Source organism: Nicotiana sylvestris, chromosome 4, assembly GCF_000393655.2.
Source record: "Nicotiana sylvestris chromosome 4, ASM39365v2, whole genome shotgun sequence".
Taxonomy (NCBI): domain Eukaryota; kingdom Viridiplantae; phylum Streptophyta; class Magnoliopsida; order Solanales; family Solanaceae; genus Nicotiana; species Nicotiana sylvestris.
Genome location: NC_091060.1, coordinates 162,534,635 through 162,678,813, shown reverse-complemented (window position 1 = coordinate 162,678,813; position 144,179 = coordinate 162,534,635). Strand labels below are relative to the sequence as shown.

The window sequence follows — 144,179 nt, the reverse complement described above, 5'->3', positions numbered from 1 at the left end:
AAGCTTAAGAACGTGAAAATTCCCGGGGAGGGTCAAAAATCACGTGCTTACAGGAACCGCACGAAAAGCAACCTTTCAGTCACTTCAACTGCTGACATCACGAGATTGGCATCAGGATCGAGGCATCGAGCATCGAAAATCAAATCGTTTCTTATCGACCTACTCTAAGAAACGTGGGGACTATCTGTATACAGTCAAAATCATATACCTCCGACTTATAGTCTCGAGGGTCTATCCTAAGCCTGAGTCCGGGCGAGGTCGAGGTCGAGCCCGATGGACCAGACTCGAGCTCGAGGACAGAATGCAATGCCTTGAGATCGGAGTACGAGGAATATTGAAGCTGAGTATGCTCGGCCTCGAAATAGTACCGTTACGGATTTGTAACAGAATGAGCTAGATTCCTGCTACGTCTCTAAGATCATGGCGCAAATCCCGAAATAGAATTGTACGATTCTGTACTAGGCGGTTAGACAGTTGTACCAAGAATATTCCTTACTATAAATAGAAATATTCCTTATTTCGGGTTCCCCTATTATATAAAGGGGACCACAATAATTTGTAACGTCATTTAATCATTGAGCAAAGAATATACTCTCTACTTTTTGTCTACTGTTCATCAGAATTGTCCTTTAGCTCTACTGTTCTTACTTTACTTTTCTTACTTAATTGTTCTTATTGTTCTAAGCCCACCTCGAGGTCACTAAGCTCGAGGTTACCGTTGTTGAGTAACATTGGTTTGATTCACTTGTCTCTTTTATTTCTACTTCATATTTCTTGATTATTAATTGGTATTGAACTAAATCACATATCTTTAAAATCATAAATCAAATTTAATTGTTACTCGTAAGTGTTACTCGTATTTTCGAGGTAAACAACTTGCTTTCATATGTTAGCCACACATACTTAACGTAACTACTTACTGAAATTAGTTTTAAAAAATTGTGTAACTTACATCGTATTTATTAATTTTTGTTAGTGATGTCGTCGGTGAATGCTTTCTAATTGTGCAACGCTGTGAGTTAAGTCTTAAATAATACAAGCATCAGCTGACTGGGTCGTAACGGCAGGACGGCTTTCATCAAATAGTAACGAACAAACTCAGAACTTGAAGTGAAAAGAGAGTGTTGAAGTGTCAAAGTGGCAGTGACTGAGAGCTCCACCCTGTCCCTCTACCTTACTTTGCTTTCATTTCCTTTCTACTTTACGCGTTGCCATTAATATTTTATTACTTTTTTTTCGACCATTAATATTTTATTATTACTAGTACTATCAACTTATGTACTTCATTAATTACTCTACTAAAACCGGTCATAACTGTCCATTGCGATTTCAAGTTACTCCTATTTCAATTTATATCATGCATTTTGACTAGAAAAAATAAATAATTTTTTTTAAAATTTGTGATCTAAAACAAGCATAAATATTTATTGCTATAAATTATCTTATTAAGGTAAACGAAAAGCTTAAAATTAACAACAATAACAAACTCAGTATATTCCCACAGACGGTGTCTAGAGAAGGTAGCGTGTACGCAGACCTTACATCTACCTAGTAAAGATAGAGAACTTATTTTCATTAGACTATCGGCTTAGAAAAGGTGAGAAGAAGAAGAAGAAGAAGAAGGAGGAGGAGGAGGAGGAGAAGGAGAAGAAGAGGGAGAAAAGAATAAGTAGTACCAAATAGTAACAACATGGAAATACGATTATTGAAGAGAACTACACAACATGACGTAATATAAATCTAAGAATATGAAGTGACATGAGTGTTAGTAATACTACTGATAAGAAAAGGAGAAACTTCAACTACTTATTAACCTTTTACCCTAATTCTCGACCTCCACATCCTCCTATCAAGAGTCATGTCCTCAATTAGGTGGAACAACGTCATGTCCTGCGAAATCACCTCTCCCCAATACTTCTTTGATCTACCTCGACCTCTTCTCAAACCCGCCATGGCCATCCTCTCACACCTCCTAGCAGGAGCATCAATTCTTCTACTCTTAACATGCCCGAACCATTTCAGCCTCGACTGCTGCATCGTGTCCTCCACGGAGGCCACTCCACTTTATTCCTAATTTTATCTCACCTAATCCAACCAATCATCCATCTTAACATCCTCATCTCAACTACTTTCATCTTTTGCACATGGTAGTTCTTGACTGGGGAATACTTAATCCAATACAGCATAGTTGGTCATTGAACCACAACTCTGTAATTGTTCCTAAATATAAAAAAATTATTTTTGAACGAATTAAAATGGAAAGTATATCATATAAATTGAGATAAAAAATAATATAATAATATTTTTTAGTACATGTGAGCACCTAATTTTTGAAAAAATTTAATTTGTTTGTCACTTCTTCTATGTAAATATTTTAGGGGTTTTAACCTATAAATTTTAGCTTTGTTACACTTTTTATTATAGGTTAAAAATACAAAATTTTAGAAGGTGAATTATTATTATTAATATTATTTTTTTATTTTTAAATAATAAAAAAATCCGAAAAATATTTAAAAAAATTTAATTTTCGGGAGAGATTTAAAAAAATAAGAAAAAGGGAAGTATGGAATTAAAAAAAATAAAAGTAAAAGTAGGTGGAATTCTCTTTTAAAAAGTAAAAGAAAGTGAAAAATTAAAAAAATAAAAGTAAAGTTTTGTGAAAATTTTAAAAAATAAAAAGTAATAGAAAGTTGGAATTAAAAAATAAATATAAAGGTAGCTGAAAATTTAAAATAAAATAAAGTAGATTTTTTAAAAAAGAAAAGCAAAAGAAAGTGGATTGTTTTTTTAAGAAAAGTAAAATAAGTGGAATTCTTTTTTAAAAAGTAAAAAAAGCGAGATTTTAAATAAGATAAAAGTAATTAAAGTTGGAATTTAAAAAAATAAAAGTAAATAAAGGTGGGAATTCTTTTTATAAAAAAAGAAAAACAAAATGTAAGTGGTATTTCTTTTAAATAAAAAATAAAAAATATAAAAAAATCTGAAAATTTTCGAAAATTCTCCTATAAATAGAAGAGAAATATTTGAAGAGGAGGAAAGAGGAAGAGGGGTGGAAATTGAGAGAAAATAAATTTTCTTCTTCTATGCTAAAGAAAATTTCTACTAGTTTCATTCTTTCTACCTATTTCTTTCAACAAAAATAAATATAGCCATTCATTACCTTGTTTAAGACAAAAAAAAAATCTCAAAAACAGGAGCTAAATCACACCAAAAATCAAATCCAAAAGCTTCAAACTCAATTTAAAAGATAGCCTAAGATACTAGCCCGAAGAGGTCGAAGTCGAGTTCGGTTCGAAAGGTTTCCGCTTGTTGCCTCTGATTGTGGTTCGTTTGCACATTAAATTTGATGGTTTTTTGCTCCATATGTATTGAATAAGATCTTCATCTATAATCATTCTTTTCTTAACCAATGTTTCCATTATTTTTCTTTCACTGTATTTCCTTTTGATTTGTATATTATATTTTGGTTATCTACCAACTTGAAAGATATGAACAAAAAATGAAGGAAGAGCATCAAAAAAATAGAATTCGTGAGAGACAGAATGAGTTTCTTCAGTGAGATTGTAGTTCATAGGGAAAGATAGGAAGATGTATTCAAAATGGAGAGAGAACGGTATAATAGCTTGGATCCAAATAAAGGATGTTAAGTTAATAGCAAATTTGATACCGACATGAGTGATTAGGTCCATAATAACTCAAATCATATATTTCCTCAATAATAATTCCATATTCATAAATCATGACCTTACAATAATCTCAAAGTAGTTTTAGGAAGAAACATAATCATGAACATTTGTAGTTTGCTTTAAATTGAATACAATCCTTTTAGAATAATCGAGGCGCGGCATGCCAAATAAAATCTCAAAACTCATGGCCCTCATTTAATTAATTTTAATCCTTAGAAATCGAGACATGTCATTTAGTTGAATTTTCCATGGCCCTCGCAAACTTGAAAGTGTGTAGTTGCTTTTGGCGCGCTATTTTTAAAAATTAATTTCCTAAACTCGGGTGTGCATTTCATGTGACCCAAATCCAAATCTCAACAATGTTAGATAAAATGTGTTGTGTACCGCGGGTGCATTTCATGTGACGTGGTTCAAGACGTGTTTTAAATAACGTTGAATTTTCCTAAAATTAATTAAAAATGGCTAATAAGTTAAAAAATATACCATAGGTTGAAACATGTTTTAAAATCAGATAATATGTCAATTGTAATAGTTTAAGCGACCGTGCTAGAACCACGGAATCCGGGAATGCCTAAAACCTTCTCCCGAGTTAAAGAATTTCTTACTCAGAATTTCTGGTTCGTAGACTTCAAAAGGAAAGTCGATTTTTCCTCGATTTGGGATTTAAAATAAACCGGTGACTTGGGACACCAATTAAAATATTCCAAGTGGCGACTCTGAAAAAATTAAATTAAATAATCTCATTTCGAATAATGTCACTTTAATTGGAAAAACTCTCTTACACCCCCTCGGGCGGGTAAAAAGGAGGTGTGACAGCTCTGGCGATTCCACTGGGGAAAAGAACCCAGAATCTCTGGTTCAGGGTTCAGAATTCGAGCTTGGAATAACTGTTATAGTTGGCTTTTATTTATTATCTGATTTTTACGTATTTGAACCTAATGTGCTAAATGTTGCTTTTTACCGCTTTGATATTGCTTGAATTGTATATAAAACTGCTACAAAACCCTCTTCTCCCTGAGTCTTATAAATCATCTGGGAAGTGTGCACTTCGTGTGACTTCTTTTCTATTAGAGTCATATCCCAATTTTAGAACGAGGTTCGGACAAGTTGCAAAGCCGGTGAAGCTTCTGTATTCCCGGTACGCTGCCCCCTCTCGGCTCGAGCTGTCCGGTTGGGTAAGCCAGGTCTAGAACAATACACCTAGGTTTTTAAACCTAGAATAACACAGCATCATGCCGGATCCCTAGTAGGAACGTTTGTTTGCATCACGTGCATTTGACTTTGGGGACTCAACACAGGGGTTGGGTCCGTCTAGGACAGGTGTACCCAAATTAAAAAGACCATCTTGATGCATCTTACGTGCTACTTGCGCATCTGTTTGTTTCGGCCTGCATGTTGACCGACTTTTAGAATAGGGGAAAAAAATTTAAAAAAAAAAGAAAAAAAAAATCAAAAATGGGAGTGAGAGGTAGGTATTTAGAAAATTCTGAAACTCTACCGAAATTCTGGAAAAAAAAAAGGTCATTTCAAAATGAGCCAAACTTTTCAAGTGCCATGTTTCTCCTGTTCCGTCAAAACTTACCAAACTACGCGGGTCTGATTCTCACTGGATGTGAGATACGTAGGCAAACCTTATCGGTTCCGACCCTAATTTTTAAAAAACCAAAAATATTTTCCTTTCTTTAGAAATCTTTCCTTAAAAAATTCAAAAAAGAAGAAGTTTTTTTAAAAAATTAAAAAAAGAAATAAAAATAAAAATCAAAATCAAAATCCAAAATACGAGTTTCCGTTATTTTGAAATATTTATTTTTTCAAAAACAAAATTCAAAAAAAAAATCAGAAAAAAAAAGTTAAAAAAAATCTTTTTCTTGTTTAAAAGTTTTTCTTTAAAAGTACACTCAGAAATCCGAGATGTTTTCTTAAAAGTCCTTCTTTCGAAAATCCACAAGTCAAAACAAAAATCCAAAAAAAAACATATTCTTTTCTCTCTTTCGAAGTCTTTCTTTCGTAAATGTTAAAAAAAAATTAAAAAATTGAAGTCCAAAAATATTTTTTCTTTTCTTTAGTAGTACTTTTGTAAATAAATAAAAAGCTCCAAAAATATTTTCTTTCTTCCTTAGAAAAAGATAAAACAAATGAAATTCAAAAAAAAATGTTTCTTTTACTTTTGGAATTCTCAAAGTTCAAATCAAGAGAAAAGAATTTTTTTGTTTTTTAGAAGTCTTACTTCCAAAAAATAAAAAAAAGAATCAAAATCCAACTTTCGAAAATTTCAAAAAAAAAAAGAATTCAAAAAAAATGTCTTTCTTTTTCTTAAAGCTTTCATGGTTGGAGTTTATAAAAGTAACCAAAGGAAAAAAAAAGAGTTAGCTTATTTACTTCATTCTCAATCTTTCCGAACTACGTCAGTTTGATTCTTACTGGATATGGGATACGTAGGCAACCTTCATCGGGTCCAACTTCCCTTTTGCAAAAATAGCCCAAAAACAACAAAATTTTAGTTTTTGTCACAAATAAGCAAGGTGATGCCATTCTTGTCTAAAATAAGCCGAATGTCCCCAAAAGGGCGCCGGAAGGCAGTTTTTGCAAGAACAACCACCTCTGGTCATTTTTCTTTATTTTTCGACCGATTAGTAGGCTCAACCTTAAAATCTTCTTCCCCGAAGTGCTGAAAGGCCGTATCTGCAAAACTGGATTTTATTTTTAAGTAAAATTTTGAAAAATGGTGTTACTCTTTTGGTTGAGCACAAATGAAATTGAACCCTTCATAGCCCTTAAATAGATCCCCTTACAGCTCCACATGTGGTGGAATGATCTAGGAAAAGGCAGTAGAGAAACTGTGGTAAAGGTTCTGGGAGGCCTCGTCGGACTGTTGAACATCGAGCCAAGGTTGGACATAATTGAAGCTTTAGTACCTTTTTGGGACCCAACTCGCAATGTGTTCTGTTTCTCTGACTTTGAGCTCACACCCACGCTGGAGGAAGTTGCGGGTTATGCGGGCCTTAATGGAAACTTTAGAAGTCGATATCCAGTGTCACCAAGACCGGTATCTCCCCACAGATTTCTAGATCTGCTGAGTATTAGTCGGGATATCCAGGATGGAAGTTTATCTGAAGGTTATTGCACTCTCCAGTTCTTGTATCAACGCTATGGTAACCCTCGAGGTTTTGAAGAGCCGAACACTGGTCTGACCCATACCGGGAATAAAAACAAATGGGAGGCAAGACGGGGTTTGGTTTTTATAGTAGCATTCTTAGGTGTTGTAGTCTGCCCGCGAAAAGATGGTAATATAGAGGTAGGTCTCGTAGGAATGATCGATATTACAATCAAGAAAGCCAACGACACTGTGGTTCCCTTGATCTTATCTGAAATCTACCGAGCCTTGACTATCTGTCGGGAAAGGGGAAAGTTCTTCCAAGGCTGCAATCTGTTACTACAATTATGGATGCAGGAACATCTCTGCCACCGGGTTGGGTATATGAATTACGGTATGACCGGTTTGAGTTGCATTGAAGAATTTGAAAGCCGAGTAGTAAGTATTGAGTTCCCCGAGGGGACTGAAGCTTGGCTTGCACATTTGAGCTCCTTGACTGCCAATAAAATTGAGTGGGCATTAGGATGGCTTCCTATCACCGAAACAGTATACATGTCAGCTGAAGTGTGTTATCTCCTCCTGATGGGCATCCGGAGCATCCAGCCGTATGCTCCCCACATGATTTTGCGCCAATTAGGAAGATTTCAAACCGTCCCCCATGACGAATATTTGAGTAAACATGTCATTGAATTGGGCCCAGAAGCCGTATTTTCAGAAGGGAGAATTCGGCAGGTGTGGAATGAATGTAGATTTTTTGAACCTAAGACCATGGTGCGAGATCTAGCTAGAGGTGAAGTGGACCCTAAGTATATTGTTTTGTTCGGTAAAAGATTTCAGATTCCTGAGAGACCTGCTAAGAGAGCCCACGTTCAACAATTTACTAACGACTCGCAAGAGCAGTGAGGTTGGTTGGAAAAAAAAAAGAAAGCTACAGGGATAAAATAAGCCAGTTGGAAAGGCAAGTCATGGACCTTCAGTTTGAAAATGATTTGCAAGTCGCCGCAGATGAGGGAGAAAAGAAAAAACTAACTCAAGAAAATGAAGCCCTCAAAGCTCAAATCCGGAAGATGAAAATAGCTGCTAGAAACCCGAAAAGAAGTCGAGTGGATGAAAGGCTTATAAGCAGTCTGAAAAAGAAAGCCCTTGAGTGTCAAGATGACCTAGAAAAGTCTGAGGCCAGTCTAGCAAAAGCTCGGACTCAATTAGTGGAAAATGCAAAAGGTCGGACACATTTTGTGCTACAAATGAAGAGAAAAAATGAAGGGACAATCACCAGCTTGAGAAGAAAGGTAACTACTCTTGAGAATGAGGCAGCCAAGCAGGCTAAAGATTTCAAAGCTGACAGGGAACATTGTTATGATTTGATGGATCTGATAGAGGAAGGAATGCAACAATTGCAAAATCAACACTTTCACGACTCTCAAGTGTTAGAAGCCAGGAATCAGCAGGTCGGGCGTCTGCTTCAGGAAAAGGGTAGAATCCGAGAGAGGGTTAGAGCCATTGCCGACTACATTGTCATGAAATTCCAAGCATGTGAGGACATGACTCGAACCACTTTCTTCGCTGCAGTGATTACATTTGTCCGCCAGATAATGAGTGATTTGGAGCGACTTCAAGGGGATCTCGCATATAGGCCCATGACGAGACCGAATGATGTCCCACGGGCCCCAGGAGTCGAAGCCTTAATGTATTCCTAATTTTTCATTTGTCGAGTCTGTATTTTGGTTTATTTTGAGTCTGTTCGCAGTTCCAAGAAAATGAGTAGTTTGAAGTCTTTTGTAATAGAAAAGTTTAGGAGTTTTTATTAATGAAAATCGAAAATTCCCCCCCCCCCCAAAAAAAATTCTTTATTTTTCACATTTATTTTCTTGAACTACGTAATGATCTGATTCACGTGGCGTCGTGATACGTAGGCAATCCTCATCGGGTCCGGTCATGATTTTGTAAATAACTCCAATAAGGGATGTGAAAAGAAAGACCCAGAAGAAAAACCCAAAAGGGAAGAAAAGAGAGCCGAAGAAAAATCAAAAGAAAAATGAGAAAAAAGAGTGAGAAAAGAGAAAAAAAAGTAGAAGATTGGAAGTGGAAAGAAGAGAAAATCGGGGAAAATAAGTAAAGCCCAGATGAAACATGCAACCGTTGCAATACACGTAGAAACACATTTGACTGTATAGGTGCATCACACCCCAACATGCGATTACCTATGTGTTATTTACTTTAAACTGACCGGTTTGTTGTCTACTGTTAAGTAAAGGTTTTATAGAAAGGTAGTTGGTTTTGTGGTAGTCTAGCTTCGCATCCATACTTCACGAGGTCGAAGGGAAGCATTGAAATGTCTTCAGAAATGACTCTGCCAACAGTTCCTATTACGGATGAGAGTTCGATCTCAGGCATCCCAACTTCAGAATCGGCAGCTGCCGAGGAAAACAGGTTACTGCGTCTCCGCATGATGGAAATGTGGGATGCCTGGGCAAATGGAAGAGAACTACCAAGAGCAATCCCTGGATTTCCCGAGCTTTTTCCTAGGGCAAGTGGGACCTCCAACATCCCCATAAACTATCCAAATACCCCACTAGGATACCCTACTGCCAACTTTGTGGGAAAACCTTCTGAGGCTCGCCCCCAGGTGTTAGATTCAGGTGCAACTTTGAATATCTTCACAGCTCTGCCTAGCTCGGCTACGGCACAACCTACACTGCCCAGGCCCAGCTTTGACCCATTATCCTTCACCTTCCAAATACCATCTTTCTCACTGGAACCTACACAGCTTCCCACCTATACTTACTCCCAACCACCCCGGTATGAGTTCACCGCAGGGCAAGAGAAAGACACCAAAACCCCTAAGCAAGAAGAGATTTCGAAGAAGATGAGGAGTATGGAATAGAGTCTCAAAAGCATACAAGGTTTGAGTGGACAAAAAATTGTATCCTATGCCGACTTATGTATGTTCCCTCATGTGCATCTGCCATTGGGATTCAAAACTCCAAAATTTGAGAAGTATGATAGACACGATGATCCTATTGCTCATCTCAAGAGATATTGCAACCAGCTGCGAGGAGCCAGTGGGAAGGAAGAACTCCTCATGGCCTATTTCGGAGAAAGTCTAGTTGGCATCGCATCTGAGTGGTACATGGACCAAGATATGTCCCGCTGGCACATCTAGGATGACCTTGCTAGAGATTTCATCAGGCAGTTCCAATACAACATTGATATTGCTCTAGATAGGAACTCATTGACAAACTTGAAGAAGAAATCCTCGGAAAGCTTCCGAGAGTACGCAGTTAAATGGCGTGAATAGACCTCCAGGGTAAAGCCTACGATGGATGAGATTGAAATGGTCACAGTTTTCCTCCAAGCTCAGGAAGCTGACTACTTCCAAAATATGATGTCCGCAATGGGTAAACCGTTCGCTGAAGCCATCAATATTGGCGAAATGGTTGAAAATGGGTTGAATTCTAAGCCAATCCACCATCAGAGCTACCTCCCAAGCTATTCAGGGTGGGTCTGGAGGAGTAGCGAAGGGCAAGAAAAAGGAAGAAACATCCATGGCAGCGTCGGGTGCAAGAAAACATCGTACTCCCAGATCCCTTTTCTCAGAAAGGACCCCGCATCACTATTACCCCCACCAAGATGTAACATATGCTCCTCAACCATACACGGTCATGAATGCTCAACCTTATGTTCGGCCACAACAACAAGCCAACCGGAACCAAGCTCCATTCTCTAGAAACCAGCCTCCTTACCAAAACCACTACAATCCCCGGTCTCCACAAAACAATTTCCACCCTCGTGAACCACCCAAGAGGCCAAATTTTACACCAATTGACGAAACCTACTCCAGCCTATTACCAAAGCTTGTTCAAATGGGTCTGTTACAGCCTGTTCCTCAAACCAGGCAAAACCCAGCATCACCCGCTTACAGAAACAGTACCCGATGCGCCTATCACTCAGGGGCAGAAGGGCACGACACGGATGATTGCTGGACTCTGAAGAGAGCCATGAAGAACTTGATAGAACAAAGGAAGATAGTGTTAAGGGATGAAGATATTCCCAATGTGACTAACAACCCACTGCCAGCCCACAACAACGGGCCAGTAATTGGAATGATTTGTGAGGAGAAGGAATTCGACCCAGCGTTGAAGGCCATCATTGCCATCGCTGATGTAGAAAAGAAACCAAAAGTTGACCTGAAGTAAGACAAAGGGGAGAAAAAGAACAAAACCACCCCTCCAAAGTTAGAGAAGAAAGTTGAAGTTGAAACTGGGGCAACGCCTCCCAAAGATGTTGTTCTCTATGTCCCTCGAGGCCGCAAAGAAAAGCAGATGACTTTGAGTCCTCTCAGGAGATTCGAGTTGAATAAGACAACCCAAATGTATGTGCCCAAGAGAGCTTATGTGATGTGGGGGCTGTAAGCACGTGATTTTTGCCCTATGAAAAAATTACTCCCAAAAATTCAAAATAAAACGATTTTTCTTGGTGTGCAATTTTGAGAATTTTTGTGATATTTTGGATAATTATTTGTATTTGTCTGTGCATGTTTATTTGTTAAATTAATAAAAAATACAAAAATATATCGCATTTGCATTTAGGATTTAATTCTACAATTAGGAATAATTAAGCTTGTTTTACAAGAATGAAAATTACAAAAAATATGCATCGTTTGCATTTTTAGCATTTAATGTCCAATTGTACAATTTTATGTTTAATTACTACTTAATTGTGTGTTAATTGTTATTGGGAGTTAATTTGCACTTTTATAAATTAATTTAGTTCTATATGATAATTTAAGGATTCTTAGAGAATTTAGTTTTAGAAAGTAAAAGAAAATAGAGCAAAAAATATATAGAAGAGATCGGATTGGGCCTTTTCTTCAATTTTAAGTCACAGGCCCAAAGAGACCCAATCTTCCAAACGACCCAGTCCATTTCGAACTGGGTCGACCCAGTCCATAACCCAAAAGACCCAAACCTTCTTTTCATTTTTTTCTTTCATTTTTCATAAAACAAAAACAAAACAAAACAAAAAAAATCTCTCTTCTTCTTCCTCTCTTTCTCTCTTCTTCTCCAAACACCCCCAAGCAGCCATGGCTGCTTCACACCCTTTCCCCGCCTCTTCTCCGTTACACACTCACACACCTCACTGCTCCGAGCATCCATGACCGTTGCTTTATCGTCTTCACGCCTCTTCAACCATTCGCCTCCAGCTTCATCGCATCGTGAACAACCAACCTTTGCGGCGTCTTCTACGACCAGCTCCAAGCCACGAATGACTGGCTTCTACTGCATCTTCTCCAGTCGCAAGCTCCAGCTCCACCATGGTTGAGCTTCGTCGCCACCTCCAAGCCATGAACAATCGCGAACGACCCCAAGCTCGAGCCATCATGGTGCAGGTCAAGCCTAAGCCCCAGTCGTCCTCACGACCAGCAGCTACAGCCATCGATGACCACCACGCTGTTGCTGCTGCGTTTTCTTCACTTCCATGGCTGCTGCGGCGTTTCCTTCTTCGTCCTCTTCAAACGACCAAACTACTTTCCGTTCGAGTTCGTCGTCGCTTCGATCCGGTTAGTAGGTTTGAGTTTCATTTTGCCCGTATTTTTGTTTTGATATTCTCAGATCTAGTTCGATTCTTGTTTTGTTCATGTTTATCGTTGAATTAATTTTTTAGTTTGTTCATGTGTTTTGTTGATTTAATTTTCAGATTCAAATGGAAATTTAATTAATTGTTTTTCAGTTTATTTCATGTGTTTTATTTGTTTTTGTAAAAGAAATTGTTAGTTTAATTTTTATGTTGTTAGAATCAAATTAAAATTTAATTACTTATTTTGGTTTGTTTCATGTTAATTTTATTTATTTTTGTAAAAAGGAATTGTTAGTTTAATTTTAATATTATTAGATTTAGTTTAATCGCTCGAATCATCCGTCTTTGTTGATTAGTTTAGATTAAATTCGTGTTCATCTTTTGGTTGAAGTTCGTTCTTAATCCGGTGATTTAATGTGAATTTATGTTTTAAATGCTTGATTTAATTTGAATATTCATCTTGGTTGTAATGTTGTTGGATTTAGTTTAAAGATTAATTGGTTATTGAATTTAGAAATTCAAATATACTTGTTGAACAGATTTTTGAATCGGGGCGTAACAGTAGTTTTAGGGGGTAAAACGGGAATTAACCAATTACAGGTTATTTAATTATGGTGGGGATCAGACATAATGATAAAAACAAAAAGGAAAAGGTGGATAATGATGTCTTCTTTTCAAAAAGAGGGAACATGGGGACCCACTTTGACTACTTTTCAAAAAGAGGGAACATGGGGGCTCATGTTGACTACTTTTACTAAAGTAAAAGTGTAGGTAATAATAAAAAGTTAAAGGGTGCACATAGTGGAAGAATATTGGGTTAATAAAGTAAAAGAGGTAAAATGAGGTCTTGCTTTGTATATAAAAGGAGGAGATTTTGGAAGAATTTTGAGAGATAAAAATTGGAGAAATTTCAAAACTAAAGGAGAGAACAAAAACTGAAAAAAAAATCTTCTACTTTCCTTCATTGTTTGAAATCAGCATTAATTGTTGTTGTTTCATCGAAGCTTGAAGCTTCTTCTTTTGGGATTACTACTCCACCGGTTTGCAAACTCTGTTCCTGGGTTGTTACTGTTGCTGGGCTGTTGTTGTTGTGTTGTATTGTTACTACTGCTGCTGATTCTCATCTTTATCTTCTTTTGTTTCCAATACCAGGTACACGACTGTAATACTAGCTATTGCAAGCTGAAAAATGTGAAAGCATGAATACATGAAGAATGGAACTTTGAAGTTTTAATTTCGCTTTTTCTTCGTTTCTTTTACTGATTGTATTTAGGCTATTTCATGTATTACTGTTTAATAATTGGAATAAGAGAAAAATAACATAAGTTGGTCTTTAGTGAATTAGCTTGGCAAAATGGGTTAATTCACTAGCTATGAAAGTTTTAATACGGTCAACAGTAGGTCAATCATGAATGGATAGTTAAATTTAGTTAAAGCCAAACAAGATTAGATAATGTTTAAGTTTAATAATCTTTCTAATAAGCTTTAGTAATTGTGGTTAAATCTAGTTTCAAATGGTTATGAATAATTAATTCCAATAGTTTTTTTTTTATATAACAATGCAAGTTTCAATCAAGCTATATTTGATTTCTTTTGAATATTAGTTGTCGAATTTCTTATTTTATTTATAATTTCGAATTTTTTCCTTAAAATTCTTTCATTTAATATTGGTCCTAATCTAGCAATTAGTATGTTACATGTTCTTAATTTTTTCTAACTCCTAATTAATTAAGATTTTCTTTCTTTATTTTAGAGACTAAACTTAATAGAAAAAATGTAGTCATTCTAAGATTATCTTTTTTAAAAAAAATAAAATATAAAAAAAATAATGAGACGAGCCTCGCCAAATAAAAAATACAAATTTGCGGGGCCCTCAGTAAATATTTGCTTTAAAATTGCTTAGACTTCGGGATGGACCGTTTAGCAAAATTTCACGGCCCTACCCAAAGTAAATGATACGCTAGTCACTTTAGGCGCGCCTTTAATAATTTAATCTTCTTAAACTCGGGTGCACATTTATGTGACCCAAATCCAAATCTCAACGGAGTCAAAGTGTGTCGACGATCACGGGTACATTGATTGTGACGCGGTTCAAAATACATTTTCACAACGTTGCAATTCCCTGTAAAATAATAATAATAATAATAATAATAATAATAATAATGAAAGCGGCTAAAGGTTAAAATTTGCACATAAGTTCATAATTGTATAAAAATTAGATATTTAATCCAAATATGACAGTTGAGCGACCGTGCTAGAACCACGGAGCTCGGGAATGCCTAACACCTTCTCCCGGGTTAACAGAATTCCTTATCCGGATTTCTGGTTCGCGGACTGTAATACAGAGTCATTATTTTCCTCGATTCGGGATTAAATTGGTGACTTGGGACACCCTAAAATCTCCCAAGTGGCGACTCTGAAATGAATAAACAAATCCCGTTTCGATTGTCCTTTAATTGGAAAAAACTCCTTGTACCCTCGCGGTGCCGGAAAAAGGAGGTGTGACAGGGGCCGATTAATCTACCAAGGCTGAGTGAGCTCGTGGTTATTGGCCGCGCATCACAAAAGCCCATGATGGATCCTACCGCTGTGTCCTGGAACTACAACAAATCAGTGGTGACTTACAAAGGCAAAGAAATCTCGGGAGAAGTTCAAGAAAATAACCCGGCTGAAAAGTATTTCAATTTGGAAGAGATGAACAATGCCACTAGAAAGCGCTTCCCATCTAAGAAGCCCGTGAGTGCCGAAGAAGCGGAGGCCTTTTTTCGAAATATGAAAATTGCGGATTATGAGGTGAACGACCAGCTTTGAGAATTTCCCGCACAAGTCTCCTTGTTATCTCTGTTGATGAACTCCACCGAACATCAAAAGGTATTGATCAAGACCCTTAACGAAGCATATATGCATGTTGAGACTTCTATAGAGCAGTTGAAGAGAATGGCCGAAAGATTTTTCGCAATCAACCAGATCTCCTTCAGCAAAAATGACTTGCCCCCAGAAGGGGCCGCACATAACAAAGCCCTGCACATGATAGTCAAATGCGAAGGGTACTATGTGAAAAGGGTTATGTTGGACGGAGGCTCTGGGGTAGATATTTTCCCACTCTCAACTCTGCAGCGTATGGAAATTGGTACCAAAAGAATCCGACCCAACAACGTCTGTGTACGTGCCTTCGATGGTATCAAAAGGGACACAATTGGAGAGATTGATCTGATTCTGACCATCGGCCCAGTAGACTTTGAAATAACCTTCCAGGTTCTGGACATGGACATCCTACAACTTTCTTTTGGGGAGGCCGTGGATCCATGCAGCGGGGGCTGTACCCTCTACTATTTAACAGATGGTGAAGTTCGAGCACGAGGATCAAGAGATTGTGGTCCACGGGGAAGATGAGCAATCAATTTATCGGGACCCATCGGTCCCGTGTCTTGAAGCAAGAGAGGGGAGCGAGCACATAGTCTATCAGGCCTTTGAAATTGTGGTCGCTGATCAGTGCGAAGAAGGAAAACCTTGCCCTCAACCCTTCCTTTCTAATGCATCAATCATGATGGCCAAAGAAATGATTAGGCGCTGCTACAAACCTGGGAAAGGGCTTGGGAAATCATTGCAAGGAATAGCTAAACCTATCACCCTAACCGCTAGTGAAAAGTTCTTTGGGGTAGGCTTCCGACCTACTCCAGCTGATGTAAAATGGGCAGATGATAGAAAGAATGATGGTTGGGTCTTGCCTCAGCCGGTGCCGCATCTGTACATAAAATTTGTCAAACCGAAATACAATGAGGAAGAGGAAGATAAGGCCTTTACGGCCGAAGAAATCGAATAAATCTGTGGGGCCATGAGGAAGATATTGTATGAAGCCCATATGGTTCAACCAGGGGAAGGCTCAAGCACCGCTAAGGTGCTGTATAAGGGACCTAATGCCAAACTGCAGAATTGGAAGGCCACGCCATTCCCAATCAGGCGGGAGTTCCGGTAGACCTGTCCTACCACTTTTTCTGCATCACCAGTTATTCCAGGGTATAACTCAGATGTTTTCTTTAGTTTCATGTCTTTTAATTTCTAATGTAAACCCTATTATCTTCAAATTCAATGAAATGAAATCAATATTTCATCGTTCATCTTTCTTTATTCTTTCTGATTCGGTTATTTTTCTCTTTTATTTCTTCTTTCAGTTCTAATAATGCGGCTTTAAATAACATGACATGCTTGCGGACTTCATGCCCAGATCCAAACACGCTATCTAACTGTGAAATAATGAACCAAGAACCAGAATACGATGAAGAAGAGGCTTTTAGGGAAATAAATCGAGAATTGAAACAATTTGAAAATAAACCTAAGCCGAACTTAAATTATACCGAGTCGGTTAATTTGGGTAGTTCTGAAGAAATCAGGGAAACCAAGATAAGCATTCACACAGATGGAAAAATCCAGGACGCATTAATCCAACTCCTGTTTGAGTTCAAAGATGTGTTTTCTTGGTTATATGACGACATGCCAGGACTAAGTGTTGATTTGGTGGTTCATAAGTTGTCGACTTACCCCGACTACCCCCTGTCCAGCAAAAGCAAAGAAAGTTTAAAACTGACAGCAGTGACAAGATCAAAGAAGAAGTCACGAAATAGCTAAAAGCGGGGGTGATCCGAGTAGTTCGGTATACCACATGGCTAGCTAATGTAGTTCCAGTGCCAAAGAAAGACGGGAAGACCCGGATGTGTGTGGATTACAGAGATTTAAACAAGGCAAGTCCCAAAGATAACTTCCCTTTGCTGAACATACACATCTTTGTTGATAACTACGCCAAACATGAGATACAATCCTTCGTGGATTGTTACGCAGGATATCACCAGGTGTTGATGGATGAAGAAGATGCAGAAAAGACAGCTTTTACTACACCTTGGGGTACATACTGTTACAAAGTCATGCCATTTGGTCTAAAGAATGTTGGGGCAACCTACATGAGGGCCATGACTGCCATTTTTCATGATATAATGCACCAAGAGATAGAGGTATACGTGGACGATGTAATCATCAAATCCAAAACTCAGGATGACCATGTTCGGGACTTGAGAAAATTCTTTGAGCAGCTACACAAATATGATTTAAAGCTAAACCCAGACAAGCGTGCATTTAGAGTCTCATTTGACAAACTCTTGGGATTCATAGTCAGTCGAAGGTGCATTAAGTTAGACCCAACAAAGATAAAGTCCATTCGGGATTTGCCTCCTCCAAAAACCAAGAAGGATGTTATGAGTTTGTTGGGAAGATTGAACTACATCAGCCGATTCATTGCTCAGTTGACATCCACGTGTGAACCCATATTCAAATTGCTGAAGAAAGATGCAGAAATTAAATGGACAAACGAGTGCCAAGAGGCTTTTGATAAAATCAAAGAATATCTGTCGAATCTGCTAGTATTGGTCCCACCTGAGCCAGGGAGGCCTATGTTCTTGTATCTGACAGTCTTGGAAAATTCTTTTGGCTGTGTCCTCGGGCAACATGATGTGACCGGAAAGAAAGAGCAGGCCATTTACTATCTGAGCAAGAAGTTTACCAGTTATGAAGCCAAGTACACTTTAATGAAAAGAACTTGCTGCGCTTTAACATGGTTGCTCTGAAGCTGAGGCATTATTTGCAAGCTTACACTACTTACCTCATAACCAGGTTGGATCCTTTAAAATACATATTTCAGAAGCCAATGCCCACTGAGAGATTATCAAAGTGGAAGATCTTGCTCACGGAGTTTGACATAATCTACGTCACTCGCACGACAATGAAAGCCCAGGCGTTAGCAGATCATTTGGCTGAGAACCCGGTTGATGATGAATACCAACCTTTGAGCACTCACTTCCCAGATGAAGAGGTAACTTCAGTTGAGGCAATATCTGAAGACACCCATGCTTGGAAAATGTTCTTTGATGGGGCGGTAAACGCAAAAGGTGTTGCAATTGGGGCAATCTTCATCTCACCCACCGGCCAGCATTATCCAACCACGACCCGGCTTAGGTTTTTCTGCACAAACAACACCGCCAAGTATGAAGCCTGCATTATGGGTATGAACATGGCAATTGACCAAGATGTCGAAGAATTGTTAATCATGGGAGTTTCGGATCTGATTATCCGACAAGCCCAAGGAGAATGGGAGACTCGAGATGTCAAACTTATTCCCTACAGGCAACATGTGGAAGATCTTAGCAAGTGGTTCAAGTTAATAGAGTTCAGGTACATCCCTCGTTGTCACAATGAACTGGCCGATGCACTTGCTACTTTGGCCTCGATGCTGCCATACCCAGGCAATGCCCATATTGATCCACTATAAATCCAAATTCGGGAAAGGCATGGTTACTGTCATACGGTTAAGGCAGAACCAAATATTCAGCCATGGTATCACGATATCAAAAGATTTCTGAAAACTAAAGAATACCCCGAGCAAGCCAGTAGAGATCACAAGAGAACCATTAGACGACATACAAGTGGTTTCTTCTTGAGTAGTAATGTCTTGTACAAAAGGACTCCGGATCTCAACTTGTTAAGATGTGTTGACGCCGAAGAGGCCGGAAAATCATGTATGAAGTACACGTAGAAGTGTGCGGACCCCACATGAACGGGTATGTTTAGCAAAGAAAATCCTTTGAGCGGGTTATTACTGGATGACTATGGAAAAAGACTGCTTCAGTTTCGTCTGGAAATGTCATCAATGTCAGGTGCAAGGTGATTTGATTCATGCGCCGCCTACAGAACCGCATCCCATGTCAGCACATTGGTCGTTTGTTGCATGGGGCATGGATGTCATTGGGCCGATTGAGCCGAAAGCTTCAAATGGGCACAAATTTATATTAGTCGCCATCGACTACTTCACAAAGTGGGTCGAAGCAATTACTCTCAAATCTGTCACCAAGAAAGCTATAGTAGGCTTTTTGCATTCCAACCTCATCTGTCGTTTTGGTATTCCTGTAACTATCATTACGGATAATGCTGCAAATTTGAATAGTCATTTGATGAGGGAGATATGTGAACAATTCAAGATAACGCATCGGAACTCTACTCTTTATCGTCCTAAAGCCAATGGTGCCGTCGAAGCAGCGAACAAGAACATCAAAAAGATTCTGAGAAAGATGATTCAAAGTTCCAGGCAGTGGCATGAAAAGTTGCCTTTTGCATTGTTGGGGTATCGCACTACTGTGCGCACATAGGTCGGAGCAACTCCAAACCTTTTGGTTTATGGCACTGGAGCCGTAATGCCCGCGAAGTTGAAATCCCTTCTCTCTGAATCATTGTTGAAGCTGAAATTGAAGATAGTGAGTGAGTCAAAATCCGTTTGGAACAGTTAACCCTGATCGATGAAAACTGAATGGTCGCAATCTGCCACGAGCAGTTGTATCAACAAAGAATGGACCGTGCCTACCAGAAACTTTGTAGTGGGGCAACTCGTTTTAAGTCTTATTTTCCCCCATCATCAGGAAGCAAAAGGAAAATTTGCTCCTAATTGGAAAGGACCATACATTATCAGAAAATTGTTGCCAAAAGAGGCATTGTATCTGGGAGACATTGAAGGGAATGACCCTAAAACAGTTGTGAATGCAGATGCAGTCAAAATGTACTATGTCTAATCCTTCTGGAGCAATAGCATTATCCGATTGGGATGACGAAGGCTTTCATTCTAGCTACCCCAAACACTCCAATCTTTTGCTAAACTTTTGAGCCGGTTACCTTTCTTTAATTACCCTCTTTACCCAAACCTTGCTCAAGTCCTTCCGATCAATCGGTGAAAGGTGTTCGAAATCAGAGAACGCAGTTGTTTGGATTCGATGCAATCAAGATGAGAGAAATAAAATGAGAGAGTCTTATTGGTGAAAACCTACGGGCACCGTAAGGCGACGGTGAGCAGAGAAACTGAAAAAACGAGAGAGTCTTATTAGTGAAAACTCATAAAGAGCATTATAAGGCGATGATGAGAAGAGAAATGAGAGAGGTCGATTGGCAAAAACCCGCAAAAGGCGCCGTTGATCGAAAAGAAGAAACCCCTCACCACCATTAATACTGAAAGAGTCCTAGCAAAGTTTCTTGGTTTTAAAACACGGGTCGCAATGGGTTTATGAGAAGTTAGATAATGTGCAGATCAGGTATCCAGTCCAAGAAGCTTGTCATGTCTATTGAAGTCCGCATGCGCTCCAGATAAGTCTTTCTTTCCTCCCTGAAAGAGACATTTCTCCTTAAATTCACTTTCTTGTCCTTTATTTTATTTTCTTTGAATCCCTTTCGGTCAAAACTCTATTCTGAAACTAATACAAAGAAAAGGTGGCAAGATTGGTCTTACCGGGTTCTGCTTAACAAAAATCAAGTCCAAAGAAAAGTACCTAGCCTCAGCGGGTGCATCAAGTCGATCCCGACTGACCATGATGACTGATGCTCTGAAATCAGAGTTATTAAAAATGAAAAGAAATACAAGGTCAAAAGCCCCTAGAGGCAAAATAAGGTGAAAGGGGCAAAAGCCCCACATAGTTGAATCATCACTTGGAAAGTTTGGAAAGTTGAGTTCCTCGGTTTTAGGAGAGAGATCAATCTTCAAAAAAGCCAGCAAGCAGCAGAGGTTCTCACCAGAAGAGTTGGGCCGCGATCAAGTGATCAAAACAGTCAAGGCCACAAAACCAACCACGGTTTCAAACTAACAATTGTTCTTTGTTTGAAAAATTGAAACAGGTACAATCCAAAGCAACCGTGCAAGAAGCAGGTGCAACCAAAAAGGAAAAAGAAATGTGCAAGCGCTAGAAACAGTTTTGCAACAATAATCAACCCAAAAGGGAAGTCTCCTCCAAATTCTTTCCTATATTTTTTTTTATTAAAAAAATGAATTGAACTGAAAGAAAATAGATAAGAAGAAAATAAAAAAAGAAGGGTAGTTTAGAAGCCCTAATATCAATATTTTACCTTTTTGCCAATATTAGGCTCCAATCCCTGAATTGAGATTTTTAGACATAGGGCCTTCATTCCTTAGTCACCTTTTGCCAACATTAGGGCTCCAATCCCTGAGTTGAGATTTTTAGATAGGCCCTCCATTCCCTAGTCGCATTTTTGCCAACATTAGGGCTCCAATCCCTAAGTTGAGATTTTTAGATATAGGGCCTCCATTCCCTAGTCGCCTTTTGCCAACATTAGGGCTCCAATCCCTAAGTTGAGAGTTTTAGACATAGGGCATCCATTCCCTAGTTGCCTTGTTGCCAACATTAGGGCTACAATCCCTAAGTTGAGATTTTTAGACATATAGCCTCCATTCCCTAATCGTCTTTGCCAACATTAGGGCTCCAATCCCTGAGTTGAGATTTTTAGACATAGGGCCTCCATTCCCTAGTCGCCTTTTGCCAACATTAGGGCTCCAATCCCTGAGTTGAGATTTCTAGACATAGGGCCTCCATTCCCTAGTCGCCTTTTTGCTAACATTAGGGCTCCAATCCCTAAGTTGATATTTTAGACATAGGGCCTCCATTCCCTAATCCGTTTTGCCAACCTAGGGTCTCCAACCCCTAGTTGAGATTTTTAGACATAAGGCCTAGTTGAGATTTTTAGACATAGGGCCTCCATTCCCTAGTCGCGTTTTGCTAACATAGGGCTTCAATCCCTAGTTGTGATTATTTTTAGACATAGGGTCTCCATCCCCTTGTCGCCTTTTGACAACATAGGGTCTCCAATCCCTAGTTGAGATTATTTTTAAACATAGGGTCTCCATCCCCGAGTCGCCTTTTGCTAACATAAGGTCTCCACTCCCTAGTTGAGATTATTTTTAGACATAGGGTCTCCATCCCCTAGTCACATTTTCCAACACGAGGTCTCCACTCCATGGTTGATTTTTATAGATATAGGGCTCCACACGCTAATATTTTTCTCCCAAAGACACAGATCCTTGTTTTATTGCTTTCAATAGAGAAATAGTATAGGGTTTGTTACAATAACTCAGGAAATTTTCCTCGTGAAAATTGGGGCAGAAAAATTTCGTTTGTTTGTTTGTTTGTTTTTGGTGTCTGAGCAGGTTTTACCTCGAGGCATAGGGTTCTAGATGACCAAAAGAATGAGTCTCAATTCAGAACAAAGAAAAGAAGAAAAAGAACAAAAAAGAAGTGAACTCAAGGTGTGTAAGCGGATAAAGATGCGGGTTGCTCAAGATATGATTGAAGTCACAAGATTCGCATGTCCCGCCTTGATCCGAAAAGCTGAAGAAGAAAGAATAAGTACCTACAGCTGATGAGCATCGAGACTCAGATCAGAGTCTGCATGAAGAACTAGCCAAGACTCAAGATCAAGCTTCAGAAGACTCATAGATAGGAATCTTTTAACTCGTAGCTGATAGGCTTAGTTAGTGTTTTTTGATTTTGATGTAATTATAAGACCACGGATTGGAGCCTCGACGGGACCTCACTCGACTCTCGAACTCATCACTCCATTATTTTTTTTGAACTACACGCGACCTGATTCCCTTATAACTCGTGATATGTAGGTTGTCCAAAACCAAGACTCGGTTGCACCCTTTTCTCTTTTCTCTTATCTTTATTTCTTCTTTTTTGAATAAAGATATGTTCAAAAATTAGTCACATGGCTCACCTTATCTTTGCTTGAAAACTCTTCATGTTTCCAAGCAAAGAGGGCAGCTGTGAACACCTAATTTTTGAAAATATTTAATTTTTTTGTCACTTTTTCTATGTAAATATTTTAGGGGTTTTAACCTATAATTTTTAGCTTTGTTACACTTTTTATTATAGGTTAAAAATACAAAATTTTAGAAGGTGAATTATTACAATTAATATTATTGTTTTTTATTTTTTAAAAATAATAATTAAAAAAATCCAAAAAATATTAAAAGAAATTTAATTTTCGGGAGAGATTTAAAAAAATAAGAAAAAGGGAAGTATAGAATTAAAAAAAAAAAAAAGTAAAAGTAGGTGGAATTCTCTTTTAAAAAGTAAAAGAAAGTGGAAAATTAAAAAAATAAAAGTAAAGTTTTGTAGAAATTTTAAAAAATAAAAAGTAATAGAAAGTTGGAATTAAAAAATAAATATAAAAGTAGTTGAAAATTTAAAAAATTTAAAGTAAAATAAAGTAGAATTTTTAAAAAAGAAAAGCAAAAGAAAGTGGATTGTTTTTTTTAATAAAAGTAAAATAAGTGGAATTCTCTTTTAAAAAAGTAAAAAAAATGGGATTTTAAATAATATAAAAGTAATTAAAGTTGAAATTTAAAAAATAAAAGTAAATAAAGGTGGAAATTCTTTTTATAAAAAAAAAAAAAAAGAAAAGCAAAATGTAAGTGGTATTTGTTTTTAAAAAAAATAAAAAAATAAAAAAATAATTAAAAAAAAATCTGAAAATTTTCAAAAATTCTCCTGTAAATAGAAGAGAAATATTTGAAGAAGTGGAAAGAGGAAGAGGGTAGGAAATTGAGAGAAAATAAATTTTCTTCTTCTATGCTAAAAAGAATTTCTACTAGTTTCATTCTTTCTATCTATTTCTTTCAAAAACAAATAAAATATAGCCATTCATTACCTTGTTTAAGACAAAAAAAAAATACCTCAAAAACAGGAGCTAAATCACACCAAAAATCAAATCCAAAAGCTTCAAACTCAATTTAAAAGATAGCCTAAGATACTAGCCCGAAGAGGTCGAAGTCGAGTTCGGTTCGAAAGGTTTTCGCTCGTTGCCTCTGATTGTGGTTCGTTTGCACATTAAATTTGATGGTTTTTTGCTCCATATGTATTGAATAAGCTCTTCATCTATAAAAGGTTCATTCTTTTCTTAACCAATGTTTCCATTATTTTTCTTTCACCGTATTTCCTTTTGATTTGTATATTATATTTTGGTTATCTACCAACTTGAAAGATATGAACAAAAAAAATGAAGGAAGAGCATCAAGAAATAGAATTCGTGAAAGACAGAATGAGTTTCTTCAATGAGATTGTAGTTCATAGGGAAAGATAGGAAAATGTATTCAAAATGGAGAGAGAACGATGTAATAGCTTGGATCCAAATTAAAGAATGTTAAGTCAATAGCAAATTTGATACCGACATGGGTGATTAGGTCCATAATAACTCAAATCATATATTTCTTCAATAATAATTTCATATTCATAAATCATGACCTTACAATAATCTCAAAGTAGTTTTAGGAAGAAACATAATCATGAACATTTGTAGTTTGCTTTAAATTGAATACAATCCTTTTAGAATAATCGAGGCGCGCCATGCCAAATAAAATCTCAAAACTCATGGCCCTCATTTAATTAATTTTAATCCTTAGAAATCGAGACGTGCCATTTAATTGAATTTTTCATGGCCCTCGCAAACTTGAAAGTGCGTAGTTGCTTTAGGCGCGCTATTTTTAAAAATTAATTTCCTAAACTCGGGTGTGCATTTCATGTGACCCAAATCCAAATCTCAACAACGTTTGATAAAATGTGTTGTGGACCGCGAGTGCATTTCATGTGACGTGGTTCAAGACGTGTTTTAAATAACGTTGAATTTTCCTAAAATTAATTAAAAACGACTAATAAGTTAAAAAATATACCATAGGTTGAAACATGTTTTAAAAAATCAGATAATATGCCAATTGTAATAGTTTAAGCGACCGTGCTAGAATCACGGAATCCGGTAATGCCTAACACCTTCTCCCATATTAACAAAATTCCTTACTCAGAATTTTTGGTTCGTAGACTTCAAAAGGAGAGTCGATTTTTCCTCGATTTGGGATTTAAAATAAACCGGTGACTTGGGACACCAATTAAAGTATTCCAAGTGGCGACTCTGAAAAAATTAAATTAAATAATCTCATTTCGAATAATATCACTTTAATTGGAAAATTCTCTTATACCCCTTGGGCGGGTAAAAAGGAGGTGTGACACTACATATATAAAATCTGAAAAGTTACTCAGCTGAATCATAAAGGACACTCTAGATCCGCCCCAGCCCCACTTAACATGTCAAAGTTTGGAAAAACATGTCAAGAAGGGAACGGGGACTGAGCCAGATAAGTGGCGTATACAGTCTACAGAATGTCATCGTTTTCCAGCGTACGTTTTGAGTTCTCAACACAAACTTACACGCTGCTCATTTTTGTTTTGTCAAGTGTCAACCTTGACCTCATAATATCAAGGAAAATCGGAAAATCCCTTCACTTCATAAGATATTTACACACGTATACTCAAAAATACTTTACTAACAAAAACAAAACTTTGACTTTACACAACACAAGAAATCGTGTTTCTGACTTCCAACAACATTAATGAATTATTTAATTCATCTTTTTTTCATTAGAAAGATTCAAACATTGACAAAATACAAAAAGTTTTCGTATGAGTACGTACGACTCCACGGTCTCTTCAATGCATTACTTCATTAAATACATCATCAGCATAAACTCCAACCCCTTTTCCTTTCTTTCTTTCTTCTTCTCTGTATTGCCATGAAAAATGCCGAATATATGGAAAGCATTTTCACTATCATCAAGCTCATCCCACTCTTCTTCTTCTTCTTCTTCAACTAGTACTACTTCTCCTACAGGTTCTCCAAATACACGTAGGTTTTACGGCGGGGGAAGGAGACTGATTAGGCAGCGTAAATTGCGGCACGTTAGTGATGATGAGCTTGGTTTGCGGGGCCTCAATATTCAGTCCTTAATTATTGATGAACGTTCGAAATCCTTACCGGTTTCTCCTGAGTTTTATGTGGATTTCGGGTCGGGTTCTCGGTCGCCCCACCACCTCCGTCACTGTTCCAAGTCCTCCTCTGTGCCACTGCCGTTGCCGCTTCCTGAGCTCAATTCTCTTCCCAAACAGAACTCAGCGGTTGACTCTAATTTGCCGGTTAGAGTTGACAGGGATCCTTTAAACCCTCCTCTTGCAAGGTTAGTATTGTTCTCAGGAAGGATTCATCTAGCCTATTTCAATTAGTTTGGGACTTTTCAATTAGGGTGTGTTTGGTAGGAGGGAAAATGAGTCCCGGGAAAAGTTTTTCATGAGGAAGTCATTTTCAGCTGAAAATGAGTTCCATCACTAATGGCTGAAAGTCATTTTCCTTACAACTACTTTACCTTTTAGTTTCATTACTTGCTTTTCACCAACAGTTCAACATTATTATTAATCTCTAGTACTCAAAAGTTTCATGAAAATACTCTTCAATTTGTAGATATTATTATTAATTTTTTAAAAATATTTTCCACTTACCAAATATACCCTTAGGGCATCTCAAACAATTACCCCATTTTTCACCCCAAAAGATAATATTCTTTTTTATATTCTTATCTCTCTTTTATATTATATTATTATCTTTCATTTCAATTTTATTTTTTAATTTTCATTAAACAAATTCCATCTTTTATTTTCATTAATTTGTAATTTCCATTAAAATAATTCCATAAAATTTTAAATAATACAATATGTAAGCAATTATTATAGATTAACTAATAATTCAAATAAAAGTGAAATCATTGCGATACAAGATTGATTAAGTACATATTACACAACGATAAAATTCATTCGAAATACTACATCAATATTCAACTTCAACCTCTAGTATTCTCCCATAAATGATCTATTAATGCATTACGAAGTGCAAAATGAGCATCTTTGTCCATAATTCTTCTATTTCGAGCTAAAAATTCTTGAAATCGTTGATTTTCATCTACTGCCATTTCTATTGTTGGACATGGACCTTCCAAATCATCTTGAACTGGTGCATTAAAATCACGCTTATTCTCAATTATCATGTTGTGCAGTATAATACATGTAGTCATTATATCATGCAACACTTCTTTTTTCCAAAAAACGTGAGGGTCCTGCAACAATTGCAAAACGTTGTTACAAAACTCCAAATGCACGTGTAACATCTTTTCAACATGATTCTTGTTTCATCGCAAAATATTTCTTCTTTGCCGAACGTGACTCATGAATAGTTTGCACAAAGGTTGACCAATTTTAATGTATTTTCATTTAATGTATTTCTAATTTTCACTTTTCAATTTTAGCAACATCTAATATTTTATATTCGCACCTTTCAATTTTAGCAACATCTAATATTTTATATTTGCACCATTCATTTTTGAGATGATTTTATTTTTTTGTACAATTATAACTTATAATAAAATTAAGTTACAATTTTACATAAAAATAATAAATGCACGAAAATTAATTTATCATAATTATACGCCAAAGTTAAGATGTAAAACTAATATTATAAAGATATTACATAAACATAATTAGGTATATATAAAAAGATAAATTAAAAGAGTTAAATAGTAAAATAATTAAAATATGCATGAATATTAATGGGGGAGATGAATAGTGTACCCATATTTGAGGGAACGCTATTCATCCCCCATTTGGGGGGCAAAAATGGGGGAGGGTTGGAGCTTCATACCTTAAAAATTGCCCCCATTATGAGAAAATGAGGTAAGATTGGAGATGGCCTTAGGGTATCTCCAACCTTTACCCCATTTTTGGTCCCCAAAATGGGGATTTCCCCATTTTGGGGACAATTTACTCCAACCATTCCCCCATTTTTTCCCCAAACTTTTTTATATTCTTCTCTCTCTTCTATATTATATTATTATCTTTCATTTTAATTTTATTTTTTAATTTCCATTAAACAAATTCCATCTTTTATTTTTATTAATTTGTAATTTCCATAATTAAAACAATTCCATAAAATTTTAAATAATATAATTTGTAAGCAATTATTATAGATTAACTAATAATTCAAATAAAAGTGAAATCATTGTGATACAAGATTAATTAAATACATATTACATAACGATAAAATTCATTCGAAATACTAGATAAATATTCAACTTCAACCTCTAGTATTCTCCCATAAATGATCTATTAATGCATTACGAAGTGCAAAATGAGCATCTTTGTCCTTAATTCTTCTATGTCGAAATAAAAATTCTTGAAATCGTTGATTTTCATCTACTACCATTTCTATATAAAAATAATAAATGCACGAAAATTAATTTATCAAAATTATACACCAAAGTTAAGATATAATATTAATATTATAAATACATTACATAAACATAATTAGGTATATATAAAGAGATAAATTAAAAGATTAAATAATAAAATGATGAATAGTAATGTGGGAGATGAATAGTGTACCCATATTTGAGGGAACACTATTCATCCCCATTTTGGGGACAAAAGTAGGGGTGGGTTGGAGCTAAATTCCCCCAAATATTTCCTCCATTATGGAGGATGGGGGCAAGGTTGGAGATGGCCTTAGAGTAACTCGTGTGCAAAGGTATCTACTAGAAGTAGAAGGTAGTTGGTAGGCAAATCCAGTCTGAAGCCCGTGGATGTGATACCTTTTAATTTTTTCCTTGGGAAAATACTATGGGAGTGATTTTTTACCCCCTTTTTTCTTTTGACATATGTACATAATTGAAGGTAAAAGTAATGGATTCAGTTGAACCAACAAGAGCACTCGTACTAGTTGATTTAAATTCCTTAATATCTAACATTAAGGACATATAACAATTCTAATTTTGTCTTGCTTGGTCTTCGTTTCAAATGACGACTTTAAGTGTGCTACTTTGTTTTTCGATAATAATGTTTGATTAGCTATGATGAGTTTGTAAGAAGAAAAAACGAATACAGAACTGTTAACCTGTTGCAAGTTGCAGGGATACTTCTGATCGGACTCCAGCGGAGGTGACAAGTTCTCAGCATCCAAGATCATCTACTCCAACTTACCGACGTAGGAGGTTCCCTCAGGATCTGAATGCTGAGGGTGTTGAATTCAGGCTGAATGTTCCTGCTAGAAGTGCTCCAGGTAGTGGTTTTACGAGCCCCGTCCCAAGCCCTAAAAGGTTTAGCACACAGGACCTTTTCCAACCTCCATTTCATCAGCCGTCATCACCTTCAGAGGCTTACTCTTTCCAACTTTCACCCACAAGGGTTATAAACAGTGCTGATCATTCTCCACTAAGTAGCCCAACATTACCAAATCCAGTTAATAGAACCAGGAATCACAGAAGTAGTGCTGTGCATTCTCATCATAAATCTCTTCCGGAAAGTTCTCTGGCTTGGACTGAAGGTAATAACATCGATGTCCACCCGCTACCCCTTCCACCAGGAGTTCAAAGACATCCAGAATTATGTACCATCCAAAGCAATATGGATAAACCATGTATAGCACCAACAAAGGGTCAATGGCTAAAGGGGAAGCTTTTAGGTCGTGGTACATATGGAAGTGTATATGAAGCTACCAACCGGTAAGCAATAAAGTTTGCTTGGTAAGTAACTTGGTAGGAATGTAACATTCGCTTCTGTTTTTTTTTCTCCCTTTTGACAGTGAAACCGGTGCTTTATGTGCAATAAAAGAAGTTGATCTTACTCCTGATGATCCTAAATCTGCTGAATGTATAAAGCAGTTAGAACAGGTGATTTCCTCATGTCTTCTTAGTCTACATAATAAAAATTGTGTGTAAATTACAATTTTTTGAGTTACACGGCGGGAGAAAACATATTTTAAAGGCAAAATCTTTTGTAAATGAAGTGAAGAGAACTTTAAATAAGTAATAAGCATGTTATATACTACGTCCTGGTTCTCTAACTTGCATTAGCAAATTAGTCAAATCAAGGTCCTTTGAGATAACTATCATGTGCCTGAAGATGCAAAATCAATAATGTATCCATAGAGCTACTTTTGTTGACCACATTCTTTGACTTCATAAACCTCCTTCACATTTTCATCAGCTAGAGTTTTTTTCTCAGAATGTTGGTAACCGGCTTGGGGATAAAAATTGAGGTTTCGTATTGCAGTATTTCCCATTCTACTATACACAGTTTATGACATTCTAGATTTCTGAAAGGATGAAGCTTTGCACTGGATTGCAGTTACTATGGCGTGTTTTTCGCCAGTTAATGCTATTCTAAATCAATTCAGTTTCTTGCTTACTTCTGTTGTAGGAAATAAGAGTTCTCCGGCAGTTAAAGCACCCAAATATTGTTCAATATTATGGTAGTGAAATAGTAAGAACACCTATCTTTCTTGTTCTTTTGCCATTCAGGCATTTCTTCAGAATATTGAAAGATAAAATGCTTTTGGCATTTCAGATGGAGGACCGCTTTTGCATATATTTGGAATATGTGCACCCCGGATCAATTAATAAGTATGTTCGGGAACATTGCGGAGCTATGACAGAATCAATAGTTCGAAACTTTACTAGGCATATTGTATCAGGGTTGGCTTACTTGCATAGCACCAAGACAATACACAGGTAGATACTGGGTTGCACCAAGGTGGAAAATGACACTTCATTTAAAGATTCATTAACGGAACACTAAAGCCTCTGGATTGCAATTCCATGTCATAAGCAAGCAAGAACCTTTTCACTTCACAAAAAAAAAAAAACTTTGTTTTCTTTTTAACTTTACCTTGGCAGTGATGCTCAGTCTAGTGGTTGATTTCAATGATTCTTCTGAGTAGGGACATTAAGGGAGCAAATTTGCTTGTAGATGCATCTGGCATTGTCAAGCTTGCAGACTTTGGATTAGCAAAACATGTAAGCTTTCAGAATTCTAATGCCAAACTAAAATTGCTAGAGTTTCTTTGTTTGTACTAATTTAGTGTTTTTAGTGTTTTCTTGTAAACCCTAACCTGTAGACAAAACGATAAGCAGAATCTTTCATCAATTATTTTTCCATGCCTCCCATACTGCTATAATTTCATATTGTTTCTCTTTTTCCCAGCTTTCCAGCTGTGCAACTGATCTTTCTCTGAAAGGGAGCCCTCATTGGATGGCTCCAGAGGTAGGCATCGTAAAGCTACTTTACGGCTACTACCTGCCCTTTTTGCCCCCCCCTCCCCCCCTTTGTTGGCTTGTGCTTATGTCTGGCCATCACTTCATATGCAGGTAATGCAGGCTGTGTTGCGGAAAGATGCCAATCCAGAGCTTGCCTTTGCTGTCGATATATGGAGCCTTGGTTGCACTGTTATTGAGATGTTTAATGGACAGCCCCCGTGGGGTGAATTTAATGGGGTAAGTGTTTAAATTCATCTCATTTGAGAACAATGTATTCATGTTACAAGTGTAAACATATTGGTGAGCTTTAGGTTGTCAGCATAGCATCATAGCTTGGGAAAATACAAGCAAGGCTAGCTGATTACTTAGTCATGATCCAGTGGCTTAGTCTCAATTATGCCAGAACTCTCTTCTTACCTTTCGGTTTTTGGGCGTTCTAGAATTGATTTCACTTTCTTCTTACCTTTCGGTTTTCGGGCGTTCTAGAACTGATTTCTGTAAGTGTCTAAATGTTCGTGCTTTGTCTTATTAGGTGCAAGCTATGTTCAGTGTTTTGCACAAATCACCACCTATACCAGAAAAATTATCTTCAGAAGGGAAGGATTTCCTCCGGTGCTGCTTTCAGAGGAAACCTGCAGATAGGCCATCAGCTATGATGCTACTCGAGCATGCTTTTTTACGTAATACTGTTGCTGGTTGTTCAGAGGATTTTTCAGGGATGAAATTACATGTGAGTGTTACATGCTACTGACTACGTGACGTTAGTGTACTGCTTATCAGTTTCTCTACTTTTATTGTTCCTCCTATTACTTGAATATTGAATTCAAATGGTTTCAAACTCTGAATTTGTTACACTTTTAGGATGCTCTGCAGAGTCCTAAGGACCCAACTAACCATAAAAAGGAACTAAAGCCACTTTTACCAGGAACTTCCGCCAGGCATGGAAAATCACCATATAGCAGGTAATAACTTTTTTGTACTTCCTCTCTCTCTGTTTGTCATGTTTGGGATATACTCGGGCACTTTGTTCTGTGAAATAGCTGATTACTCCCCTCTTTTGGTATTAATACCAATAGTTCCAGCTAGATACTATATTTTGCGTTACCCTGTTGACTTAGCTTATGCAAATTTAACTGTGCTCTTTCAGTGAAAATTGCCAGCAAACTCATCCTGAAACCTGTGAGTACGGAGCAGCTTCTCACCACTCTCCCCGTTCTACACTTGAAGTCCTTCCCTGTATTTCTTCACTGGAGCTGAACTCAAGTTCGCGTGCAGCCAGTCCCCCAAGCATTCCTAGTAGCTTACCCCTGGGACCTGAAAACAGAAGTCCTTGTAGGAACATAAGAAAGGGAACACCAAACATCTGTATAAGATCATAAATAAATAAATTAGAGGGTAAAAACTGTGTACAGATCAGGAAACCTAGATACAAAACTTCAGTCGGATGATTAGTCAGAATGTTGCCATATGTGGGAAAGATATGCAACGCAATTCCATATGCATCCGCGTCTTTGTGTATCATTGATGTTGTTTATGAAGCTATCAAAGGCTTTAATAGTTTTGGAGCAGATTCATAAAGATGATTCTGAAGTTAATAGTGTAACTTAGATTGAAATTATGACTTAGGTACACAAAACTGAAAGGTTTTTGTGGATGTAAATGTTTTTGTTGTGCTTAATGCCAACCTGAAGGACATCTAATCCATCTCCTCAGCGGATATCCTAAACAGGGTAAATTCATTAGTTTATTATGAACTTGTGTAAACAATTCTGAATAAATTAAGAGTAATTCTTACACATAATTTTTTTGACTATTAGAGAACTTCTTCCATCTTTAATTGCCTGTGTGATACAATTCTTTAGGTGACAATAAGTTTCAATGGCAATGTTCTTACTGTATTCTTTTATTAGTAGTATTTTGAGGAGCAAGTTATTAAAATATACTACTAAGTATAGGGCCCTCTTATGGTTCAGCTTTGAAAATTGAAAGAAGATTGTTATAACTAAAAAGCTTGTATAAAAGCGATGTAGTGCATTTACTACTATTTCTGTAGTCAAAGGTTGTTTATTTCACTACATTTTGAAATACTTTTCTTAAATATTCATAACTACAAAATTAGCGATTTATATTACTTTTTTTAGTTTCTCCCCAGACCCCATGTATGGGAATACACTGGGTTCGTTTTTTTTTTGGTTTCTAAATTTGTAATCCTATTATTTTGTAAAACAAAAAACTCATGCTTAATTCGCATGTAAAAAAAGTTGCATTAACATTTCTAGAAATGACTATAACATAATAAAGTGTTACAAAAGCGATACTTTCTCACGATTTGAAGATCTTTAAATAAAAAACGACATAAATATATAGTATTCAACAAACATTCAAAGGATTTCTTCCGAATGAAAAGAAAAAAAGGGAAGAAAGCAATAACTAAAAATCTTTTCAAGTAGGATTCAAACATATGACAAAATTAGTTAACCTACTCTAGTACTCTTGTATCACTGAGGTATTATGGATTCATCATTATTTATAATAAAATGATAATACTACTACTATTTATTTGGGATTTTCTCACTAATTATATGCAGTTTTTCTCTTTTATTCAGTAGAATTATTCATCATTCCAATTTCCAAGTTTCCACACAGCTATCTTTTCCCCAACATAACTATTTAATGATAAAGAAATAGTAACAATTTGAACAGTATATCACTGGTTTTGAATTGCCACATCAGTATACTACTATTTAAGCATATAAAAATTTCTCCAAAATGGAACACATAAGTAAAAGAAAAACTAAAATTTGGAAAATTGAGAGCACACTTTCCCCCTTCGACTCTCCTTCTTTTCAATCTGTTTAAAGTTTAAAGCGGCAGAATTTCCATCGAACTCCGAACATGGAACCAATTCGTAACTCCAAACTGAATATAGATCCATAAAAACATTCAAAACTAATTATGGAAGCTCCCCAGAGTTTAATCGGCAAATTATACACTTCTTATTGCGACGGCATACATTTTGCTAAGCCAATTTCCTCCTTCAGAACTAACGAAGTTGATTTAGTAAGTGTTGGCCTCAATTAGTTGATTTATTGAATTCGCAAAACGTTTTCATTTTAAATTACCTCTTTTTTCCTCACTATTTTTGATTTTCTTTTTCTCTTTAGGTGCGAAATGTGCTGCAAATATTACAAGGTTTTACGAGTACGCTGTTGTATTGGGATGAATTAGGGCAGCGTTTTTGTGTGCGGAGTGGAATATACGTTAGCCATCTTTCACATACCAGTCTTTATCATGTACTTAATCAGTTCACTTATGCAGCAACTTGCTTGAAAATGGTTGAGATTAGAATTCATAAGGTTGAAAAATCTGTGCCTTCACCACCACCCACTTTGAGGGCATTTTGTTGCTCTATCTCCACTTGGCTAACAGTAAGTGTCTACTTTGTTGTTTGCTTTATCTAATATTTGAGTGTATGCATTTAGAGCTTAAGTTATATTCTTCATCAGTGTAAGAATTTTTACACCATCAGGTCATGTTTACCTGTTGTAGCATGCAATCTGTCTTGTTTTCAAGAAAAATCCCACATTTTAAGGTGAATTATATGTAGATAATCCTTTGGATGACCTGATAGTGTAAAAAAATTCCTTACACTGATAGTGTTTATAACCTAAACTCATGAATTTATATATAAACAAAAGGATTTTGAACTTCTTTTATGGAGCAGTGGTTACGGGAAGGCGCATTGAAAGAGGAGATGAAGGTGGTCAACTCCTCTAGTTTAACTACTCCAACCCTCTTGGGATTGTCAAGTTCTTTATCAAGGTTGGTACATTGTATCCGAATAAATTACCTTGTGAAATGAAAATTTTGAAAAATAGCATGGTGTAGTTCATTGACCGAGAAGTGATGCTGGTGCCATTAAGCATAATAAAAAAGAAAAAAAGTGGGGAAAAGTCCCTCCACCTCTAACCATTAGTTGAAGCTCGAGTCACCAAAGGTGGGAGGGGGATGGGAAGTGGAAGAACCACTATTGCCTTTGCGGAGAGGGGAGGGGGCATATGGGGGCGGGATTTTAAAAAAAAGAACCAAAATAAAAATAAAAATAGAAGCTACTCAAATCAAGGAAAACGAAATGGAAAGAAGATGTGAAGAATGAAGATTGTGCAGGGTAGTCATCATCGAAGTAAATGGAATATGAGCCAGGGATGAAGAGCTAAAACAGTGGTTACTAAGTGAATAAGAGGATACTTAGTTGGGTTTGTTATGATAGAGGTCTAGTATAGTTATGATAAGCTAAAAATCTGATAAACCAAAAGGGTGGCAAGAGAAAATCTTTCCATCTGGGCAGATGGATCTTAGGTGTACAGATGGATTTTAGGTGGTGCTTCACGGGAGTCTATGGGCCTCACTCCAATTGGGAAAGAACGGTTTTTTGGGAGGAATTGTCTGCCATAAGGGGCTTATGGAGTGAACACTGGGTGATAGGCGGAGATTTCAATGTATGTAGATTTGAGCATGAAAGGTTCAATTGCATAAGAAGATCCGGAGCTATGAAATTTTTTTCTGACTTCATCCAAGAGATGGAATTGATTGATCTCCCACTCCAGGGAGCCACATATACCTGGTTTAGGGGAGAAGACTCTGCTCAAGCATCTAGGATTGATAGATTCCTCATCTCCAATGAATGGAATGACACCTTTGGCTCTGTGAAGCAATTAGCTCTCCCAAAGGTTATATCAGATCACAGGCCAATAGTGTTGGAAAGTGGTGACTGGTCATCAAATCCTTCCTACTTCAAATTTGAAAATATGTGGCTACAACACGAGGGTTTCAGGGAAAAAATTTCAGAATGGTGGCAGAGTTACACGGTTAATAGCACCCCTGACTTTATCCTTTTCCAAAAGCTGAAACATCTGAAGAAAGACATAGCCATATGGAACAAAGAAGTATTTGGCAAAATAGAAACAAGGAAAGCCAGAGCTTTGGAGGAACTGATGCTACTGGAGCAACTAACTGAAGGCAGGATTTTGAGCCAAGCTGAAAAAACAACGATGTTGAACTTAAAGATTGAACTACAACACCTGAAAAAGACAGATGGAAAGAAGGGGATAGGAACACAAAATTCTTCCAAAAAGTTGCTAACTCCCACGGAAGATACAACTGCATAGACATGCTAAAGGTGGACGATGAAATCATTGAGGACAAAGATCTTATCAAAGGTAAAATACTCGACTACTACCAGAATCTATACTCTGAGGATGAGGATTGGAGACCTACAACACATTTTGAGGGTCTAGAGCGCCTAACACATGAAGAAAGGGTGGATCTGGAGAATGCCTTTTCAGAAGATGAAGTGAGAGATGCCATAAACAGTTGTGCCCCTGACAAGAGCCCCGGTCCAGATGGCTTCACAATGGCCTTCTTTCAGAAGTCATGGGATACCATTAAGCATGATGTACTTGCCGCCATCAACCACTTCCATCAAAACTGCCACATGGTTAAGTCTTTCAACGCATCATTTATTGCACTCATCCCTAAAAGAAAAGGAGCTATAGAGCTAAGAGATTATAGACCTATAAGTCTCATAGGCAGCATTTACAAGATTGTAGCTACAGTGCTAGCTGAAAGACTCAAAGGGGTGATACGGAAGCTTGTTTCTGGTCATCAAAATGCTTTTATCAAGGGGAGGCAAATAACTGATGCTACTCTTATAGCAAATGAAGTTTTGGATTGGAAAATGAGAACGGGGGAAGCTGGACTTTTGCTCAAGTTGGATGTTGAAAAAGCTTTTGACAAATTGGGTTGGTCTTATCTATTCTCAATACTTAGACAAATGGGATTCGGAGAGAAATGGATCAAGTGGATTAGATACTGCATCACTATAGTCAAGTACTCCATTCTTGTTAATAGAAGCCCAGTGGGATTCTTCTCTCCAAAGAGAGGGATTAGACAGGGGGACCCTCTTTCACCCTTCCTTTTTATACTGGCTATGGAGGGACTCAGTAGAATGCTTGAAAAAGCTAAACAGCTACAATGGTTTGAAGGGTTCTCAGTGGGTAATAGCAGGAGCTCTCCTATTTCTGTGTCACACCTTCTGTTTGCAGATGACACCCTCATCTTCTGTGGAGCAGAAAAGTCTCAAGTCCTTCACCTAAACATCACTCTTATGTTATTTGAAGCTATGTCTGGCCTGCACATTAATATGCTCAAAAGTGTTATCTACCCAGTGAACTCGGTACCAAATTTGCTAGAACTAGCAGACATTATGGGTTGTAATACAGGCTCCTTCCCTACCACATATTTGGGTCTTCCTTAAGGTGCCAAATACAAGTCTACTGAGATATGGAATGCAGTAGTTGAAAAATTTGAGAAGAAATTGGCTACGTGGCAGAGGTAATACATATCTCTTGGTGGCAGGCTTACTCTTATCAATAGTGTATTAGATAGCATACCCACCTATTTCATGGCACTCTTTCCTATCCCAGCAAAGGTTCAAAAGCAATTGGACAGAATAAGAAGGAACTTTCTATGGGAAGGGAATAACATCAGTCACAAGATTCACCTGGTGAAATGGACCAAAGTCACACTTCCGAAAGCACTTGGTGGACTTGGAGTTAAGGACCTAGCCTTACATAACAAAAGTATGTTGATGAAATGACACTGGAGGTTTAATCAAGATGATGCTGGCTTATGGAAGGAAGTTATCATAGCAAAATATGGTAGACTCAACCATTGGTGTACCAACAGAATTAGAACTCCTTATGGCACAGGATTATGGAAGAGCATACACAATTTATGGGGAGCTTTCTCTACTAACATTCATTTTCAGATTGGCGACGGGGCCACTACAAAATTTTGGACTGAAAAATGGATAGGGGACTCAACACTAAAGGAAGCTTTTCCAAATCTCTTTCTTATTGCAGGAAATACAGAATCCCTTGTTTCTCATAACAGAGAAGGCAACACATGGAGCCCGATCCTCAGAAGAAACCTGCAAGATTGGGAGGTGGAGGATTACATAGACCTGCTAAAGTTATTGGAGAATCGCACTATAAACACTCAACTGAAGGACAAACTGAAATGGGGAAACTCAAAGGATGGAACTTACTCTGTCAAGGCAGGGTACGCTAAAATGTGCTCCAACAGTATGATGATTGATCTATGGCCTTGGAAACTAGTATGGAAGACAAAACTGCCACCCAAAGTCTGCTGCTTCAGCTGGTTGGCCTTAAAGGATGCATGCCTCACCCAAGACAACCTCACCAGAAGAAATTTTCCACTGGCCAACAGGTGTTACATGTGTCAAGTGAACTCAGAATCTGTTAACCATCTTTTCCTACATTGTTCAGTAGCCACAGACAAATGGAACATGTTTCTTAGTATTTTTGGTCTACACTGGACTATGCCATTCAATGCCAGAGAGGCATATGTGAGCTGGAGCTCAAGGGAAGTTGACAGAACCATCAAGAAAGTCTGGAATATGGTACCTGCAAGCATTTTTTGGTGTATCTGGGTCGAAAGGAATAGTAGATGTTTTGATGGATTATCAACTTCAATAGATTGCTTAAAGGCTAGATGTTTGGTTAATTTGTTTCACTGGGCTAACTTTACTACTGTAAACAACTATGATGTTTTTTTGGACTTTGTCAGCTCTTTAGTTTTGTAGCACTCAATTGTAAATAAGCTGTCAAACTCACTTCCTTTGTAACTTTTGCATATTCCTGATGCATTTTATGATATATTCCACTTACTTCATCAAAAAAAAAAAAAAAAAAAATCTTTCCATCTCTGGGAAATTACAATTAATTGGAGTTGAAGAGAGTAAAAAATCCTGGCATCTTATTGCAGATGAGAGAAGAACTTCCTAAGATTGGTAAATCACAATGTGTTTGATTGGGAGAGCTATATGAGAGAACTTATTTTCTTTAACTTCTATACATGTCAAAATTCTAACTTCCTCTATGCTGGATGTTTGGCCTCGGCTTTGGTGCACACTTTCGTACATATAACTAAGGGAATTGCTTATTGCCTTTTCTCGCGGTTTCAATGTGCATTTTTCTTGATTGTAATATGTGCATCTCATGTTTTGTTCTGCTTCTTTTACTATTTGTTTGTGGATATAGTGGATATCTCATATCTTAACAGAGATTCGTAAATTTCTGAGAAATCATTCCAGGATTTACTTTTTCCAACACGAACTGTTGTGTAGCTCCGATCTTGCAGCATTTCTAAATGTTGCTTGATGAAATATGTTTGTGTGTGTATATATATATATATATATAATATATAGCTATTTTTTATGCAATAAACATGCGTTTGATTCTTATTTCCATCTTTGGTGGACCTGTTATCCGTCCTTGTTGTCCTTTCTCTCCCAGACTTTCTTCTGCTATCCTGATTATGTGTGTACATATTTTCAGAACCCCCCCCCCCCTTTCCTTTTGAAATGCCAAGGGGGAGTCCACTGATGCTCCCCTTTTGCATGCCTTACCCAAAAGAATTTTAACAGCTCACTTGTTTGACTGGTCTTGCTGACAGATCTTTTCCCTGTACTTTTAGGGGTTATTAATTAAAGTTCCTAACAGGATTTATCAATGCCATATTAGTTTGTGTGCAGGAGCTGAGTTTTTGTTTCAACTAGTGCAAGGAGCCATTCCACAAGCTTATGATGAAACTAATTCTTCTATCTCTGCCACAGCTATTGCTGTGCATATTCTTAATTATTTATTTAAGAAGCTGACTGAAGTTTGTCTTGTGCAAGGAGGCGAGGTGTGTCACTGCTTTGCTTTACTGGACATATTTGCTGAGTCTTTCATCTTATAACTCATCATCTGGAGTAAATATTTTCAGGAGGATGCTTACAGGATGATATTACATGCATTTGTTAGCAGTCTTTTGCCATACATTGAGGGCCTTGATTCATGGCTTTATGAAGGAATTCTTGACGACCCCTTTGAGGAGGTAAGTTTCTATTGATTGTCGTGTTAATGGAATAGCGAATGATTTTATATAGCTTTTAACATAGATCAGAATAATAGCTTCCTGGATCATGCTTATATCTGCATGTTTCAACATCCTAGCATATTTTTATGGCGAGTGCATTTTGAAGTCAAAAGTCTAGCGGAGGGCAAATGTTCGCTATATTAGTTCAGAGTTTTATCTGGACCTTAACCCTTTTTTTCTTTTATTGGAAAAAGAAGTATGCCTAAAGTGCAATGTGGCAAAGGAAGAAGGGCTATTCCATAGTATACCTTTTTAACTTTGGTACAGAACTTCAATTTCATGAATAATTAAGCTAGTCTAATAGTGTACGTCTAGATATGTTACACTGACTCGACTATGGCATACTGGTATGGATAAAGGGTACTTTAATATATTTTTGATATATCTTGTACCATATGAAGTATCTAATCTGATATCATATAATAAATGTAGAATGTATGCAACAGTGATCCATAGTGCTTGTTTTGATAAAGCGTTTCACGGATTATTTAATATGGAGCCAAAATTGTATTATGATTCCAAGACATCCATTACTCATGCTATTGTGTAAGCAATTAATGCTCTAGCAAAAAGCTTATTTGTGCTCTTAACATCTAACATGATACAGTCTAAAAAGTATGATGTCTAATTACTATAAGTTATGGCATTTGTACAAATTGTTGAAATTAGTTAACTGGTGAATTTTCCTCAGCAAATTTGGAGTATGAGTTAGGTAATTTTAGTATGTTTTCCTTTTCATTTTTGATTTTCATAGTTATGGCTTATGGCAGACAGTTCAGCAACACCTATGTTTAGACATTGAAGTTCTCTAAGACAATCTTATGTCTGTATGCTTATTATGCAGATGTTCTTTTGTGCTAACAAAGGAATTGCAGTTGATGAGTCTGAGTTTTGGGAGAAGAGCTATCTGCTGAGATCTGCAAAACTGGATACTGGTTGTCAAGCTGATTCTTTGCTTTCAATAAAGCGGACAAATGATATGGGTAGAAGAGAACCTAATGATGTGCCTGGTTTGGCAAATGAAAAAGAGGCAAAAGAGAGAGGTTTGGATGTATGTCCGCTGTTTATCAAAGAGATAGCCAGGGATATTATCTCTGCTGGAAAGTCATTGCAGCTTGTTCAACATACTACGATGAGATCCTCAGTATCTGCCAGTTCTATTCAAACTGGCGGGCGTATTGCTGGGTTAAGCTTGTCAGAGATCTTTTGTGTCACTTTATCAGCTCTTATTGGCTATGGGGATCACATATCTAATTACTTTTTCCAGGAGAAGAAAATTGTATCATTAGTTAAATCAATTATTGGAAGGCAAAAAGTAGAAAGAAGTAACGAGAGCTTCCAAGAGATGGCATGCTCAGATAAAGAATGGTGTAAGTTCTTGGTTGATACAGTGGCTCAGAAAGGAAGAGCTGATCTCGATTCATGTCATGCTCTTGGAGAGGAAGTGGATAGCTTTGTTGTGAAAGGAGATAAGCTACCTTTAGATGGAAATGATATTCTATCTTTAGGATTCCGTCCTGAAAATCCAGCTATAACTACTAGCCAAAATTTTCTTCATGCAAATAGGGATGCTTGGGGTGCATTGAATTTATCTAGAGAGTTTTACCTCCCCCCTCTTAATGATGAGGGATTAAGGGAGGCAATATTCATTGGAAGTGGTGGGTCATGCGTGGCAACCAAAAATACAAACTATACCTTTGGTTTTCAGTTTGGTGAATCTGTACGTGATCGATTAGAGGAAGATGTCAATTTTCTGGAGGAGCTGTTCCCATTTCCAACTCTTCTTCCTCCTTTTCAGGTACTGATATCTTGTAACCTCAGTAGTCATAAAAGAAATATAATTTAACTTGTTTTTGACATGCTCAGTATTCCTCACCTTCACTTCCCAAGGCTGGGTAGGAGGTCATTTATCTATGATTTTCTTTTAGCCTAATATTTTCTTCTTATACCAGGTCATATCATATAAATATATAGTACTTTACACCAGTAAAAAACAACTTTTAAAACAAGGGGTGTGATAATGTGGTCTAAACCATAGAACCATCCGAAAATGTTCTAGTTCAGCCAAAGTTGTTTTGGTTTTGTCTCGGTCTTGTTTCATTATGGTATTCCACATTGGGTGGCTAACTTATACTGTGACCAACTGCCTAGTTAACTGAATATAGTTTTCTGCCAGTAAGAAAGTCAATTCTGACAGGTTGCTACTGCTTATTATTTAATTGTCGAGGTTGGAATTTGTGTTTAGCATGCCATCAAATTCACCAGGACCTTTAAATTTACTGCTTTTCTTGTATTTCCAGCACCATCCTTGTCATGCAAGACTTCAACTTGCAGCATTTTCTGAACCCACTTTGCATAACTCTCAATCTGTCACCATCCTCCTCTTGTTTCTTCCCTTGGGAATCTGACAATCCCATTTGGGATATCAAACCATGAGCTAAGCATGGATTATAACAGACATTTCCGTTATTGACTGGCTAGATTGGGTTTTGAGTTTGAGATTTAACAGATTGGCTAAATCATTTTGGACCTTCAGTTGGAAGTGCACCTGTATCAAGATTAGGCTCTAAATAGTTTGTTTCTTAAGTGAACTTAGTTTAAATAGTTCGTGTCAAGTCATCTGGGGTTATGGCTAGTAGTTGTCTTAGTCTAGATTTTATTCCATCTTTTGAAGTTTAAATTTAACATTATTTTTGGAACAGGAGGATCATCACGTATCGGAGGTGTTTCCTTTCCAGGAAAATAGTACACTCCCTTCAAGGACCTTAAACTGGATTGGAAGGGTTGAACCAAGGAATACTCCGTTGCCTACGGTTATTCTTCAAGAATGCCTTATTTTCTTCATAAAAAAACAGGTAGTAGCACGTAGCTAAAAATACCTTTTTATATTTACATGGTTGAGATTTAATATGTCCAACCACCTCTCTTTTTTTGATAAGGTATATGTCCAACTGCCTCTTGTTATGCACTGCAGGCTGATTGTATTGGCAGGAATATTCTGTCAAAATTACTATGTGAGTGGAGACTGCTAGAAGAGCTGGAAGTTTTGCGTGCTATATACTTGTTAGGCTCAGGTCTGCATTGGTTTTTGATGAGCTAGCTTTTTAGTAGTCAATCGTCATTTGCATTCTTTACATGATTATTATATTGCTCTCTCCAGGTGATTTGCTGCAGCACTTGTTGACAGTGGTCTTCGATAAATTAGACAAAGGAGAAAGCTTGGATGATGATTTTGAATTAAACACAACACTGCAGGTCCAATTGGTCAACTCAATCCTTTTGCTTGCTTGATTAGTTCCCATCTATCTGTCGGCAGAATTTTTCTATGAAAGATTCTTCTCTTATGTTGTCAAAGTGGCTTCTCTATTAGTTAGTTGTAACCCCCCAAAAGGAAAAGTGCCATTCGTGCAGCTGGGAAAAGATTTTCCAATTCTTTCCTTTCCTTTTAACAACTTGATTTTCTTATCTATAGATAGCACTTGATCAGTATTCATATTCTAAAAGAGGAAGACTGGTGACTTTCTTGTTAATGATATTAAATTTTGAACAAACTTACTGGCAACTTTAAAATATGCATCCAAAGAAAGGAAAACAGCTTCTCGTTTTCTACTAGGTTCCAGCTGTAGTTTGAACTCTGAATATGTATTGTAGATTATCTTACACAGTGCTGAAATATCAAACTGGAAAAAAGAACTATGTATGCGCGAGCTGGCCTGGACACCATCGATACCCCCCCCCCCCCAAAAAAAAAAAAAAAGAAGAAAAAGAACTGTGTGAAAGTAAGTCAATGACCTCTCTGTAATATCAGAAAAGGAGAATAAAAGATCAGATAGACCGTTTGCCTTCATCTTTAATTGTTGAAAAGGGGTTGAACTAAAACTACTGCAGCCTTTGGCGTCTGCAGAAGCCAATAATTGGTGTTTCCCGCTCCTATTTGTCCTATTATCTGGACTTTTAAATTGTTTTCTGCTACTGATGTCTGACTTCTCTAATTCCAGTCCCTTGAGTCTGCAAGTGAGGAAGCCCCTTTTGTATGCACTTAACCTTTATTTTAATTCAGGAATCAATCCGATACTCTGCTGATGCCACGCTATTAAGCTCGCCGGATTCATTAATTGTGTCTGTAACAAGAAATAATGCCACTAGTGATGATGACCAGCATGGTATGCCTGTTCCAACTTCGACACCTCGAAAGAGTCGAGGGCAGAACTTTGGCATTGATGGCCTGGATACACTCATGTTTACATACAAGGTATGCTACTTGTTTTGTGGTGCTTTGGGCTGTCTGATCTGTGGTGTCTTACAACCTTGACATGTTGTGTTAAATGTTGAAATGTAACAGGTTCCTTGGCCCCTTGAACTAATTGCAAATACAGAAGCAATAAAGAAGTATAATCAGGTAGCTAATGGACTGCTGTAGTTCCCCTCATGATGCAATCGGTCTAAATGTTCTGCTCAGTAGTTTTGTCATCTTTTTCAGGTTATGAGGTTCTTACTGAAGGTCAGACGTGCAAAATTTGTTCTTGATAAAGCTCGGAGGTGGATGTGGAAGGTCTGTTCTCTGTTATCTTCTTTTGCTATAGTTACTTTGCAAACCAAATAGAAATTGCTAGCTATTCAATAACATTTATGTTAGGTGTCCCACATTGGTTGAGGGATGGGCTATTTGTCTCCTTATATGATCTTGGAGAATCATCACCTCATAAACTAAGCATTTGGAGTCAACTGCTATCCATTTTCTTTAGTATGGTACCAGAGCCAAACTCATCTCATTATTGATTTGTTCGATGTTGGGACCCATGTTATATTGTCCACGCTCCAGATACATGCGAGGGGGTGTTAAGTGTTCGACACTGATTAAGGGATGGGCTATTTGTCTACTTATATGGTCTTGGACAATCTTTCCTCATTAAATAAGCTTTTGGGGTTGAGTTAGGCCTAAGGTCCATTTTCTTTAACAATGGTGTACTTTATGTCTTCTAACAGGTTCCTTTAGTTGCTCTTATTAAAATGTTAACCTAGCAACTTCGTCTTCCAGGACAAAAGCTCCACATCTATTAACCGCAAGCATCATTGGTTACTGGAACAAAAACTGCTACATTTTGTGGATGCTTTCCACCAATATGTGATGGACAGGGTATTCTCTCTCTCTCTCTCTCTCTCTCTCTCTCTCTCTCTCTTCGTTATTAAATCAATCTTGCCTTTTTAATACTGTGTCTTCTTGTATGCCAGTATCTTCCCTGCTCTCTTGATTTGTGAAAAAATTTGCTTGACTTTGGTTGTCGTGGCTTTTGCCAGTCTGCATTTCTATTGGGGAAGTATAGGGCACTGATACTGATGGAAAATTGTTGTAACATGAGGTGGATTGACGGGCATGGTGATTTCTTCGTGGAAAGTACAAATTTTATAATTTGCCTTTATATTCTTCTATGTTCTCATAAACAATTACTAGTATCACAGTGTTGCCTTCTGCTTTGTGTTTTTACCGGAGCTTAGACCCCTATTATAAGGTAAATGCAATTTCTATCATCAATCAAGGCTCTATCTCAAACTAGTTGGGATAAATGCCGCTTCTGACATGCTTGATAAAATGAAGAAATCATGGATTCACAAAGCTCTTAGAAACATAAAATATTAGTCTGTTCATTATCTGCACTTGACTGTAATGCCATCAAACATCAGTAAAAGGACGGCCTTTGCAAACAATTGTTGCTACATTTTATATCTGTTAAGAGTATCTCGCCATGTGACTGTAGGTGTATCACAGTGCATGGGGTGAACTCTGTGACGGTATGGCTGCAGCGAGATCATTGGATGAAGTCATAGAAATACACGAGGCTTACTTGCTGGCTATTCAAAGGCAGTGCTTCGCTGTTCCAGAAAAACTGGTATTACACGGACGCAATCTTTATTTGTTTTTTCCCCTTCCCAAAACATGGAAATGGAGAATCAAGCCTTGAGGGGTTAACTGGAAACAATTTCCTTTTTCCAGTGGGCACTGATTGCTAGCCGTATCAACAGTATTCTTGGATTAGCTCTGGATTTCTATTCAGTACAGCAGACTCTTAGCAGTGGAGGGGCAGTTTCAGCTATCAAGGCGAGGTGTGAAATGGAAATCAATAGGATAGAGAAACAGTTTGATGACTGCATAGCTTTCCTCCTGAGGGTAAGTCCATTTCTCCCTTATTTTGATACTAACCCTAACGTTATAATTACTTCAATAGCAGGGACTTGATTGACTCTCATACCATTTTGGAAAATTTCAGATCCTCTCTTTCAAGCTCAATGTGGGACAGTTTCCTCATTTAGAAGATCTGGTTACCAGAATCAATTACAACCATTTCTATATGTCACATAATGGAAGTTTGATAAATGCACCTAGCTCTAATGCGGTCCCTTCCAAATCAGGAAAGTTCTTTTCAAGTCAAAGAGATTGAACGAAGTCTTGAAGGATTATTATCTCTGTTTTTATTTTTCTTTGTACAGCATTTATATAGTAGATTGCCTCCTTGTACTGGTGGTTTGCTACCATGGGATGTGGTGGATGGGGGATTTTCCAACAGCTCAACCCATTCAGAGAATGTTGGTTCCACTGAAGACCCTGCAGTACTCTAGTATATTTCGTTATCTCAAATGCCATCAACGGATCGACGGCTAGCTGTTCAGATTGTTGTTTTGTCCAACATCTATTTTAGTTTTATACAAGATGTAGAGCTTGTTCTTATTTTTTCTGTAAGCTACCTTTTTTGTATTGTTATTTGAGGTGGAGCTTTTTGATGAAGGAAGTGTTTCTATCTAATTTGCTGCAGTTTTCTTCAGTGTCGGGATGTTCTAGAAATGAAAGTGTATTGTTGACTATTAAAGTATTTTGTTGGTAAATGAGTATTCTGATAATCTGAATTCCCAGCGCAAAGCAAAGACATTATTTTCTTTATCGGATAGAATTTATGTTGTTTTCTACAAGCTTTGGACCGAACAAAATTTTCATTGATAAATAAACTCCGTACATGATAGGTAATTAATTTCTAAACTCTCTCTCTTGCTGTTCTGAATCGTTTGAATGCATCTCATGGAAACTCGAGAATAATAAATGATATAAAAACTCAACTTCAAGGGAAGATTAGATACAGACAGAAGACAAACGGAGCATCTATTTTCACTTGTTCTATAGTAGTGCCTCAAAGACTTGAAAACACTGGACCTGAGTTCTTCGTTTCTCCTCTCCATCTCTGTTCTAAATTAAATTGGAACTAAAGGTAAATCAAGTACACAGAAAAGATTCAAAAACACAACTAATGTAGGATGATACATGTCATTTTTAAACAGTGTAACATGCACTGTGAAGGGTAGTGTAACAGACGATAGAAAACTGTGCGTGTGTTTGGGGGGGGGGGGGTTGGTGAGGAAGATGCATGCCTTGATAACAGTTCAAAGCTGGAATTAGAGTCCAAAGTAATAAGTCAGGTCTTCTCATAAAATCAGAAGTTTCAGGACAATGAAAAGCTTTAGCAAGGTTCCACCAAGCAGATTCAGAACTTCCAGAAATCTTGAAGCAGAGATGAAAAGTATACAGACATTCCAACCCGAAGAGCTAGATATTTGAAAAGGCAGAAGTCTCATAACATAGCATGACGATTTATTTGAAAAAGCTACGACAACTTTTGAAATATAAACTTTAGTCCGACTGTAATCTGCTTGGCTATAGTATATGAGATCCAGTAGTAATGCTTTTGGTAGATTCCTAATGAAGTAATCCTGTGTTAAAAAGAACATAGTCATGTGTTAGTAGGATGATCAACCTTGTCAAGATAGAATTTGTAAACGAAAATAATTACTCATCTACACCTTAAACGTACAACTCTAACTTAGTTCAATAAAGTAAGTTAAAGAGGGAGTAACATCAGATTTGCCGGGGTACTGCAACAAATGCGAACAACGTCCATGTAACAGCAAAGAGGGAGTAACATCATACTTGCCAGGGTACTGCAACAAATGCGAACATCGTCCATGTAACAGTATTGCTATGAAAAGTTCAAACAACCAGTTTCAAACTTCTTCTAAAATTCAAAATCATTCTCCTACCTAAATGTTGTATATCCTAAACAACTGCAATCTCATTCAGCAACCATGATAGCATCATCCCTGAGGCTCTCAATACTTCGCATTCTAATTCTTAAGAACAAATGCATGTTCTGATGATGATAATTTACCAAATCTAGAAGTAACAGCAGAAGGATGTTGCATAAGGAGGAGGAAGCAGTGCCAAATCAAAGAAGGTTGATCTGTATTCTCTTCTTTGTATGCATTTTTCACTTGTGTATCTTTCTAGTATCATTCAGACTTTAAGAGCATAACCTTTCATGTGAAGCAGTGAATTGTAACTAGAGAAGTTGCTACAGTCTCTGAGGTTTTACGATCACTTTTCCACAAATGAAAAAGATAGTTCTGATTCACTACTCTTGTCCTAAGAAGAAACAAAATCTGATTGGACTAAAGAAAACATCATATCTCACATCATAAAAGAGGAAGACAACAAGAAGATTAAGTTTACTCGAAGCATACTCCGTAAAGTGGGATGAGTCATACCAAAACATTTACAGTCTCAAAGTACTACTCCCTCAGTCCCATTTTCATGTGTTCTTGTGTTCTTGTTTGACTGAGCATAGAGTTTAAGAAAGAAAACAAAGACTTTTGATACTTGTGGACTAAAACATGAACTATACATCATGTCATTAAGGAAAAAATGAGATTATTTTTAAACTTAGAAAAATGTCATTTTTTTAGACAGAATAAAAACAAAAGCTTGCCAATTAAATTGGGACAAAGAGAGTATCAAATACGATAGCTGCAATGCAACAATTTCCTGAAAGTTAAAAAAGACACAGCATTAAAATTCCCATAAAGACATTTCAACAAACACCTTTAGCTCAAAGGCAGCGATAACATTGTCTTAACGACACAACCCAGATGCAGAATTCAGATTCAAACAACTTTTTCGCACTAAGTTATTCCAGCAAAATCAAGCAAGCACAATCAAAATGTTAAAAAAAAACAATCGAAAATAAAATTACCTGGGGTGTAAGTCTACCAAGAAGCTTTCTTAACACCTTGCAAAGCACCACGAGCAGCCAAACCACGGAACACAATACGCGACATTCTAAACTTCTCATACACAGCACGTGGCCGACCTGTGAAAACGCAACGATTTCTGATTCGAGTGAATGAACTGTTCCTTGGCAATTTCGAAAGCTTGTAACGATGAGCTTCTCTCATTTCAGGGGGGAGTTCAGGATCTTGAACAAACGCTTTGTAAAGCTTTCGCCTTAATTCATACTTAGCTGATAAAAGCCTGCGTTTATGATCTTGAATATTTCTCGTGAATTTCTTCCCTAATGCCACCATTGAGTTCATTTTTGCTCTCGCTCGTTCGATTCCAGTCGATTTGCTGAAGAACTTTGAGATTTCAGCTTACTATTTAGGGCTTCACCTGCAGGCTTTTTTGGGCTCATCTTAATTATTCATAATTCAATAATGGGCCCAACGGAATAGGCCTATTGTTGGGAGGCCCAACGTTAGGAGATAGTTCAACGACGTTAGTTGCAATCACTATATTATGACCATTGAGATCTTTACACAAACAGCCGATTAAATTTGCTTTTTATTTTTTTATAGTTGATATATATAAATTATATACTGATTTTACATGAATATATGAATATTATACATCTGTCGACTAATTTTAATTTAAATGGTTGGATGGGCGACTATTTTGATTATTTCTTCTATTATTACGTTTAGATAGTTAAACTAGCTTTCACGAACTTTTTATTTAACTTTATATACTAATTAGAGTTGTATTTCTATACTTTCCATATGATGACCTTTTAGAAAAAAAAATTGATCTAAAAATAAAAAATTCACGAACTTACACTTTGTGGCTTGTGCCTCAGGACTAGTGGTGGCAAAATGGATAAAAAATAGTTATCCATCCATATTATTCATTAAAAAAAATAGGTTGGATAATGAACTTTTTATAAATGGGTCAAATATGGATAAGATCCATATTATCCATTAAAAAAACTGAATAACCGATGTGTATAACTTTTATATTTATAAAGACTCAAATTGGGGATTTCCTCAAGTTTGAGGAACATCAACTGGTTAACCCATTTTTTATCCATATTAAATATGGGTCGGGTCGGATAGATTCATCAGTTTTTGTATTACCCATTTTTAATTGGCTCATATCCAACCCGATTTTCCCGTTTTACATCCAAACTCAGGGTTGAGATTTTGTTTTGCACCTCCCCTAAAACACATTTTAACCCATTGAGAATACGTATTCCTGCGATAAAAATGAGGTATATTTTGAGAGATTATAATTCAAAACTTAGCAAAATGAAAATATTTGGTAAATAGAGTTATTCGGAATCGCTGCACTTTAGTGAAACAAAATTTTATGGGCATCCTATTTGGTGGCTCACATTTAACTTATATCCACTTTAAAAAAAATTAAATTAGTATCCGAAGTACATACTACTTCAGGCCTTTTCCTCGTCCTCGTCCTCCTTCTTAGTCGTTGTAAAAACAAATGTGAAGGTAAATTTACAAATTGTAAGCTGGTTTTAAGGTAGTTTATGATGTTTTACAGTAGTGAACTGCTGTGGCGCTCCTTTCTTTGCTATTGCTTAGGGTTTCTTTCTTTTTCTTAATTGCAAAATAGGTTTGTTAGATTTATTGTTATTTTGACGAATGGATGATTGAGGTTTGTTTTTTATGATATTTGGATGTTACGTTTCAAATTTAAAATCATTTATAGTAGATTTAGCTGTTGAATCGAGTATTGGATTGTTGAAATTTGAATAACAAATTTCTATTTCGGAGCAATTTGCACTTCAGACCTATTTGACCTTAAGTGCATCTTAAGTGTAATTTTTTTTCACTTTAGACCTATTTGACCTTAGGTGCAGGAAATCATTTATTGCACTTCAGACCTATTTGGTCTTAAGTGCATTTTAAGTGTAATTTTTGCACCGTAGTTTTCTTTTTTCTTCATCTTCAAACATGATAAGTCTGAAGTTGATCCTAAAGTGGGTTCACTTGCAAATTTTTATGCAAAGCGGGTATAAGTTTAATGGTGACCCCAAAACTGGGTATAGATGTAAATTCCCCCTTTAGTGAGTAGAGTTATCCAAAACTTGTGTTGACAAAAATACCATGTATTTGATGGAATAATCGAGGTGCACATGAATTGACCTAAACATCAATGTGCTTCCTACTATTGAGTCTTTGTATTTATCTCTAGTTGTAGTTTCTTTATATCAAAGCTGTATGGTTACTGTTTGACCAAAAGATGTCAAAACCTTTATGATTAAAATAAATAATGATAAAGATGAGGTAAATCTTAGTTAAACATAATAAAATCTAGATCAAGAGACGGAGAGAGTAAGCAAGATGAATGATGTAACAAATATGTTGGAATCGAATGAATGCTCATAAATGTGAAGACTTAAATGCACAATCAAGCTTGAAAGGCGCAATCAGCGTTAAAGGGGGAATAAATATGAGATGATTGGGGAATCTCTTTATCTTCTCAGATGAACAATACTGCTTTTGTATTCACTCTTAGAGGATCTTTTACAAAGTGTTCTTTTGTCTTTTTTCCCGTGTCTCCTTTTTCTTTACTCACCCTTCCTATTTATAGGGGACAATCTCCCAAAAAACCCTAGAAAGTACAACATAGAGAATATTCGAAAGGCATATTCTTGTTGTCTCCCACTAAGTATACATTGTCGTGGATGTCATGCATCGACTGACCGCCCTCAATCGTTGCCTTTCACCACGACGACCACCAGACGGTGCATCATGATAACCTCATTCCTTGTCCTACCTGGTAATGGTCGTGGTTGACAATTTTGGACCCATACAGTTAGTCCCTCTGCTTGTTGAGGTCGCGGCCCTGTGTGTCCTTGATAAGCGGACGCCGCCCATACCCGCGGAGAAATTTGGCGGTTGGGTTGTGACTGTTTGATCACTAACAAAAGAGTGGTACGTTCCACGGTATTCCAGATAGTATAACATATCGGGAGATGACGTCACTACCACGTGCGTCATCATTGCGCGTCTTCCCGAGACAGATACCAATTGGCTTGTCACTTTGGTTTTGGTGCCTCTGGCTGATTTTCGCTTCGATTCTGGCACCACACAACCTTATAAATAGATGAAGGTTTAGTTCTTTCAAGAACTTTTGGTCATTTCCTTTCTAGTGTATGTGTTGTCTTCTTTAGCCATTTCTTTTCGTATCTCCAACTCTGTTTTCGTGATCTTTCTTCTCACCTTCTTCCGTTCATCATTCTTTGCTCTGTGCTTTATCAATATACCTTCTGCCATCGAGATGCCTAGAACACATCGGTCATACGAAGAGATTTCCAACGCCACCCCGCTATCTATGGCACCTCTCTCTGGTGGTGAAGATATGACAGTAGAAGAAGGGGACAGTCTTCCCACCGTGGAGGAGATATTACCGAGAAAGAACATGTATCAGAATGATTTTCTTAAGAAACCTGTCCTCTCTCCCGATCCGGTGGTCTCTCAAAGTAAACATGCTTACATAGATGACTTCTGATCTACGTATAACGTTCCCTCTCATATCGAGTTAGTTTCGACTAGGAGGGACTTCGTGGATGTCCACAGACCGTGGTATTGTGTATTTTATGTGTACCCTTTTGTGATCGGCCATTCCTTCCCTCTTCTTCCGTTAACAGAGGAATTCTGTCGGTTCTATAAAGTCTTCCCGGTGCAGCTATCTCCGTATACGTACAAGATGTTTCTGGTATTGACGAAGTACGCGGAATGCGGGGTATGAAGTCGGCCTTTATCACCTTTTACACTTGTTTTCCCCTAGCTTTCACAGGGTACTATGATACACTTAAGGCATCGTGGGACCAAGGGTCTGGTGGTTAGGATAGATGACCAGGCAAGCAGCAAATTTTGGCATAAATACTTCTTCGTTAGAACCGAGCATCTGGTGTCAAACCCAACTGGAATTCAGAAACGGTGGAATCACAACTGTAGGTGTTGGTATTTGTAGTTTATTTTCATTCTTTCCAACTTTGTGCTTATTTGTAACCTTTCCATGCATCTGCGAGGCCCACACCTCATCCCATCGTTGGTATCTAGCCCGTTTTCTACCTAACGCGGCGGAGACTCGAGATTGACCCACTTTCATGAAATGCTTTGGGCCGAAGGTTCCATCTGGTAAATGTTTTTATGTACTGACCTTTGGCCGTTTGCCGCCGTTTATTGATACGACTCTTTGTGGTGACTGGTCGTAGGGCTTCCAGGAAGACGACCCCAATCCCTACATTTCGCCAGGCCATCACATCAGTAGGGATGCAATTTACCTTGGCTGAGTCCGCCCGAGGGAGCCATGCGCAACCCATACATGCTAGAGACTCTTCTCATGACATGATTGTTCGGGATGAGATCTCCTCCAGACCATTCCATCATCTTGTGGATGAGCCCTCCAATGGGGATGAATCTCCGTCGAGAAAAAGGAGGAGGGTAGAACTTGGGAAGAGAGTTGCCACCGATGCTGGAAAGAGCAGGACTGGTGCGTCGGAGACGGCACCAGTGCCTGTTTTTATGGCGGATGCCATTTTGGCAGGACAGTCTCCCCGGACCGAAGGAATATACCAAGGAGGGGGATCTGCACGCTCTATCGAAGGTGGCACATCATCTGTCATTGGAGGTGTCATACATGCCGAGGGCGACAGTTCGAGTTTGGACGTCAACCCAGAAGATGCACGAGAGTTCATGGAACGTCATACTTGTGTAGAAATAAAGATGGAGGGTTCTGATCGACATATTGTCATTCCTGGAAACTACGACTTGTTGTCGAATAGTGAGCAGGCGGCGTCGGTGTTTACCCCTTTTGCGCTGCTTCTGAGAATGCGACACTTAAGGCGATGAGCGACGCAGAGTTATCATGGAGCATTTCCGGCATGGCTCTATGGGTAAATGCCTTATTCTTTTCTTTTTGTTTTTGGTTCTGTTTTGTATCCTTAGCCTATTCTTTGCTTTGAGTTTGCTTTTCATACTTGACCCTCATCATGGAAATCGAGCGTAAACGTAGGGATAAGTGGAGGAAAGCCATTTATGGGAAGATAACCACCAAATATTAGGAATACCGCACCAAGCATCATGCATTGGCTGATCTCTTTACTTAGGACAACGACTTTCAGCTGTTCCGTGACGGTATTAAGCAAAAGGAGAAACAATCGGCATAGAAAGTCGAAGAGCTGAGAGAGCGAGATGAGGATCTGATGAAGGCCATTGCCCGTTGCAGTGAACTTGAGGCGGCCCATAAGGCCAGGGAAGATGATCTTGAGATGAGTAGGGGGGGTGATGGCCGAGAATGCTGACCTCCAAGCGAAGGTGGCCAACTTAGTTTCCGAGCTTAACAGGAAGGAGGCGGAGGTCATTGACCTTAAAGGTGAGCTGAGTGCGAATGCTGATGGATTGGCTCATGCTGAAAGGGAGAGGGCGACGGCCATATCTGAGGCAGCGGCTTTAGAGGATGCCCTTTGTGTATGCAAATCAGAATGGGACAAGGAGGTGCAGACATCTGCGCTTAAGGAGGCAAGATTTGAGGGGATTATCCGAGATCTGGAGGCGGAGTTGTCCGCATTAAATGAAGAAGTTGCAGCTATAAAGGCGGATTATGTGCGTCGACAGTCGAAGCCCTCTACTTCTTATGCTTTGGCCGATCCTATCGTACCTCGAGAATTATATGAGCTATGAGAAAGTATATGAGGCAGAACTTTTCTAATATAACAACAGTAATGGAGCAGTTACTTTTTATTGTGTACCTCTGAATCGTTTTCTTGTTGTGCTTGTTTATTTGACGATGACCTTTGTCGTAGTCATACTCATTTGAAGTTGTCGAAATGTTAACCCATTGCATTTCGAGCGATGTCGAACTTCTGTCAAATTTTTTCCTTTAGTAATGGCCTTAGCCATAGGGATGTTATTTTCGAGCTAATGTCGAAGTGTTACCCCGTCGTGGTTTGAGTGAACTCTTTATTTTGGGGCCATCGGGGTGTTATTTCAAGCTGGTCAAAATGTTAACCCGTCGTAGTTCGAATGAGGTCGAACTCTTCATTTTGGCGATGGCCCTTGGCCGTAGGGGTGTTATTTTGAGCTGGTCAAAATGTTAACCCGTCGTAGTTAGAACGAGGTCGAACTCTTCATTTTGGCGATGGCCCTTGGCTGTAAGGGTGTTATTTCGAGCTGGTCGAAATGTTAACCCGTCGTAGTTCGAACGAGGTCGAACTCTTCATTTTGGCGATGGCTCTTGGCTGTAAGGATGTTATTTCGAGCTGTTCGAAATGTTAACCCGTCGTAGTTCGAACGAGGTATAAATCTTCATTTTGGCGATGGCCCTTGGCCATAAGGGTGTTATTTCGAGCTGGTCGAAATGTTAACCCGTCATAGTTCGAACGAGGTCGAACTCTTCATTCTGGAGATGGCCCTTGGCCGTAGGGGTGTTATTTCAAGCTGGTCGAAATGTTAACCTGCCGTAGTTCGAACGAGGTCAAACTCTTCATTCTGGCGATGGTCCTTGACCGTAGGGGTGTTATTTTGAGCTGGTCGAAATGTTAACCTGTCGTAGTTTGAACGAGGTCAAAATCTTCATTCTGGCGATGGCCCTTGGAGGTAGGGGTGTTATTTCGAGCCGGTCAAAATGTTAACCCATCGTAGTTCGAACAAGATCGAACTCTTCATTCTGGCAATGACCCTTGGCCGTAGGGGTATTATTTCGAGCTGGTCGAAATGTTAACCCTTCGTAGTTCGAATGAGGTCAAAATCTTCATTTTAAGCGGAGATCAATGGAGAGTGAAATGCTCGAGTAAAATGTTGGAGTATTGTATATGTCAGTTTCATACACATCGGAGAAGTTTTCTTGTATCTAGTCCCTTCATCGTTCGGCCTGGATATATCATCGGCAGGCGGGGCGATGAATTATACTTTGAACTTTGAGACATATCCTTCGTCGCCTCGTTAAAAACCTACTCGAGAAAACCCAATTGGGACAAAACCCGGGTGAGGGAAAAAGAGTACGACTTAGTTGACGTCATTTTTCGGAAGTGGAAATATTTGAGGTGGGCGATTTTCCAGTTGTTCTGTAGTAGTTTTCCCTCCATTGTTTCTAGTTGGAATGCCCCTTTACTTGCCGCCGCCGTAATTTTATTTGGTCCGTCCCAGTTGGTTCCCAATTTTCCTTCTTTTGGGTCATTGGCCGTTTGTGTTTTGGCCTTGAGGACGTAGTCTCCGACTTTGAGCGGACGTATTTTGGCTTTCTTGTTGTAGTACCTTTCCCCCTGTTGTTTTTGCGCTACCATTCTTACATGAGACATATCCCTCTATTCCTCTACTTCGTCGAGGTCCTATATTCTATTTTCGTCGTTACTTGATCCACTTTCGTTGGACTATTTTAGGCTAGGTTCTCTGATTTCAATGGGTATAACAACGTCAGTCCCGTAGACTAATGAGTATGGCGTTTCACCTGTGCTGGTCTTAGGCGTGGTGTGGTAGGCCCATAATACTTCCGGTAGTAGATTCGGCCACAGTCCTTTAGCGTCCTCGAGCTTCTTCTTTAGTAAATTCAATATTGTTTTGTTGGATGATTCTGCCTGACCGTTGCTAGCTGGATGGTATGGCATGAAGAGTATCCGCTTGATGCGCCATTTGTTAAAGAACTCGGTCATCTTCCTTCCGACGAACTGAGGTCCGTTGTCGCAACTAATTTCTTTGGGGATGTCGAAACTGTGAGCATGTGATTTTTGCCTCATACGAATTACTCCAAAATAATTCCCAAAATTAGGTCTTGTCTTTAATTATGTGTGATTTTCCTGATTGTTTGCATATATTTGTGGGCATGTTTAATTTTATTAATGCATTAAAAATACAAAAATATAGCATTGACATTTAAGATTTGATTTCTACTTTTTTTGGAATTAATTAATAATTAGGTGTTTTACAAAAATGAAACTTCAAAAAATAATAACATATTTTTGTAATTTTAGTCAAATTGTGTGATTTTCTTTTAATTATTTGTGATAATTATTAGTTAGAGTTAATTAGTATTTTTAAGTTAATTTGGAGTTTTATAATTTAATTAGGATTTTAGTTTTAATTTTTTTTTCGAAAGAAAAAGAAGAAAAGAAAAGAAAAAGAGTTAATAAAAGAGAGGAAATCAAATTTGGGCCAAAAGATCTCCAAGCCCAAAACAAAACCGGTCCAAACCCACCCCAAACCAGCCCAGACCCGTCTGCCATACCCGGTCCACCCGTACCAGAACCAAACGACGTCGTTTGGACACGTTTTGATCAGGGCCATCAATTCATTTGATCGAACGACCCCAAAGCTTTGCCCATTACCCGACCCCGACCCATTTCATCTGAGACCGATCCGGTCTTTAAATCACTCAAACGACGTCGTTCCAATTAGTTAGATGATCCACGCCGTTGATCCTGTTTGATCTAACGGCCTGGATCCAATTTCACCCCAGTATATATTTGACCAAACAGACCCCACCCCCCTCATAACCCCCATCTCATCTTCCTCACCCAAACCCTAGAGACCAGCCGCCACCATTCCCCACCGCCTTCCGGTGGCGGCGCAGGCTCCAATCACTCCCAAAAATACACCCCAGAACCCCCTCGATCCCCTCTTCCCGGATCCGTAACCTTTTACCTTCGAACATGCCTGAATCCTTTCAAATATCGATTCAAAAGGATGAACCCTAGCGCCGCCCTAACTTTCTCCGGTGGCGGCGCCGAATCCAATCCCTCCCAAATTAACACCACACAACATCCACAACCCCCCTTAGGCTCAATATATCATTAGTTTCCCTCGAATGTATCCAGAACTCCTCGAATATCGAATCTAAGTTCGAGCCTTAGAACCTTAAAATTCCGACCAGTGCATGAAAGATCGTTTGGTTGGATTTCTGGGCTTATTCAAACTTGTTTCATCACAAAATAATAACGCTCGTTTGTTCTGCATCAGGAACAAACGTTTGGTACTATTTTGGGCTGATTCAGAGTGCCAAATCCAAGTTCGAGCCTATCCAGTGAGTTCTTTCCTAGTTTTTGTTTATTTTCATTAGTGTTATTCTAATATTCGTCTTCCTCGTCTCTTTTTCTTTTTCTGGTCAATTTCATTTGAAATTCGATCAGTTCTTTGGTATGAATTATTTATGTTTACTGTTGTTTCTTTAAGATTTGGTTTTATAGATTTGTTTCGTATAATTAGGATATCAGCTTGTTGTAAGAGTGTGAAATTGTATCTCGTTAATCACTCAGTCAAAATAAGTAGGATTAGTTCAATAAGTTTAGTATTAAGTTCTTGTTTAATTGTGTCAATAAAAACTGATTAATATAAGTAATTCAAGGGTTTACCTACTTAAGAAGTTTCTAGTGGATAGTAGGGTTAGGATTGCACTAATGTATTAAATAATTAAGTGGATAATTGAGTGGACAATGGAGTGGAGGATTAAATAAATGAAAAGTTAAGTTAGTAGTGGAAAATGCACTAATTGAATGCCCATTTAAGGGAGCTGAAAATCAAAAAAAGAGGGGGGGGCGGGGGGCGGGAGGCGGAGAGAGCGGTATACAATCGATATACACTCTGGATACACTCGATATACAAGAGCAGAATTCATTTTGGAGAGAGTAAAAAAGATAGAACCAAATTTTCTGAAATATTGAGAGCGAAAGAACACCAGAGAGAGTTCAAAGCTAGAAGATAAAACAAAGAGAGATTTCCGGACTATTTTTCTTCTCCATTTTTACTGGTTTTCTCCGTGTTGATGGGATTTCTGGATTGAGGTGTTGAAGCTACTGTGTTGGGCTTTCTGCTACTGTATTTTGTTGTTTGCTGTTGCTGATTGCTTACCCCATTTTTATGTTCTACATACTAGGTACCTGTCCTGAAACTCGATGTATGTAAATATCCAGTTGAAAATGAATGAAGTGGAGGCCTATTGTTGTTGAAGTGGAGGCCTATTGTTGATTTACTGCTTTTATTATACTGTAATAACCGTACTGATGGACTGTTAATTATAAGTTTGTGCATTTGAACCATTAAGTGTGTGTTAGATATTTAGAAATGCATATGAGTTTAGTTGAGTATTCGTTGTAATAATTCCATGCTAGACTAACAGAATAGTTTCTATTAGTTTAGTTAATTTCCGGTTTTCCTAGATCTATTTAAATGGTATATTTTAGCTGTGATTAATTAGGCTGTAGACTGTTAAAGTAGTGTAATACTTCTTCTGATCATGGGAGCTTTATATTTAGTAGTGATGATGTGAGTTAATCTATAATTCTGAGTTTGAGTGGTTGTGTGTGGGTTCGAAATCAGAAAGTTAAAAGTAGATATGAGATATGTAATTCGTAAGGTTAATTTAGGCAATCCATTTTCGTCCAGCATCCTTAATTCTCGAGTTTCAATTCTCATATGTGGTCACGTTAGTGTTTAATCAAAGTTCATGAGTCAGCATTTTAATAAAAATGAGTCATAGTAGGGAATTTGAAATTTGAACTAGTATGCACCATGTTTGAAAATTGTGATCATAGGTAGTTTACGTGGGTCATGAAATCTGAAATTAGTTGCTTTCCAACTCATGTTTAATGTTGCATTGAATTTATTTTACTGGCTAGTTAATTTTAGTAGTAGATTCATCAGATTTGTGTTCTTAATTAAATTGAAATTCTATTTAGTGTAAAAAACAGGGCTTAACAGGCTAGTCCCTAAACGTTTGGGCCTCAGGATAATTGATGCATGGCCCAGGCCAGTTTTGGCCCCTTTCTTATTTTGGCCTGGGCCAAGGTCTGTTTTGGCCGATTTTATGGTGTATATCTAGTTTTAAATTCCCTCTGCTGGGCTAACATCGGAGCCCAATGGTCGGATGTTGGTGCAAATATTACTTAGTTTACATCAGTCCAGTAACAAATTAATTAGGGCCTTTCTTTTATTTTAGAGACAAATTAAGTAGAAAACTATAGATTGCTCTGGGTTTGCACTTTAAAATAATAAAGCGGGATAAGCCTCGCTAAACAAAACACATAAATTGCGGGGCCCTCGATAATTGAATATATTAAAATACTTAGATTTCGGGACGGGCCGTTTAGCGAATGTCACGGCCTTCCCCAAAATAATAACACGTTAGTTTCTTTAGGCGCGTATTTTAATAACATTACCTCCCTAAACTCGGGTGCGCATTTATGTGACCCAAATCCAAATCCCAACGATGTTAAAGTATGTCCAAAAACCACGGGTGCATTTATGTGACGTGGTTCAAGACTTGTTTTAATGACGTTGCAATTTTCTTTAAAAATGAATAAAAGCGGTTAAGGTTAAAATTTGCACATAGGTTCATAATTGTTAAGATCAGATAATTTAAGCCAAATATAACAGTTGAGCGACCGTGCTAGAACTACGGAAGTCGGGAATGCCTAACACCTTCTCCCGGGTTAACATAATTCCTTACTCAGATTTCTGGTTCGCGGACTGTAATACATAGTCAATCTTTTCCTCGATTCGGGATTCAACCGGTGACTTGGGATGCCATAAATCTCCCAAGTGGCGACTCTAAATCTTTAATAATAAATCCCGTTTCGATTGTCCTTTAATTGGAAAAACTCCCTTATGCCCTTGCGGGTGTAGGGTAAAAGGAGGTGACAGCTCTGGGAGTGCACGCTGGTCGTGACTTCTTTCTGTTAGTGTCCTATTCCAAATAGAACGAGGTTCGGATAAGTTGCAAAATCGGATGATCTTTTGGTTACCGGTACGCAGCCCCCCCTCGGCTCGAGTTGTCCACTCGGGTAAGCCAGGTCTAGGACAAATAAACCCAGGTTTTTAACCTAGTATAACAAGACCTCATGCCGGATCCCTAGTAGGAACGTTTGTCTGTATCACGTGCATTTTGACTTTGGAGACTCAACATAGGGGTTGGGTCTGTCTAGGACATGTGTACAAAAAATGAAAAGACCATCCTGATGCATCTTACTTGCTACTTGTGCATTTATTTGCTTCGGATTTGCATGTTGACCGATTTTTGAATAAAAGGAAAGAGTTTGGAAAAGAAATAGCAGTGTGAGGGCTAAGGGAGGTAATTACCTGTTTTGAAAACCTATATATGCCAAAACTCTGCCGAAATTTTGAAAAAAAAAATAAAAAGAGAATTTTTTGTTTTCAAAAAAAAAGTTGGTTTTTGTGTTATCAAAATTGCCCGAACTACGCCAGTTTGATTCTCATAGGGTGTGAGATACGTAGGCAACCCTCATCGGGTCCAACTTCCTTTTCGCAAAAATAGCCAAAAGAACAAATTTTACTTTTATTTGAAAAATAGTTAGGGTGATGCCATTCTTGTCAATATCCTTAAAAAGGGCGCCGGAAGGCCGTTTTTGCAAGAATAACCACCTGTGGTCATTGTTTTCAAGGTTTTCACCGGTGAGCCAACACTGCCTTAAAATCTTCGTTCTCGAAGTGCTGAAAGGCCGTATTTGCGAAATCGGGTTTTTATTTTATTTTTGAAAAAATGTGTGTTAATTTTATTTTGAGTCAAATAAGTCTTAAATTTTAAACACCCCAATAAACATGCAGAATGAGCACGAGTCAGAATTTGCCGGTAACAGTTATGAACAAAATCCCTTTGGAGTTGCGTATGTAGTGGGAAGATCTGGGCAAGTCAGAGCAAGATAAGGTCAATCTACATTTGGGGGGTCTCACCGGGTTATTAAAGATCAGACCTAGAGGAGACATCATAAAGGCTTTAGTTACGTTCTGGGACCCGACCCATAACGTATTTCACTTCTCGGATTTTGAACTCACCCCGACCTTGGAAGAGATAGCAGGTTATATGAAAGGTACTGCAGGTTTAAGGCATAAGTATCTAATCTCTCCAAGGGCCGTTAACTTTCACAAATTCATGGATTTGCTAAAGATAAACAAGGGAATCCCATATTTCGAGTTGGAAGGGGTTTTTTTCACTCTACATTTTATATACCAGAAGTACGGGCTTCACAAATTCATGGATTTGCTAAAGATAAACAAGGGAATCCCATATTCCGAGTTGGAAGGGGGTTTTTCCACTCTACGTTTTATATACCAGAAGTACGGGCATATAGAAGGGTTCAATGATCCGGAAAGCGGGGTTTGCAGTAAAGGGAACCGAACAAATGGGACGAGCATAGGCGTTTCGCTTTCATGCTAGCATTCTTAGGCCTTGTGGTGTTTCCCCGAAAAGATGGGAATATCGATTTACGGGTGGCGGGAGTCGTCAAGGTCCTGGTTACCAACGCCAAGAGCACTCTCGCCCCTATGATAGTGTCTGAGATATACCGAGCTCTCACAGCTTGTAAAGCTGGGGCAGACTTCTTCGAGGGATGCAATTTGCTACTACAAATGTGGATGATCGAGCACTTGTGCCACCACCCTCAGTATATGAGTTATGGATCCGCAGAGAAAAGCTGCATTGAAGAATTCAACATAAGGGTTTCAGGGTTCAAGTTACCAGAGGGGTTTGGAGAATGGATAGCCCGTCTTTGCGCCATCGCTACGGGACAAATAGAATGGACACGAGGTTGGCTTCCTATTGAAGAAATTGTGTATATACCTGCCACAGGTCCTTACTTCCTCCTAATAGGTCTTCGAGGTATTCAGCCTTACGCTCCCTACCGAGTGATGAGACAATTAGGAAGGTGTCAGGTGATGCATCCAGATGAAGATCTCAGTATCCACGTGGTTGAGATTAGCTCTGACGGCCAATTTCACGAAGAAATAGTTCGTTCTATTTGGAACGAGTGACAGTATTTGACGGCAAGCACCCGAGTGCGGAACCTATCTAAAGGCGAGGTCTCACCCGCCTACCTTGCCTGGTATAGAAAGAAGAACACTGCAAGGGCCGAATCAGAAAGACCGGCCAAAAAACTGCACATTCAGGAATTCGCCGAGGCATCGCAAGAACCATGGGCTTGGTTGGCCAAGGAAAACGAGTACAGGGCCACGATAGGAAAGTTGGAGAAGCAAGTCAAAGACCTTTAATTCAAGAATGGCTTACAAGCAGCGGCGGATGAGGGTGAAAAGAAAAGGCTATCTAAAGAAAATGAGGCCCTTCGAGCTCAAATGCAGAAACTGAAAGTAGCAGCAGAAAATCCAGTTCGAAGTAACAGAGATGAAAAGCTCGTAGCTAACCTAAGGCAGAAAGTAAGTAACTATAGTTTCTATTTGAACAAAGTAGAAAGTGAACTGGCCAGGGCTCAAAAACAATTGGCTAAAAATGCAGATGAACAGGTATGCCTGGTTAAGCAGTTAAGAGAAAGGTATGACGATAAGGTCGCGGTGTTGAAGAAAAGGGTCATCGCCACGGAAAACAAAATGATCAAGCAGGCAAAAGACTTCAAGGTTGAAAGGGAACACTGTTACATGACATTGGCGCAGTTAGAAATAGACTTGCAACAACTTCATGAACAAAACTATACAGCCAAGCAAACTTTGGAGTCTAGGGCCAGCAGATTGGGTGTTTGTTACAAGAAAAGGGTGTCATAAGAGAGAGAATTAGAAACATCGCTGACTACATCGTTATGAAGTGCCACATTTGTGAGGATATGACTCACACTACATTCTTTGCAGCGGTGATGACCTTTGTTAAACAAATAATGAACAGCTTGGACCGACTTCAAAGGGATCTTGCACATAAGCCCGTGGCGAGACCGAATGATGTCCCACGGACACCAGGAGCATTGATGTACTCATGATTTTCAGTTTGAGTCTATATTTCCTTTTCTGTCAGAGTCTGTAAGGCATGTTGGGCTTATATTTTCTCTCTGTTTTTGAGTCTGTATTTCTTTAAAGTATAATAGCTTAATTTCAGAGTCTGTACTTTTTCTTTGAATCAGAGTCTGTTATTCTTTTGAAATTTGTTAGTATTGAGTCTTTGTGATCGAAGCATCTATTTTTTATAAAGGCTGAAAATCCCAAAAATATTTTATTTACTTTCACACTTTTCTGACAGAACTACGCACGGTTTGATTCATGCGGGGACATGATACGTAGGCAATCTCTATAGGATTCGACCACCTCTAAAAAGAAAAAGGGGAAGTAAAGAAGGATAGAATAAAAGAAGCTTAAAAGAAGGGGCACAATTATGAGAGGCCGGAATGACGCACACAACAGAAGCAAATGCATGATAGAAAATGGTTAATTGCCTAGGTGCATTACATCCCAACGTGTAATTGCATATGTGTTAAACTCTAAGAACTAGCAAGTTTGTTGTTTTTCAGAGAATTCAAGCAGTTAGAGGATACTGGCACATTATCATTACCAAACCAGATCAAAGGGACCAATACCAAAAAACATGTCTATCCCTGATGTCGACACTAGTGTTGAGGTAGAGGAGTTGGACGTCAATAAAATGAAAGAGGAGATCCTCAAGCTTAAGCAACAGATGGCCGAAATGTACCAGGCCTGGTCCAAAGGGCAATCACCGCCATATTACCCAACCAACCCGGGTTTTACCCCATCATTAGCTCAGTCTCAGGATCATCCCGCCACTGATCCAGATTTTCCCATTTATCAACACTACCATGGCACTACTTCTCATATGCCGTAAGCTCCACCACCAAAATCAACTCTATACCCTCCTCCGCTAGTCACCCAGTCTTTGTGGCATCTCCACCAGCTGCACTCCATAGATCCCCGAGTGAACCTGTGTTCCAAGCTCAAGACAACCAGTATTATCCCCTCAAAGCTCCCGAAACCTACCCCTACGATCCACGTTCTGATCTCCCGAGAGAAGCTGAGAGACCAGCCAAAAATCCCGAACGTGAGGAGATGTTCAGAAAAATGAAAAGCATAGAACAATCCTTCAGGGATATGAGAGGGCTAGGAGGTCAGGTAAGCATGGCTTACAAAGACATGTGTTTATTCGCAAATGTACAACTACCGACAGGGTTCAAAATGCCCAAATTCGACTTGTACAATGGACACGGTGATCCGGTGGCTCATTTGAGAGGTTTTTCTAGTAAGATGAGGGGAGCCAGAGGAAAGGATGAATTGCTAATGGCCTACTTCAGTCAGAGTTTGAGCGGATCAACATTAGAGTAGTACACCCGCCAAGATCACGGAAGATGGTACACATGGGATGATTTGGCATGAGCATTCGCTTGTCACTTTCAGTATAATCTTGAGATCATTCCAGACCAACTATCTTTGACTAAACTAGAGAAGAAGCACAGTGAAAGCTTTAGAGAATATGGTTTCTGGTGGAGGGAGCAAGCAGCAAGGGTAGATCCCCCAATGAAAGAGAGCGAGATGGTTGATTACTTTTTGCAGGCTTTGGAGCCAACTTACTTTGGTCATTTGGTGTCCGCAATTGGAAAGTCTTTACTGAGGTTGTAAAAATGGGAGGCATGGTCCAGGAGGGGCTTAAGTCCAACAAAATCATGAGTTATTCAGCGATCAAGGCAACCACTCAGGCCATTCAAAGCGGCACTGGGGGTGTACTTGGGAAAAAGAAGAAAGAAGATGTCATGACTGTTGAGTCCGGAGCCTGGTTCAGATTTAGAGGCCCATCACCCTACTATAGCCAACCACGACCCTACCACCAAAATTACCCCCACACTCCATATAGCCCTCCACAACATTGATACCCATCACCAGATCCCTATATTTCCGTCCATAAAATCCATACCCAGCTCCACAAAACACATATCTACCCCCAAGAGCCTACAGAAATCCCTCCGGAATGGGTTTCCGACCAAACCAAGCCTTCAAGAATGAGAGGTTACAAAAGTAAAAGACTTTCACTCCACTGGGGGAATCATATACCAGTGTTTTCCACAGGTTGAGACAGTTGGGCATGATGAATCCAATTGAGCCTAAAATGCCAAATCCTCCTCCTAGAAATCTTGACCACTCGGTGAGTTGTGAGTACTGTTCAGGAGCCCCAGGGCATGATACAGAGAAGTGTTGGAAACTGAAAACAGCTGTGCAAGAGCTTATTGATACTCATCGGATTGAGGTTCAGGCCCCAGAAGCACCAAATATCAATCAGAATCCACTTCCAGCCCACCATGAGACCCATATGATTGAGTTGATACACAAAGGAGGGGGTCCCAAGAAGCCCTCGCAGACGGTAATGATGATCCGTTCCAGTGAAACCAGCTCAAAGGAAAAGGTAACTAGTGGGAAATCAATGGTCCAGTTGAAAGGGGTAGACAATAAGCCAGCTGTGGTAGCCGAGAAAGGGTCGTCAAACATTGTTGCAGTGAAACCCGAGAAAGCTAAAGTGGTAGTACCAGGGGTTGCAAGTAAACCTGTTGTGGTCGTGAAGGGGGCTCGCACAGAGCCTGTTATTATAAAACCAGTAACTCAGCTTCCAGTGATCAACAACAAAGCTGTTCCTTGGAATTATGAACGGGTGACCGTGATTTACAAAGGGAAAGAAATCAAAGAAGAATTTTGTGAAGCACAAGGTTTGACTTGCTCAGGAAGGTGTTTTACTCCAGAGGAGTTAAGAAGAACTAAAGATGATCCAACGCCGGTGAAGAAAGCTGTAACTAAAGAAGAGGCAGAGGAATTTTTGTGGAAAATGAAAGTGCATGACTATTCTGTTGTAGAGCAGTTGAGGAAAATGCCAGCTCAGATCTCATTGCTCTCATTGCTAATCCATTTAGATGAGCACCGCCGATCATTGATGAAAATCCTGAATGAGGCCCATGTTCCCGACAAGATCTCGGTGAACCATCTGGAAAAGATAGCCATCAAGATTTTTGAAGTAAACAGGGTCACTTTTTCCGATGATGAATTGCCCGTAGAAGGTACTGAGCATAACAAAGCCCTTTACCTTACAGTGAAATGCGAGGATTCCGTGGTTACCCGGGTATTGGTTGACAATGGTTCAAGTGCGAACATCTGTACTCTCCCACTCTAAGCAAGCTGAAAGTAGAAGAGGAGAGGATCCATAAGAACATTATCTGTGTGTGGGGATTTGATGGCGGAGGCAAAGACTCAGTTGGGGACATAATGTTGGAACTGACCATAGGTCCAGTAGAATTCACAATGGAATTCCAAGTACTGGATATAGTTGTTTCCTACAATTTGCTATTAGAGAGACCATGGATTCACGCCGCTAAAGCAGTACCATCAACACTCCATAAGATGGTCAAGTTTGAATGGGATAGACAGGAAATAGTTGTGCACGGTGAAGATAATTTGTGCGCTCACAACAACACCATTATGTCATTCATTGAAGTGGAAGATGACAAGGGACCATGGGTCTACCAAGTTTTGACGCAATGTCAGTCGAGAAAGTTCCAGAAGGGAAGTGTATCCCAAATCCGAAGATAACCGCCACATCAGTCATGGTAGCGTATGAAATTTTGAAGAATGGTTTTGTACCAGGAAAGGGTTTGGGGTCAGATCTGCAAGGCATTATACAGCCTGTGTCTCTTCCTGAAAACTTGGGAACATTTGGTCTGAGATTCAAGCCCACAACCGCAGACATAAAAAGAGCCAGGGAATTGAAACAGAGGACATGGATCCTTCCAAAGCCAGTCTCACGTCTTTCCAGATCATTTGTCAAGTCCGGTACAAGGAGTCGCCCAGTGACAGCAATTCCCAGTTCTGTGATTGATCCGGACAAGGAGTTAATTGAAAGATTTGAGAAGTTGTTCGACAGTGTGAACATGGTGGAAATTGGAGAAGGTTCTAGCAACGCGGAAGTGCAATTTGTCGGGCCAACAACAAAGCTTAATAATTGGAAGGCTACTCCTCTCCCTACTCAGAAGGAGTCTTGGTAGTTTGCTTTGATTTTCCTTTAAGTTTGTACGGATTATTCCAGGATTGCAATCCGGATTTCATTTTTCAGTCTGTTTGAGTGTGCAAACGTTGTTATCTTTTATCATTCAATAAAATACAATTTCCCTTTCTTCATCATTCCTGATGGTTTTCCTTTTTGTTTTCTTTTCTTTTCTATACAGTTCTTTTTACGATGGTTCTAGTGATATGGCATCATAAGGAATCCTCAGCCTAGTCTTAAAAATCAATCTGATTCCGAAATAATAATTCAAGAAGTAGATTGTGATTACGAATCAGAATACGATGAAGATGAGGCCTTTGAAGAGATTAGTAAGGAGTTAATTCACTTCGAAGAAAAATCTAAACCCAACCTGAATGATACAGAAGCCGTCAATTTAGGAGACACAGATAATATTCGAGAGACCAAAATAAGTGTCCGCCTCGAGCCAAAGATTCGGGAAGAGTTAATCAAAGCACTCATCGAATTCAAAGATGTTTTTGCATGGTCATATGACGACATGCCGGGCTTAAGCACTGATTTAGTGGTCCACAAATTGCCCACCAATCCAATGTTTCCTCCCGTCAAGCAAAAGTTGAGGAAATTCAAATCTGATATGAGTGTGAAAATTAAAGAAGAAATCACCAAACAGTTGGATGCAAAGGTCATTTGGGTCACTCGATATCCTGTTTGGTTGGCTAATGTCGTGCCTGTGCCAAAGAAATACGGCAAGATTAGAGTATGCGTTGATTACCGCAATCTCAACAAAGCAAGTCCGAAGGATAACTTCCCATTACCCAATATCCATATTTTGATCGATAATTGTGCCAAGCATGAGACAGGATCTTTTATGGATTGCTATACCGGGTATCATCAGATTTTAATGGATGAAGAAGATGTAGAAAAGACGGCATTCATCACGCCGTGGGGAACTTATTGCTACTGAGTAATGCCATTTGGTTTGAAGAACGCCGGGGCAACTTACATGAGAGCAATGACTACAATGTTTCATGACATGATACATAAGGAGATTGAGGTATACGTGGATGATGTGATCATAAAATCAAAGCATCAGGCCAACCACATTGGGGATTTGAGGAAATTCTTCTTGAGACTTCGCAGGTACAAGCTCAAGCTTAACCCTGCTAAGTGCGCATTTGGTGTTCCATCCGAAAAGCTATTGGGATTCATAGTCAGCCGGCGAGGCATCGAGTTGGACCCATCAAAGATCAAAGCCATCCAAGAATTGCCACCTCCGAGGAACAAGACTGAAGTGATGAGTCTGTTATGGAGGTTGAACTACATCAGCAGGTTTATTGCTCAGCTCACGACAACTTGTGAGCCTATTTTCAAATTGCTAAAGAAGGATGCTGCGGTCAAGTGGACTGATGAGTGTCAAGAAACATTTGATAAGATAAAAGGATACTTGTCAAACCCGCCTGTGTTGGTACCGCCAGAACCAAGGAGACCTTTGATTCTTTACTTGATTGTCCTGGAAAATTCATTTGGCTGTGTAGTGGGGCAGCATGATGTCACCGGCAGGAAAGAACAAGCCATCTACTATCTTAGCAAGAAGTTCACAGCTTGTGAGGTTAAGTACATTCACCTGGAAAGGACATGTTGCGCCCTAACTTGGGTGGCACAGAAATTAAAACATTATTTGTCATCTTACACTACTTACCTCATTTCACGCTTGGATCCATTGAAGTATATCTTTCAAAAGCCTATGCCGACAGGAAGACTGGCGAAGTGGCAGGTTTTGCTCATAGAGTTTGACATAATCTATGTGACTCGGACTGCAGTGAGCCACTGAGGACTTATTTTCCTGATGAAGAGGTAATGCATATTGACGAGCTAGAACAGGCCGAAAAACCAGGTTGGAAACTTTTCTTCGATGGGGCTGCTAACATGAAAGGAGTGGGGATAGGAGCCGTGCTTATTTCTGAAATAGGGCATCACTATCCTGTTACAGCTCAACTTCGTTTCTATTGTATCAACAATATGGCTGAGTATAAAGCATGCATTTTGGGTCTAAGGCTAGCTGCAGACATGGATATCCAGGAAATCTTGGTCTTGGGAGACTTGGATCTTCTGGTACATCAAATCCAAGGAGAATGGGAAACGCGAGACTTGAAGCTCATACCGTACCGACAATGTTTACATGATCTTTGTCAACGGTTTCGATCAATGGAGTTTAAGCATATTCCAAGGGTCCATAATGAGGTTGCCGATGCTTTGGCTACCCTGGCATCAATGTTGCACCATCCGGACAAAACTTATGTCGATCCTCTACATATTCAAGTCCGAGATCAGCATGCTTACTGTAACATGATTGAAGAAAAACTTGATGGCGAACCATGGTTCCACGATATCAAGGAGTACATCAGAATGGGGATATATCCAGTGCAAGCCACGGGGGATCAGAAGAGAACAATTCGACGGTTGGCAAGTGGATTCTTCTTAAGTGGAGGAGTTTTGTATAAAAGAACACCAGACCTTGGATTGTTAAGATGCATAGATGCTAGACAAGCTACGACTGTCATGTCCGAAGTGCATTCAGGGGTTTGCGGACCATATATGAGCGGGTATGTGCTGGCAAAGAAAATTCTCCGAGTAGGTTATTATTGGGTCACCATGGAGCGAGATTGTATCAGTTTTGTGCGCAAATGTCATCAATGCCAGATACACAGAGATTTGATTCATTCTCCACCATCGGAATTGCACACGATGTCGGCACCATGACCCTTCGTTGCTTGGGGCATGGATATCATTGGACCAATTGAGCCATCAGCATCCAACGGGCATAGATTCATTCTGGTAGCCATTGATTATTTCACCAAGTGTGTTGAGGCCAAAACTTTCAAATCGGTGACCAAGAAAGCAGTGGTCGATTTTGTTCACTCAAATATCATCTGTTGATTCGGAATCCCAAAGGTGATCATCACGGATAATGGTGCTAATCTTAACAGTAAATTAATGGAAGAGGTATGCCAACAGTTTAAGATTACACATCGTAATTCTACCCCATATCGTCCCAAGGTGAATGGAGCAGTTGAGGCAGCCAACAAAAACATAAAGAAGATACTTTGGAAAATGGTAGAAAGTTCTAGGCAACGACATGAAAAATTACTGTTTGCATTGCTGGGTTATCGCACTACTATCCGTACTTCAGTAGGTGCAACTCCTTATTTGTTGGTATATGGAACTGAAGCAGTGATACCTACGAAAGTTGAAATTTTGTCCCTTCGGATTGTCGCTGAGGCTGAAATTGATGATAATGAGTGGGTCAAAACCCGTTTGGAGCAGTTGAATTTGATTGATGAAAAAAGATTGGCAGTAGTATGTCATGGCCAGTTATATCAAAAAAGAATGGCAAGAGCATACAACAAAAAGGTGCGTCCCCGAAAGTTTGAAGTGGGTCAACGAGTGCTGAAACATATTCTTCCACATCAGGTTGAAGCGAAAGGCAAGTTCGCCCCGAATTGGCAAGGGCCATTCTTTGTGACCAGAGTATTATCCAATGGTGCTTTATGCTTAACAGATATTGAAGGAAAATGCATAGACATGGATATCAATTCTGATGCAGTAAAGAGATATTATGCATGATTTTCTTTGGTATAATTGTTGATTGTTTGTATTTGGCATTGTTTCGAAGATTGAAATGACGAAGACAATGTGTTCTGCTATCTAAACACTCTACCCTTTGTTCCCCCTTTTGAGCCGCATTTGTTTCTTTTATACCCCTCTTTTGGAATCAATAACAAAAAGAAAAGAAAAGGAAAGAAAAAGAGAAAGGAAAAGAAAGAGAAAAGAGAAAAGAAAAGGAGTGAAAAAAAAGCATAACAACAAGGAAATTCAGGTGTGAACTACGTTTGACCTGATTCCTGTTAAGGATATGTAGGCACCCTCACGGCTCGGTCATAGTAAAATAAAATAACAAAAGATCCCCAAACAAGAAACTGGGGCAGAAGTTGTATTTGTAATAAGAAATGTGATTCTAAGAGTTGTAATTTTAAACCCATGTAAAATTGTTTTGAGTCTTTGATACCCTTTCTTTCTAACCCCATCCAAAAGCCCACATTACGGTCCAAAGAAATACCTTCCGACCAGTCTTCGAGAGATGCCAAGTTGAGCAATGTAAAGAGAATTCATATCAGAGGCAATACTCCGGTTTAAGCAAGAAAAATCAAAAAATGAGAGAGTTTTATTGGTGAAAACCCTCATGGGCACCATGAGGCGACAAAAGCTGAGAGAAAACAAATGAGAGAGGTTTGTCGGTGAAAACCCTTCAGGGCACTGCAAGTCGAACAAGGTCCGTAAGTTGGCGGAAAGTAAAATTGGGTTGTGGAAATATTGGAGCACAAAGTAAAACAATTGGAAAGGAGATTGGTTAAATAGACTGGGATGATTACTCTAAAATGCATACCATGATCATTGGTGCCAGTTACTCCGCTAAGATAAGTTCCTTTTTCCTATCTCCAACAGTCATCCAAATTTGGATTTTCTTCTTTATTCTTAATTCTCAAAATCGTCGCATTTCATTGCTGTTAATTTTTACTCCCCTAAAGCTCTTCCAAGGTTAGCCTTGTTCCAACAAATAAGAAGGAATGTCAAAAGTATACTACCAAGACTCAAAATTGCACAAAGCAAAATACGACTAGGACATGCTGAAGATAATATGATGAAAAATGAGACATAGGGTGTAAGCAAAAGTGGAATCAGTGGAATGGTTCAAGTAATGTCATGGGATATATACGAGTTCAGATAGAAGGGTCAGAATAAAAACAACAGTTGGAGATCCTGCAGTTGAGGATCAGTCATGAGGTCAAAACAGTCCTTTCGACCAGTTCAAGGCAGTCTGTTGAAGCAAAGCAAGGCAAAGAGAAAACCGTCCCCAGCAAGAAGGCCACAACTAACCACCACATTTTTAAACCGACAATATTTCTTTGATTTGAAATAGGGGAAAAGATGACATTTGTTTCAGGAAGCACCCTGTGAGGGAAGCAAGTACCATGCAGGTTTGATCGTATAAATTTTCAGGCCCCTCCTGGAAAATGGGACCTAGGTTAAACTTTAAAACAATCATAGGTAGTAAATATAGGACAAATGTGCACCAAAAGGAATATAAGTTGATTTCAAAGTTCGCATAAGAGTTGTCAGGACCCTCCTGGATAATGGAACATAGTTTAAAACTGGCTTAGATAACAAGATTTAGCAGAAGTCATACCTTTAAAAGATATAGCTTAGATTTAAAATTGTCGTTTAGTTAAGAGTTGTCAGGAACCCCCCGGATAATGGGACCTAGCTTTCAAATTCTTAGTAATATTTGGTAATATGCTTCAGTTTAACATTCACGGATGCGCCCAGCTACCAAACTGGGGCAGAAAATTTTCTTTTATTTTGTCTATTTTTGTTGAAATCAGGCGTCCACCTGGAGAACAAGGAACAACAGTTGAAGTATCAGCAATCAGGCGTTCACCTGTAGAACAAGGAACAACAGTTAAAGTATCAGCAATCAGGCGTCCACCTGAAGAACAAGGAACAACAATTCAAGTTTCAGCAATCAGGCGCCCACCTGGAGAACAAGGGAGTACAATTCAAGTTTCCGCTTTCAAGTTCTTACTGATGTTTGGTAACATGATTTAGTTTACACTCATATATATACTCAGCTACCAAACTGGGGCAGAAATTTTCTTTGCTTTTGTCTATTTTGTTGAAATCAGGAGCCCACATGGAGAACAAGGGAATACAATTCAAGTTTCAGCAATCAGAAGCCCGCTTGGAGAACAAGGGAATACAGTTCAAGTTTCAGCAATCAGGAGCCCACCTGGAGAACAAGGTAATACAATTCAAATTTCAAGTAGTCAGGAGCCCGCCTGGAGAACGAAGGGAAGAAGCAATTCAAATTTCAAATAATCAGGAGCCCGCCTGGAGAACAGAGGAAAGGAAACAATAGTCAAAGGAAGACATTTAAAGGGGTTCAGCAGTCAGGTGCCCGCCTGGAGAATAAGGGAAAGCATTTCAAAGAATACCATTCAAGTCGGCCACCAAGGAACTTCTGAGGAAAATACAAGTCAATGAGGCAACATCGGTCACAAGATCAAGTTTGAAAATAAATCTTTATAAAGTATAGATTATAGCTTAGTCTAGTTTCTTCATTTGTCATGGTATAATAAGGAGGTCAGTAGGCAGTATCAGCAACAACAACAGCAGTAACAGCAAAACCGCAGCTTCATGGTAGTTCCAGCCGCCAAAACTTCCCGAACTACATTGACCTAATTCCTTTATAGCCAAGGATAGGTAGGAAACCTTTGAAGCAGAGGTTCGGTCAAATCTTTCAAAAAATGCCTCCCACGGAGTATTCAAACAGGCAAAAATCGCTCGTATCCGCTCACTTTATCTTTGCACGAAAACTCTTCGTGTTTCCGGACAAAGAGGGGTAGCTGTGAGCACGTGATTTTTGCCTCATATGAATTACTCCAAAATAATTCCCAAAATTAGGTCTTGTCTTTAATTATGTATGATTTTCTTGATTGTTTGCATATATTTGTGGGCATGTTTAATTTTATTAATGCATTAAAAATACAAAAATATAGCATTGGCATTTAAGATTTGATTTTTACATTTTTTAGAATTAATTAATAATTAGGTGTTTTACAAAAATGAAAATTCAAAAAATAATAACATATTTTTGTAATTTTAGTCAAATTGTGTGATTTTCTTTTAATTTGGCATTTAATTATTTGTGATAATTATTAGTTAGAGTTAATTAGTATTTTTAAGTTAATTTGGTGGTTTATAATTTAATTAGGATTTTAGTTTTAATTATTTTTTTGAAAGAAAAAGAAGAAAAGAAAAGAAAAAGAGTTAATAAAAGAGAGGAAATCAAATTTGGGCCAAAAGATCCCCAAGCCCAAAACAAAACCCGTACAAACCCACCCCAAACCAGCCCAGACCCGTCTGCCATACCCGGTCCACCCCTACCAGAACCAAACGACGTCGTTTGGACACGTTTTGATCAGGGCCATCAATTTCATTTGATCGAACGACCCCAAAGCTTTGCCCATTACCCGACCCCGACCCATTTCATCTGAGACCGATCCGGTCTTTAAATCACTCAAACGACGTCGTTCTAATTAGTCAGATGATCCACGTCGTTGATCTCGTTTGATCTAACGGCCTGGATCCAATTTCACCCCAGTATATATTTGACCAAATAGACCCCACCCCCTCATAACCCCCATCTCATCTTCCTCACCCAAACCCTAGAGACCAGCCACCACCATTCCCCACCGCCTTCCGGTGGCGGCGCTGACTCCAATCACTCCCAAAAATACACCCCAGAACCCCTCGATCCCCTCTTCCCGGATCCGTAACCCTTTACCTTCGAACATATCCCTTCGAATATCGATTCAAAAGGATGAACCTTAGCGCCGCCCTAACTTTCTCCGGTGGCGGCGCCGAATCCAATCCCTCCCAAATTAACACCACACAACCTCCACAACCCCCTTAGGCCCAATATATCATTAGTTTCCCTCGAATGTATCCAGAACTCCTCGAATATTGAATCTAAGTTCGAGCCTTAGAACCTTAAAATTCCGACCAGTGCATGAAAGATCGTTTGGTTGGATTTCTGGGCTTATTCAAACTTGTTTCATCACAAAATAATAACGCTCGTTTGTTCTGCATCAGGAACAAACGTTTGGTACTATTTTGGGCTGATTCAGAGTGCCAAATCCAAGTTCGAGCCTATCCAGTGAGTTCTTTCCTAGTTTTTGTTTATTTTCATTAGTGTTATTCTAATATTCGTCTTCCTCGTCTCTTTTTCTTTTTCTGGTCAATTTCATTTGAAATTCGATCAGTTCTTTGGTATAAATTATTTCTGTTCACTGTTGTTTCTTTAAGATTTGGTTTTATAGATTTGTTTCATATAATTAGGATATCAGCTTGTTGTAAGACTGTGAAATTGTATCTCATTAATCACTCAGTTAAAATAAGTAGGATTAGTTCAATAAGTTTGGTATTAAGTTCTTGTTTAATTGTGTAAATAAAAACTGATTAATATAAGTAATTCAAGGGTTTACCTACTTAAGAAGTTTCTAGTGGATAGTAGGGTTAGGATTGCACTAATGGATTAAATAATTAAGTAGATAATTGAGTGGACAATGGAGTGGAGGATTAAAGAAATGAAAATTTAAGTTGGTAGTGGAAAATTCACTAATTAAATGCCCATTTAAGGGAGCTGAAAATCAAAAAAAAGGGGGGGGGGGGGAGGCGGAGAGAGCGGTATACACTCGATATATACTCTGGATACACTGGATATACAGGGGCAAAATTCATTTTGGAGAGAGTAAAAAAGATAGAACCAAATTTTCTGAAATATTGAGAGCGGAAGAACACCAGAGAGAGTTCAAAGCTAGAAAGAGAAAACAAAGAGAGATTTCCGGACTATTTTTCTTCTCCATTTTTACTGGTTTTCTCCGTGTTGCTGGGATTTTTGGATTGAGGTGTTGAAGCTACTGTGTTGGGCTTTCTGCTGCTGTATTTTTCTGTTTGTTGTTGCTGATTGCTTACCCCATTTTTCTGTTCTACATACCAGGTACATGTCCTGAAACTCGATGTATGTAAATATCCAGTTGAAAATGAATGAAGTGGAGGCCTATTATTGTTGAAGTGGAGGCCTATTGTTGATTTACTGCTTTCATTATACTATAATAACCGTACTGATGGACTGTTAATTATAAGTTTATGCATTTGAACCGTTAAGTGTGTGTTAGATATTTAGAAATGCATATGAGTTTAGTTGAGTATTAGTTGTAATAATTCTATACTGGACTAACAGAATAGTTTCTATTAATTTAGTTAATTTCCGATTTTCCTAGATCCGTATAAATGGTATTTTCAAGCTGTGATTAATTAGGCTGTAGACTGTTAAAGTAGTGTGATACTTCTTCTGATCATGGGAGCTTTATATTTAGTAGTGATGATGTGAGTTAATCTATAATTCTGAGTTTGAGTGGTTGTGTGTGGGTTCGAAATCAGAAAGTTAAAAGTAGATATGAGATATGTAATTCGTAAGGTTAATTTAGGCAATCCATTTTCGTCCAACATCCTTAATTCTCGAGTTTCAATTCTCATATGTGGTCACGTTAGTGTTTAATCAAAGTTCATGAGTTAGCATTTTAATAAAAATGAGTCATAGTAGGGAATTTGAAATTTGAACTAGTATGCATCATGTTTGAAAATTGTGATCATAGGCAGTTTACGTGGGTCATAAAATCTCAAATCAGTTGCTTTCCAACTCATGTTTAATGTTGCATTGAATTTATTTTACTGGCTAGTTAATTTTAGTAGTAGATTCATCAGATTTGTGTTCTTAATTAAATTGAAATTCCATTTAGTGTAAAAGACAGGGCTTAACAGGCTAGTCCCTAAACGTTTGGGCCTCAGGATAATTGATGCACGCCCCAGGCCAGTTTTGGCCCCTTTATCATTTAGGCCTGGGCCAAGGTCTGTTTTGGCCGATTTTATGGTGTATATCTGGTTTTAAATTCCCTCTGCTGGGCTCACATCGGAGCCCAATGGTCGGATGTTGGTGCAAAAATATTACTTAGTTTGCATCAGTCCAGTAACAAATTAATTAGGGCCTTTCTTTTATTTTAGAGACAAATTAAGTAGAAAACTATAGATTGCTCTAGGTTTGCACTTTAAAATAATAAAACGGGATGAGCCTCGCTAAACAAAACACATAAATTGCGGGGCCCTCGATAATTGTATATATTAAAATACTTAGATTTCGGGACGGGCCGTTTAGCGAATTTCATGGCCTTCCCCAAAATAATAATGCGTTAGTCTCTTTAGGCGCGTATTTTAATAACATTACCTCCCTAAACTCGGGTGCGCATTTATGTGACCCAAATCCAAATCCCAACGATGTTAAAGTATGTCCAAAAACCACGGGTGCATTTATGTGACGTGGTTCAAGACTTGTTTTAATGACGTTGCAATTTTCTTTAAAAATGAATAAAAGCGGTTAAGGTTAAAATTTACACATAGGTTCATAATTGTTAAGATCAGATAATTTAAACCAAATATAACAGTTGAGCGACCGTGCTAGAACCACGAAACTCGGGAATGTCTAACACCTTCTCCCGGGTTAACAGAATTCCTTACTCAGATTTCTGGTTCGCGGACTGTAATACATAGTCAATCTTTTCCTCGATTCAGGATTCAACCGGTGAGTTGGGACACCATAAATCTCCCAAGTGGCGACTCTAAATCTTTAATAATAAATCCCGCTTCGATTGTCCTTTAATTGGAAAAACTCCCTTATGCCCTTGCGGGTGTAGAAAAAAAGGAGGTGTGACAGAAACGACATATGATATTTTTCCATATGAAGGCGATGACTTCCTATTCGCATATTTGGGCGAACACACCTGCTTCCACCTATTTGGAAAAGTAGTCAATTAAAACTAAAAGGAAACGTGTCTTACCTCGATCCATCGGGAGAGGTCCGACAATGTCCATTCCCCATTTGATGAATGGCCATGGCGAGGTGACGGAGTGTAGGAGCTCGCCCGCTTGGTGTATCATTGGTGCGTACTTTTGTAATTACTCGCACTTCTCGACGTACTCTGCTGCTTCTGTTTTCATAGTGGGCCAGTAGTATCCTTACCGAATAAGGCATCTGACGAGGGACCGATTGCCTGTGTGGGCACCACAATGACCTTCATATACTTCCTTGAGAACACACCTTGTTTGATTTGGTCCCAGGCATTTGGCCAAAGGGCCTCCAAACGTCCTTTTGTAAAGATCATTGTTTTTGAGACTGTACCTGGCTGCCTGCATTTGAAGCTTTTTGGCTTCTTTTTTATTTTGTGGGAGTGTTCCTTCCTGCAAGTATGTCATGATACGGTTGCGCCAATCCCAAGTTAAATTTATAGAATGTACCTCTACTTGGTCTATTGACGAGTGGAAGAGGGTGACCCTTTTTTCCTTGGTGATGTTTTTGGTTGCTATTGCTAGTTTGGCAAGGCCATCTGCTTCGATGTTCTGTGCCTGCGGTATCTAATCAAGTTGGCATTCGTCGAATTCTAGCAGCAGCTTATGGATTTCTGCTTGGTATTTCTATAGCCTTTGTTCCTTGATTTGGAAAGTCCCAGTAACTTGATTAATGATGAGTTATGAGTCGTACCTGAGGACGACTCGTCGTGCACTATACTTGAGGGCTAGTTTCAATCCTGCAATTACGACCTCATACTCGGCCTCGTTGTTAGTCATATCGTGGCACCGTATGAACTGACGAATTACTTTGCCCGTGGGGACTTCGAGTACGAGTCCCAGTCCAGATCCCGACGCATTAGATATGCCGTCGGTATAGAAGACCCAGTGGTCAGGTTGTTCAGAAGAGGTGCAGAGCGCTTCTTGCTCGACCTTGGGCAACATTTCGGCACTAAAGTCGACGACGAAGTCGGTGAGTACCTGCGATTTTATCATTGTTTGCGGCTGATAGGTGATATCATGCTCGCTTAATTCTATGGCCCATTTAGCCAATCTTCTCGACATCTCGGGCTTATGCAAGATACTTCTAAGGGGAAAAGTCTCCACCACCGAGATGGGGTGACACTGAAAATATGGTCTATGCTTTCAGGAAGCTACGACCAACACTAGAGCCAGTTTCTTGAGGTGAGGGTACCTCATTTCGGTGTCAATCAAGGTTTTGCTAATATAATAAATTGGGGATTGTATACCTTTGTTTTCGCGGACTAGAACTGCACTCACTGCGACCTCTAAAATGGCCAGGTAGATCAGAAGGCGTTCGTCGGGGTCTGCTTTAGCGAGTAGTGGTGGTGAGGACAAGTATGCTTTTAACTTTCTTAGGGCCTCGATACAATCCGAATTCCACTGAAGCCCGTTGTCCTTCCTTAGTACGTTAAAGAATTTGTGGCATCTGTCGGACGACCGTGAGATAAACCTTGATAGGGCGGCTATCCGACCCGTCAATTTTTGCACATGTTTTTTGCTAGTTAGTATTTCGGGTATTCCTTCGACGGCTTTGATCTAGTCTGGATTGACCTTGATGCCTCTCTGTGATACAAAGAAACCGAGGAATTTTCCTGAGGTTACGCCGAAGGTGCATTTTTCGGGATTTAGCTTCATTCCATACCGCCTTAATATGCTGAAGGCCTTTGTAAGGTGGTAAATGTGCTCCTATTTCTTTTTGAATTTGACCAGCAACCTCCATCGTCTTGCTGAGTTGGTTTTAAAACATTTTGGTGACCAATCTCTGGTATATTGCCCCCGCATTTTTCAACCAGAATGGCATGACTCTGTAGCAGTATGTTCTCTGCTGGGTGATGAAAGTGGTTTTTTCCTAGTCTTTTTCCTCCATGAGGATTTGGTTGTAACCCGAATATGTATCCAGAAAGCTTAGCAGTTCGTGCCCTGCTGTTGCATCGATGAGTTGGTCGATATGGGGCAATGGAAAAGAATCTTCCGAGCAGGCCTTATTTTGGTCTGTGAAATCAACGCACATCCGCCATTTTCTATTTTTCTTTTTTACCATGACTACATTCGCGACCCATTGGGGATATTTTGATTCTCGGATAGAACCATTAATGAGTAGCTCATTGACTTCAGCACTGACAGCCTCATTTATTGCGGCATTCAATTTTTTTTCTCATCTGTCGCACCGACGGATATAATGGGTCAACGTTCAGCTTATGCATGGCGATGTCTTTCGGAATGCCTGGCATATCTGAATGGGAAACGACAAAAATGTCGGCATTATTAGCTAAAAATTTATGGAATATACCTGGTTCTAAGAGGTTGTGTCCGATATAGGCCTTTTTTGTGCTATCATTGCTGTCTAGTTAGATGGGGTCGAGATCCTCGATGGTCGACTCGGCGGCCTCTACGATGTAATGATCTTTAATAACGTCTGTCTGTGCATCGGGTTTGGTTCCTGATGCTGCTAATTGCTATGCTTCTGCGTTTGCTCCCTTTAGTTGTTGGGTGTGTGCACAATCTTGGGCGATGCGATAACATTCTTGCGCGGTGCGTTGTTCGCCTCGTATGCTGAATATTCCCCATGGAGTAGAGAACTTGATTACCTGGTAGAGGCTTGACCGGATGGCTCGCATGGCGTGTATCCATGGTCACCCTATAATGGCGTTGTAAGATGTGCCTTGGTCCATGATGTGAAACGTTGTTTCCAGGGTGACTCCCACGGCTAGGATGGGTAGCATTATTTCTCCTAAAGTTTGTTTGACTGCATTATTAAAACCCGTCAGTTTTATGCAATGCAGTATTATTTTACCTTCGAGCCCCATATGTACGAGGACTCGAGGATGGATAATACATGCGCCGCTTCCGTCGTCTACCATTATTCTTTTCACATCAGTATCCGCAACACGTAAAGTAATAACTAAAGCATCATAGTAAGGGGAAGACAAACCGTCAGTATCTAACTTATCAAAGACGATAATATCTTCGAGGTTGTCATACCGTTCGTGAGTGATCAACCGTTTGAGTTTGTGTGCAGTGGTGAATTTCACATGGTTGATTGCTGTCTCGTCACCTCCACCAATGATCATTTGTATGGTGCGAGCTGGAGAAGGCAGTTTTGGAGGTCCCTGGTGTTGCTTGCGTCCAAGGGCGAAATTGGCTCGACCTTAGTCGCTCATCAGTTCTCTCAGGTGTCCCTGATTTAGCATCCTCACCACCTCCTGCCACAGACCTATGCACTCCTCGGTTTTATGACCTCATTCCTGGTGAAATTCGCAGAGGGTATTTGATTTCCGAGTGCTTGGATTAGACCACATCTTTTGCGGCCATTTTACCTTCATGTCGAGCTTCTATAGTGTGTACACTATTTCTGAAGGAGAAACACATAAATTGTGAGCAGATAAAAGTGGAGGCATACCTCTTTCATTTCGTTGTGCTGTGGTATGTCGAGGAGGGCCATTCGTGTGCCACGGGGGGTGTTTGATGGTTCCTCTGATATAGGGCTGATGTCTCTCAACCGAGACGAGGACCCAATTGGTCCCTTCGACCATCATTGCATCGATCTTTCCTTGCCTCTGCTTGAATTGATGTCAGCTGTTGGATCGGGCCATTAAGATTATCCTCGTCGGCTCTCACCTTGGCACAATAGGCGTTGTGAATATTTTCCCAAGTGGTGCGAGGATATTTCATGAGTCTGCTTACTAGCTTTCTGGTTGTTCTTGACCCGTTTCTGCTCAATCCGTTCTGAAAGGCTGCTACCGCCATCCCTTCCGATACATTCGGTAGTCTCATTGTCGCCTTGTTAAACCAAGCTAGGAAGTCCCTAAATCCCTCGCCAGGTGTCTGCCTGACGGTGAATATGTCGTTAACCCTGGCTTTCACCTTTTTGGCCCCTACATGAGCGGTGACAAACTTGTCTGCTATTTCTTCGAACATTGCTATTGATCGTGCCGGCAGTTGTGAGTACCAGGTTAGGGCTCCCCGTTAGAGTTTCGCCAAACTTTTTCAGTAGCACCGACAGTACTTGCTCTCTCGAAAGATCGTTGCCTTTCACCGCTGTGACGTAGTGAATGATATGATCTTCTAGGTCTATAGTACCATCGTATATCTTCAGGTACGGTGGCATTTTGAAGGTTTTGGGAATGTCATGGGGTGCTGCTTACTCATTGTATGGTTGTTCGATGAATCGGCCAACGTCTCGTTTTGGTAACAACTTTGGGGTGCCTGGTATCTTATCAACCCTTTCTTGATGCTCTTTCATCTGGTCACAGAGCACCTTATTTTCGTTTTCCATTTCCTCCACTTTCTTTAGAATGGTTGTGAATGCGTCACTACCTGCATCAACAATAGTATGAGTGTTACCAGTTCGGGGGACATCTTGCTCGTCGGTGTCTGTCGTGATTTCTACGTGCGCAGCGTCCCTGTTCTCCCTTTTGGGTGGGTTTGTCAAGTATGTTGTTCTAAGTGCTTGTTAGCCATTCTTCCAGTAACCTTTTCACCACTGGTGGTGCCTCTTATGTTAATGATGTGGAGGCTTCCTTTTCACGCGAAGCAGTAACGCTTTCGCAGGGGGGAGGTGAAGCATTTCGCCTAAGCGTAGTGCTTGGCGTCACGTTTTCATTGTCCTCCCTGTTGTCTTCATTGATAGTATTCAGAATGTTGGCGGTGACATCTGCTATCGCTTTCAATCTCGCATCTCCTTTCCCTGCCATTGTTAGTTTATGCAAAGCTAGGAAAACATGGTTATGTATCCCTTTCTATGATCTAGATGAAACTTTGATTTCAACTAAAGAAATTCTCATAGACGGCGTCAAATTGTTTGACGAAAAGATGTCAAAACCTTTATGATTAAAATAAATAATGATAAAGATGAGGTCAATCTTAGTTAAACATAATAAAATCTAGACCAAGCGATGAAGAGAGTAAGCAAGATGAATGATGTAACAAATATATTGGAATCGAGTGAATGCTCATGAATGTGAAGACTTAAATGCACAATCAAGCTTGAAAGGCGCAATCAACGTTAAAGGGGGAATAAATATGAGATGATTGGGGAATTTCTTTATCTTCTCAGATGAACAAGACTGCTTTTGTATTCACTCTAAGAGGATTCTTTTACAAAGTGTTCTTTGGTCTTTTTTCCTGTGTCTCCTTTTTTTTACTCACCCTTCTTATTTATAAGGGACAATCTCCCAAAAAATCCTAGAAAGTACAACATAGAGAATATTCGAAAGGCATATGCTTTGTCTCCCGCTAAGTTTATACTATCGTGGATGTCATGCATCGACTGACCGCCCTCAATCGTTGACTTTCACCACGACAACCACCAGACGATGCATCATGATAACCTCGTTCCTTGTCCTACTTGGTAATGGTCGTGGTTACTAAATTTGGACCATACAGTTACTACAAAATAAAAACTTCTGAAAATAATTAGTACTTAGTTAACTAAATTGTGCCTCGACAAAAGTTACTTCCTTTGTTTCATGAAAGTGAAACCATTACTCTTTGGAAAGTTAAACATGTACATTTCTAATGTTTTAAATCATTAAAATATTAATGCCCGAAATAGACGAAAAATTAGATGGTTCAATAATTATATTTCGAACCGCTTCACTGTTTTCCAGTATAGAGGAAATATCATTTTTCAGTCAATTATCTGATATATAAAAGTTCTTTACAGTACTTGGTTATAGTTCTATAGAACCATCAGCAATACTCAGTAGTATTATTTTAATTGAACTCAATTACCCCCTAGCTAAGACAATGTTCTTCTTATCATACCAAATAAACAAGTTGCCCATTGAAAAGAATAACCAAAGAAATAAATAACAATTCGATGTATTATCTTCTAAAGTTCTAACTCTGCCAATGAAATTTCTTTTTAGTTGATCTCATTTAGAACTTTCCTGATCTTTTTTCATTTGGTGATGCTCCTTGGTAGCATTTTCTGTCAAAACTTATGCAGGAAACAAATTACTACCTAGTATTTTTTGCCTCCGTTGAAACTTGACTTCAAACCTCATAGTTCTCCTTCTATTTCATTAAACATTAGTACACATCTTGAATGCTACAAGCCTTTTTAACTGCTGCCTCTTACATCATAGAGGGAAAAGGACTCATTCATCATAAATCAGAGGTATCGAGTTCGATCCTCGGGTATGACCGGAATTGCTTTTATTAGGGAACATTTTATCCTCCAATGTGGATATGGAGTCACCTTGGTTAGGGAACGTTTTACTTCCCAATGTGAATATGGAGTCGCCTTTGGTAGAAAATATTTTATCCCCCAATTTGAAACTTCATTGCGCGAATTCGATTTAGTCGAATCCCAATATGGATACCAAACACCAGATGATCACGAAAAAAAAGATAGAGAGAAAAGGGACAGAGTGTGAAACAATGCAGAATTTATTAAGCACGCCAAATGAAAAAAAACAAGATGAATGGAATAGTAGTCACGAGCATGATTTAAGGTGATAAACAAAACCCTCAAATTTCTTAAACAAAGAGCCAATAAACAAAACAACACCTAGCGAAAAGTACCAATCTTGAGACCTCTTACATCCTCAATTAATCATTTGACTCACTCAAAGGATTTAGCACAGCTCCAACAAAAAGCACCGATCTTGAAACATCTTCCCTGATCATGAACAAGAAAGGATGATCTGCTACAAACCTTGGACGAGGTGGTGGCATATCATACAATGAAAATCCCAAGTCATCATCTGACTCGTAAGTAACAGCTGCTGCCTCAGTACCCTTCTCATTTACTTCCACAAATGCTTTTTGTAATATCCTATTGATAATGAATGGCCCTTCAGTTTCTACAATCCCAGTTATCTCTTCGCATTCGTCGTCAAAAGGTAGAGTCAATCCCATTTCCTGCATTGTTTCTTTCACTTCATCCACTACAATGTATGAGAATTTGAACTTTGGAATGTAGAATGCATCAAGTTCTTCCTTCCGAAGTCTGTATTTTTTGGTAAAGAATTTTGGACAAGAATTCACTTTTGTCAATAAGTTAGGCAATCCATCTTTTTCTTTTGGAAGAAAAATATACATAGAAAACTCTTTCTTGTCTTTTCCAATTAAGTAAGGAATTTTAGCAACTTGAACACCTTCAAATGATCCATACAGAAAATCTTTGCAACCAGTCAAATGGAACTGAAATTTTGTCACCGTTGAGTAGGTAAAAATCTTTGTTCCTGGTTTGTTGTTCGTCAAATATTTCTTTCCATGTACCTTTAAAATACAAGGCATTTGCAAAAAGGATCGTTGTATATTGGTTGAGGTACTCTGTCTTGAGAACTTCTGCGATGAGGCCTTTTGATGCAACGCTAGCCCATAAGTTAGCTTCTTTTACCACCTCTTCCTGCATAAAAATAAGCATTGAGTTTATTTCCTATGCACAAGTTCATAGATAAACTAACTCAATTTGAGTTTATTTTACACTGGGTTGTTGTTGTTGTTGTTGATAAAGGGTGACATTGACACTATACTTAAGTGTATGGTCTAGCTATTAATATCTATTCTTATGTCTAAATTTTGGCCAGTAAAAATACTCGATACTTGTACTAGTGGTTTAGACTATCCGCCCCAGACCCCATTTGTAAGACTATACTAGGTATATTATTGTTGTATATAACAAGGAAGGAGTTTAGACTATTCTTCCAATGTATCTGGACTATATATATAGTTCCATTAAGGATGGATAATTCTAGAATCTTAGTGGTTTGTTGGCATAATATAATGTCTACGCTAATTCAGAGAGTTAAGAATAACAAAAGTATCAATTGTGATTTATGTGAAAATACTCAAGTGATTATATACGTAACGGGAAACCAGACAATACAAAAGAAAATGGCGACGCACCTTTCGTTGAAAATCAACAGATTTAGCCTCAGTTTTATAGAGAGTATTGACTAATTCTTTGAAAGAGTCTTTCAATTCATGTGTATAAGACACCCATATTCCGCTAACGAAGCTCAAATCTGGACAATTACTATCCCTCTCACTGTTGCTCTCAAAAACAGCAGCCATTTTTAAGAAGTTGGAATTCAAATCATCGATATTTCTAACGCCAAGAAACTGAAGCATCTGATTTAATGTATCTCCTGTTGCTCCGGCGGCTGTCATGCTCAATACGGCGTGGAAAGATAGTGGAGACAACAATATGTTAATATACTCAGATTTATCACTTTTTTTAATTACCTCCTTTAGAAGAATTCGACCAGCAACCTGTGCACAAGAATCAATCTTCTCTTCTTTTCCTTCGGCCATGTTTTTTTTTTTTTTTTGGCAATCCGCTACGCAAGCGCCTAGGGCTAGTTTTTTTTATTAATAACAGAAAAGAAAAATACAACAATTAGAAAAGGTAGAAATAAGGGGATAATAGCACCGATATTGTTACCCATATAACACAAACCGGGCTAAACCTTACCTTACTAATCCTATTGAGGCATAAAATAGCCTCACTAGCAAGCATGTAAAAAGAAAGAACTAGCTACAATCAAATATTCAGTGATCACCACAGAGTTTATAACATACTCTATGATGATATTACAAATCAGAATACTAACATAATGGTAGAATAAAATGTTGTCCCTTCTTGTCCAAACTTGTAATTTCTTCAATTTGTAATTCTTTTTCATCACACTCCCAATTCTTCAAGAGTATTCAAAATTCATGATTTCTTTTTAGAACGATTGGACCTTGTTGATGTAGTTGGGGCGACCTGCTTTTGTTTGGCATTTCTCATTGGAGGTCGCCTAACATTTAAAAAATCACTAACCTTGTCGTCCCAACTATTTTTCCTTGTATGAGTCTTTTTACTTTTGCCGCTATGCCTTGGTGATAGATCCCCTTTTCTTGATGCTTGTGCACGACATTCTTGTAACATTGCTTCTTCTTCTCCTTGTTCAAAAAATTCACTCCCCAAATTAACAGGTTGTGGAGAAACTTGAACGATATCGAGTGTCACTAAGGCATCTCCTCCTCGTGTCGTTGTCACGATTGTCTTACTTTGTTGTTGTCCTATGTTTTGCATTTTTTTCTTGCTCTTACTTACAGGACCAGTGCTAAGCGTAGCAGGATTTAAGGATTTTAGAGAAGTAGAGCTTACCATTGCATCCAAAAGTTTCCTTTCCTCCAATGAAATGAGTGGTTCAGTTGTTACAATTTGATTCTGCCCAGATTTTGGCACTACTGTTGCTTTTCGATCACCAGCAGAATATTCGCCTGAGCATTGTTGTTGTTGCACATTATCTCCTGTTGCCTTTTGACCCAAGTTTGTTGCTTCTGCATTTGCAGAAATTCTTGGAACAAAAGTTGGAGCATTATGGTTCAACTTGCTGTTGGGACTTGCTGCAGGTGCCGCAAGTGCATGACAATTCAATTGTTCTTGGGTGCTGCAGATTTCCCCTGAAACTTTGGCTTGACTGGAGCATCAATGTCCTCTCCTGCACTATCCTGATCACCCTCTTGGTCATCTTCTTCAGATGAAAAACCAGCAATTCCGTCACCCCAGCCCTCCTCATTATCATACTCTCGTTGGTCGTTCCACAGTTTCGAGTTAATAACCATCTCCCTCACCTTTGCTTGAATTATTTCTTTGTTATTGCCAGTGGAGATTGATGGTTGCCCAGATTCACCCCATGCTCACCAAAAGATTGAGAGGGAATATCACACATCGATGTGTTCAAAATGACCAACGGTTGCTTGAACATAGGGTTGATATTCAACATCATTTCAATCTGTGATTCTTTGATAATTTTCTCCACTTGAGGATTGGAAAAATGCAGCGTAGGAGTGCTGGTTCTGCCTTCCTTGTTACTGCTTGCAACTGGGACTATTTGCTGGCTAAAATGACTATCTTTTGAGTCATTCATTGTAGCACCATCTGTTGAAATTAGTTTCCCATCATCCACAGCTGCCAGAACTTCAAAGTTATTTGAGTTGGAGACACAGTTCGAAGCATTTTGTCGATCGCCTGCAGATTTTTGCCTGGGCGATACAACCTTCTTAGCAGGTGATTTTCTAGCAGAAATTATGTTCCATTTTTCACTTTTTTCGTTTTTCTCATCACACTGATCAACCACCTCTTCATTACTAGCTTTAACTTTCAACTGCACATCCTTTTTGCCCAGTCCATTTAAAGCCTAAGGTTTGGACTTCAGCATCTCTAAGCCCATCTATTTGTGCAGATGCACCAACACGATCACCAGCAGCCTTTTGGCATGTATCATTTGGCAAGATAGTTGCAGAGTTAGAAGCCTGTATAATTGGGTCACCACATGCTTTAAATTGCACAGACTCACCATCTCGATCAACATCTTCAACCTCAACCCCTTCAGCACTCTTTGAAATTCCAGTAAAAACCTGATTGCCTCCTTTATTTTGCACACCCTGCTGGTCTATACCATGTGTAGCTGAAAGTTGAACCTCCTGTCTTTGAACACCTTCAGTTGATTTCCCATGCAAGCCAGCTGAATTCACATCATCATTAGTAGTTTGCACAGTTGCAACACAATTAGCAATTTTATCATTATTAGCCTGCACAACATTGTGCACATCCTCTGAAATTCTATGTGTTTCAACTGGTATTTTATCATTATTAGCCATGCTTCTTTTTTATTAACAGGCCGTAGTTTTTTTTTAAATAAAGTTGCCCTGACAGACGTCTAGGTTGTGTTGTATTCAAAAAAGTGCAAGAGGGGGGCTAGACCTGACCTCACAAAAATACAACAATGGTGATACAATCACCCCAAAAGAAGGACAGGATGTTCATATATATACACCCTCCTTCCTTAGATCTATGAACAACATTAACTAACAAAGAAATTAGATTTTTCATACTTTGTCCTTATACTGGGAAGTTGCCATTTATCAAGGAGAAAGAGTCCTTTTGCATTGCTAGGCAATTCTTGGAGTGAGTGATACAACCTTCTCTAATTTGTGGTTGTAGCCAATTTAGCAAGACAATCCGCAACCTGATTCCCTTCTCTGAAACAGTGCCTGACCGTAGCTCTAGTTTGTTTAATGATGAGGGAGGCTCTGTCTATAACTTTTTTAATCTTCATGTTGTTAGGATTTCCATCCTTGAGCATATCCACTATGATCTTTGAGTCCAGTTCGATAGAGAAATTAGTGTACCCATTCTGACTGCACCATTTCCCTCCAAACTCTGCTGCTTTAGCCTCTGCCATGGTATGATCATCATAGCTGATATGAATAGAAAAAGCCGCAATAAAGTCCCCTTGACTGTTCCTGACCACCCCTCCAATGCCTGTCTTACCACTTTCTTTGCAAAAGCTTCCATCCGTATTAACTTTGATAGTGCCGGATAGTGGAGACTCCCATGTAACTTGTATCCATTTCTGATATGGTCTGAGTCTCTTGACCTTATCACATAATAAAGGCCATTCCATCTGAGTGTATTCACCTGATACCATGTTAGATATAGCCGTTTTCAATGTCCATGTGATTTGGTGTCTCATCGAGTTCAGCTGAAACTTCTTTTGTTTTTCATATTTGCATGCATTTCTTTGTTTCCACAGTTCCCAGCATATGATTGTAGGAGCTATCCGAAGTATTTGATTATGTACTTTATTGTTGGCCGTTGTTTCCCACCATCTTTTTAAGGTAGCAATAATAGGCTCCTGCTGATGTTTGATTCCAAATGCATTACCTATGTTGTTCCATATGAAGATGGCAGCTTCACTACCATTAAAGATATGTTGAACTGTTTCTACCTGCGCAGAAGAACAACAAGAACATCTGGAAATAATGTTAGTACCAAATCTGCAAATAACATCATCAAAAGGTAACCTATTTTTGAAAATTCTCCAAGAGATAAAGGACATTTTAAAAGGGAGAGAGTTATGCCAGATTTTGTTTATGAAGATATTCTTCTGTTTCTTGAATCTAATAGAATGTCATGCTGAGTTTGAAGAAAATCTCCCATCATTAGAAGTAGTCCAAACCGGGAAATCATCCTCATTTGGGTCACCTATATCCAGTTGAGCAACACTATCCATAATATGCACGGGAAGAACATCGTTGAGTTTGACAATATTCCATTCTTCATTAATTATGAAGTCTTTCACCTGTACTTTAGAGGATCTTCCACTACCTTGTAATATGTTGGTCAATGCACCTTTACCTGTCCAATTATCCCACAAAAGCTACAATTACCTTTATGTATTTACCATCTAATGTTTTTCTCTACTTTGTCTCTGATTTTGAGCATGTTTCTCCAAATATGAGAATCAGTGGGATTTGACTTTTTGTTCACTGGATGGGCTCTTTTGCAATATTTATTCTTGAGAAGGTTGGTCCATAGGGAGGGGTGAGTTCTGAATCTCCACCATCTTTTAATGTCAAGTGTATCTATGATATCCTCCATTTTTTTGACACCGGTTCCTTCCTCATCTTTGGGGAGACAAAGATTATTCCATGAAGACCAATGATATTTGTTTTTAACTTCATGTGTGCCCCAAAAGAAGTTTGCAAAGTGTTTCTCCATGAGCTTAGTAATTCCTTTAGGAGGGTTCATAGCAGAAATGATGTATGTGGGGATGGATTGTAAGACATGTTTAATCAAGATCATTCTCCCTCCAGAGGACATCATATTGGCTTGCCATCCATAAGTTTCTTGACCACCTTAGAGAGCATACCGTCAAAAAGATTGCTAGTCTTCCTCCCAAAATAAATAGGGCATCCCAGATAAGTGAAAGGGAAAGACTTATCCATATAGCCTGTAATATTCCTAATTCTATTGATTCTAGCAGCGCAGGTGTGAAGGACTGTAATAAAGAAGCTCTTATAGTTGTTAACTTTCTACCTAGAAGCCTTTCCATACCTGTCAATAGCCTTTTTGATTAACTTGAGAGTCATGTTATTTCCACCACAGAATATAACAATATCATCAACGTAAGCTAAATGATTGATCATCGGACCTCTCAGATCCATGCTAAAAGGAGTGAAGCCGATAAAGTCATTTAGAACATTTAGAGATCTAGAAAGAACCTCAGCTCCAATAATAAACAAAGAATGGGATAAGGGATCTCCCTGTTTGAGGCCCTGAGTAGATGTGAAAAAACTTGTTCTAGCCCCATTGATGATGATAGAGTACCATATATCTTGTAGAAGTCCCTAGATCATGTCAATCCAATTCTCAGAGAAACGAAATTTCCTCATAACTGCTATCAGAAAGGTCCAGGAAATTCTATCATAAGCTTTTGCCATGTCAAGTTTTATAATAGCATTGCCTCCTCTGTTCTTCTTGTTCACGCCCTGATCAATCTCCTGAGCTATAAGGATATTTTCAGTGATCAATCTTCCTTTCACAAAGCCACTTTGATTCTCTGATATAAGCTTCCCAAGAATAGGATTCAGCCTTTTGGAAAGGATCTTGGAGATAATATTGGCAGTAAAGTTATTCAAACTAATAGATCTCAAGTCGGAGAAACTATTAGGGGAGTCAACTTTAGGAATAAGAACTAAACAAGTATGAGAAAAAAATTTAGTGAGCCTCCTACCACTGAAAACATCTTGAACAAAATCAGTGATATCCTCCTTAATGATATCCCAACAGGATTGAAAGAATTTCCCATTATAACCATCCGGCCATACTGCACTGTCAGGATCCATGTAAAAGACAGCATCTCTAATCTCCTTTGTGTCAGGAATGGCAGTGAGACTTTCATTATCTGCATCAGTTACACATCGAGGAATACAGTTGATGATATCATGATCATTGTAGTGATGATTGATGTTAAAGAACTGTTGAAAGTGATGGACAACTGCCTTGCCAATATTAGCATCCCCCTCAATCCATTGGCCTCTATGATCTTTGATTTTAAGAATTTGCAGCCTTCTCCTTCTCCCTCTGATGGTGCTATGGAAGTATTTAGTGTTAGCATTTCCTTCTTCAAACCAGTTCACCCTAGCTTTCTGTCTGAAAATGTCATCATGCATCCCCATCTATCTAATATACTCAGCTTGTCCTTTGTTCAATTCAGTTCTAGTTGTATCATTACTGTTCATAAGATCCATTTGTTTAAGGTCTTTCATTTTATCTTCCCAGTATTGAACTTGGTTTAAAACATTGCCAATGTCGTCTCTGGGCCATTGAGTCAGTCTTCTGCTCAACATTTTAAGCTTTTGATGAAGTCTCCACAGAGGATTTCCATTGACATGATTTCTCCAAACTTCTTCAACTACCTGCAAAAAATTTGGTTGATTAGTCCAAAAATTTAGAAACTTGAAGTATTTAGGCCCCTCCTGGTTAGAGTCCTTGCATTGAATTAGAATAGGTCTATGGTCAGAGCCAATTCTAGCTAAATGATTGACAATATTATTTTGAAAGATTCAGGACCAATCATCTTGATAAACACTCTATCCAATCTCTTCCATATTCTTCTTCTTGGCTCCCAATTGTTACACCATATGTATTTTGGACCAACAAAACCCAGGTCCATCATACCACAGTTATCCATGCAATTGCTGAATTCTAGACTTTTGTTCATTTTGTGAGGTCTGCCACCTTTTTCCTCATCCGGATCTAAAATGACATTGAAATCACCTCCAATGCACCATGGACCGTTCACATGAAGATTGGTTAACTCAAGACTATTCCATAGCTCTCTCCTTTCTTCAGAAGTGCATTTAGCATATACTGATATGATGTAGAGATCATTGTTGGCAGCTCCATAATGTAATTTGATAGTAAGTTGTTGATCATGGTTGCTCAGAATAGTAGTTATGTTATTGCCTGACCACATGATCCAAATCTGACCATTTGAATTAGAAATACAGTGTTGATAACCAAGGAACCTCCTGCACCTTTCTATTTGATTAGTACTAATAAAAGGCTCCATAATAGCAACAAGTTCCACCTTATAGATGGAGATCAATTTTTTGAGCCTTGGTAAGGCTTTTTTGGTATTGACGCCCCTAATGTTCCAAAAAATGGCATTTATCATGGAAACAGTTCAGGATAGCATGAGTGTCCCCCTTTAGGAGGTGTAGTAACTTTGTTTTTGTTCTTCTTTACTTTTTTCCTTTTCTTTTCTTTGGAGCATATGATCTAGAAAGACTCATCCTTTGAATCAGTTTGTATTTGATCTTCAGGAACCATAATTGTCACCCTATTAGGCGATGTCACCTCTATTTGTTGACTAGTCACATATCTATCCTGTTTTAAGTTGGATTCCATATTGAGATTAACTACCATCTCAATCCCAGGAAGATTTCGGATTTCAGAAGGCACACTAGTAGATTCATTGACATAATCACTTAGGTTAAGGACTCTCTTTTGAATTTGACTGTTTTTATAGTCACCCCTCTCACTCATGTTCTCATTTTCTCGAATGGACTCCTGCATATTCTCCCTTGTTCCAATATCATTGGTATAAGCTTTCTGCTCCTGCTTATCTAATTTAGATCTCGAAGGCAATTGATCATTAACAGCCTCAGTTTGGTCGTTGACTGCCTTAGTTTGTTCATTGACAACCTTAGGTTGATCTCCCAATTCACAAACAGGCCGTAGTTAGAAACTTGAAAAATATACTAAGAATAAAAACCTTAGTCCTTGCTGTTTTCACAATATATATATATATATATATATGCAAATTCTGCTAACCTAAACTAGGAGCCCTCGAGATTTTAGGACTAAAACGTTTCTTCTCTCACTTTCCTCTCTTTTTTTTGTTGTTGTTGAGAAACCTTCATTTTTTTACCAAAGATATTTACTTATACACTTATTAAGTGATAGTAATTGATGTTAAAATATATATATCAATTAGGAAAAATGTGCTTTTAGTCCTTAGATATTGACAAATTTGTGGCTAATTATCACATTAACCTTTAATTATTTAAAGCATTTTTAATGGGATTTTTACCTATCTACACCATATATCAAACCTTATTACCAAAAATGTTCATAATTTGTTATTTACCCGTGTAGTTCACACTTTTACTACAAATTATATACCAATCCAAAAATAGATAGATTTTGCCATAAAAAACGCGCTAAAATGAAGGCACCAGATCTGCGTGTGATTCTGTCAACATTAAATTCGAATTGCTGCGTAATTCTCTCCTTCCTCAACGGAAAGAGATCTCTCTTCTCTCACTCAACTACAATTCTCAAAAAACGCAAGCTACTGAAGCTCTAGCAATCAAACGGAAAGGAGATTTCTGTTCTTCATCTTCATCTTCATCTGTTCTTCCATATATTTTCCACCATTGATAGCCATTAAAAAGCTTGAAAGCTTTGAATTCAAATTTGGGTTTTCAAAAATCATTATTTGTTTGGATTGGGTGTTGTTGTAAATAATTCGGAATATGTTTAGGAGTTTATATCTCAATTTTGAGGGGTTTTGGTGAAGATTAGACTTGGTTTTGACTGAATTTTAGATTGAAACTCGAAGAAGAAGAAGAAGAAGAAGAAGACGTATTTCCAGAAATTGTAGATAAATTGTAGTTAAATTGTAGAATTGTAGATATATTGTAGATAAATTGTAGATGAATTGTAGATTGGGAAGACTAAAACTTCTACAAATCTTCTACAATTATGTCGAAAATGCCAATTATGCTACAATTGAAATGAGAATTTGGATATTAAAATTCAATGTATCTATTTTGTAGATATCTTGTAGATAAATTGTAGATTATTTGTATTCTGATTGTAGATGCATTATTTTCTGTTTTCACAAATCCAAAACGACTAAAGCTTCTACAAAATCTTCTGCAAAAAACAGTCTATAATTTATCTACAATTTTTCTAATTTGACTACAAAATATCTACAAATTCTGGAAATATGTCTTTCTTCTTCTTCTTCTTCTTCTTCTTCTTCTTCTTCTTCTTCTTCTTCTTCTTCTTCGAGTTTCAATCGACAGTGTTAACCAGTAACCTTCAACCACTGCCCAAAAAAAAAAGAGGTCAAAGAATTTCGAACTCTCTGCCATTATTATTTCCAGTGGGAATTCAAGTGGTTCGATCAAAGAATTTAAAATTTTCTTGTGAATCTGAAAATATGATATTCTTCGACGGTGGTGGGCAGTTGGGGATGATCAACGAGAGTAAGCATAGGAGCATCGTGAGTTTTGTGTGTGTTGTGAACAATTGAGATGAAAGGAAAGAGAAAGTGGGAAGATACAGTCCTATAATTATGCCTAATAAAAATGAACCCTTAATTATATCCCTAATTTGAATTATGGTATAGAAATGGTAATTTGGTATGCTTAAATGTAATAAACACAAACCTTAAACATTGAGGGTAATAAGTTTTGATATATGGTATAAATAGGTAAAAATCCCTTTTTTAATTTCTCTATTTGTGTATCTTTACAAATTTAACAAACTACTCCCCATTACATCATTTAATTACCCATAGTGAGAACCTTGAAAATATACTAAGTAATAAAAAACTTGAAAATATACTAAGTAATAAAAACCCTAGTCCGTGCTTGTTTTATTAATTTCGATATATATGCAAATTCTGCTAAACCTAAAATCGTAGTAGTTGTCCTCGAGATTTTTGGATTGATCTGTTGACGTAAAACCCGTATAATCGTTTGTTTCTCTCTTTTCTTTTCCTTGAGTCTGTTTGGAAAGTCCCCCTGCAATTGGAATTAGTGTAATTACTAGGGTAGTAATTACACAACCTAGTAATTACGACGACCTGTTTGTTTGTCATAATATAATTATAAGTTTACTGTTTAATTGCACAAGTGTAGTTGCACAGTTAGATTAATTTCAAATTAAGTAATTATCAAAACTTAAAAATTAATATAATAAATATATGCCTATAAATTTTTATAAGTATAAATAATATTATATTTTGTATTTAAGATGCATATTTTTTCGTGAATATACATTAACCTAGTAATCATATATTTAAAACTAATATTGTAAAAATAATTTATATATATTTTTTAAATTAATAATATTTAGTTTAGATACTTACAAAAATAAAAAAAATATACGTTTTGTAAGAACATCGTGGAATTCATGTTTGATAAAATAAATTAATATTTACAAATATAATGTCATAACATTATTCAAATGTTTGACAAAACTAATCTATCAATTCTAACTAAAAAATGAACAATATGCAATGTGAGCCAATACTACTAAAACAAGTAAATTTGAACCATGAATATAACACAATTTCGAAATTCAAAAAAAATAAAATAGTTTAATATATGTCAAATTCCAACATAATAATAGTAAGTTCCCGTGCAACTTAATAATTAGGAAACACGATAAGTTTATAACCACATCTAACAACGAAATTCCACTTTAATTGTTTCACTCATTATATGTCAAGTTTGTTAATGACTCATTATTTCTAATACGGAAAAGGGTCATATATGCCAGTGAACTATGCGAATTAGGACAGATATGCACGTCATTAATAGTTTGGCACATATATGCCCAATCCGTCCAATACTTACTCATTCATGCCCTTAGTTTAACGGAACCACTATTTTATCTTTCTTAAATAATTAATAACCGGACTCGACCAAAATCTGCTGACCCGATCTGTTAGGAACCGACTCACCCTTATTCCAAAGATATTTTTTGATATATTATTTTTGTTTGATTGAGAAATTGTGTGATAATAATATTTATTTATATAAGTAATTTGATAATCGATTTTTTTTGTTATACATCATTTCGGGAAGTAATCCTACAAATGTAGTAATTGATATTTATTTATTATTTTAATAGTATAATTTGAATTAGTTTGTGCTTTCTTCAATCATCTTACCAATCGATTTTTATTTTTCTCACAATCTATTTGTATTTTTCACCAATACAAATACAAATAACTTCATATTCATTATAACTTAATCCATTTTTTTGTTTAGATAAGTGATCATTATATCATTGATTATTAATTTATTGGACTATTTTCTACATTACAAATTTGTTATAAAATAATTAATAAATTGTTAAAACAGTGGTGCTTCTTTTTTATTTTTATATTTATTTTTTCTGCTCCATCATCTTTGATATTAGATCCAACAGGCATCATAAGTCTCATTGTTGTCTCGGTCATCAATCATTAATTACAAAATTTTTGCTATCATGAATTGTCAATATTAGTTGTCAAACAAGTAGCAACACGGGAAAAAAATTAATAATCTGTCACATTTTATATCAAATTGTTACTTCTTATGTGACATTTTAATATTTGAGGAGTTAAACTTAAAAAGAAATTCTTTGAGTATGATTTTCATATTGTCAATTACAAAATAATAATTTTGGTTGGGTCCCGGTTATTAATTATTTAAGAAAGAAAAATAGTGATTCCGTTAAACTAATGGCATAAATGAGAAAGTATTGGACAGATTGGGAATATCTGTGCCACACTATTAACGACTGGCATTGTAACGACCCGACCGGTCATTTTATGAATTTCAACTCTGTTTCCCCCATTTCTACTTCTTTATTTCTTGTTCAGCTGTATTATGTGGTATCAGGTTGGTTGGTTCGAATTCGGAGTGGTTTTGTGGAGGAATGAGACACTTAGTCTCTTAAGTTGGCCATTTAGTTGGAAAAGTCAACCAGAAGTTGACTTGTGAGTAAACGATCTCGGAATTTGATTTTTATGATTCGGATAGCTTCGTGAGGTGATTTGGGACTTAGGAGCGTGTTCGGAATGTAATTTGGAGGTCCATGGTAGATGTAGGCTCGAATTGGCGAAATTGGAATTTTGGCTTTTCCGGTTGGTAGGGAAAACTTTGATATCGGGGTCGGAATGGAATTTCGAAAGTTGGAGTAGGTCCGTGGTGTCATTTGGGATGTGTGTGCAAAATTTCAGATCATTTGGACGAGGTTTGATAGACTTTTTGATCGAATTCGGAAGTTTTTGGAATCCTTAGGCTTGAATCCGAGGGTGATTTGATGTTTTGATGTTGTTTTGAGCGTTCCGAAGGTTGGAGCAAGTTGATGTTATGTGACTTGTCGGTATGTTTGGTTAAGGTCTCGAGGGCCTTGGGATGGTTTTGAGTGGTTGATGGGAAGTTTGGAATTTGAGTTGTGTTGCAGATTTTGATGTTCCTGTTATTTTTGCACCTGCGGATTGGGGACCGCAGGTGCGAGGTCCGCAGAAGCGGTTATGTAGCGCAGGTGCGCAACAGGGGTCGCAAATGCAGTTTGGTCCCCGCATCTGCGATGACCGCAGGTGCGGTGAGGCAAACACAGAAGCGGAAATGCCTTTTTAATGAAATTCCGTAGAAGTAGAGAATTTTGCGCAGATACGGCTCCGCAGATGCGTAATGGGGACCACAGATACGGAAGTGTTGGGCAGAGTATATACAAAGGCTCCTTCGCGAATTTTTGGTCATTCTTCACCATTTTTGGCCGGAAATTGAGTTTTGGGCAGTAGTTTTCAATAGAAATCAAGTGTTTTTAATGGGGTAAGTTGCTTGGCCTTATTATTTGTGTTTATGATAATTTTTTCATTGTTTAATCATGAAATTAGTGGGATTTAAAGCCTAAAATGGAGGGTTAGGGCTTGAGTTTGGAGAGCTTTGAGTGGTGATTTGAGAGGCATTTGAGGTCCGATTTTGATATTCTTGGTATGTATAGACTCGTGGGAGGATAAGGATTTTAGTGATGTAATTTTTATTTGAATCCGAGGCATGGGTCCGGGGGTCGGGTTTGACCAATTTCGGGATTTGTGGTTAATTTGATTATTTTCGCGTGAGCTTTGTTCCCTTAGCATATATTAATGTTATGGTTCTGATTTTGGTTAGATTCGGGGCATTTGGAGGCCGAATCGAGAGGCAAGGATGTCGCGGGCTAGAGTTTGGCTTGGCTTGAGGTAAGTAACGCTTCCAAACTTGGTTCTGAGGGTTTGAAACCTCGAACTATGTGTTCTATGATTACTATTGAGGTGACGCAAATGCTAAGTGATGGGCTTGTGGGAGTGCACCGTGAGAATTTGCGGCCTGGATCATTCCATGGCACCGCCTAGTGACTCTTTCTTGCTGATATCTGTGTTGTAATTATGTGATTAAGTTAATGAGCTACAAATCATGCTAATTATCATGTTAAGGCTTCATGCCAATACTGTTGAGACCCAAGATGTTGTTTCTTGGTGTCATATCATTAGCTTTATTGATATTCTGTACCCAGTCCTGTTCATGCATATTATATCATACCTTAGTCTCGATTATTGTTATTTGACACATCATATCATTGTTCGAGCTAGTATAATGACATTTTGAGCCCATGTGTGTGAGACTGGAGAGTGATGACTGAGTGAGGCCGAGAGCATGGTATTGAGTGACAATATGAGATCGGGCTGCACGCCGCAACAAGATATTGAACATGCCTTCGTTGGCTTGTTATAGCGCTTGGGCTAAGAGAAGCCCCTCCGGAGTCTTTACACCCCCAGTGAGCGCAGTTGATGATATTGAGGAATGGATCTTTCCTGGACATGGATCTTGTACAAAGTATTTATATTTGGAGATGGATCTTCTCCATAGGCTGGACTAGCCTTCCTCGGTACTAGATGACTGTTGTCAGTGATGTGTATGTATTCCGGGATGGATCTTTCCTGGGCCTTGTGAGCCATATACAGTACCGAGTGGTTGTGAGTTTATTATTGATATTATCTGGAGATGGATCTTCTTTTAGGCTGGATTGACCTTCCTCAGTACTGAGTGATTGTTGTCAGAGATGTATATATTACGGGATGGATCTTTCCTGGGCCATATGAGCCATATACAGTACTGAGTGGTTGAGCACTGTGGGCGGAAGTATTATATGTAACATTGATCATGCTATCTGTGCATTGGTACTTAGAGGTTCCTGAACTTTATACTCTGCATTGTTCATACTGTGTTTAATCACTGCTGAGGATTTACTTGAACTGAAAGCATGCCTACGTTTCTGTACATTATTTCTGTTACCCTTGAGGAGGTTGAGTTCGTCACTACCTATCAGTCCAAAGGTTGGACTTGTTACTTACTGAGTTAGTGTACTCACGTTACCCCCTGCACCTCGTGTGCAAATTCAGGCACTTTAGATCCAGTGGAGGATGTTTGATCGAGGCTTCTGACTTAGAAGATTATGGAGGTACCTGCACGGCGTTCGCAGGCCTTGGCTCTCCACCTTACTTTTCAGTTGTATTTCAGTTGTTCCATTAGACATTATATGATACTATGTATTTTTCCTTAGACACTCATGTACTCAGTGACACCCCGGTGTTGAGCTGGATTGTATCTATTTCAGTAAATTTCTTATGTTTCAATTAGTTCATTAACTGTTAAAAGCTTCCGTAAATGTTTTCAAACTTATTATTATCGTGTTGATTGTTGAGTTGAGGCTGGCCTAGTTTCATGATAGGTGCTATCACGACGGGTCGGGTTTTGGGTCATGACAAGTTGGTATCAGAACCTAAGTTACATAGGTCTCACGAGTCATTAGCAGGTTTAGTAAAGTCTTGCGGATCGGTACAGAGACGTTTGTACTTATCTTCGAGACGCTGCAGAACCTTTAGGAAATCCTACATTCTTGAATTCTTATCATGTGACATTGATTCAGCTTGAAATGTAACTCTTTGAATTCCTTCCACATATTTGTATGCGCGCATGAGCGCTCGGTATCAGTTGTGCATCGACGACTCGTGATTCCCTGATCGAATGGCGAGATATGATTTCTATGTATTGATGTTGGGCCAGCCTGGAGGACTTGAGGCCGCGTTTTTTGCCTATAGCTTGAGCGCTGAGGCGTTGATGGTACGGGCACGTGCTTCTAGATTTATGTGTTCGGTAGTGTCCCTATTAGTGGAAGTGATGACTAGAGGGATATGTGACGAGTATGATGTGACTGCGAGATGTATTTATATGATTTGAATGTGACGAGAGGGGTCTGCTGGAGGGTAGAAGTAATTATTTGGTGCTTGATTTCTATCGTGATTTGATGTATAGCCCGAGTTAGGGTATAATGAAGGATCTTTTCATATGGTATAGTTGGGTAATGGAGTAGATTTCATGTTATGATATAAGTTCAGACTCAGGAAGATTTGGTGATTGCGTGATGTTTATGGCGGTGGAAGGGTATAAAGAGAAGTTAGTTTGAGGCAGAGCAGGTGGGTTATCTCCTGCGGAGTGTTCTGAAGTGGTGTGAACCCTATGTTGTTTGTTGAAAGTCCTTTTTTACCAGTGAAATATATGTGTTGCAGTTTGAGTTTGGATAGTGTATGGGAGTTTTCTTGACTGCTACGAGGGTGAATGCAAGAATTGCAGATGATTTGAAACACTAGATTGTTTGTGTTGCATGAACTTATGAAGGATTTAGTTGAATCTCACTATGGTATTATGGCAGTAATAAAGTATGGGCATTGTGAGTTTTGTGTGTTTTGACCTATGGCTTTGAGCCAAGTGGGGGGAGTTTGCTATTGATTAGTTGATTGCACAGTTATGTGTTGCATTGGTTCAGTTTGAGGTATATTAGCGAATCAGTTGTGGCTTGCAGGGGTTGAGATCGAGGATGACTTGAGTAAAGGAAAATTTATGCTTTGTAGTCATATCAGAAATGTTGGACGAATTAGTTGTTATTGTAAGGGATGTAATGGGTATGGAGTAAGATATCACTCGATTGCTTAGAAGGATGGGTTACTTCTTTAGGTGTTGTTGATGGGGCACATGTCGTTCGGTTTATTTGATCAGTGTAATTGAAACCTAAGTAGAGTGGATAACTCCCAAGAATGATTTTAATGGATTCGAGACTTATATGTAATAATTGGAGATCTTCAGGGGTTGCATTTGACCAGAAACTGAGGTTTACATTGGAGAGTATTAAGACTTGAGGCATTTCTATATCATTATGGATTCTACACACCAGTATCAGGAAGGTGAAGGTAATGGCATTAGATTTGCAGGAAGTCTCTTTAAGGTAAGTATTTTGAATATGGTACTTTTAGGAATATTTAAGAGAGTATTCAACGGCTTTAAGAGCTTTAGACGGTGTAGTTTCATGCTTGAGTCTCGTATGGTGAGTCTGAGTTGAGGATTGCGGTATTATGGCAAGGGAAAATATCAATTTGAAAGAAATTTAGGAGTAACTTGGATAAATAGGACATCTTAGTAGTAGGCCGGATCGACATAGTAAGGGATATGATTAGTTCTTTGGGTACTTATGAGGTAATGAGTTTCTACAGGTGTATCGTGGCAATGCTATTGGGTTTTCGATGGCTTGCGTGGCTTGGTTGAGTTAGTAGGATTCAATTCTGACGGTTTGGTTTTGTGAAAATGGGATTCGGGGAATTCTTGATGGTTTCTACCACAGTTAGAGATGTATAATTTCTAATGGCTTGAGGAGCATGTGATGTATAGCAATTTTCTTCTAGATTTGATCAAATGTAAAGTTCTTGGCTAGTGGACTACGTAGTTGCTTGTGGCTCGGAAGGGATATGAAGTTCTTATGATTATCCTAGGATAGTATGGTATATGCGGTATGTTGTGTAGAATTGAGATTTGTATGTGTAAGGTCACGGTTCAGTTATGAAAGGAAGGTCATAAATTCTTAGGTAGCACGGGGCAGTTTCATATGATTAGGCAAATGATATTACAAATTGTGCGGCTTGATGAGGGTATACATTTTAGGAAGGGAAGTGTGTTTGAATTAAAAGTATTTCATTGGTATTGCGGCACTCTCTTGTTGGATAGACTGCTGATATTCAAGTTGTTTGGTGGCACAGAAGAGTTATAAAAGTATCCCTTATGGAATGATTGAGTATTAGAGGTATGTTATATATTCGAGCGGTGGAGTTGGGATCAGATATAGTGATTCATATGCTTTATGGATTTGGGGATTGGGAGTTCTCATAAACAGGTTATGTTGTGGTTGTGGACCGCGTATATCGGTCTTGTGTGGCGACTATCGGGGGTTCGGAGATCCGGGTGGATCCTTTGTTGCTTAGTATGTTAGATTTTGATGTGATATTGGATATAGACTGGTTGTCTCCGCGTCGTGTTATTCTGGACTGTTGCGCTAACACGACGACATTGGCTATGCCGGGACTGCCACGGATTGAGTGGCGAGGTTCGACGGATTATGTTCCCAGTAGGGTGATTTTTTATTTTTGAAGACCCAGCGGATGGTTAGGAAGGGTTGTCTTCTTATTTGATCTTCGTGAGGGATATCGGTGCAGAGACTCCTACCATTGATTCAGTTCTAGCGGTGAGGGATTATTTCGGATGTGTTTCCTACTGCTGGGCATGTCACCGGACATGATTGTTGATTTCGATATTGATTTGGTGGTCGGGCGCCGTATCATATGGCACTGGCGGGGTTAAAGAAGCTGAAAGAGCAACTTCAGGAACTCCTTGATAAAGGGTTCATTGGTAGGTCAATATGGATGTGCGTTCTGCATCGAGTCGGCCTTGTTGACTCCGAGTTGCTATTATTGAGGGATGTGTTGATTTGATTGTTATTGAGCTTATTAGTGTTCTGGGGAGATCTATGAGTTACCTTTCCATGTTGCAGGGCATTATGATTTGTTGGTTATAGGCACATATGGTGCGGTTCTATTGGGGTCTCATAGTGGAATTCGATAGTAATTGATGTTAAAATACATATATCAATCAGGGAAAATGTGCTTTTAGTCCTTAGATATTGACAAATTGTGGCTAATTATCACATTAACCTTTAATTATTTAAAACATTTTTTTTATTTCTCTATTTGTGTATCCTTACAAATTTAACAAACTACTCCCCCCATTACATCATTTAATTACCTATAGTGAGAACCTTGAAAATATATAAAATAATTAAAACCTTGAAAATATATAAAATAATTAAAACCTTGAAAATATACCAAGTAATAAAAACCCTAGTCCGTGCTTGTTTTGTTAATTTCGATACATATGCAAATTCTGTTAAACCTAAAATCGTAGTAGTTGTCCTCGAGATTTTTGGACTGATCTGTGGACGTAAAACCCGTATAATCGTTTGTTCTCTATCACTTTTCTTTTCCTTTATTGCCTTTTCATTTTTTTGGAGAGAACAAAATTACCTCAATTTTTTTACCAAATATATTAACTTATAACTTTTACAAGTTTACTCGTCCACTACACTAAAAAAATACATTTTTACTTTTACTTATCCAATTTTAGCAAATTAAGAGAAAGACAATTTTTTCTTCTTGTTTTACCCTTAGTATTAATTACTCATTTCCTAAATTTATTTCCCAATACTCTTTGAAATGTTATCATTATAAGGAGTTAAGATAAAATATATACTATAATTATTATTATTTAATGGGCGTGAAAAGTCGAAAGGGGACGACTAAAAGTGAACTGAGGTGTTACTTATTAAGTGATAAGTGATGTTAAAATCATATCTATCTATCTCTATATATATAAAAGAGAACATTTGAAAAGTGAGGTGACACATTTTTTTGGCCAAGAAACCTATTTATCTTTTTCTTCATTTTTTGCTTTTTCCCTTCATTCTTTGTATTTATGTTAAAAAGCCTAAAAATCTCTATTAAAGTCACTAAGCAAAGTCATAACGGCCAATAGATCCTTAATTTACTTTAGATATTCATTTCTCAGTCCATTGTAAAATAATGCTTCTTTTGTATAATCATATGGTATTCGGCATACACAATATTTTGTATTGTTAACAACTTGAATATCATGATTGCGTGAACATATAAATTCTTGCAGAGTAAAGTAATGGGACTTACAATTCCTTATGTTGTTGTTCACCCAGACACAAATTAATTACCTTTTCCTTTCATTTCAAATACCCAATGATAGTATTAGAATAATATTGCTAAGTGGCATGCTGAAAGTGAACGGTGGCATCTCTCATATGTCAAGAAATATATTTATCTCTTCTCTTATTTTTTTTTACCCCTTATCTTTCTATTTGTTTTCTGATTAGATAATTAATCACGTTCCACCTTACATATTGAATTTAAAACATTTCTAAGTTTTAACATGAATAAGAGGAATAAATAATAATAAGATATTAGATAAAGACTAATTGAGTGAAAGGGGGTTACACTAATTTGGAATATTAAAAGGTACATTAAGGAGAAATTTTATAAAGTATAACAACAAATTCGCATAAGTGTACACTAATGTAGATTTAATTAGTGTAACTCTTCCAATCATTGTTAAGAAATTAGTTTTCCATCCCGCCAGTCTAGATTTAAAATTATCAAGTAAGAACTGAAAGTCACTCTTTTTTGTCTTGCCTGAAATATTGGAAAATTCAAATATTTACCAAAATTAATACCTTCTTTGAGTTGAAAGAATGCCATAGCCAGATTCTTATCATTAGTTGTAGAGTTTTTTGAGAAGAATAATCTTCCAAATCATGTCATGCAATATATTCAAATCCCTTCGAACGTAGTTACTAAAATGGATCAATATCAACGTAACTTTTTGTGGGGAACAACTGCCACCAAAAAGAAAATGCACCTTATAAAATGGAAGCAAATTACTACACCACGAGAAATAGGGGGTACTCTAGGAATCCAAAATTTACGACAAAAGAATAATGCTTTACTAGCCAGTCTTATATGGAGAGTATTCCATTCTCCTCAACAACTCTGGGCTAATCTATTAATTAATAAATTCATTCATCAGACACCATCTTCGTATTACTCAACAACTTGGCGTAGTATATTACGAGGTTGGACAAGTTGCCAGATTGGACTACAATGGAAAATTGAAACTGGTGGAAATATTAATTTCTGGCACGACTACTTGATTAAAAATGGATTAACTCTTTGTTCGATAATTAGTGGAACATTACCTTACCAACATCAACTAATGAACATTGACGCTATTTATGATGATGGTTGGAAATGGGACCTTTTACCATTTGAAATCCCCCAGGACATCCAAAACCTTACAAGAAATCAATGCATTTCTAAGTATAGTAAAAAGAGTGATAGCATCTACTGGGCACTAACTCCCAATGGTAAATTTACAGTCCATTCTATGTATAAAGCCCTAGAAGATAGTTCCAACAATAATTACAGTATAATACAAACATTTCATTGGATCTGGAAACTACTAATACATCCAAAAATTAGATATTTCATTTGGCTTCTTAATCATAATAGACTGCCCACTTTTCAATTTCTTCATTATCTCAACATTATCTCAAATGCAGAATGCCATTATTGTCACAAGGATGAGGAATCATCAACTCATATTTTCATAAAGTGTGAAAATGCTATAACATATTGGAATGAACTAGGAATGGGAGGATATGTCAACACACTTACTAGCTTGAATACGCCACATGAATGGCTTACTCAATTGATGAACTACAAACAGAAAAAATTTCCTCATAACATCAATCCACATTTATGCACCTTTACGCCTTTGAAATATTTGGACAACTAGAAATAAAAATATTTATGAGCACTTGCATAAATCTGTTAGTGTCCACTTCACTACTCAGCATGCCACTGAATTTTGCTATCTCACTGCTTCTAATCATAAAATACAATGGCACGAAAGAACTCCTTTAAAATGGATACCTCCAAACCCTAACATTTACAAAATAAACACGGATGGAGCACATTCATCATCTCATCATAAAAATGGTATTGGCGGAGTAGTTCGAAATCATAATGGAGACTGGATTCTAGAGTTTTCAGGCAATATTCCATCACAATCTATTATTACAACTGAGCTATATGCATTGTTACAGGGACTTACTTTAGCTAAGCTTCATAATATTATACCAATTCAAGTGGAAATTGATGCCAAAGAGGTAATTGCAATACTATGTACTAATAATTTAACATTTGCTAATCTATCACATGACTGCAGGCACCTCCTAGGGATGCTCCATGATCCGCAACTTACACATCCGTACAGGGAACAAACTAGATTAGCAGATAAATTAGCAAGTTTGGGAAGTCTTTTGGAAGGAACTTATGAAATAGAAGTCTTGCACCGGCCACCACTTTTTACTGAACAAATTTTGGAAGATGACAAGCTAGGACTGCAAAGGATCCGCTCAATACCACAAAATTTAGATGTTGTTCAAGATCAACCACCTACAGTGCAAGGAACCCTTATAGTCTTAGTCCAAGCTATACTGGCGGCTTAAATAGAGATAGATCTACTACTGATATTTATAATATAAGATCTGCTACTACTACTAACTTAATTGGCTCTACGCCTAGTGCTACTACAAGTAACTTGGTTTGTAATATGGTGCAATATAAGCACCAACCACTCTGTACGCATGTTTAGTTATATGTAATATTTACCTTTAGTACCAAAAAAAAATTCGCATAAGTGAGGCTATTATCTGGACAATGAAAGAGTGAAATATTTATTCAATTGTGAAAAAGGGAGACAAAGACTGTGGTAGGATAGATGAATTCGAGCTCTTTAAAAGAGAAATTATTGGTAGAAAGATTCTATCCCATATGAAAGAGTACATTTAAAATATTTTTCTTTTTTCATTTCTATTTTTTGTTTCCCGTCTTTTTACCATTTTCTTAAAATAAAAAATAGAGAAAAAAAATCAATCTTATGAAATATAAGTGTCAATAATTTATATTAAGAAAATTCTAAGAGGAACTCCCTGAGAGGAAGAATAAAAAAGCGGGTGGCATATATCAGATCTATATCTCCAAAATTACAGCATTAGCATTTTTCTCATTATAGTTTTATTTTTATGTTTTTCTCATATTTAACCTAAAATGTATCTCATGTATTCTTTCTATCAAAGCAACTTTATATAATATTTAAATAATCATGAAATTATGATAGAATAATAAAAGATGACTCAGTTGTAAAAATTAATTTTTTTATTAAAATTATTTTAGTATTGTTAAACTATATTTAATGGCAATTACACTAGTACAATTATCAATCAGGGAAAATGTGCTTTTAGTGCTTAAATATTGACAAAATTATGATTTTAGGCTTTGTGATATGTGACTAATCACATTTAACCTTTAATTTAAAATGTGTTATTTTATTCCTCTTTTTGTGTATCTTCACAAATTTAACGAACTACACCCCATTACATCATTTAGTTACCCATATTTTATGTATCCTCCTTGTATTCCCCCACTGGGGATTGTATTTATGATTCTACCTTATTCTAAAACTTTTGCTCATGTTCCGATCCATTGCTCAACTTATCTCAATCTTTGCATCAATCACTCCTATGTCCTAATGTCTTCAATAGTTCTTATTTGTCGACCTAATAGTTTCAATAATTCACAATCTACACAAAATATATTCAATTTATATTAATATTTGTCCATTTAAGCTCAATAAAGACTTAACCATTGACTTGTTGCCGGACTACGTTCAACCTACCAAACACTAACGCCAATTACATCATTATCTGCGCTAACTTGTTCCACCTCAAATCTTCTAAGCTCAAGGTTTCTTGTTATTAATGCCAACAAAACAGGTTGGCCCGGAGAAAAGATCACCCAAAGTTAAAATACATAAGTTGTCACCTGACCTATTGCCCAAATCCTCTTTAGACACTTTCTATGGACGATAATACTATTACACACACAACCTTTTTAAACTGTATCTAGTACACATCTCTTTTGACCAGGTCCCGTAAAAAGTTCATTCGTGTATTTCACGTGTTTGACTTTTGTTTATAAACTTAAAAATAAAAATATAAAATATAAAATTACAAATATGCCCTCATCTTCTTCGACTCATACTTGCAACACCATTATAGAGCAAGTTTTAAAATGGAGACAACCAAGAACATTCTGCCAAAATATTCCTTCCCATCAAATATGGTCATTAAGCTATAAGACAACTTTTTGAAATCATTACTCCCATTTGATTTAAAATTACAGATGCAAAACCAAATCGAGGAGGAAATTCAATCAAAAGTTGACGGAATTGCGTTACTAGTTAGGTTTCTTCAATGAAGTCAACACGGCCGGCTCAACCTGACCCACCAACTCTTTAGGTTCGCTTTCTTCAAAGAACATCATCGGTTCACCTCGCCGGTCACTCGAAACGCCGACACTAGTGTAATTTCCTCGCTCGACTGAATTATTTGGGGAAGCAAGTTAAGGGAAGAAGAGCAAGCAGCGATGCTTTTGATGGCTCTTTCTTGTGGATATGTCTACGTTTAGGACATTATTACTCCTCTTCCCAATAAAACAAACCATCTCTAGCTCTATGTCCTAGCAGTAGCACCGAGTGGGAACCCCTTATAGTCATTAAAAAGAGATCCAAAAGGTGATAATAATGCATAAAAGAGAAGTCCGCATCCCAAGAATAGTACTAACATCTTGCTTTAGCAGGTATAAACAATATAAAAAAGTACCTTTTCAAGAATTAGTCTATGAGTTTGATCCAGATAAATCTGAAAGATTTTTGGTCTCTCGCAGCCTATGCATTACTTGAATCAACCTAGAAGGATAAGGTATCTAACACGCATCTAAATGACATATGATGAAGTTATAAATTATAAGTACCTTGACTGATTCTATTATTCCTTCAGCTTGAGTAATACTAGCGAAAAGTAAACCCCTGTGCTGTCGCGGTCACCATTCTTCATTTTCATTGGCACAACATACCTATAAAAGAAAAGAATAATGTCAAATCTTTAGTTAGAAACGTTATTGGAAGCATGTTTGTGCAGAAACGGGGAAAAGAAAACATTTCAGCACATGTAATTTTTCATTCTCTCTCACATGATATGAGAATTTTTTAACAAACACTAATGAACAATTACATTAGCACAAGCCTGGCTTTAGATTTCAATCAATACATACTTTCATAAAGGAGACTTGCAAGTTGAATCACATCTTCTTGTTGGTAACCACTGCAAAGTTTGATAGAAGACAAGAAATTCTTGGATCATCCATTCTCAAAAGAAGTTGAGATAGACACAAGATAACAGTGTCTAGTAATGGCTCCCCTAAGCTCGATACTACAAAAAGCAAGAGTAACGGTTAGGCACGAAAGAGTTAGTCTACAATTGTATCAAACCAGTGAGGTCAGTAATTACGTAGATGTCTTATCATTTACAAAAAGTAGCAGCACCAGAGAAACAGGGACAATATCCATGTGCAGTGAAACATTTTCTTTGAGAGGCAAAATCACTTAAGACGCATATAGAATAATTTATACTTAAAGAGAGGCAAATCATAGAGTTCCAACAGTGAAGGTTTTTGTTTTTCAGGGGAGGGGGAGGCCAATAATTTCTTCACTCTGTCCGATAATTTCTTCACTCTGTTAACGAGACATGAGAGCAACAGCCACTATGCTACAATAGAAACTAATAATTGTATATAGTTTCTTTTCTTACTAAAAAAAAAGGGTAGCCCCGTGTCGGATCCTTCAAAAATGCACTACTTTTGGAGGATCCGACACGTATCCTCCCACATTTTCGGAGAGTCTACGCAACACAACATAGGGTCAATCAAGTTGAGTTCCATAAAAGAACTGTGGTGCAGCTAAATTCCTGAGTTTTGTAGCATTTTATCATTCAAGAGGAAAGTTCAAATACCTTTGGCAATTCCCTACTCTTCTTTCGTTTCCCAGAACAAACAAAACAAAATTTTAAAAAAAGAATTGAAAGAAATAAAAGTATTTATATGTAGGTGAAACATTTTAGACGATAAAGCCAGTATTAAAAAAATTTAGTATAATGATTTCAAACCTCTCATGCTACATTATGGACTAGATAGGAACACAATTAGAAGGGTGAAGAAGGGGCATAACAAACAACGATCAATCAAAAAGTGGCTGACTCTGTAGCAAATGGTAGGTGGGACACAGAGGCTTTGCTGCAAATGGTAGGGTGATGAAGTGTGGTAAGACATGTACTCATAATTAGGTACCTGGATATCCAATTAACCCAGGTATTTGGATGCTAATGGAATCTGCTATGGTTCTCAACTCACCAGCATGGGATCTGGTTAGGAGATGTAAAGAGGAAAATTACACATATAAGATGAGCTTTTTTGCTATGGAGGATATGGAATAGGAGCTAACTCTAGATGACATTTTGCAGCAAAGAGGAGTCTTCGAGATGTTGGTGCTGCACGACGCCTCAAAGGGAGACAATACAACATTTATGCCTTCACGCTCCAGCAGCTTTTGAGGTATGGCACTATTTCACAACAGCTTGTGGTTCCAACAAGAGAGGAAATACATCACAACAAGCTTGTTTACTTTGGTGGAAAAAAGAGGACATCACCTCTCATGCTGCTGTGGAGCTACCACCTCATGCGAGAAATTTATAAGATAGTAATGTTATGAACATCACCCAGATAAGAACTAAGGAAACTACTTGTAATTACAAGAGCTTGTTTTCCCTGGAGTGAAGGGAATGGTGCATGCAACAACACTCTGATCATGAAAGAACATTGCAGTTTTTTCTATGGGAGTGAAGCGCAATAATAGCATACTAACATGAAGTAGTGCAGTTTAAGTTTTAGATAAATCTTGTAATGGAATAAACTGTGATTTCCTTGGAAACTAAAGTTATAGCAGTTTGGTATGACAGATCATAAGCAGACTGATCCTATACACAACAACACAAGATAGTGAACAAGAATATTCTTTAAACAAGAAAAGGCCAAAACAGAACATCAAGAGAAAATGAAGAACCTAATTTAACACAGAAACACTATAGGAAGCAACAACAGAAGCAGCAAAATACTTTGGATAAAAGAGAATAGAAGTGCTGCAGATATTAATAATTGGAATTTTTTTCCATTTTGAGCTAAAAATAATTTCCCAAAGGATTGTTCAAAACTGTTCATTGGTATTGCGATTTTCTCTATAACGCTTTGCCCTCATACCTTGGTATAGTTGGGTTTATTGACTTCTGACTAAAGGCACAATCAGTCAAACTAATACTACTGCATAAATTCTCAGTCATCTACTTAAAAAAATTTATACAGCTTTCTGAAGAATGTCTACAAATACAGGTTAACATTAATATTAGCTGTCTCTGGCTCCAACATTTGGTGGACAACCAAAAATAGCTGGTCATCCTTTGCAGCACAACCTTATCGTCAGGTACATGTTGTTGTTGGTAAAATGTGTACTCATAATTAGGTATCATTTTTTTTTTTTTTGATAAGATAAAAGTTTATTAATAAAGGTACCAAGAAGGTACTCAAATTACAACCAAACAAGACAGACCCTATAACAATCTCTAGTTACATATTTCCAAGTGAGTCTAAAAATTACATATACTGATCAATACTCTCTAGAATACTCCTTTTACACCAAAAAAACGGATTTTGCATACAAAGGTTCCTGACTCTAGAGATGTGGTTCCTTTTATTCTCGAAACAAGCATTATTCTTCTCTGTCCAAATAGTCCAGAAGACGCATAAAGGGATTGTTCTCCAGATCTGCTTTTGTATCCTTCCAATCCTCTGCCCGTTCCAGCTCTCCAACAAGCTCTTAACATCTGACGGCATAACCCAAGCTACACCACACGTATTTAGGACAAGCTCCCAGCATTGCTTAGCAAACTTACAATGAATAAAAAGATGATTGACTGATTCCAAATCCTCTTCACATAGATAACATCTGTTGCTTAAAGAAAAACCTCCCCTTTGCAAATTGTCTTGGGTTAAGCATGCTTTCCTATAGACAATCCACCCAAAACAGGCTACCTTAACAGGTGCTTTGGTCTTCCATAGTATTTTCCAAGGCCAATTTGACTCAAAGTGTTCAGATTGTTTCTGAAGAAGGTTATAGCAGCTTTTAACAGAGAACTTCAATTCATTGTTCGCTGTCCAGATCATAGAATCCTCTTTATCCTCTTCTACCATTGCTGTACCCAGTAGATGTAAAAATTGCCCCACCTCCTCCATCTCCCAATCATTAAAGTCTCTTCTGAATCTTAATTGCCACCCATTAGAGGAGTAGAAATCAGAAACACTACCATCTCTATTAAAAGAAATATTGAATAGAGTTGGGAATCTGTTTTTCAAGCTTACCTCCCCCAGCCAAACTTCAGACCAAAATTTTATTTTGGCACCATTTCCCAGTTTCAATTTTGTGTGCTGCTGAAACTCAGTCCACAATCTGCTTATGTTACTCCAAATACTACCTCTTGAAGCACTTTGGGCAATAGGAGGGCACCATATATCCTTCTTCACATACTTTGCATTTATCAAATTCTTCCAAGTTTTTTTCCTTACCATCATTATACCTCCACAACCATTTAAATATAAACTCTTATTATGTATTCTCAGATTTCTAACCCCCAAGCCTCCCCCTTTCTTATCAATCATTACCCTCTGCCATTTGACCAAATGAAACTTCTTTTTATCTGCCATGCCTTCCCATAGGAAATTACTTCTTAGGACATTTAATTTCTTCTCAACATACGCAGGCAATTGAAACATAGACATTAAGTATGTTGGAATTCCATCCAATACACTGCTTCCTAAAGTAAGTCTACCCCCAAAAGATAGATATTGCTTTTTCCATGGAGTCACCTTACTGTTACATCTATCCAGTACCCCTTGCCATATTCTTTGATCATTCTTCTTAGCACCCAACGGTAGCCCCAAATAAGTTGTAGACAATTGCTCCACCTTACATCCCAACACCTCCGCTAAATCTTCTATACAATTGTCTGCATTAATACTAAACAAGCTACTTTTTGACAGATTCACCCTCAATCCTGTCACTGCTTCAAAAATCAATAGAATCCCTCTGAGATACAAGAATTGTTCTCTATTTGCTTCACAAATAATCAGTGTGTCATCTGCATACAATATATGAGAAATGTTACATTTTACCCCTCCTCTTCTTCCAACCTGCAACCCCCTGATTCACCCTAATTGCTCAGCTTTTTTTAGCATTCTGCTAAGTATTTCCATGATCAAAACAAATAGATACGGGGATAGAGGGTCCCCCTGCCTTAGCCCTTTGGAAGAACTAAAGAAAACTTGAGGACTTCCATTGATGAGCACTGAAAATCTTATAGTGGATATACAATATTCAATCCATTTCAACCATTTTTCACCAAAATTCATCTGTCTCATGATACCTATTAAACAAGCCCAATTGACATGATCGTATGCCTTCTGAAGGTCCAATTTACAAAGTACCCCTTGCCTTTTATTTCTCACCAAGTATTCCACACATTCATTTGCAACCATAGAAGCATCAACTATTTGCCTCCCCCTAATAAATGCATTTTGATTATCGGAGATTAGCCTTCCTATCACCAATTTAAGTCTTTCTGCCATCAATTTAGCAATAATTTTATAGACACTCCCCAAAAGACTAATTGGCCTGTAATCTTTAATTTCCACTGCATCCTTTTTTTTTTTTTTTTGGAATTAAAGCTATAAAAGTGGCATTGAAACTTTTAGCAAAGTTTCCTTCTTGGAAAAATAGTTTCACCGTTTCCCAGACATCTCTCTTGACTGTATTCCAGCATTTCTGAAAAAAATGAAGATTGAATCTATCTGGACCTGGTGCCTTGTCTCCTTTAAAGAGTTTTATCACCCAGATTAGAACTAGGGAAACTACTTGTTTTCGCTGCTATCTACCTTTATGATCATTCACTATAAACCAAATACATAAGTACCAGGCTTGATGACTTGGTTTTTTTTCTTTAAAAAATGTTATAGAAATTAATGCTGCAAAGGAAGGAGTAAAAAAAGCAAATTAACTTGAGTGAAGAGAATGGTGCATCTGCAACAACACTCCAATCTTGCAAGTAAGTTGCAGTTATTTCAATGGGAGTGAAGCGCAATAGTAGCATACTAACACTGAAACAAAGCAAAGCTATAGTTTCAGTTTTAGATAAATCTTGTAATATAATAGTGTGTGATTTCCTAGGAAACTAAAGTTTTAGCAGTTTGATATGACAGATCATAAGCCGGCTGATCTTATACACAACAAGAAAAGATAGTGAACAAGAATATTCTTTAAACAAGAAAAGGCCAAAACAGAACATCAAGAGAAAATGTCAAACAGATAAAAGAAACAGGACATCAACAAATGGGCAAAAGCAAAGTAGGGCATCTTTCATAATTGAACTCTTCATTATAAACAATAAGAATGAACTCTAAGAGTCACAGGGACCTTGAGAAAAAGACACCACCTACACTGAATATGTGCAGACCTTTGACTATTCCACTAGTATATGTTCTTGATAACCTGCCCATCAAAGTCAGGCAGATGAGATTTCTTCCCTTAATTCCCACCTTTTTGCTTACTTGCCTAACCACCAAATCAACCCCACCCCCCCAAAAAAAAGAGAAATAGATAAACGCAATCAAAAGTTGGAACTAACCCTGCCTCCAGGGATTTGATTCAGCGGTAAGGACGCAGAACTTAAAATGAAGGTCAGACATATGTCACGAGTTAAAACCCGGTAAATGATTGAAACTTGGTATGTAAGTGGGAGCAAGGTAGAGAGACGGGCCCATAGCCCTCAGAGTTCCGGACCTGTAAGCACATTAGAGTTAGGCCAGCTAACACACAGGGTATTCTCGGTTTTGAAAGAAAAAAGAAAAATTGGATTCTATCGCTCCTCTAAAGAAACAAGGCTTGTAACCTCCTAGTGTAACTCCTCGATGCAGTGCACTGCACTAAACAATCACTATGCCGACTACAAGAAACACGACCAAGCCAGTACAACATTTTCATCTTAATTCTCCACGAACAAAGTTATCCCACAGTACATCTTTCATATTGCACCTCCAATTTTGTAGATATAAGACCTTGCAAAGTACAAGAATAAAGTGAATGATAAAACACTCAAAAAAGAAGCAAATAAAAGTAATCAAGATATGCTCGGTTCAAGTTATCTGAAAACCAACTATCATGACCGTATTTGGCAGTGGCTTTCACAATAAAAGAGATGAGGAAACTGCTCAAGAAGTCACCTACACCAATTAAGCTGAGATACAGAGCAATACCTACACTTTTCAGCTCCTCGGGCACCTGATCATAGAAGAACTCCTGCAGACCAATCAAGGTGAATACATCAGATATGCCATAGAGTATATACTGAGGTACTAACCACCAGATGCTCATGGGAACAGTTACCATCGGATTGTTGAAAAGCCCATTCTCTAGAGCAGTTTGTATACGATACTCTCAACTATGGCTGCAGTTATAATGACAACTATAGACACGAAAATTCTCGTTCGAATTCTTTGAAGCATTGTGATGCCCGAAGGTTTCCTAGTCACAGCGAGGAGCCAAAATACAGTCATATATAGGAATAGGGAGCACTATAGAGATGGCAATGAAACATTGCAAAGAAGCTTGTAACACCTTGCTTGGTGAACAAAGTGGATGTCTGTAAAGACACTATGGCATATACTTCAGGTGCAAGCAATGCTGTAGAAAGACAACTAAAAGAGAATGTGTTAGTTCTGTCTTTGCTGTGTGAGTCTTTGGTTGAAAGAATAGCATAACCCTATAGAAAAGACAGCTGATGAAAAGATCTCAATGTACTGAAATTAATACAACAAAAAGAAATTACCTGAAGTGAAGGCAATAGTGCCTTGGCAATAACTCTCCAAATAATCAAAGTAAACTGCAGTTGGTTCTATATGAGTGAAGAACAATATTAACATGAAATAATGCAAACTATAGTTTAAGTTTTAGATAAATCTTGTAACGTAATAAACTGTGATTTCTTGGAAACCTAAGCTTTTAGCAGTTTGATAGAAAGATCATTTGCAGACTAGTCCTATAAACAACAATAAAAAAAGTGAACAACAAAACTATTTAAAACAGGAAAAGGCCAAAACAGAACATGAACAACTGGGCAAAAGCAGAGTACAACTTTCATAATGAAGCTTTTCATTATAAACAACAAGAACTCTAAGAGTTAGAGAGACCTTGAGAAAATGACAACATCATCTACATTGCATAAACTGATGATGAAAAAATTTGTAGGTGTTCCTTGACCAACATACAGATACCTATTTTTTAACTCTTTCATTCCACTTCACCCAGATCACATACTGTATCTATTTTCTCCTCCACTTTAAACTGCTAAGATTTCCTCATCCTGTTTCTGAATTTGAATGTTCCATGTCGCTTTTCTGAATCTGTTTTTAAGTTTAATGCTAGAAGTTGGAGAAAGATTTAGAGAGTCCATCGAATAGAAGCTACTCCGGAGAGAATATGACTTTATAAAATTGTTGGTAAGAAGAGTATTAGGGAAGAGTAAAAGATGCTGAAAGAGCAAATACAGTGACAGCGAAGCAACTTAAGGTAAAATAGAGTGCACAAATGAAGTTTACAAGAGAACATTCCATAAGTTAGCCATTTAGCCAACAAGACATGCAAAAATGACAACTGTCGAAATCGATGTTGTTAATGGAGAGTGAACAATATTACTTTCAGATGCCAAAAATTGTATAGCTCAACATCAGCAGTCAATGCATTCTGTTTTCCTTACTTAAGAGTCATCTTCAAGCCTCCTCCACTCGTTGCTACAAATGGAACTTTTTGTTCAGGTACTAAATTAATTTGACTTCTCTTATTTGCTGCTGTTGTCTTACTTTTAGCAGCTTGATATTACAGATTATAAGAAGAGTGATCCTATACCAACAACGCAAAAATAGTGAAACAACAAAATTCTATAAACAGGAAAACACAAACAGAATATCAAGAGAAAAATGTCGTACAGATCAAAGAAACTGGACATCAACAAATGAGCAAAAGCAAAATAAAAAAGAGCATCTTTCATAATTGAACTTTTCATTATAAACAATAAGAATTGAACTCTAAGAGTCAGTGAGACCTTGAGAAAATGAAAACATCATCTACATTGCACAAAATCGATGATGAAAAAATGTGTCGGTTGTTATTTTAACACCAACATAATCTAAATATCCCTAAGATTTCAGAGATATCCCAACTAAAAGTACCCTAATCTAAAAAAAGTTATCTTGGATTTCAAAGAAACTCAAGAATAAAACATACCCTTTTCAAATATTTACCAAGCTTCAATTTTCCAGAATTAGTAAAGCAAGTCACTTTGCACTAAACCATGACCCCCAAAATCCAATAGAGAATCCCAATCAACTTCCACCTCATCACCTTCCTGATAAGAGCATTCTTGATTTTCCATGTTCAGCATTCCAAAGAATCCATCAGAATCAGTTTGAACCAACATTCCATCCTTTGGTTCTAATTGTTCCACAGAAAAAGCATCAGACGAGGTACTCTCCAACATCATAGGATTGTTCTTAGAGAAAATCATAGTACTCAGTTGTGAGGGTTCTTGCAAGACACGGTCAATGAACCTCTTATATTCTACAACAGTAGCAATACTGTTTCCTCGGATTTCTGATCTGGGGTTCTTCTTAATTGCACAGATTACAAATTCTTTTGCTTCGTTAGATTTCAACTGTTGAACAAGAGAGTCAGCCAAAAAATACTCCATCATCAACCAACGGCCATTCAAAGAAGAGTCTTTCTTGTTCTTGTAACTCAAGCTTCTTTTATACCCAATAATGAGACTCTCGTCCTCATCAAGAATCTCCTTGCCTTTATTCTGCTGTGTCCAAGTCCCATTAGAGGTAGTTCTGTTGAATCTGGCATCAGTGGGCTTCTTCTTCTTCAATTGAGTGAGGAAATAATGGGTTTTCTTGGTGTCTCCAATTAATTGCCATGGCTCTTTGCGGTAAACATCTGCAAAGTAAATTAATCCTTCAGTTGGCAAGCATTTTCCAGCCAAAAACTTCAGCAATTGCATTATCAATTCAGTATCACAGGGACGAAATTGACCATTCTTCTCCATGGATTCTTTCTTATGGATTCCCTTCTTTGTTGAAGACTGAAGAAAAATGGCACAAAACACTTTTTAGAATGCGAATGAAAAAACAAGAATAAGAAATAGCGTATCTTAAGTTTGAGGAGTTCAAGGTGGGTTTAGGAACATATAAAGACACATTCTTATTCCACTTTTGGAAACTAATTTTACAGCTGTGAGCGTGTGACTCAAGGGCGGCTCTAGGGTAAGGCAAGTGAACCCTTGCCTTCGGCCCAAAATAATTAAGGCCCCAAAAATAGAAAGTATTACTATATTATTATATAATATATACTTCATAATTTATATTCATATAATTATTAATAAAAGATTTTAAATTTTAATAATTTTTTGGTAGACGTAAAATTGGGTGAGTTAATTGGAAAAAAAATTCTTACTAAATTAAATAATATATTTATCTTCTCATCAATTTTATTTTTCTTTCTTTATGTATAATCTTTTTTCATGGTTCTTACGATTTTACTTTCTAATTTCAACTCCGATTCTCTAAATTAACTATTTCTTTTGGTCACATTTAATTGAATCACATATCAGAAAGCAAGTTCTTTTGTGTCTCATCATTTTTAACTAAGAATTCCCCGAGGCAAATGTCGCAAGGTTCAAAACATGATGAATAATGGGCTCACCATTTACCATTTTCACTTAAGGAAAGAATTCAATTCCATATGACGCGCGCCTAACTTATACATCATGAATTGTGCTCTCACCACTGTATCAAAATCATGTAGGTTTTTTTGTGTCTCAATATTATACAAATTTTATAAAGACGTTTCAGGGTCTTTTTAATATATTTTGATTTAGGCCACCAGTTTTGTTGAGCCGCCCCTCATTGACAATCAACAATTATTTACAGACTACTGCCCTACTATAAACGTACTGTTCAACCAGCTTCATTCACATTTGGTAACTGAATGACAAACTCGTTGTGTTTAATGCTCTTGTCATTGTTGCCTTATTTTAAGTGAGACTCTATAAATTTTATTGAGAATGTCATGGGCGGATAAGTAGATTTAGTAGGAGACTAGTAAAGCCTTGATTTAGGTCCCCATAATTTTTAATAATGGATTTTATAACTTTATTTCAAATTAGACAATATTAATGTTTGTAGAAAAAATAATAAAGTACATGTGATGACCCGACCGGTCATCTTAAGAATTAAAGCCCCGATCCCCTATTAACTGCTTTCCCTAAGTTTATTTCTATTATTTTGATTTGCCGGGATGTTCGGTTTTGAGTTTCGGAGAGTTTTGGGACACTTAGTCCCTAAATGAGAGCTTAAATGTTGGAAAATTGACCGTAGTCGGAACAGTGTGAAGACGACCTCGGAATGGAAAACCGATGGTTATGTTAGCTTCGTTGGGTGATTTCGGGGTTAGGAGCGTGTTCAGATTGTGTTTTGGAGGTCCGTAGCTAATTTAGGCTTGAAATGCCGAAAGTTGAATTTTTGAAGTTTCCAATCCGATAGTGAGATTTTGATCCAAGGGTCGGAATGGAATTCCGGAAGTTGGAGTAGCTCCATAGTGTTGAATGTGATGTGTGTGCAAAATTTCAGGTCATTCGGACGAGGTTGATAGACTTTTTGATCGAAAGCGTATTTTGAGGATTTTGGAGTTCTTAGGCTTAAATCCATGGTTAATTCGAGGTTTTGATGTTGTTTTAGGTGTTTTAAGGATTGAGACAAGCTTGAATAAGGTATTAGATGATATTTGTGCTTTTGGTTGAGGTCCCGAGGGCCTCGGGGTGATTTCGGATAGTTAACGAGAAGTTTGAGGAAATATTGCAGCTGCTGTATTTTTTGCTGCTTCTGGTATTTTCGCATCTGCGGTTTGGGGATCGCAAGTGCGGCGCCGCAGAAGCAGATTTTGGTCTTTTCTTTAGGAACCGCAGAAGCGGTGGAATTACCATAGAAGCGGTACCGCATCTGCGGATTGGGAGTCGCAGATGCGGAAGCTGGCTCTTTAAGTGAAAGTCGTAGATGCGACATTTGTTCCGCAGAAGCGGGACCGCAAATGCGGAAACTGCTGGGCATTATTTTAAAAGGGGTTCCGCGACTTGGGGGTTTATTTCCACCATTTCTAATCGTTTTTGGAGCTCTTTGAAGGGGATAGAAGAAGGATTCGAGGGGAATCGCTTGAAGGTAACATCTTTGACTTCATAACTCGTTTTTATGTGATTAAAGACCTAATTAGTGATGAAAATTTTGGGAAAAATGGTTAATTAGGGCTTGAGTTTAAGAAACCTTTAAATGAGGATTTGAGGGGTCATTTGGACTCCGAATTCAGTGTTCTTGTTATGTACACACTCGTGAGAGAGGTTTCTGAAAATATAAATTTCACCCGATTTCGAGACGTGATCCTGAGGGGCGTTTTGGTCATTTTTCATAATTTTGCGTATTAGCTTATAGTTTAATTGTAGAATCACTTACTTGAAGTGTTATTTACATTATGCAATTGAATTGGATAGATTTGAGCTATTTGGAGTCGAGTACTCGTGGCAAGAACGTGGTCTCAAGTTGATTTTGAGCCGGTCCGAGGTAAGTGGCTTGTGTAACCTTGTGTGGGGGACCTTCCCCTTAGGATATGATATATTTGATAATTGAAATGCCTTGTTTGTGAGGTGACGAGTGCGTACTTGAGCTAATTGTTGAAAATCTGGTTTTACTTTAAGTACTTCAATTGAGTTCCTTTTTTCTGTTTTATTCTACTTGCGAATTTAGCCTGTTGTTAGTTTAGAAAAGCATGTTTAGTTGACTTAATTGCCTATTTGCTTAAACTGCCTTAATTGCATTATGTGAAGCATGTTAGGCTAGAATTAACTGTTTGCCTTAGTACGAAATTAACATTTAATTGAATATTCTTGTGGTTGCTGTTGTGTGTTTTTAATTTGGGACTACGGGACGGAATCCCGGGAGATCCCCTGTGCGTATTTATGATCTGGACTGAGGTGCGGGATACCAAGAGATCCCTGGCACGTGTATTGAGGATACCAAGAGATCCCTAGCATATATTGAGGATACCAAAAGATCCTCGGGATACCAAGAGATCCCTTGTTTACAAGGAGGATACCAAGAGATCCTCGGGATACCAAGAGATCCCCCGGTTATCATCCCTGCTATGAGTGTTTTCTCCTTGTGGTTTGCCTTTATCTCTGTTTCCGTTATTGTACTCTTATCATCCTGTATAGATTTTTACTATAGATTCTCAATTTTACTACTTATCTTATCCGGTCATCTTATTATTTATTTAATCTTAGTAGGGTCCTGACCTTCCTCATCACTACCCGACCGAGGTTAGGCTTGACACTTACTGAGTACTGCTGTGGTGTACTCATGCCCCTTCTGCGCATGTTATTCATATGCAGATCTAACTGCCACTACTCAGGCCTACCATCCTTGAGGGAGGCAACTGCTTTAGAGACTCCGAGGTACATCTGCCACGTTCGCAGACCAAGGAGTCCCTTTCTATTCCTGCCTTTAGTATTTAGTCCTTCTGTATTTTTCTATTCTTATTAGACATTCCGGAGTTAGAGCTATGTAGTATTTATCTTAGCTTGTGATTCGTGGGTTTCCGGGTCTTGGATTAGATATTGGTTTTTGAGATTTATAAATGGTGTATGCCGAGCGGCACATTTAAACACTATTATTGCTTTATTTCTATTTTAAGTTATTTTACTTTCGCAAGTTTGGTTATCTTCCGCAATTTAGGCTTACCTAGTCGTAGAGACTAGGTGCCGTCACAATGGTTCACGGAAGGGCGAACCGGGATCGTGACAAGTTGGTATCAGAGCTCTAGGTTCATAGGAGTCATGGATCACAAGCCAATTTATTAGAGTCTCGCTAATCGGTACGGAGACGTCTGTACTAATCTACGAGAGGTTATGTAACTGTTAGGAAATTTTCCACTTCATTTGATTTCCTTGTCATGCGATATTTTGACATCATAATTCTAAACTCATGTTTTCTATTCTCTCACAGATGGTGAGGATACGTGCTACCTGAGATGATCAAGCACTCGCGCCCCCTACTACAGCCGTTAGAGGCCGGGGCCGGGGTAGAGGTCGGGAACGCGTATGTGAAGCAGCCAAAGCACCTATGCGAGCTGTCGTTGAGGTACCACCAGTGGATCTAGCGGGAGTCCAGGCACCTAACACGCCTACTGCTACTACTACTCCAGCCCTTTAGGAGACTTTGGCACAGTTCATGAGCATGTACACCACTTTGGCTCAGGCAGGGTTGCTTCCCCTTGCTGCAGCTACGTCCCAGGCTGGGGGAGGAGCACAGAATCCCGCCGCCCGCACTCTTGAGCAGTGATTGCATGTTGAGCAGGTCCTTGAGATTATTCTTGTGCCGCCTGCAGTGTCAGTTCAGTCCGAGGACAGGGCATCGGCTTCCGAGGATGAGCAGCTGAGGCTTGAGAGGTTCAATAAGTACAAGCCTCCAGTATTTAGTGGTCTAGCATTGGAGGATGCTCTGGGATTTCTTGATGAGTGTTACCGCATTCTCCGTACCATGGGTATCTCAGGATCAAGCGGGGTCTCTTTCACTACCTTCCAGCTTCGAGGAGCCGCCTATAAGTGGCGATGCACCTATGAGTTAGACAGTCCATATGAGGCTGCTTCACTGACTTGGGCACAGTTTTCATATCTGTTCCTGAGGGAGTATGTTCCTCAAAGCCTCAGGGACGCATGGCGCGCAAAGCATTTGCGCCAGGGTGCTATAACTATTTTAGAGTATGTTGTCCATTACACTAGCTTGGCTAGACATGCCCAAGCCTTGGTTTCTACTATCCGCGAGAGGGTTCGTCGGTTTATTAAGGGGCTTATTCCCAGCATCAGATCTAGCATGATTCGTGAGTTAGAGATGGATATTTCTTATCAGCAGGTGGTGAGCATTGCTAGGAGGATTGAGGGTATTCATGCTAGGGAGAGAGAGGAGAGGGAGGCCAAGAGGTCTCGAGAGTCGGGCCATTTCTCTAGTGCTTGTGCCCCAGCTGCAGGTCGTCATGGTAGGGGTTATATGAGTCGCCCTATTCATTTAGCTCTTTCAGCAGCTAGTAGTGCTCCAGCTCCTCCTAGGCCTCATGAGCCTTATTATGCACCTCCGGTTTCTAGCGCGCAACCTGCACCGGGTGCTTTCAGAGGTCAGTCCAGCAAACCTGGCCCTAGCCAGTCACAGCCACCGCGTTCTCCCAGAGCTTGTTTTGATTGTGGTGACACACACCACGTGGTGAGGGATTGCCCTAGACTTGGGAGGAGTGTACCTCCACATACCTTTCAGCCACAGCATGCCCCGCAGAGTTCCCAGGCTATAATTACAGCTCTAGTTGCTGCCCCACCTACTCAACTAGCTAGAGGTGGAGGTCGGGGAGGTAGGGGTCATCCTAGAGGGGGAGGCTAGGCCAGATACTATGCCCTTCCTGCCCGTACGGAGGCTGTTGCCTCCGATTATGTCATCATAAGTATTATACTGGTTTGTCACAGAGATGCATCAGTTCTATTCGCTTCAGGCTCCACTTACTCTTATGTGTCTTCTTATTTTTCTCCACATTTGAGTGTATCTCGGGATTCTTTGAGTTCCCCTATTTATGTTTCTACTCCTATGGGAGATTCTCTTATTGTGGACCGCGTTTATTAATCGTGTTTGGTTGCTCTTAGTGGTTTTGAGACTAGAGTCGATCTATTGTTACTCAGCATGGTTGATTTTAATATTATCTTGGACTGGTTGTTGCCCCATTATGCTATTCTTGATTGTCACGCCAAAACTGTGACGCTGGCTATGCCAGGTGTACCGCGTGTTGAGTGGAGGGGTACTTTAGATCACACTCCCAGTAGAGTTATTTCTTTCCTTAAGGCTCAGCGTATGGTTGAGAAGGGGTGTGACAAGTATTTAGCTTATGCGAGAGATGTCAGTATTGATACCCCTTCAGTTAATTCAGTCCCAGTAGTACGGGATTATCCCGATGTGTTCCCAATTGATCTTTTGGGCATGCTGCCTGATAGAGATATTGATTTTGGCATTGATCTGTTTCCAGGCACTCAACCTATTTATATTCCTCCATATTGTATGGTTCTTCCTGAGTTGAAGGAGTTGAAGGATCAGTTTCAAGAATTGCTTGATAAGGTTTTTATTTGGCCCAGTGTATCGCCTTGGGGTGCTCCTATCTTGTTTGTGAAGAAAAATGATGGTTCTATGCGTATGTGTATTGATTATCGCAAGTTGAACAAGGTCACAGTGAAGAACCGCATTTCTTTTTGCCTCGTATTGATAATCTGTTTGACCAGCTTCACGGCACACGGGTGTTTTCTAAGATTGATTTGCGCTCAGGTTACCATCAATTGAAAGATTCGGGAGCCAGATATCCCGAAGACTGCTTTCAGGACTCGGTATGGTCATTACGAGTTCCTTGTCATGTCATTTAGGCTGACCAATGCCCCAGCAGCCTTTATGCATTTGATGTACAGTGTGTTCCGGCCATATCTTGACTCATTCCTCATTATCTTTATTGATAATATTCTAGTGTATTCCCGGAATCAGGAAGATCATGAGTAGAACCTGAGGACTGTGCTTCAGACTTTGAGAGAGAAGAAGTTATATGATAAGTTCTCAAAATGTGAGTTTTGGTTGGATTTAGTGGCATTCTTAGGTCACGTGGTATCGAGTGAGGGTATTTAGGTGGATCCGAAGAAGATAGAGGTTGTGCAGACTTGGCCCAGACCATCCTCAACTATAGAGATCCGCAGTTTCCTTGGTTTGGCGGGTTACTACCATCGTTTTGTGGAGGGGTTTTCATCGATTGCAGCCTCTATGACCAGCCTCAAGACAACTTTGACCACAACCCCAATTTTGATACTGCCTACAGGTTCGGGGTCTTATACGGTCTATTGTGATGCCTCGAGGATTGGCCTCGGAGCGGCGTTGATACAGGACAATAGGGTGATTGCCTACGCGTCCAGAGAGTTGAAGATACATGAGAAGAATTACCCTGTTCACGACCTTGAGTTAGCTGCCATTGTTCACCTCTTGAAGATTTGGCGCCATTATTTATACGGGGTTCCCTGTGAGATTTATATTGACCATAGGAGCTTGCAGCACTTGTTCAAGCAAAAGGATCTAAATTTGCGCCAGAGGAGGTGGTTAGAGTTGCTGAAGGACTATGATATCACTATTTTGTATCACTCGAGCAAGGCCAATGTAGTGGTTGATGCCTTGAGTCGTCGGACGGAGAGTTTGGGGAGTTTGGCTTATTTACCAGCATCAGAGAGGCCTATGGTGATGGATGTTCAGGCCTTAGCCAGCCAGTTTGTGAGATTGGATATGTCGGAGCCCAGTCGGGTTCTTGCTTGTGTGGTTTCTCGGTCTTCCTTATTTGATCGTATCAGGGAACGGCAGTATGATGACCCTTATTTGCTTGTCCTTAAGGACAAGGTTCAGCACGATGATGCCAAAGATGTAACTGCTGGTGATGATGGGGTATTGAAGATGTTGGGTCGGATTTGTGTATCCGGTGTTGATGTGCTTCGAGAGTTGATTCTGGAGGAGGCCCATAGTTCGCGGTATTCCATCCATCCAGGTGTCGTGAAGATGTATCATGATTTGAGGCAGCACTATTGGTGGAGGCGGATGAAGAAAGATATAGTTGGATTTGTAACTCGGTGCCTCAACTGTCAGTAGGTGAAGTATGAGTACCAGAGGCCGGGTGGGTTGCTTCAGCAGATAGAGATTCCAGAGTGGAAGTGGGAGCGGATCACCATGGACTTTGTAGTTGGACTCCCACGGACTTTGAAGAAGTTTGATACTATTTGGGTGATTGTGGATCGGCTGACCAAGTCTGCTCATTCATTCCTATGTGTACTACTTATTCTTCGGAGCGGTTGGCGGAGATTTACATCTAGGAGATTGTTCGTCTGCATGGTATTCCAGTTTTGATTATTTTAGATAAAGGTACTAAGTTCACATCACGGTTCTGGAGGGTTGTCCAGCATGAGTTGGGAACTCGGGTAGAGTTGAGTACAACATTTGACTCTCAGACGAACGGACAGTACACACTATTTATATCCTTGAGGATATTCTCAGTACGTGTATGATTGAGTTTGGATGGTCTTGGGATCAGTTCTTGCTATTAGCGGAGTTTGCTTACAACAACAGTTATCAGTAGTGTAGATCTCTGGTGGGTTGGTTTGAGCCGGGTGAGGCTAGACTATTGGGCACAGATTTGGTTCAGGATGCTTTGGAAAAGGTTAAGGCGATTCAGGATAGACTCCGTACAGCCTAGTCTAGACAGAAGAGTTACGTGAACCAGAAGGTTCGTGATGTTTCCTATATGGTTGGATAGCGGGTTCTGCTTTGGGTTTCGCTTATGAAGGGCGTCATGAGATTTAGGAAGAAAGGGAAGTTGAGTCCGAGGTTTATTGTCCCTTTTGAGATATTGAGGCATGTTAGGGAGGTTGCTTATGAGCTTGCCTTACCTCCCAGCCTGGCCGGGGTTCATCCGGTATTTTATGTTTCGATGCTCTGAAGGTATCACGGTGATCCATTACACGTGTTGGATTTTAGTTCAGTCCAGTTGGATAAGGATCTATCCTATGTTGAGGAGCCGGTGACGATATTGGACAGGCGGGTTAGAAAGCTGAGGTCAAAGAACATTGCATCATTAAAGGTTCAGTGGTGGAGTCAGTCAGTCGAGGAGGCGACCTGGGAGACCGAGCAGGATATGTGCAGCCGTTACCCTCATCTTTTCACTACTTCAAGTATGTCTCTATGCTCGTTCGAGGACGAACGAATGTTTAAATATAGGAGGATGTGACAACCCGGCCGGTCGTCTTAAGAATTAACGCCCCGATCCCCTATTAACTACTTTCCCCAAGTGTATTTCTGCTATTTTAATTTGCCGGGATGTTCGGTTTTGAGTTTCGGAGAGTTTTGGGACACTTAGTCCCTAAATGAGAGCTTAAGTGTTGGAAAGTTGATCGTAGTTGGAACGGTGTGAAGACGGCCTTAGAATGGAAAATGGATGGTTCCATTATCTTTGTTGGGTGATTTCGGGGTTAGGAGCGTGTTCGGATTGTGTTTTGGAGGTCCGTAGCTAATTAGGGCTTGAAATACCGAAAGTTGAATTTTTGAAGTTTCCAATCCGATAGTGAGATTTTGATCCAAGGGTCGGAATGGAATTCCGGAAGTTGGAGTAGCTCCATAGTGTTGAATGTCCAATCCGAAAGTTGAATTTTTGAAGTTTCCGGTCCGATAGTGAGATTTTGATCCGAGGGTCGGAATGGAAGAAGTTGGAGTAGCTCTGTAATGTTGAATGTGACGTGTGTGCAAAATTTCAGGTCATTCAGACGAGGTTTGATAGTATTTTTGATCGAAAGCGCAATTTGAGGATTTTGGAGTTCTTAGGGTTAAATCCATGGTTAATTCGAGGTTTCGATGTTGTTTTAGGTGTTTTAAAGATTGGGACAATTTTGAATAAGGTATTAGGTGATGTTTGTGCTTTTGGTTTAGGTCCCGGGGTCCTCTGGGTGATTTCGAATGGTTAACGAGAAGTTTGAGGAAATGTTGCAGCTGCTGTATTTTTTGCTGCTTCTAGTATTTTCGCATCTGCAGTTTGGGGACCGCATGTGCGGCGCCACAGAAGCGGCTAAGGGGCCGCAGAAGTGGATTTTGGTCTTTTCTTTAGGAACCGCAGAAGCGGTACTGCATCTGCGGATTGGGAGTCGCTGATGCGGAAGCTGGCTCTTTAAGTGAAAGTCGCAGATGCGACACTTGTTCTGTAAAAGCGGGATCGCAGATGCAGAAATTGCTGGGCATTATTTTAAAAGGGGTTCTGCGACTTGGGGGCTTATTTCTATCATTTCTAATCGTTTTTGGAGCTTTTTGAAGGGGATAGAAGAATGATTCGAGGGGAAACCCTTGTAGGTAATATCCTTGACTTCATAACTCGTTTTTATGTGATTAAAGACCTAATTAGTGATGAAATTTTTTGAAAAAATGGGTAATTAGGGCTTGAGTTTAAGAGAACTTTAAATGAGGATTTGAGGGGCCATTTGGACTCCGAATTCAGTGCTCTTATTATGTACAGACTCGTGAGAGTACGAGGTTTCTTAAAATATAAATTTCACCCGATTCCGAGACGTGATCTTGAGGGGCGTTTTGGTCATTTTTCATAATTTTGCGTATTAGCTTATAGTTTAATTGTAGAATCAGTTACTTGAAGTGTTATTTACATTATGCAATTGAATTGGATAGATTTGGGCCATCTGCAGTCGGGTACTCGTGGCAAGAACGTGGTCTTGGGTTAATTTTGAGCCGGTTCGAGGTAAGTGACTTATCTTACCTTGTGGGGAGGGGACCTTCCCCTTAGGATATGATATATTTAATAATTGAAATGCCTTGTACGTGAGGTGACGAGTGCGTACTTGAGCTAATTGTGGAAAATATGATTTTACTTTAAGTACTTAAATTAAGTTCCTTTTTCCTGTTTTATTCTACTTGCTAATTTAGCCTGTTGTTAGTTTAGAAAAACATGTTTAATTGACTTAATTGCCTCTTTGCTTAAACTGCCTTAATTGAATTACGTGAAGCATGTTAGGCTAGAATTAACTATTTTACTTAGTATGAAATTAACATTTAATTGAATATTCTTGTGATTGCTGCTGTGTGTCTTTAATTTGGGACTACGGGACGGCATCCTGGGAGATCCCCTGTGCGTATTTATGATGTGGACTGAGGTGCGGGATACCAAGAGATCCCTGGCACGTGTATTGAGGATATCAAGAGATCCTCGGGATACCAAGAGATCCCTAGCATATATTGAGGATACCAAGAGATCCTCGGGATACCAAGAGATCCCCCGGTTATCATCCCTGCTATGAGTGATTTTTCCTTGTTGTTTGCCTTTATCTATGTTTCCGTTATTGTACTCTTATCATCCTATATAGATTTTTACTGTAGATTCTCAATTGTACTGCTTATCCTATCCGGTCATCGTATAATTTATTTAATCTCAGTAGGGCCCTGACCTCCCTCGTTACTACCCGACCGAGGTTAGGCTTGGCACTTACTGAGTACCGCTGTGGTGTACTCATGCCCCTTCTGTGCATGTTTTTCATGTGCAGATCCAGGTACTCCTACTCAGGCCTACCATCCTTGAAGGAGGCAACTGCTTTAGAGAGTCCGAGGTACATCTGCCGCGTCCGCAGATCAAGCAGTCTCTTTCTATTCTTGCCTTTAGTATTTAGCCCTTCTGTATTTTTTTGTTCTTATTAGACATTCCGGAGTTAGAGCTATGTAGTATCTTAGCTTGTGATTCGTGGGTTTTCGGGTCTTGGATTAGATATTGATTTTTGGGATTTATAAATGGTATATGTCGGGCGGCACATTTAAACACTATTATTGCTTTATTTCTGTTTTAAATTATTTTACTTCCGCAAGTTTGGTTATCTTCCACAATTTAGGCTTACCTAGTCGTAAAGACTAGGTGCCGTCACGATGGTTCGCGGAAGGGCGAACCGGGATCGTGACAGTACAAAAAAAATTGTAAAAAAGGAAAGAAAGGTGTCTACTCTTAAACAGTAAAAATATTTTTAAAACTTTGAATTAAACTACTTAAATCTTCATATTAGTAAATATATTTTCTACAACAATATCAAAGGTAACATATTGCAAATACATGTCTAATATCTCATTCATTTAAATTTTTCTTTTCTAATATAAATAATAATATTACTATGTGAAGTTAAAGACTATGTCATTTAAGAATATATGCTATAAACAACAAGTATGAAAAAATGGATTAGTTACCTCCTATAGCAAAGGTTGATACCTTATTTATTTTAAATAAATACTCTTTTAAAAAAATTATATTCTATAGCTATCTTTTGATTTTTATAGCCAAATATCTATTTATGGTTACCTCCTACCCTTAAGCCATAAAATATTCTTTGTATTATTTCTCTCATTCTTTCAGATTTTTGCCGTTTTCTTCTTCGCTTTTTCTTCCTTGTTATTTCCTTGTACGCCACCAAAATTCCTATTCCAATCACAAACACCAGATTCAAAAAAATGGCTGAAGATTTAGTATTGGATACAACAATTAGAGACTGGGTATTAATCCCGCTCTCAGTTGTTATGGTCCTAATTGGAATCCTCCGTTACTTTGTCTCAAAGCTTATGCGTTCTTCTACTCAAGTACCTGATCCTAAAATCATCAAAGAAGGGTTCATTTCTAACACTATTTTTATTAGGTTATACTTTCTGAAAATCAGAAAAAGCCCCAAATTCAAAAAATGGCATCTTTCGCAGAGGCACTGGGGAACGAAGCAGTAGGGGCAAAGATCTTCAAGACCAAGTGTGCCCCAAATTTTGAGGGTTTCGAGTCAGAATCGCGGCCCTCTTGACGAGACGACATTTTCTGTTAATATATTTCAATGTATTTTCAACGTATCACGCTGTATTTTCACGTATTTCATTGTATTTTTTTTCATTGTAATTCAATGTATCTTGCTGTAGTCTATGTATTTCATCGTATGCACTATCTTTTTTTCAATGTATCCCGTTGTATTCTATGTATTTCATTGTATTTCACTGTCTCGCTATATGCCATGAATGTATTCGTATATTTTTTTTAATTAATATAATTTATGTATTCAGATGTATTATATAATTTTCCGAAGATTGCTATATTTTTGGGGTATTTTTCGGTTGAGAATCTTTTTATAATTGGAAATACAAAATCTGTGTGTTATAATTGAGTTTGTTGAGTTATATTAGGAGTCTATTATGTTAATTTATTCACTTTCCATTTAAAGACAATGTAATCCCATGTTTCACGCCGTGAATACAGTCGAATACAATAATTTGTCCAGCTGTAATACCATGTTTCACGCCATGAATACAGTCGAATACATTCGAATACAACAACTGATTAGCTGGACTTCCCTGATTTACGCCTATTTTTGCTACTGTTTTCATGAATACAGATACTTAAATACCTCTAATACATCTTATAACAACAGAAAACATATCTACAATTCGTAATATAGCAAATAGTATTTATAAATAGCTAATTACCACTAAAATATAGTGCTTTATGAAAATTTCTCTTAATTTTTTTGCATATATGTGTGTATACGTACTAATAAAAAAAGTATAAGGCCTCTTATTAAAGTTTGGCTTTAGGCCACCAATTTTACGGAGCCGCCCTTAGTGTGACTCCGATCCGTTTAAGAAATTAAAAATCCTATTAACCAACATATACTCCGTCTCTTAGTTTCATTCCTTTTAATTACTATCCGTTTAAGAATTTTTGAAGTAATCTTTTTTCCAAATCGCTGGAATCTCCTGATTTTTATTTCATTCAAGAACTTAGTTGATTTTATTAAAGAAGTTATAATTACTATTATTAGGCCAATTCTAAATGAATTATTAGAAAGCTGTATAAATTTGTAGGGGAAGCTATATAAGTTAATATTTTTTCATTAATGAAAATTAAATCATCTTGCTGTTTTCAAAAGCAAACAATTTACACTTGGTACATGCAAAAAATTCATGTTAACTTACCATGGTTTAGTGATGAATTGTGTTAAGAATACATATCAATTAACCATGTAAAAATAATAAAACTTATGTAAACAAAATATATGGCATACACTTGTTGATTTAATAAATGCAACAGTGCGAGTAATTAAGTCTTTTTATTAATAAAAATTAATAAAAGAAAAAAATATTGATATAATGGTTTGATTTTATTTTTTACAATTATTAAAAATTAACTCAAACCGAACTACGAATACGAGCATAGAGAGAACTTGTAACGACCCGACTGGTCGTTTTGCCTTTTAGAACTCCGTTCCCTTAAATAAAACTCCACGTGCTTGCTTTAACTAATTTACGACTTGCGAGGACGATTGGTTTGGGGATTTGGAAGAGTTTGGAGTGAAATATGCTCATTTGATTCCTTAGGATTTTCTTAAAAAGTTAAGTTTGACCTTGGTCAACATTTTGAGCAAACAGACCCGGAATCGTAATTTGACGGTCTCGAAGGGTCCGTAGGAAAATATGGGACCTGGGTGTATGCCCAAAATCGAATTCCTAGATTACTAGCCCCAGTAATAAATTTTTATTAAAAATTGTTAATCTGAAGTTTTAAGGATTTAAAGAAACTAATTAATGATTGATTTCATGGGTATCGGGCTCGTATGTTGGTTCCGAAGCCCGGCACCGGTCCCATATGTCATTTAAGACTTGCCCGCAAAATTTGGTGTCAATCCGAGTAGTATAAGAGCGTTTTGGCCCATTAGAGGGAAATCAAGAACTTGAAGTTCATAAGTTTGATTCATTTGGTTTTAGGGAGTGATTCTTAGATTTAGCATTGTTTCGGGTGTTCCGAAGGTTCGAGTAGGTCCGTTTCGTGATTTCAGACTTGCCGGTATGTTCGGGCAGGGCCCGGGAGCCCCGAGCGTCAATCGGATGATGCTCGAGTGAAGTTGAAATTTTTGAGAAGAGCTGAAGCTGCTGCTTCTGTCATAACCGCACCTGCGGTTGGTGGACCGCAGGTGCGAGACCGCAGAAGCGGTTCTTTCATCGCAGGTGTGGTCCAGGGCAGGCCATGCCAGGAACCGCAGAAGCGGCTCCGCAGATGCGGCCTCAAGTCCGCAGTAGCCGTCCCAGCTCTTTTAGCCCATTTCACAGATGCGGTCCATTTTTCGCAGATACGGGACCACAGATGCGCCCCCCTAACCGCAGATGCGGAAATCGCTGAAGCGGTGAGGTTCATTTAATGCGGGTTCTAAGTCATTTTTATCATTTTTTCACTCTTCCATTGGCGATTTTAGAGCTTTTGAGAGAAGATCTTCACCTAACATCTTGAGGTAAGTGTGTTCTACCTATTTCTAGACTCTAGTTTAATAATTATGTTTTAGGTAGATTAAACACTAGTATTAAGGTAAAATCATGGGGTTAGAGCAAAAACCAAGGGTTTTAGTAAAAGTCAGCTTTAACCACGAAATTTTCTATGGAATAAATTAGAAATCATATATTATCGATCCTTAGGTTATAGAGAACAACTTCCTTCGAAAAATTTTGGAATCGGGGAACGTGGGCCCAGGGTCGGATTTTAGGAAACTTGTGTTAATCTCCGATGGTCGAGCCTGCCAAGGACACGGAACCCAGCACCACCTACCCGAGACAAGGTACTCAACCTTTGGAAAGGGTCTTTAAGGTTGGGAAATTGCTTAAATATCTAGAATTCGATCTTGTGAACCTATATTGACTAGTTCTTACCTCATTTAGCTTGTTTGGGATCGTTCGGCTCCGAATTGAGGGCTTGGACTCGTTCTTGTTATTGGAAGTGCACTTTGGAGCGAGGTGAGTCTCCTTTCTAACCTTGTAAGAGGTAATTGTCCCGATAGGTGTAATAATTGAGTAATTTTCTACTAAATGCGGGGGCTACGTATGCACTAGATGACGAGAGTCCGTGCGTAGCTACTATTATGTTAATTGTCCGGGTAGTCTAGGACCCACATCATGCTATATTTGTGAATATCTCTATGCTTTCCTGCTAATGCGATCACTTAGGATATGCTAGAGGCTTGGAAAGGAATAAAAGTGAGTATATATACTTGTTGAACCCTTGCATGAATTTATTGAATATAAATGCGCCTTCGTGTGTTTTCTTGATATAAATAGATAATTGTGGATCGGGCCGATCGCCTCGGTATAAATAGATGCATCTATGGTTCGCGCCATTCGACCCTCTGGCAGTGCATAGTTTATTTTTTGTTGGATCGGGCCGTCAACCTCGGTATAACTTACGCATGATATCTATGTGGAATTGTATCCATGACTTATCCTGTTAGATAGTTGAAATGTGATTTGGTTGACTGCTAAATTGTTCCGAACATGATCTATTACCTCTTGCCACAAACTGTTGACTAACATTGCTTTTTTCCCAAGTCCACTCCTCCGGTTTAAAGAAATCTTCTACATGTAACTTCAATGAGTTTAATAACTTTCTTAGGTGGCACAAAAATTTGAGACCAAGAGATTCGGATGAAAAATAGCACCGATTTGATCAATTGAACTCCCCCAGCATCTGATAAGACTTTTGTTGTCTATGAGTTGATTCTTCACAGCATCTTCTTCCCCTTTGATTTGGAATGCTACTTTTGTTGCTTATTTATGATTCTATTTTTCGAGCGAGGTCGAATAATTTATTCGAGCGAGGTTGAATGTTGGTTAATTCGAGCGAGGTCGAATGTTAGTAAATTCGAGCGGGATCGAATGTTGATTCGAGCGAGGTCGAATGTTTAACTCGAGCGAGGTCGAATGTGAATTCGAGCGAGGTCGAATGTAGATTCGAGCGAGTTCGAATGTAAATTCGAGCGAGGTCGAATGTTTATTCGAGCGAGTTCGAATGTTTAATTCGAGCGAGGTCGAATGTGAATTCGAGCAAGGTCGTATATAAATTCAAGCAAGGTCAAATGTAAATTCGAGCAAGGTCGAATGTAAATCTGATTGTATTTTTTGAGCAAGGTCGAATGTTTATTTGAGCGAGATCGAATGTTAATTCGAGTGAGGTCCAATATAAATTTGAGCGAGGTCGAATGTTGCTTAATTCGAGCGAGGTCGAATGTAAATTCGAGGGAGGTCGAATATAAATTCAAGTGCGGTCGAATATAAATTCGGTGAGGTCTAATGTTTAATTCGAGTGAGGTCGAATGTGAATTAGGGCGAGGTCGAATTCTTAACTCGAGCGAGGTTGAATGTGTATTCGAGCGAGGTCGTATGTACATTCAAGCAAGGTCAAATGTGAATTTGAGCGAGGTCGAATGTCGATTCGAGCGAGTCAAATGTTTAATTCGAGCGAGGTCGAATGTTGATTCGAGGGAGGTCGAATGTTGATTCGAGCGAGACCGAATGTGTATTCGAGCGAGACCGAATGTTGATTCGAGCGGGGTCGAATGTAAATTCGAGCGGAGTTGAATATAAATTTGAGCAAGGTTGAATTTAACTTCGAGCGAGGTCGAATGTTGATTCGAGTGAGGTCTAATGTTTAATTCGAGTGAGGTCGAATGTCGATTCAAGCAAGGTTGAATGTGAATTCAAGAGAGGTCGAATGTTGATTCGAGCGGGGTCGAATATGAATTCGAGCGAGATCGAATGTAAATTCGAGCGAGGTCGAATGTAAATTTCAGCGAGGTCGAATATAACTTGTTTAATTGATGCAGCGTCACTTTGGCGAAAATGCGGGTAAGCTTCATGCACTCATGCTTTGCCTACATATATCGGAGAGATGTACATGTTTTCTGGCTAGCAGTCCAGTCCCAGTCTATATGGTCTCTTGGCATCTTCGGATTTGCTTTGACGACGATCGTTCCTTGTTCGCGCATCTGGGAGAATGCTCATGTTTCTATTCTACTTAGAAAAACAGTCAGTTAAAACCAAATGAAATCGTTCGTTACCTCGATTTGATCGATCAACGAGTGGAGAGGAGTGACCACGTTCCCTTTTCCGGTTATGCTTTTAGTGGCCGTTACCAATTTGGCAAGGCCATCCGTTTTGATATTATGTGCTTGAGGGATTTGGTCGAGCTGGCATTTGTCGAGCTCGGGTTACATCTTGCACATCTCGGCATGGTATTTTTACAGTATTTTTCCATTGATTATGAAAGTCCACGTGACTTGATTGACAACGAGCTGAGAGTCACACCGTAGGACGACTCATTCTGCTCCGTACTCGAGTGCTAGCTTTAGACCTCCAATCATGGCCTCATGCTCGGCTTTGTTATTAGTCATATCTGGGCATCTTATGGACTGGAAAATTTCTTCGCTTGTTGGGACCTCGAGTTCGAGTCCCAGTCCCAATCCCGACGCATTTGTAACCCAATCCAATCTTGGGTGCACAAAACCAATCTTGAGTTTAGGAACTTGGTATAGTGCTTCATGACACTAACAGTATACCACAAACATCCTTATAAGATGAGTTACTTTTAATAAAATTGTTTTTAACCTTTGCTTCCATAATGACACTTATTGTAGGTAAAAGATGTGCCTATCAAAAAGGCCGAAACACCACAAGGACCAAAGGAGAGTGAGAAAGTTAAGCCACATATATCACAAAGGCACGCTTTAAAGCTTTTGCTTACAGTTTTTCAAGTTTGCATTTGTAACGAAAGGGTGATTCTACAATGAACAGAAAGTGGAACTAGAATTGAGTTTTAGATCTAGAGAAAACTAAAATTTTAACTAGAAATATGTGGCTTAGATCTAATAGTATGAGACGACGCCAAATTGTTTGACCAAAAAATATGAGACCTTTTGTTAACCTAATTAAATAAGAAGATAGAGGGTAAATCCTAGTTAAGGATAATCAGTCCTAGATCTGAGATGGATAACATGAATAGAAAAATATAGTTGAGTATAAATGTTTGCAGTAGTTATGGTAAGATCTAATAGTATGAAAAAGACCATACATTAAATAACATTAAATGTCGATAAAACGTAAATAAAGGAGAAGATTTACCCAATATTGAGTGAGACGGATCGTCTTTCATTTGATAAAGATGAATCATAGACAAACACAAGAATCTTAGTTCCCTTTTCGGATCTGATGGGGAGTGTGGCATAACAGATAATCTAATCTCTTTAGAGAGATGTGTTTTTATTTTTTCTAGAGACAGAGCCTTTTAGAAAATTTCTCTATTCCTATTTGTAAGGGATATCCCTATAAAACCGTAAAAAAGTACAATTAGAGGGAATATCCAGTAGAATATTTCCTTTGAAGATTCCAAAGCAAAACTAGTTGTTACATTTATCTATACTGCTCGACCTCGGCCTTATTGATGATCACTGCTCGACCTCGGGCTTATTGATCATTGCTCGACCTCAGCCTTATTGATCAATGCTCGACCTCGGCCTTATTGATCACTGCTTGACCTCAGCCAGATAGCTCAATTTGATTCGTATGTTGCTCATGACAATTGTCTCTACATGTCAAATTTCTCTAATTTGATTTTGACCCCTACATTTAGTCCCTCCCTTTATCGAGGTCGTCTTTTGGCTGATCTCGATGAGCGGAATTTATTAATCGTAGTTCAAGAAATTCGGATGGGGAGGTCAAATAGTGAGGATCACGGTTGAGGGTGTCGATCTTCAGGTCAAAGTGGTATCCCTGCGGGCTAAATTTGAGCAAGTTCAACTAGGGCCAATGACTCGAGTGATGAGTTGATCGAGAAGATGGTAGAGTTGGAGAAGGCCAATGAGGCTAGGACGGTAGCTTTGGCAAGTATGGCAATATCAGAGAAGGTCATCCATGTCCTCAGATCTGGATAGGCGATTCGGCCCTTGTAAGATGCCTTATCAGGTACCGCCTTTGATTTGGAATGCTACTTTTGCTTCTTATTTTTTATTCTATTTTTCAAGCGATGTCGAATGTATATTCCAGCGAGGTCGAATAATGATTCGAGTGGGGTCGAATGTTTAATTTGAGCGAGGTCGAATGTTGATTCGAGCGAGGTCGAATGTGAATTCAAGTGAGGTCGTATGTGAATTTGAGCGAGATCTAATGTAAATTCCAGCGAGGTCGAATGTTAATTTAAGCGAGGTCGAATATAAATTCGAGCGATGTCGAATATAAATTCGAGCGAGGTCGAACGTGAATTCGGGTGAGGTCAAACGTGAATTCAGGCAAGGTCAAATGTAAATTCGAGCGATGTCGAATGTTTTATTCGAACGAGGTCGAATGTGAAATCGAGCAAGGTCGTATGTGAATTCGAGCAAGGTTGAATGTTGATTCGAGCAAGGTCAAATGTTTAATTCGAGCGAGGTTGAATGTTGATTCGAGCGAGGTCGAATGTTTAATTCGAGAAAGATCGAATGTTTAATTCAAGAGAAGTCGAGTGCTGATTCGAGCGAGGTCGAATGTTGATTCGAGCGGGGTCGAATGTTGATTCCAGCGGGGTCGAACATAAATTCTAGTGAGGTCGAATGTTTAATTCGAGCGAGGTTGAATGTTTAATTCGAGTGAGATCGAATGCAAATTCAAGCCATGTCAAATATAAATTCGAGCGAGATCGAATGTGAATTCGAATGAGGTTGAATGGAATTCGAGCGAGGTCGAATGTTGATTCGAGCGAGGTCGAATGTTGATTCGAGCGAGGTCGAATGTTTAATTTGAGCGAGGTTGTATGTTGATTCAAGCGACGTCGAATGTTTTATTTGAGCGAGGTCGAATGTGAATTCGAGCGAGGCGGATGCTTAATTTGAGTGAGGTTGAATTATAATTCGAGCAAGTCAAATGTAAATTCGAGCAAGGTCGAATATAACTTGTTTAATTGATGCAGCGTCGCTTTGGCGAAAATGCGGGTCATCTCCATGCACTAATTCTTTGCCTACTTATATCAGAGAGATTTACATGTTTTCTGGGCTGGCAGTCCAGTCCCAGTCTATATGGTCTCTTGGCATCTTCGGATTTTCTTTGACAATGATTGTTCTCTTTTCGCGTATTTGGGAGAATGCTCCTATTTCTGTTCCACTTAGAAAAACAGTCAGTTAAAACCAAATGAAATCATTCGTTACCTCAATTTGATCGGTCGACGAGTGGAGGGGAGTGACCACGTTCCCTTCTCCGGTTCGCTACTAATTTGGCAAGACCGTCCGCTTTGATATTCTATGCTCGAGGGACTTGGTCGAGCGGTCATTCGTCGAGCTAGTGTAACAGCTTGCAGATCTTGGCATGGTATTTTTACTGTCTTTGTTCCTTGATTTGGAAAGTCCAAGTGACTTTAATGACAATGAGCTCAGAGTCGCACTGTAGGACGACGCATTCTGCTCTGTACTCGAGTGCTAGCTTTAGACCTGCAATCATGGCCTCGTGCTCGGCTTCATTGTTAGTCATATCTGGACATCTTATGGAATGGAAAATTACTTCGCCTGTTGGGACCTCAAGTTCGAGCACCAGTCCCGATCCCGACGCGTTTGTAACCCAATCCAATCTTGGGTGCACAAAACCAATCTTGAGTTTAGGAACTTGGTATAGTGATGCCTGACACTGATAGTATACCACAAATATCCTTATGATATGAGTTACTTTTAATAAAATTGTTTTTAACCTTTGCTTCTTTAATGACACTTATTGTAGGTAAAAAATATGCCTATTAGAAAGGACAAAACACCACAAGGACCAAAGGAGATTGAGAAAGTTAAGCCACAGATATCACAAAGGCATGCTTTAAAGCTTTTGCCTACATTTTTTCAAGTTTGCATTTGTAACGAAAGGGTGACGCTACAATGAACAGAAAGTGGAACTAGAATTGAATTTTAGATTTAGAGAAAACTAAAATTTTAACAAAAAAATCCCACAGTCGGTGCTAAATTGTTTGACCAAAAAGTATGAGACCTTTTGTTAAACTAATTAAATAAGAAGATAGAAGGTAAATCCTAATTAAGGATAATCAATTCTAGATTTGAGATGGATACATGAATAGAAAAATATAGTTGAGTACAAATGTTGGCAGTAGTTATGGCAAGATCTAATAGTATGAAAAAACATACATTAAATAACATTAAATAGCAATAAAACATAAATAAAGGAGAAGATTCACCCAATCTCGAGGGAGGCGGATCCTCTTTCATTTGATAAAGATGAATGATAGACAAATACAAGAATCTTAGGAACCTTTTCGGATCTGATGGGGAGTGTGGGATAACAGATCATCTAATCTCTCTGTTTTTATTTTTTCTAGAGATATAGAGTCTCCCCCCCCTTATTAGAGAAGTCTTATCTTCCTATTTATAAGGGATATCCCTAAAAACCCTAAAAAAGTATAATTAGAGGGAATATCCAGTAGAAAATCCCCTTGAAGATTCCAAAGCAAAACTGGTTGTTACATCTATCTATACTGCTCGACCTCAGCCTTGTTGATGATGTAAAGGAGTTTTGAAAGATGTCAAACAGAACGTCTCCTATTTTTTCTTTCTTGTGAGAATATTTTGTTAAAGAATGCATAACCTGTAGATAGATAGCTAACATATCTTAATGGTACTGCTCCTCAACTATTTTTAGCTGTCGTACTTAAGCACAAACACAAGACAAATAGTGATTCTAATGGGTGAAACTTTAACATCAGGTAGCAATTGCTTCTTGTTTTGAACAGGTGAGAAAGTAGATTTTCATGTCAGAATGAAGTGAACAGAAGTGTACTGAGAACCTTATCAAAAGTTTTCACATAGTACATACATAAACCCTAAATAATTATCATCTTTTACTCAACTAGCAGATGCAGGGGGGATACATTCTCCGAGATTCACCAAGCCTAATGTAAACAAGCAGTTTTCTTTGGTTAACAGTACACATAAACAGGTAGTTTAGAAATGCAATAAGAATGAAATTAGATATAAGTTCTAACCAATATTCAGTTCAAAACATCCAAGCACATAACTGTGGTATCCCGGCCGTCTTGCAAGCAGCTCGACTAATTTCACAAAATACCTGTATTGGGAAAAATTAAGTTCGTATATAGAACTGATTGTAAGGTGACACGTCATGACACATGGACTGGTTAAGGATGACAATTGGCAGAGAATAATTAAAGAGGCACGAGCTTCAACAGGCACAAGCAGATGTTCAAGAAAAAGGAGAAAGGATAGATGCTCGAACCTCTTGATGATCGAGGATCGTATTAAGAGAATGAATTTGATAGCAAAAAAGGGTATAGATACATATAATTAATATGTATTAATTACGGAAAATGTTAGGGAATCTATATTGAATCAAATATGATTACCAATTATAACGTTACATTAAATGCCATTAATTATCAATAATGATTCTATTATGAGAGAAACAAAATGTATTACCTAGAGATAGCTATAAAAGGAGAAGACTAATCATTTGTAAAAGACACGAAATACTATTGGAATATATTGATTTACTTTGCTTTATACTCTGCTGTTATTTATCAATTATTCTAATTTCTATTTGATTATCAGTAACCCGAGTTCTTCTAAAATAAGCTTTGGCCGTAATCCCCATTTTTGGTTAAACAAATTGGTTCCGTTAATGGGAATATGATAATCGTTTGCTTTCTTAAATCAATTCTTTCATCAAAAACTTACCATGTCGAATGTCAACGACAATAACCAACACAATTTACTACTCCAAGATCCACAACATCAAGTGAATGATGCGGATGACAGGACCCTACCTCCCTCGCCGCATGATTCACCGCGACAGTCTCGAGAAGGGACTCCAGATGGCTCTGAAGCAAATAATGGAGTTGCGAACCAAAACGGATCTAGGGCAAATCAAAATGACAGAGTTGCGAACGAACAAGCACTCGATGATGCTCTGACGAAACTAATTGCTCAACAAGTCAATAATGCTCTCTGGGCTTTTACCAGCCAGTTGCCAGTTGCGCCACCAACACCAACTCCGAATCACAATACTTTGGAAAACCCGAATTTTGGCCTCATTAATTCAGGCATTGGTGGAACTCCCAGCGAGTCTCGTGATGGCAAACCAGATAACATAGTTAATTCTGATTTACAAAACTTAGTTTTAACCTTGCAGAAACAGCTCAAGGAGCAAAGCGATCGCATAGAGAAAATACTTGGAGAACCACCTATAATCAAAGGAATTGACATGGATAAATATTCACAACAACCATGGAAGCCCAGTGCTGCTCTTGTGTCGATTTCGAAGAAGTTCAAGATGCCTGATATTCCAAAATATGATGGTACAACTGATCCACGAGACCATGTGACTGCGTTCACAACTGGTGTGAAAGGCAACGATTTAACCAAACAAGAAATTGAATCAGTATTGGTCAAGAAATTCGGTCAAACACTCACTAAGGGAGCATTGACATGGTATTCTCTCTTACTCGAAAATTCTATAAATTCTTTTGCTGAGCTTGCAGATTGATTTATCAAAGTGCATTCAGGAGCTCAAAAAGTCGAAAAAAGAATGGAAGATATTTTCAAAATAAAGTAAGGAGATTCTGAGCTGCTTAGAAAATTCGTGGATAGATTCCAGCGTGAAAGGATGACGTTACCACGCGTACCTGATAACTGGGCAGCTATGGCTTTTTCAAGTATTTGAATGAGAAAAGCTCAGAAGCCACGAGACGACTCAAAGAAAGTCTTCATGAATTTGCAACAACAACTTGGAATGATGTTTACAATAGATACAACACAAAACTAAGGATAGAAGAAGATACCATCTCCCGGTCCCAAAAAGAGGAGAAGGTGAGTTCGAGATGTGCAAAAATTGAAAAAAGGTCCGGAAAAAATAGATATGAACCCTACATGGGCCCGGCAGGAAAAGACTCACGTTCAAAGCAGGACAATTCAAAGTATGATCATAGATCGAGAAATAGAGAGTCGGGTTCATCATCGAGGTTTGGAAACAATCGAAACGTGCGAGAGACGCGAGATGATGATAGAAGCTTGAAGGCAAGATTTGGCGGTTACAATTTTAATGTCAGCACTTCAAAGTTAGTAGCAATATTAAGAAGCATGGGTGATAAGGTGAGGTGGCTAAAGAAAATAAGATCAAATACAAATAGGCATAATCCTGATCACTGGTGCGTATTTCACAACGATCATGGTCATAAAATGACAGATTATAGATTCCTACAAGGTGAAGTAGAGCATTTATTAAAGCAAGGGTATCTTACCGAACTATTTAGTGAAAAAGGTAAGAAAGCATACATAAAGAACAGGCAGGAGCCCCCTAAACCTCCTTCTCCGAAAAGTGTCGTTAACATTATAGGCGGGGGCGAAGAAATCAACGGCATGACATATACAGCGGCCAAGAAAATTTCTAAAGTTACAGTCACACACGGGAAGCGGTTTCGACATGTTTTAGAGAAAGAAAGTATTATATT

At 38.4% G+C, this 144,179-nt stretch overlaps 3 protein-coding genes and 1 long non-coding RNA gene across 5 annotated transcripts; 2 read left to right on the top strand and 2 right to left on the bottom strand.

Moving 5' to 3' along the window:
- Positions 1–25,802: 25,802 nt before the first annotated feature.
- LOC104210273 (mitogen-activated protein kinase kinase kinase 5-like) lies at positions 25,803–32,885 on the top strand. Its single transcript, XM_009759131.2, has 11 exons — positions 25,803–26,236; positions 29,012–29,602; positions 29,683–29,770; positions 30,300–30,362; positions 30,447–30,610; positions 30,820–30,895; positions 31,083–31,142; positions 31,247–31,372; positions 31,668–31,865; positions 31,997–32,097; positions 32,283–32,885. The coding sequence occupies exons 1-11, from the start codon at positions 25,803–25,805 to the stop codon at positions 32,512–32,514; spliced, it is 2,133 nt and encodes a 710-aa protein (XP_009757433.1). The 3' UTR covers positions 32,515–32,885.
- A 1,042-nt stretch (positions 32,886–33,927) lies between these two features.
- Positions 33,928–47,038, top strand: LOC104210272 (uncharacterized). The gene is made up of 16 exons (XM_009759129.2): positions 33,928–34,195; positions 34,300–34,563; positions 34,860–34,957; positions 39,742–39,904; positions 39,986–40,096; positions 40,983–41,936; positions 42,841–42,993; positions 43,113–43,212; positions 43,299–43,393; positions 44,199–44,390; positions 44,481–44,537; positions 44,619–44,690; positions 45,177–45,275; positions 45,895–46,026; positions 46,131–46,304; positions 46,405–47,038. The coding sequence occupies exons 1-16, from the start codon at positions 34,091–34,093 to the stop codon at positions 46,573–46,575; spliced, it is 2,940 nt and encodes a 979-aa protein (XP_009757431.1). The 5' UTR covers positions 33,928–34,090; the 3' UTR covers positions 46,576–47,038.
- Positions 47,039–47,591: 553 nt separating this feature from the next.
- Positions 47,592–49,627, bottom strand: LOC138889179 (uncharacterized). The gene is made up of 2 exons (XR_011406984.1): positions 49,210–49,627; positions 47,592–47,893 (listed from the first exon to the last, which is right to left on the bottom strand). It is a non-coding gene; the product is annotated as an uncharacterized lncRNA (long non-coding RNA).
- Positions 49,628–84,904: 35,277 nt separating this feature from the next.
- Positions 84,905–86,768, bottom strand: LOC104213775 (serpin-ZX-like). Of its 2 annotated transcripts, none has more exons than XM_070171637.1 (2): positions 86,724–86,768; positions 84,905–85,884 (listed from the first exon to the last, which is right to left on the bottom strand). In XM_070171637.1, the coding sequence occupies exon 2, from the start codon at positions 85,770–85,772 to the stop codon at positions 85,083–85,085; it is 690 nt and encodes a 229-aa protein (XP_070027738.1). In that variant the 5' UTR covers positions 85,773–85,884; positions 86,724–86,768; the 3' UTR covers positions 84,905–85,082. The 2 variants fall into 2 exon arrangements, with proteins under 2 accessions (XP_070027738.1, XP_009761620.1); XM_009763318.2 differs by lacking the exon at positions 86,724–86,768 and adding an exon at positions 86,385–86,654.
- Positions 86,769–144,179: the final 57,411 nt, after the last annotated feature.

Excerpts from the sequence above, each read along its gene's own strand:
- LOC104210273 (XM_009759131.2), top strand. The coding sequence starts at position 25,803 with ATGCCGAATATATGGAAAGCATTTTCACTATCATCAAGCTCATCCCAC. Across the intron at positions 30,363-30,446 it reads AATATTATGGTAGTGAAATA|ATGGAGGACCGCTTTTGCAT; the intron begins GTAAGAACACCT and ends TTGGCATTTCAG. Across the intron at positions 30,611-30,819 it reads AGCACCAAGACAATACACAG|GGACATTAAGGGAGCAAATT; the intron begins GTAGATACTGGG and ends TCTTCTGAGTAG.
- LOC104210272 (XM_009759129.2), top strand. The coding sequence starts at position 34,091 with ATGGAAGCTCCCCAGAGTTTAATCGGCAAATTATACACTTCTTATTGC. Across the intron at positions 44,538-44,618 it reads CAATAAAGAAGTATAATCAG|GTTATGAGGTTCTTACTGAA; the intron begins GTAGCTAATGGA and ends CATCTTTTTCAG. Across the intron at positions 46,305-46,404 it reads GCATAGCTTTCCTCCTGAGG|ATCCTCTCTTTCAAGCTCAA; the intron begins GTAAGTCCATTT and ends GGAAAATTTCAG.
- LOC104213775 (XM_070171637.1), bottom strand. The coding sequence starts at position 85,772 with ATGCCTTGTATTTTAAAGGTACATGGAAAGAAATATTTGACGAACAAC.